The 108,734-nt window shown below is 38.1% G+C and overlaps 1 protein-coding gene across 17 annotated transcripts; it reads left to right on the top strand.

Annotated features, from left to right (window-relative positions):
- Window positions 1–5,101: 5,101 nt before the first annotated feature.
- Window positions 5,102–105,083, top strand: mapk10 (mitogen-activated protein kinase 10). 17 transcript variants are annotated; one of them, XM_079835062.1, is made up of 15 exons: window positions 5,102–5,307; window positions 5,411–5,502; window positions 45,052–45,152; window positions 52,230–52,399; window positions 69,092–69,221; window positions 71,067–71,125; window positions 75,131–75,269; window positions 75,377–75,542; window positions 76,657–76,728; window positions 84,311–84,493; window positions 87,627–87,751; window positions 90,558–90,581; window positions 92,826–92,889; window positions 93,989–94,066; window positions 102,997–105,083. In XM_079835062.1, exons 4-15 carry the CDS (start codon window positions 52,278–52,280, stop codon window positions 103,011–103,013), a joined length of 1,179 nt encoding a protein of 392 aa, XP_079691188.1. In that variant the 5' UTR covers window positions 5,102–5,307; window positions 5,411–5,502; window positions 45,052–45,152; window positions 52,230–52,277; the 3' UTR covers window positions 103,014–105,083. The 17 variants fall into 17 exon arrangements, with proteins under 17 accessions (XP_079691188.1, XP_079691201.1, XP_079691200.1 ...); XM_079835068.1 differs by having other exon boundaries at window positions 5,249–5,307; window positions 45,052–45,140; window positions 103,002–105,083; XM_079835063.1 differs by lacking the exon at window positions 76,657–76,728 and adding an exon at window positions 80,905–80,976 and having other exon boundaries at window positions 5,254–5,307.
- Window positions 105,084–108,734: the final 3,651 nt, after the last annotated feature.

Here is a 108,734-nt window from a genome sequence, read left to right as displayed (position 1 = left end):
TAAAGACCCAGTTGAATGCAGACGCTAAATACGCTTTTGTTACGTAGGGACTGAGATGAGAGGCGTGCGGATCCATATGCAAAGCTTTTATTAAAGATGTGTCAATAACAGACAGGGCTCAAACCAAGGCAAACAGGCATGATATGGACAAGACAAAGAGCATTCCAGGGATAGGCGAAAGTCATCAAACAGAGAACGTCATCCAGGGCACAAGGCAAGAGGATAATCTGACTTCCAGGCTAAGATCCAGGCGAGAGGCAAACAGTATCCAAACAGGGCAAGACAAATAGAGGTAATCAAAGGCGAGCAAGAGTCCAGGGCAGGCAGAGAGCAGGCAGAACACAGGAAACCAGGCTAGGATCAAAACACAAAGCAAGAGTAAGACTAGATCAGACTAAGAACATGGATGGCTCCGTAAAGAAGCTATCAGCTATACAGCGACATGTGCTAACAATACTCGGCGATCAGTGAGCTTGTGCATCAGTGTTTTATAGTCCTTGTGATTGACTACAGGTGTGGAACTAATTAGGAGCAATGAAACCTGGGAAATGTAGTCCAGGGTAACATGTAACTGTGTGCAGTGAAAAAGTCTTCATGGTGACCTCTGGTGGTGGGTAGATGGAAACGGCAGACATAGGATATATTACAGCTTTAATCCATATGATCTCATACATCTGATTCATATACAGTATGTACTTTACATAAGAAGCTGAACGCTATAGGCTTAAAGTCCAGATTCATGCAGTGGCTCGCAGACAAACATAAGCCACTGACTCTCTCAGAGTATACAGTACGTTTAGTTTTGCTGACTATTTTCAACACTAATAATAAAAAAAAAGACAGAGCCAATAAGCATATTAGAATGATTTCTCTGAAAGATTGTGTGACATTGAAAACTGGAGTAATGATGTTGAAAATTAAGATTTGCATCACAGGAATAAATGATCATGTTGAAATGTAAAACAGTTATTTTAAATTATAATAATATCATACTTTTGTTGTTTTTACTGTATTTTTGATCAAATAAATACAGCTTTGATGCACATAACAGTCTTCTTTCATTAAAAAAAATCAAGGTAACACTTTGTTTCAATGGTCCACTTTAGACATTCTACTAACTAAGTAACTTTGCAACTACATGCCAACTAGTAGTCGTTATGATATTATCTGCTAACAGTTTATTTTGATGCTCCCCCAACAGACATTCTACTGACTAGAAGTAACTTTGCAAATACACTATACGGATACACTTTACGTGGTAGGCCACGTATAATCACAGAGCGGGGTCAGCGCATGCTCAGTGCGCAGAAGTCACCAACTTTCTCAGTCAAGTCAATAGCTACAGACCTCCAAACTTCATGTGGCCTTCAGATCAGCTCAAGAACAGTGTGTGGAGAGCTTCATGGAATGGGTTTCCATGGCCGAGCAGCTGCATCCAAGCCTTACTCACCAAGTACAATGCAAAGCGTGGGATGCAGTGGTGTAAAGCACACCGCCACTGGACTCTAGAGAAGTGGAAACATGTTCTCTGGAGTGACGAATCACGCTTCTCTGTCTGGCAATCTGATGGACGAGTCTGGGTTTGGCGGTTGCCAGGAGAACGGTATTTGCCCGACTGCATTGTGCCAAGTGTAAAGTTTGGTGGAGGGGGGGTTGTGGTGTGGGGTTGTTTTCAGGGGTTGGGCTTGGCCCCTTAGTTCCAGTGAAAGGAATTCTTAATGCTTCAGCATACCAAGACATTTTGGACAATTTCATGCTCCCAACTTTGTGGGAACAGTTTTGGGATGGCCCCTTCCTGTTCCAACATGACTGTGCACAAAGCAAGGTCCATAAAGACATGGATGAGCGAGTTTGGTGTGGAGGAACTTGACTTGCCTGCAAAGAGTCCTGACCTCAACCCAAAAGAACACCTTTGGGATGAATTAGAGCGGAGACTGCGAACCAGGCCTTTTCGTCTAACATCAGTGCCTGACCTCACAAATGCGCTTCTAGAAGAATGGTCAAAAAATCCCATAAACACACTCCTAAACCTTGTGGAAAGCCTTCCCAGAAGAGTTGGAGCTGTTATAGGGGTAGGCCAACTCAATATTAAACCCTGCGGATTAAGAATGCGATGTCATTAAAGTTCATGTACATGTAAAGGCAGGCGTCCCAAAACTTTTGGCAATTATGTCAACATATTCTACCGAAAACCCTAACACCTAACCTCACAGTCTAATAGCCTCTAATGAGGGTTAGTTGACATTTAATTGCAAAGTTACTTATAGTTAGTAGAATATCTAAAGTGGACTATAGAAATAAAGTTAAACTTTTAAATGATATTCATCTGGTTTAATCATGCTGAAATAACTAGACCTATACAAATGGTAATGAAAGTAGGCCTATACTAAAAGTAAATGAGGTAATTACAAAACAATCCCATGCAGCTTATTTATATGTAAAACACCCATCCAGATTCCAGATGTATATGTAAATAGCAATTTCCTAGTACTCAGAAAGTGGTTACTATGCAGAGGCAGAGTAATACAAAAAACATTTGTATATTTCCTTGTCTGGACCATGTGCTGGTCATCATCAGCAGCTGTGTGCATTACAATGACATTGATTGATGGTGTGTCGAAGTATGTTGAGTACATTTTAAGGTGCTCTGCATAGCAGCAACATTTCCCCTTTGCAGTGATAAGAGCCACAGCAGCCAAAATAAATGCAACTGACTAAAACATGCATATATTTAGAAGTTATTTAGAGAAAGTAACCTACAAAAAGATCAACGGACAAAACATAAAAGTCAGAGATTATGTTATCAGCATCACTCAGTGCTTGAAAGTTGGCCTTCAATAGCTAGAGGTCAAGTTTGTCAGGAAGTAATTGAGCCTTAATGGCTTCCTTCCACTAAGTGTTCTGTCGCTTTTGCATTTATAATGCAAGACACGCCCCCTAGTGGAATTGTGGTGTTATTATAAAAGGCCACCTTTGCACAGGAGGACTGGTCGTTTTTAAAGTGTTGTTTATAACAAATCATATTCATATTCACTCATTCTTGAATATGAATTCCAGTTACGCCTTTTTGTGTGTGGAATGAATACTAAGATCTTTGTCTCAGAATATTTTCACCACCATCAAAATGGAACCATGTTCTGCAACAATCATGAAATATGTATCTGATTCTCCTCGATAACACTGAAAGCCTTTTTATGTGCCACTCTGCAGAGTGTAACAGAGCTCTCAGAGTATAAGCAAATATTGCATCTGGAAGATGGAAACTCGACAATAGGAGATGAAATGTTAAACACAGTTGTGTTCATGTGGATTGATTAGATACGCGAGGCTCATAACTTCCCCTGCTCAGCATTGGAAATGTCTGCGATAATTTCCATAATGATATTACGTAAAGATTTTCTCGAGTGCTCTTGATTTTCAAAGTGGACCACTTCACTCTGGCACGGCTTGGTCGATATTTACAGATGCTGGGAGAACTTTGCTTGTTCTGTCACAAAATGTGAGACAGCTGAGCTGTAATATTGCAAGTTCTTTGATTTGAATTAATATCCAACAACAGCATCGAGGAAAGTCCCAGTTGAGCCCCAGATTCACTAAAGGGCTTGGGGGTGTAAAAGTGTGAGAGGGCATCATAGGACATTGTTATGCACAGGCTGTTGGATATAGTCCCAAATGAGGGATGATATGATTAAAGCAATATACTCAGAGAGACAGGGCAGTAATTGTGAGATAGACGCCCAAAGCATTTTGCGTATTGAGCATTTTCCTATACGTTTAGAATGATGACAGCTTGCCTGAGAATTGGGGCTGCCAATCATTCTAACCACAGCTCTTATGTGACAATACTGTTCCTGGAGGCTTTTTAGTTTTACAGATCACAAGGGACTCTTATAATAGATGTATGTTAATCTAAATTCACTCATGGTTTATCTACCTTCCTAGTCCTCACTGTAAAAAAGTCTCTAACAATAGGGCACAATGTGCTGTATAAATATGATTTTTTTTAGGTGTTTTACCTGTATTTTGAAGTGCTCGTCGCATTAGGTTGTGTTTTAAGGGTTAACTGAAATTTCCATAAAATGACTGGATAATGTCCTAGCAGAAGATTACCAGAAACTGCTATTCAGTTGCAACATTACTGCATGTCTGCAGGGGTCTGGAGACATGGAAATGAAAAGGAAGCAAAAATAACTAAATAAATAAATGAACGAACGAACGAATGAACGAATAAATAAAAACCTCTGAAGTGTGGTAAGGATTTTTTTTTGTATAGGCCTACTGTATTTTATTTTAATTCATTTTTTTAGCATTTGCTAAATGCATTAATGTAAATTGTATCTATTCTGTAATAAGAAAAATATAAGATATAATATAAGATAAACCAGATATGTGTTTAGTATTATGTATTCTAATTTGAATATGGATACATTCATGAATGATTATTATGGATAAATTATTTAATTATTATTAATATTATTATGATGCATGTAACTAGCCTATCATGACTATGGTACAGTGTTTATAGGCCCTATTATTGTCAGTAGGCTACAGTGGCAATTAGTGATGTGCGATTCGCGAATGAATCGTTCGTTTGAACCGATTCTTTGTAATCCAAAGCGTTTGCGCTAAGGGATAACTGGAGAAACATGTTGAAATAATAAATTAGCAACATTTAACATTTTTATTTATCCGAGAATGTTGGAAAATTATTTAGCATAAATCACTAAATAGGCTACCACTGGCAAACCATATTTTAGCATCCATAATTTCAATTAGCCTACTTAACATATGTAGTTGACTAACACTGCTAAAAAAGGCGGCGTTTAAGATTGTTGATTATTAGCTATTATAGGCTATTAATTAGTTCGTGTTGCCTTTGCTAGCCTAACATTATTTAGACCTTAACATAAGGAATCCTAATATTGTGCGCGTGGTACATTTTGATGAATGAATCGAAAGAATCGGCGAATCGATTCATTTGAGCTGATTCACCGGAAAGAACCGTCCGAACAAACCGATTGTTTAAAATGAATCGAATGCTCTGTGATGCCGTCTGCTGTCTTTTTCACCGCCCGCCTCCAAACACGCAGGCGGCGGTCATGTGCGCAAAGGCCCACCAATCTACAGATGCGAGATCAGAGCGCCGCTCCTCTCCATCTCCTCACTCCTATGAGACCGCTCTCGGCTTTGACGTCATCGTGCGCTCCCTCCGGTTGCCACGGCAACCCGTCTCCCGCACCCCCTCCTCTTCCCATCCCTGCGCTGGTAGGATCCATAATGGTACAGGCAGCATCCTGCAGCACAATGGTGAGCGCGCAGTGATTCAGCATCGCAAACTCAGGCTTTTAATCCTTGTCTTTTTATTTCAAGTAGCTTTCTTTCTTCATATCTGTTTGGTTCGTCCTCACAGTGGTCTTTAAAACCGTCGCCTACCGGCATGTTTTGAACAGGACTGGACTGTCACCGGACCGGGAACGTCGGACGGGCAGCTGGCACGGAATGGTAGGTCGGTCGGTGGGAGATGTTGATGCGGGAACCTGAAGGGTGGGGTGATGAATATTGATCGCTATGAAGGTTAATGAAGTCGATGCCTTTGTGGCAAATGAAAATGAATGATCCGTCACGATTGGCAGTGCGCACGAGAACGACCAGACCCGTAAACAGCAGGATTTCTCCGGTGTTTACCAGTTCTGAGCGCGTGAGCGCACATCCATCCATGTTTTTCCTGCATCACTCGCGGTCCTGCATCATATGTCCTGTTTGCAGTGACGCCAGGCCTTTGTTAGAATATGGATTGATGGAATGTGGAGTCACAACAATGACATGCATATGCAAATGCAGGTTAATGTATAAGCTGTTTAATTCTGATATAACGCTCTATTCCACTTAAAGAGGCTACATTTTTAGAATTCGGTAAAAAAATAAAAGATTGCTGTTAAATCCAAATTTTTTGTGCATTTCATATTTTTATACTGTTATCAAAGCATATAAGTTCATCCTGAGTCTGAGATGGGGCATATGGTAAATGCACCTGGTTGTTTTTCTCGGCCACTAAACAGGAAGCAGCAAATGTGTCTCTTTTTAAAAATAGGATACACAAATTGATAATAATAATAGACTGCTGTGCTTTGATTTACTTGTTTATTCCAACCTATGGTTGAATATAACTATAATTCAATAACTATTCATAAGAAACACTTAATCAAATTTTTTAGATTATATGTTTTTTTGTGTGTGTTTGTGTTATTTTGTGCAAAGTTTGGGGTTTTTAGGGCTGTTTTTGGTTTCCGGTTTGAAAATCAACACTTCAACATCACAGGATGTGACGTGTTTATGCACTTTAGTGCATCATTTTTCATAAGACTGCATGGAATAACAGTCTTAAAAGCTATTAAAAATTCAAAAGTGCATTCATATATTTTTTGACGCAGAATAAAAAATGGCTCTGCGTTTATTAATGCATTAACTTCTTTGACCTGAAGGTATTTGTGTAGTGTATTGTGAGCTTAAAAAAATGGAATATAAAATATTTGTGCATTTTGTTGCATTCAATGAAAAGTAGTACATTTTCATTGAATGCAATGAAGATTTTCCCCCATGCCATCCAAGATTTTCACGTCTTTCTTTCTTCAGTGGAAAATAAATTTTGAGGAAAACATTCCAGGATTTTCCTCCACACAAGGGACTTCAATGGCAACCAAAATGTTGAAGGTCCAAATGAATGCAGTTTCAAAGCGCTTCAAAGGGCTTTAGAGGCTCTGCACGATTCCAGCTGAGGAATAGGGTCTTATCGAGCGAAAACATCGGTAATTCTCTAAACAATTTTTTAATTGATATACTTTTTAACCTAAATTGCTCATCTTGTGCTGCTCTGCATCACACCACGGGTTACGTACTCTCGTTGTAAAGGTCACAATAGATGTAGGTGGAAGTACAGTCCCCGTTTTTACAAAGTGCAAAAAAAGGTTAAACAACGATGTCGGATGATTTTGAAGTTGGAGATGGAGTTTTTTTTGTAAAGGTAGTTTGTATTAGTCCTCGCACGTTTGCTTGGGGTGGTACTGTTGCCTACATCTAGCGTGACCTTTCCAACGTGATTGCGCAATCTGTGGCACGTCGCAGAGCAGCGCAAGATGAGCAATTTAGGTTAAAAAGTATATAAATGTTTATTTTTAAAATGCACAAATATTTTATATTCCATTTTTTTTAAGCTCACAATACACTACACAAATACCTTCAGGGCAAAGAAGTTAATGCATTAATAAACGCAGAGCCATTTTTTATTCTGCGTCAAAAATATATATGAATGCACTTTTGAATTTTTAATAGCTTTTAAGACTGTTATTCCATGCAGTCTTATGAAAAATATTGTATTGGTATAAGTATTGGTCTTATTGGTTTATTTAAAGGAATTCAATTATTAAAGGATTAAAAGGGATTTATGGAAATAAAGAAAAAGAAATAAGAACGGTAAAAGTTCCAGTTCTATTGTAGTTATGAAGTAGTGTTATTTTCGACAAAACGTTTCTTGTGACGTCAAATTCAATTATGATTTACATAAATAGGCTAATGTCATATTTTCAATTCAAAACGGTTAAATTTCATAAATATTGTCAAGTAGTTTGCATCACTTGATTTTACTGTTGGTCGCTGAAAGTTTTTATCGTAAAACAGCTACTTACATCTTACGACGCACTCTTTCACTGCTAAAACTAAAGTGTCGCGTTGGAATTCGCACTAACAGTAAGCCCCGCCTTCTTAGATTTGATTGGCCATCTCACTCATTCTGACAGTGACGAGCGCTGTTAGACCGCTGAAGCAGACCAACCTAAAAATGTAACATTTTACTTTTGTCATCCTAGCAACAAACAGAGGTGTGTAATGCAGTGCAGCAGAGCAGCATCAACCATATCAAATACTGGGGGGGGCAAGTTGGCCATTTCTAATTATTCGTGGGGGACTTGTCCTCAATGTCTCTGGTGGTTACGGCCCTGCTATTGTTTGAATTAATCCCCCTTTTCTTTGCACGACACATTGACGTTACAGTACAGAATAGCTCTTTCGGCATTATCCTGAACTTTGTACAAGCATGTGTCATTGAACAGAAGAGAGGCTCTCGGGAGCATGGGTAACCGTCACATCCTTTGGATTTTCCCTGCCCAAAGTCCTTCACATAAAAATCAGTCTACAGGCTTTCATAGACAACCTAGGAAATCAGGGAAGGTCTCGTTTTTTGAGTTTCGTTACAAAATGTTCACACATTGGCAATACAAAAAGCAATTGTTATATGAAAACTCTTACATATAGCCCATTTTAAGCATCTATGCCTTGATTTTAGTGCAACGGCATAATGTGGCTTTGAAACATCAGTACTCTGTTAGAATGGACCAATTACTGCAGGGTTTGGCAAAGTGCAGTGTATAGCTCTGAGGGACGTCCATGGACAAATCACCCCCCCCCCCCCCAAAAAAAAGACCCCATATAGCTAATTAGGCTGTTCTATTGTGTCTGTATATTGTTAAATCACACACCAGTGGATCCACTAAACCCCGGTTCAGTGTCAGGTGTTGTCGTGATCATCTGAATTCTCATATTCGTTTTCTTCAAGGACTCTTTTACCTGAATAGTTTATTGTAAACAGATGCTTGACCCATCCAGTTATGTAATCCACTGTAATAGACAGGGTTAAACTTGTTATTTCCATCAATATTTATTGGCTTGCCTGTTCGTTTGTGTGCATATTTAGCTATTGTTTGCACTCATGTTGGATCAGTAACCTCTTGATTTCTTGTGCCATGTCTATTTGAAAGCAAACATACACTCTAAAAAATGCTGGGTTAAAAATATCCCAAGTTGGGTTGAAAATGGACTAACCCAGCAATTGGGTTGTTTTAAGCAAACATTTAACCCAACCGCTGGGTTAAAACAACCCAATTGCAAAGTCCATTTTCAACCCAACTTGGGTTATTTTTAACCCAGCATTTTTTAGAGTGTAGTGTTTTGTATGACTGGCTAGTTGCAATTTATTTACCAAAAATACAGTACTATGCTGTGGTCATCAGGTTTTGAGGTGTAAAATGTAAAATTGCATGTCTAGATGTCATGTACAAGCTCTGCGGAATTGCAAAATCATAATTTTAGTCTCTGCTGCTGTACAGTCAAAGAACAGTCCCAATTAATATTTGATGTTTTGGAGCCAATAGCTTGTTCTGTCTCTGGTTGATTGTGGTTAGGATTAGTCGACGCCGGTTAAGCCATTTCAGTGTTGTAATGTTTCTATCGCATGCCCACATTATGCAACTATATTTGGCGTGTTACAGGTCAAAGCCATTTGTAATGAGTTTGCAGATGATGTCAGTGCTAACCAGGGAACACAATGTATCAATGTTATTGGAATGGTATCAAGTATTACCAATCTGCTGTTACCAACACTTTTTAATGTCAATGTTTGAAACATTGGTTTGTGCCATGGCGCATTTTCAGGGATGCTCATTATTTTTGTAATATGAATTATTAATAAGTCAAATGTCTTTTTTCCTCATGCGATGTTGGCATTTTAGATGGAGTACTAGCTAATGTATGAATCACACAATCAAAAAGGCTTAAATGGGCAATTCTGACATCATTCACTCACCCTCATGTTGTTTTGAAACTATGTGACTTGAAAAGAAGATTTCGATAGACTAATGAAAGTAAATAGGCACTATAGAAGCGTGTTTCTGCCATGGACTAAAAGTATAAAAAGGTAATTGCGACTTCCTATCTCACATTTACATCACATTTTACATCCCACAATTTCGCATTCCTGTAATTTTCTCTTCTACTGTAATTTTTTTCTTGTCCTGTATTTTTTTCCCCCTGGAAATTTTAGACATCTGACCTGACTGACATGATGAACATTCAGAATTCAGAGAAAACAAAGTCAGAATTGCAAGATGTGAGGTGTAAACTCGCAATTCGGATAAAACATCAGAATTGTGAGGTATAAAACCGCAATTGTAGTATTGTAGTAAAAAAAAGGACTTTTTAATAAAGTAAAAGTGTAAATAAGCTTCCATAGGGGACCATGGGCTGTCAAACTCAAAGGGTAAAAACAAAACAAAACAAAACCATAAGACCATAAAAAAGTGCTTTCTTTGACAAACAGGCTTAAATCAGTATTCTCTTACAATATTGCTGTGTTCACCATGTAAATGATGACAGAATATTTATTTGTAGGTGAACTATCGCTTTAAGGGCTTAAAGGGATAGTTCACCCAAAAATGAAAATTCTGTCATCATTTACTCACGCTCAAGTTGTTCCAAACTGATATGATTTTTTTTTCTTCTTCTGTTGAACACAAACGAATATATTTTGAAGAATGTCGGTAACCAAACAGTTGATGGACCCTATTGACTTCCATAGTATATTTTCCATACTTATGGAAGTCAATGGGACCCATCAACTGTTTGGTTACCCATATTCCTCGAAATATCTTCTTTTGTGTTCATAAAGAAATTCATACAGGTTTGGAACAACCTTTCTTTTTTGGGTGTACCCTTTAAGACTAAGATGACTATAAACAAACATAAAAAAAGAACATAAAAATAGAATACAAACACTTCATTTTATAAACTACTATAATATTTGTTTGCTATTTTAGGACTATTTAGTATGTTTTACAGATTTTAAACCCTAACATTTGTTTTCCATACATTATCACACTGGTTTATATATCCCAGAAGCAGCAGTGCTAATTTTATAATCATGCTTAAATTTGGTATATTTTGGTTGTTTTAAAGGCTCAGAACTCTGAATTTATTGTCCATGAATTCTTGGGACTCATTGTCCAGGCGTATGACGGATGATGTCATTTGTGGGTGTGGCGTGACAGGATGCTCATTATACTTGTAATTATGCGAGAGGAGGGGCGTGGCTTTAGACAGAGCTCCACCTGCTCCTGTTCTGAGTGACTAGACATCCATAGCACTCGTGTCTGATTATCAGTCGCTCTCTTTTATTATATGCAGTAAAAGCAGGCCCACACGATCTGTAGCATAGAACAGAATTTCAGTTTTTTAGTCTGTACTGCCACAAGCTGCCAGTGTGCCGTAAAGAGATTTAGCATTTTCTGATCACTGTAAAATAATGTTTATCGTCAGCACAGAATTTCAGCCCCAAGGAGAATGTTCAAGCTGATGGTTTTAAGATACATACCACAAAGGCTGATGGGATTGATTCTGAGATTACTGAGCACAGCAGCCCACAGCATGAAAAACTCTATGACTTTATCAATAGCTTTCCACTTTCATGTTTGACCTTCCTGCATCACTTCAAAGGGAAAGTTAATCTTGACTTAGTTTGCTAAATGTGTGTGGGAAAATGAAACATTTTTTATATCTATTTCAAAACTACAGTTATATTAATTTGAATTTAGCTCTAACTATATCCAAACTCTTGTCATCTGTATTGGCAGATGTTGCTTTAAGTAATCTCAGCATTGGTATCAATTCCTATGCAAAATAGACATTTATGTACATATTATACACTATGAGCAATGCTAATCTACAATCCTCTGGTACGTCTTCTTCGCATTTGATGGAAGCTCTTGAACTGACAGATGGTGCAGTTATTGGCTTGCTGTTTGTTTAATTTCAGTTGTTCATTAGGATTTGATCTCATATAACTGATAGTTTCTCTGTAGTTGTAAATCCAGTAGCACTGCATCAACAACACACTTCTACTAGAGTTGATTGGCTGTCGTAGATTAGTGTTTGTTATTATTTTATAGTGATTGTGTCCTAGTGATACCTTGCATTTGTGCTATTTGGATATATTAAAGGGATAGTTCACCCAAAAACGATTTTTTTATGTTTATCTGCTTACCCCCAGGCCATCCAAGATGTAGGTCTTTGTTTCTTCAGTAGAGCACAAATGAAGATTTTTAACTCCAACCGTTGCAGTGTGATAGTCGTATAATGCATGTCAATGGGGATAGAGTATGAGAGCAATGAGAGTAAAAACACATAGATATACGAATCCTTATTAAATCATGCGGTTCATGGCGACACATTGATGTCTTAAGACACGAAACGATCGGTTTCTGCGAGAAACCGAACAATATTTATGTCATTTTTTTACCTCTTATCAGACGAATCTAGTATTCATCTAGTATTCATCTAGTATTCCCAGCGCCATAACTTCCGGCGAATAAGGTCAAAATACTAGCGCGATCAAAGATATATATACGTAGATGCCTCATTCGACCGATCCGCACAGGCACTAATGCGGAATCTATGTATATATCTATGATCACGCCGGTATTTTGCATGTATTTTGACCTTATTCGGCGGAAATGGTATGGCGCGGGGATGGCTGATTGGGTGAACTATCCCTTTAAGTCTTTTCCCGACAGAATTTTTTTTTACAGTTGCCAGAAACTGCCAGCATTTTTTAATAATTTTCACAAAATGTTCATGGTCCCCAGAATATTTTGTTGTATCTGAAGCAATATATCTAAAGAAAGAACAGACCCTCTGCTTTTAAACAAACAACGAATAGCTTCATGCATTCCTTTTTTAGCAACACTTAAATATGGGTAAGTTTTGTTAAAAAAGCAACATTTTGAGAAAAAAGCCTACTTGTCAAAGACTCCAGATTCAGAACGATGATCAAAACATAGATGGAGTAGATCGAGTCCATCAAAGCTTGCACAGTCTTATAGCTATACGGCTGTGTCCGAAATCCCCCCCTTAACCTTAAAAAGGACACTATTTGAGGGGACAGCCATTTGTAGTAGTGTCCGAAACAATTGTAGACATTATTGAGTGCACTCCTTCAATCCCACAATACACCGCATTAACAAATTTACAACTGATGTACGCTCAGCGGCTAGAGAATACCCATAATGCACTGCGAGAGTTGCGTGCTGAATGAATTCCCGCGTCTCGCCAGGAGATGGCTTCCGCAGCTGAATCAATCATCCATCCATTTTTCAAACCGCACGGGTCCAGTGTAATATCATACAGGTGTACATTCCTTTGTAATGTAATTGATTATGAAATTGTTTAATTATGGTTTATACATGCTAGTTTCCATGGCAGAGTTCAGGGAAAATCCTTTCATTACTACTGAAGCTGCCAGTTTGCTATATGTTTCAAATAATTATTAAACAGCGCACAGAAACTATAAAAGCGCCAGCCCTTCCGGCACACAGAGTGTCCGAAATCATTCACTCGTTTTCATTCATTCACTATATTAGTGGAGTAATGTAGGGAATAGTGAATGAGGGTATAGGGGACGATTTCGAACACAGCATATGATATTGCTTGTTTGTTTCTGCTTCTTCTTCACGTCTTTTGATCAGGCGATTCAGTGCTCTTTCAAAAGATGTGTCATAGTGCCACCTACTGTATAACAGTAAAAACACGGAAAGCCGGAAATTTCTGTCAATGGCGGGGAAGCGTTGTCTCATAAATTACATACATTTCCATCAATGGTGGGGAAAGAGTTAAATATGTTATATTGCATTGATTGTGACTTAGTTTGTGATCTAAAGTGATTCCAAATCCATAAGATTTTATTCCAGAATGCAGATATTTTGCAGAACGTCCAAGCTGTTCCTTACAAACGACAAAAGTGGACATTAGCTATGTTTCCATCCACCTATTTTTATGCGCATTTTGGGATATCGCATCAAAAAATGCTGAATGGAAACGCCAAGATGCGTATACATTCTAAAAATGCGCATTAAAAACGTATGCGCTCGTTTGAGTAGGATACATTTTCTATCCGATACGAAAACATGCGCTTAAACTACGATGGAAACGCATTTACCGAATAAATACCTTGATGCGCATAAAGAAAATCATGTGACTTTCGCGATGTAACAGCATAACTGTACTAACCAGCGGAAAAATCTTGTTTGCACAGCATCTGAAATGCTGTTTTGGTCTTTAAGAAGTCTGTTGTCAAAGATGCTCAGTATATTTCCCTCCTAGAACTGTCTTACACGACTGCGTTCCCAAACAGCACATCTGCCTCTGAAAGCATGACAACAAGTTTGTATGATGAGACGCAAATCATTTATTATATACGAAAATGATTATATATGGTGGCTTCTCCTATGTTTCTTAGTAGGGATGCCACAATTCTCAATATAATATTGAACCATTCGGTATGGCATTCACGGTTCAATACGCGCCTGTGAACTGTGTTTTTTTCGGTTTCGCATTGAATTAATTATTTTTCTACAAATTCTATAATTTGCCTCCATCCCAATATACTGAACAATGCGACATACATTCACATCACACGTTAGTGGTAGATTTATACTCACGGAACATAGTTATTCACAATCACCAAAGTTCATTATTTGCATGCGTTTTAAAGCCTTGCCGGCTCATTCGCGTGCACGGTTTTAAACATGCGCTTTTCAGAGCGTGCGCACTAAAAGCCTGTCAAACACGTGATTACAGGACTAAGTAGTCGTCTTACTGCGCTAATACTGTCAAATACACACAAGGTTAACATAAACACAGTCTGTTATGTCTAAAGTGAAAGTAAAATCGCATGTATGTCTGTATATTAGATGCACGCAGGTCTTAAAGGTCCCATGGCATGGCATTTTTCTATTATTTTATAGTGTTTCCTGAGGTGTACTTATATTGTTAGTATGATTTTTACATCATAAAATGTCATAATTTAGAAATAAAAGGCATTTTGTCTATACTGCTGTTTGCCCTGTGGCTGAATGCCCTGTTTCAAGAGGCGTGTTTGCTGTGAGACTTCAGTAAAAACGCCCACTGTTGTGATTGGCTGACATCTTTGCATTTGAAATGAGCAGAGGGGGCGTGGTTTAACGAGGTCTACGACGCACGAGCTGCTGCCAGAGAGACGGATGGACCTGAGTTCACTTCTCATCAGTTCTCTCAGCATGTCTCAGTTCAGGGTGAACTGTTGTAGTTTCTAGAATATACTTCAGGTTATTAGTTTATTTCTAGTCGGAGGGGCTGTCACTCATGTCAGAAAGTTAGTAACTTTAGTAAATTATGGATCAGCGCTGACTCGAGACGTGAACCGTTTAGAACGATTCAGTCCGATTTGGTGAACTGGTTCGGTTCACTAAAAAGAACCGATTCAAAAGAATGATTCGTTCGCGAACCGGACATCACGGAGACGGAGCGATTGCTAACAAAGTTATTTATAGTAACTACTGAGTTGTGAGAGCGCTGTCTGTCAGCGCGAGTTTATTGTGTTCGTATCTGAGAGTTCTGAATAAACACGAGTCCCAGTCACGCCGAGTCCGTCTTCATCATTATTCTACCAACTTTGTAACACATGCAATGTACCATTACAGCGAGATGAACGAGTTAGTAAGTTTGATTAAAGCATTATTTCTAGATATGTTCCAATCATATGAAAAGCGTCAGTGACGCGCATTGAGTAACTTACACAGCGCAAACAAAGACACAACAGCAGTAATCGAATGTAATCCAGTTTATTGTGGGGAAAGCTGGCTAGCCTAGCCGGATACCCTCACGCTTACCCCCCTTCTGCTTAATCTCACGCCGCGTTTGGTGCCTCCGCTGTGGGCCAGATGCAGTACTGGGGGTCGGGGATGTTGAAGGCCGAGCTTCGGCGTGCGTGAGGTTTATCTCTAAAGATGTGGCTCTGCCGATGTTAAGCAGAAACTCCCGACTGTATGCACATTTAAGAACAGATAGACGCGACGAGGACGTACAAAAACACTGACTCACAAGATAGAAAACACGAAAACACCGTTCTGTCGGGAGAGAGAGAAGCCGCAGTGTGTGCACGAATAATAAATAATTAGCTACACATAAGAAATCACTGATCACAGATCAGAAGGAACTGAAAAAAGACTTCTGTTTTCATTTGTACATCCAAACTGTACAAGAAACTGCCAGCATTCACTCGTTTACAACCCATGATCTCTCCAGCGTTTGCATGGGCGTGCCAGATTCTCTGGGCGGAGGAAAGGGAGGAAACCGTTCCTGCTTGGACGTCAAAGCAGGAGACTTCAGGATTGGCTCGTCTGGCCTGTCATTTTCTCAAAGGCAGAGAAAGACAGCCAGAACTCGGGTTTACACCGATCAACATTTCTATCCACTTGGGGACAATATTCAGGCTAGGGGAACTCATATTAATGTTGAAATACCTCATAAAATGAAAATTTCATGCCATGGGACCTTTAAATTGACAACAGGGCAGTAGTGAACACACGGTCCTTAAAGGGACAGTTCACCTCTAAAGTGATGTCATTATTTACTCACTCTAATATTGTTCCAAACCTGTATTAAATTCTCAATGACAGAATTTTAATTTTTGAGTGAAATATCCCTTTAATGTTAATACAACAACAAAAGACAAAGAGAAAAGACTCACTGCTCTTGACTGACAAACTAATACAGTAGCTAAGAATCAGTGTATATTTTATAGTGAAGTCTATGTAGTGTTTTATTTTTACATTCATTCATTCAATTTCATACTTAAATGCTGCTGAACAGCTCTGAGCTGCAAGTGTAAATCTTTATATATATTTATTTTATATTATACAATACACCAGGAATGTGTACAAGGGTTTTTTTTAAGTAAAGTTTTAAGTTTAAGTAAGGTTTTTCAATTCTTTTAAGTAAAATAAAGAAAGAGTATTGCAATACAAAAATTGTCTTTTTTCTCTTTAACCTCTTGCTGTTCCTGTTGCCTAAGAATAGAATAACAAAAAATGTATGTGACAAGCCATCCGAACCGAACTGAAAACCGTGGTTAAAAACCGAGGTATGTATTGAACCGTGGACTAACTGTATTGTTGCATCCCTATTTTTTTGTGATTTTTTAGCGGTAGTTTATCAGGAAGTGACGATTATGTTCTCTTCGACTCACTGGATGGAAACGGTGCTTTATTCGCAAATGTTTTATGCGATATTGCATTTTTGCGCATAAATTATATTCGCAACTTTGGATGGAAACATAGCTATTGATTAAAATGCCTCTAACAATGCATTCATCATGGTATACATTTCATCAGTTCATAAATGTAACATTTAACATGACTTATTGTTGCTAGTGTGATCACACATTCACTCTTTAAAGATCCTGAAAGTATAAAACACCATAAAGTCTTCTGAAGCCACTAATATCTTTGTGTGGTGGAACAGCATGAAAATGATGTGATGAGATTGTGACATGCCAGATTGTGAAGATTTGAGAGAATTGAGTGGACTATTTCTGTAAGTACAGTACATTAAAACATCATTACTCTTGGAGATAATAGCATCTTAAAGCTCAAATAGTAGAGCATGACACTAGCAACGGCAAGGTCATGGGTTTGATTCTCTGATTAAATGTATATTTTAAATCCAGTGTAAGTTGCTGTGGACATAAAATGTAGATTCAGTGTTGTTTAAGAGTCTTAACCATACAGTGTCAAATGAACATGTTGATTAATGTCTCTGACCCTTTGTTTTGTCAGAGAAATTAATCTCTAGAGGCATTAGTGTAAATGTCATGAATTCATATCAGTTGCATAAATTGATTTTCGCTTTTCGCTTAATTGATTTTATTAGGTGTGTGCTACGCACTTTAGTGACTATAGGTGTTTGTGTGTATGTGTGTGAGAGAGTGTATTCACTTTTTTTCCCCCCAACACACAGGAGAGAAAGTGTAAGTCATCATGCTCAGCTCAGTTTAGAGAGAGTTGTGATTAAAGCCGGGAATACTGCAGCTGTCAGCAAAGGATTTATCTGATAGTATTAATGTGGACAGGAATTGTGGGATGTCAAACCACTGGAACATCTGCACTAGCTATTTTTGAATTACTATACTGTATCCAGGGTTGTCAACTTTTAAGTTCAGGTTGGAGTGAGATTTTATGGGGATTGGGGTGTAATTTATTAACGTTTTTAAATTTCACATTTAAAGAAATCTAGTGTTTGATCATATCTAAATATTTATTAAAATGCAAAACCTAAAAATAAGTAAGCAGTTATGATCTGCAGTACTTTGTTGAGCAACTAGATTAGATTCATGTATATTTTTTATTAAAGAGCCATACAGGCACCTGATGGGTAATGGCATTACAAATGAAAATTATTATTTTTCCAGCCACAAAATGACTCTAATTTGCCTCTTTGAATTGTAATTCTCTATTTTAACCTTATTTACTACACTAATTGTAATATAAATAAGAAAAATATTAGAAGAAAAATATTTTAAGTGGTCATTAATTGACAAGAATTATTGCACAAATAGTATTTAGTACCAAAAGATCTCCTCAAAATATTCAATAAATATTATTGAACTAAAATATAGAACATTTATTTTATTGAAAAATAGTTAAGGTGTATGGTCACGTTTGACCATCAATGAGTATGAGTGTGACCAATTAGTAAGGAATACCTGAGAAAAACATTAACATTAATGTTAACAATGTTGGATCTCCATCACTCTCCATAATAAAATGATCCTGTAAATATGGTTGACGTAATAATCAATGCACACTATGCTGTACTGTTTACCAAAACTTGCTGCAAATACCTGTATAGTGAAGCTGTTGTCTATCCGCTTAAGCCATTCAAATGTATTGACACAGCGCTAGAAGTATTTGGAGCTCCATGAACCACGTGACCGCGCGCCGCCGCGAGATGAAAGCAAGTCGCAACTCTGTTTTTCAACGGCTCTGGCTTTTACTGTTATGCCTCATTAAGTGCGCCAAAACGATATTTATTATTGTTTGAATTTCTTAGTAAAGTTTTTTTTTTTTAAATGTAAAAGCTTAGACTTTGTTTAATATCAAAAGCAGGTTTGGCAATTTGGCGTGAGATTAGGTTGGGCAGAGTGAGACCGTGAGACTGAGCCTGAAAGCGTTGGCAACCCTGCTGTATCTCTGTTTAACCCTGTTTTATCAAATGAAAATTATTGTTGTTCAGGTATATGGCACTAATTCAAAATGAAAGCGGATCACTTATAAATACTTTATGGCCCGGTTTCACAGACAGGGCTTAGACTAAGCCAGGATTAGGCCTTAGTTCAATTAGGACATTTAAGTAACTTTTATAAACGTGCCCAAGAAAAAAACATTACTGGTGTGCATCTTGAGATAAAACAATGCCACTGACATATTTTAAGATTTGTCAGTGCAAGATTCTTTCAGTTAAAACAGCTCAAACATGCATTTTAGTCTAGGATTAGCTTAAGCATTGTCTGTGAAACCGGGGGAATATGTATATAACATGTATTTTTAACAAAGATATAAAGGTATAGACCCTCCCCGAAACTTATTTTCTAGTATCTGAACCTTCCTGAGTTTGTTTACTGTAGTCATACTGAAGAAGCCATATTTGTTTCACACTGAAACAGAAATGACTCAAAGCTGTTCAAAACATTCATTGAGAGTACAGAACACGTTTTGAAAGGTTCTTAGCAAGTATCACTTCACTGTATTGGGGTTCCTGAGAAAGCTGTATGGTTGTATTTGGGAGCGAAGTACTCCTGGTTTCTTTAAAGTAAGAAAGTGCATGGTGGAACTGCTGTGGTTTGGAGACAACAAGCGTGAGGCACAGAATGGAAAAGAGATGAATATTAGGAAGCACTGGACTTTAGTTCAGGGAAAATGGGTAAAAAAAAAACCTGGCACTTGGAAAGTGGAGGGGTCAGGGCTCAAGGAGTGGGTTGGCCCCTGCCGTCCGGTATGATTTGGTCTCATGCTGATCAGGGAGGAGAAAGGAATGAATGAACAAGTGTGTTTACTGCCTGGGAAAGACTGGAGACTCAGCATGTTAGCTTGAAACCTCACCATATTATATAGGAAGGAAGGTAGATGGATGGGTGGTTGATTAGATAGATAGATAGATAGATAGATAGATAGATAGATAGATAGATAGATAGATAGATAGATAGATAGATAGATAGATAGATAGATAGATAGATAGATAGATAGATAGATAGATAGATAGATAGATAGATAGATAGATAGATATTTAGAATGGATAGAATGGATGGATGGATGGATGGATGGATGGATGGATGGATGGATGGATGGATGGATGGATGGATGGATGGATGGATGGATGGATGGATAGATGATTCACTTGTAGTGAATCAGCCAAAACGATTGAGTTTGTAAAAATTAACTCTTTCCTTCAAGACTCCTATCTAAACCACAATCATTCTTTCAGCATTTGATGGATGGGTGGATGGATGGATTGATGTTTTATTGGATAGATGGATGGATGGGTGGATGGATGGATGGATTGATGTTTTATTGGATAGATGGATGGATGGATGGATGGATGGATGGATAGATAGATGATTCACTTGTAGTGAATCAGCCAAAACGATTGAGTTTGTAAAAATGAACTCTTTCCTTCAAGACTCCTTTCTAAACCACAATCATTCTTCCAGCATTTGAGTTGTTTCCTCTCTGTATTTTGAAATTAGCCCAATGGCCGCATCATTAATCAGACAGCAGGAATGTGAATAATTTAGATGTTTTCGCTTTGCCCTATAGTGGCGGAGTGTGTTATGCAAGAGACAAATTTAATTGCCTCAGCACACTAATGAGATGTTATTATCACTGCGCTTCGTTTGTGTTCTTCTAAATAGTCATCCAAACAAGTGTTTGGACAAATGCCGTTTCCCCCGGGATAACCCCCTGTCCTGGTGACTGCTTTCCTTCCACTCTTGTATCTACTACATGCGTGTGTTTAATTACAGACACTCGGAAGTGTGTGTCACTGTGTTTGTGTTTCTCAATGAGATAGAGCATACATGTTGCTGCTGTCATCCGAGGGACACGAAGTTACACACTTTGTATTCTTTAGCCTTTTTAAAAATGTTTTTCACTTAATTTGAGTATCTTTCTAAATGAGCAGCTGGTTATAGAGGCTGATTTAAACTCTCAGGTCCTGAAAAGCAATTTACAGTTGTCATTCTAAATATTTCACTGAAGTAACTGCAAGCCATCCACTTCCACTCCGCTCTGAGCTGTGAGGTTCAGTTGTGTGTCTTTCTTTAGTGTTTGGTTGAATGCATCTGCTGCTGCGGAGCTCACTAGACAGGATTTCAGGTTCGCCACAGCACCGTGGAGAGAGAGAGAGAGAGAGAGAGAGGGGGGGGGGGGGGGGGGGCGGGGGGGGGGAGAAAGTGGGAGGAAGGAAAGACGAGAAATATGGGACCAATGTGGAATTACTGGCATATTTATGTGATGCTTGTAAGCCGACTTAAGGTTTGCCTCCGGAGCACAGCAGAAAAGAAGAAACTAAAAGCACACACACACATACACACACAGCAAGAGCTGTAAATACACACACAAACAGCTTGCTATGATTGTTATACACCTATAAGTGACTGCAAAACTAAACCAAGCAATGTGGTGTATTGTTTATTTTAATATTTTTTCAGATATTTTTTAATATATATTTTATATTATTAAAATGATTAAAGGTCCTGTTCTTCGTGATCCCATTTTTCAAACTTTAGTTAGTGTGTAATGTTGCTGTTAGAGCATAAATAATACCTGTAAAATTATAAAGCTCAAAGTTCAATGCCAAGCGAGATATTTTATTTAACAGAAGTTCCCTTTCAAAGCCTACAGCGATCGGCCGGTTTGGACTACATCCCTGTACTTCTTGCTGTAATGACGTCAGTAGAACAGTTTGTTGACTAACCTCCGCCCACAAGAATACGCGAAAAAGGGGGCGTGGTCGTGTTGCTCTCCCACGTGGAGAAGAGGAAGTGTTGCGCTCGTAGAGTGTTTGTCGCCATGTCGTCGAGACGCTGTTATTCATCCCGGAGTCAAATCACCTTTGTTTGGCCTTCAGGGACGCTGTACTTTGAGCGCATGCATCTCCCTGTTATGGTAAGAGGCGTGACCTTTCCGGGCAACTGTCGAATCACAACACGGGAACCGCTGGCACAATCAGAACTCGTTACGTATTTCTGAAGGAGGGACTTCATAGAATAAGGAAATCCTCAAGCCGTTTTTAGGACAGTGAAAACAGCTGTATACAGATAAGTAAATTGTGTGAAAAATACAGTTTTTTTTTTACACGCGAAACATGAACACGTTATATTGCACACTGTAAACACAATCAAAGCTTCAAAAAACCAGGAAAAACGGGACCTTTAAAACTAAAATAAAATTTGAAATATATATTTCAACTTTTTTTAGTTTAAGTCATTTTAATACATCAGCTTAAACTTATTTATTTCAGTTTGTTCAAAGCAACATTTCTATTTTTTAATAATTTATTTACATTTTATTTCAATTACTGAAAACGATTTTTTATATTTTTATATTTAGTTAATACTGATTTCCATAGAGTTTGATGCTAGCATATGTCAAACAACATGATATTCTAATGAACATTATTACAAATATTGTGTAGTTCATTTGAATTAGTTTAGTATATTTTATTGAAATTTCAGTACTGACGAATGACATTTCTTTTCTTACATGATGATTCCATTTGGCCAAAATGAGGCAGCAAAATGTATTGTATAAACTTAAGTTTGTAAATATATAACATGTTAGATAACATGTTTTACCTTAAATACAGTAAACATTTTAATTTATTTGAAATATGTAACATTATAAGTGCCTTTACTGCAGCGTTTGACCAATTTAATGCATCCTTGTTCATTAAAAAGTATTAATTTCCTTAAAAATTCTCACTAAATTTTTAACAATAGTGTTTATTTTTAAACAATTTTATAGCATGAAAAATTTGACTTTGGCACCTCTATTTTTGAACAATGAAGCAAATGAATCAGTGCCTGGAACAGTTTAGTGAAACCGAAAGTTTACGCTGGTTCCCAGAAATGTATTGAACATTACAGCTTTTTTTCGAGCTGGTTGTTTAGTAGTCATTATTCTGGATCTGTGAACTAACTGAAAACGTGACTTATTAGCACCGTGTCAAACAGAAGGGTCATTTAAAATAGACTGGGTTTTCCCAAGGACACATAACGCTGGCTAAAGCAGGTCTCTCTCTTTTGCTCTCATTCTGTGAACTTAGACAGAAAGCAGGACAGAGAAGTGAGAGATCACCTAAACTTCAGGATGATGGATGGATGGATGGATGGATGGAAGATAGATAGATAGATAGATAGATAGATAGATAGATAGACAGACAGACAGACAGACAGACAGACAGACAGACAGACAGACAGACAGACAGACAGACAGACAGACAGACAGACAGATAGATAGACAGACAGACAGACAGACAGACAGACAGACAGACAGACAGACAGACAGACAGACAGACAGACAGACAGACAGTTAGATAGATAGATAGATAGATAGATAGATAGATAGATAGATAGATAGATAGATAGATAGATAGATAGATAGATAGATAGATAGATAGATAGATAGATAGATAGATAGATAGATAAATAACGGATGGATGGATGGAAGATAGATAGACAGACAGACAATGGATAGATAGATAGACAGACAGACAGACAATGGATAGATAGATAGACAGACAGACAGACAGACAGACAGACAGACAGACAGACAGACAGACAGACAGACAGACAGATAGATAGATAGATAGATAGATAGATAGATAGATAGATAGATAGATAGATAGATAGATAGATAGATAGATAGATAGATAGATAGATAGATAGATAGATAGATAGATAGATAGATAGATAGATAGATAGATAGATAGATAGATAGATAGATAGATAGATAGAGAGAGAGAGACCATGCTGTTGCCACAGAAAATAGGATTTGATATTAACAGAACAGCGAGTGACATTTGCTTTGGACACTTAAGGCATCTGCCATTGTGAGCACAGCCGTTCAGCATGTTTTCTTCTATTGTTTTTCGGATGAAGGTGGTACAGCCAGTCAAACGGCTGACAAGATAATACGAATCATAGTCATAGTGGGGGAGAACATTGCTATTGACATCTTGAGTGTTTCAGCAGTTGCTAAGAAACTCGTTGAGTCTCTGCAGAGAGTTTGGGTACAGGATGGGCGCTGTGAATAGGAGAGACATCATGACTGACTGTTAGTAGGCGGCGTTTGTTATTTGCTCCTCCCACCCAATGAGGGAGGTATGGAATATGGATCTGTCAAAAAGGTTGATGTGTCATTTGAAGAAAGAGGGTTTTGTGGTTTCTAACATATTAGTGAGCTCCCTAGAGTACCTTTTAAGGCGTCATAGGCAATAAGTAAATGGTATAAGTTCATACAATACGTTTTGCTGCCTCGTAAGATTCCTCATTTTGGCCAAATGGAATCATCATGTAAGGAGGCGATCCCAGAATTCCCTGCCACAATTAAGCTCAGAAAAATAATGCATCAATATAGTCATTCATCAGTGTTGAAAATATCAATCAAATATATTAAACTATTAAAACGAACTACACAATATTTTCATGTTTATTAGAATATCATGTAGTTTGACATATGCTAGCATCAAACTCTATTGAAATCAGTATTAACTAAATTTAGAAATATTAAAAATTGTTTTCAGTAATTGAAATAAACCTGAAATAAAATAATATATATATAGTGAAGTATACATTTAAAAAACCTAAAATAAGACATGTTGAAATAACTACGTTTAAGCTTAAGTATTAAAATGACTAAAACTAAAATAAAAATGGAAATAACAACAAAAACTAATGAAAGTGACAAGCAGATAACAAAATTACTAAAACTTAAACTACTGATTAAAAATATTAATACATTAATATACATATTAATATAAACATAAAATCGAATTAAAAATATTAATAAATAATTAAATAAATTATATATATATATTACTCTATAGTAAGTAGTTATTACTCAGTACTTATGTAAGTACTGTGTAAGTACAATGTAGCGTCCCCTTAAATTAAAGTGTAACCTAGTATATAAATAAAGTGACATTTTCTATAACATTTTGTCCCGTTTTCATATTTTGTTTTGATTAATTTTGACTTGTTGCCTATGGAAAGCAACAAAATCCGTCATTGAGTCACTGGATCTCCATTTGTTCCATTTGTTTGTCTTTTATCTTATATAAAACACATTGTAATGTGCACAAACCCTGACATATTATAATAAAAAGTACATTAAAGCAAATTCTTTTCTGCTGTTATCTTCCGTCGCTTCGCTCTGAAGTGAATGAAAGGACCCACAGGATGAGAGAGGGAGAGAATTTCCTGTTCTTGACCTAGTGAGCAACTGAGCATGCTCTGTTCTTCTCTGTGCCATAAAGATTAATTCAGCCGTCCAGTATCTATGGACACACTCAATTCAATAACATTAAAAGCTTCTTTGTCTGTTTGCCCCATTCACTTATTTAATATGATATGAATGTATTTTTTTATTCTCCTTCCTAGATAAAGATGCCCTAGGATATTACAGAGACCAGTGTGCTGTCCATCCCGCACTTTGTTTTTCGTCTATGGGACATTAATCTAAAAGGGTTTGTAAGCTATTGCAGGACAGAATAGTTTAAGGATCTGAACCTGATAGAATGATCACATTATTCCCTTATCAATCTACATTACCCGAAGAGAAATTACATAACACACAATCACAAGCTGATGTTCTCTTTAAAGAAATGTGCTCCATTAAATCCATTATAATAATCTGATCACACCGGCGGTCTAATGATCAACCACACACAAAGACGTGTTGTCAGATTAACGTTGAAACCCCATCTTGAAAAAATCCTATCTCTAATCCAGATTGAGCCTGTAGATTCTTTTTTTTGCAGGGATTTTGCCCAGAACGGAATGTAGGCCTGATCTAATGGGAGTGTTGGAATGCAGACACTCCAGGATTTTACCTCTCATTTTCATCAATCTTTATTGCTGGTTGGCATGGTTTTGGATCCATATTTGGAAACTGCTGTGCAATATTGATGTTATCCAGCTGGTGGTGTATTTACAGCCGGGGAAGCAGTCAGATGTTGTTTGTATTTGACAGAGAGAAAAATTAAGCTTACCCAATAATAGGTCCTTTAGAACAATGTTTTTAAAAATGCACAGACCATCAAGGTTAACTATCCCGGAGTGTCTATTTACACCAAGTGCAAATAGCGTGCCTTGTTGGCAAATGCTATTCGCACTAGCTTCGCCTAACAATGCCTGTTTGGGAAAAACAAGATAAAAAAATAACAGGCATTTTTTAATGTTTTCAGTGGCGTAGTCAGTAAAGCATAAGGCTTAATGATCTAGGTTTTGACCATAGACTGTAAAAAAATATGGACGTAGTGTCTGTGACGTCACCCGTAGGATTCTGAAGAGCAGTTTTGAAGCGTAAAGTAGGGTCGAGATGGCCGTTGCCATCTTGGCAGTGCGTCACCGCGCGTCACTCTCGGATAATAGAAAATGGGGAAAGAGGCGGGACGTGGGTGGAGCTGATGGGACGCGATGACTAACAGACAGCAGACAAACGGCAATTCACCTGCCACTCAAAGAGGCCACGCCCTTAATTATGCAGAACTTTAAGGCTTTATATAATGTAAACGAATGAGTTATAAAAAAATTCACCCCCCTCACAGTTGTCATGAAGGGCAAAATTAGCCGTATAGACCAAAACTACAATTTGTAGCAGGCTGTAAACGTGTTATTTTCTGCTGTAAAGTTGAGATGAGATTCTGCTCCCTTGGCTTCAAGTGAAACTGCGGGAGGTTGCCGCTTGGTTTTGACACGATCGACCCGGGTTCGAATCCGCCTTTTGCCGAGCTCACTGTTATCTCCTTTCCTATCACATATCGCATTAGAAAGGCATTTACCTTCAATAAAAATTAAGAAAATGTTCTAAAATGGAAATAAAGTGCCTAACGAAATGTTTAATACTAATCTATATTTATTGGGTAGGGTTAGGGAGGGCTTTTATTATCCCATTAAGGCAGCATCCATTTAATATAATCCAAACTACACAGTCTATTCATCATCAAACTAAAAATATAGTCAACCAAATAGAAAAAAATCATTCGGCTCAATTTATACTGTCTGTTGTTCACAATCGTGACTACTACTCTACAGTGCAGTGGTGTTATTCCAAACACGTTTTTACTCATGTGAATGTTGTTTTAGACTGGGACACGAGTCATACAAAGCATAGTTACCATAATAAATAGTTTAGCATCCAAGTGCGAACATAGAAATATTTGGATTTGTGCAGAATGCTAGAGGAGCAACTAAATCACCTAAGTTTAGGCTTTAAAATAAATATAGTTTGAAGGCTAATGAATGGCACTATAATTTATGTTTGTTTTACATTTATTTTTTTCATTCTTGTTATGAATTTCGTTACATTTAATGGATTCCTTGTGGAAACAGCCGAAAATAGCTACATGTTGATAATGTTTGTAAACATTTAGTTTTTACCAGTATTTTGAATAAAATGCGACTGACAGTGCGATTTACCGTTTTTTTTTTTCTCTCAACAACTTAAGTCTTACCCAGTGCATACTCAGGTACGACTCAGTGTGACAAAGGCACATATAGGCTATATAAGTTCTCTAATGTGGATAAAGGCATATTTTCTCTATACAACACATGTCCTTATTAGGAGAAAAATATGTAGTTTAACGACATAACATAACATCTCGTTATTATGAGAAAAGATGCTGTTAAAACAACATAATATCATTACGACATTACTGAGTGGGACATTTTTTTATATGTATGTGGCAGCAATGTGTCACCATAAAATATCCTTAGTTTTATTGGCCATTTTTTTGCTAACAATAACTTATAAGTGCGTGATTTGGAACACTATACTGGACATAGGCAGCAACTACATAATTATACAAATAGTGCTCCTTATGTGAAGTGGCACTTGCAAATCTAAAAATGTAATATTAGGACTATAAAGTATACATACCACATGCAAATATTGGCCATTTTAATATAATTTATATTTTTCTAAATAGTTTTCAGTACTGAACTAAATATAAAGTAGTTATAATGCTAAAACTCCTTTGTTGTGTAAATGGATGGCCAAAATGCATAGAACGTTTTCTGTTTTCAGTTGAAAACTGTCTAACATTGAATAATCTTATTGAATTATATTAGCATAATAATTTTAGCAATAATGTTCAGAGTTTGAGTTTGGTTTTTCATGGACTATTAGGTATTTTCTTGTTTTCCTGTGTTTAGTGCCTGTTTCCTATGTTCCCATTTTCCCACCACTTGTTTGTTTCTATGGTTACAGATTATGTTCACCCGCACCTCTTCCTTATCTCCTGAGAATTTAAGCCCAGAATTCATTGTCTGGTATTGTCTTTGTGTTACACAAGCTGCTCTTTGTTGCTCCTGTGGGTTGCTTTATGTTGCTTTCTGGGTTGTTGTGTTTATTTTGATGAAAAGCCTGCTGCAAATATCTCCATCTTCTCTTCGTTGCCTGAATGTGACACTGCCTGCCCTTTGGAAGAGCCTTCTTTTTAGGAGCGCAGTTGCCAAATGCTCATGTTGCCAAATGCTTATGTAGGCAGCTGACTAACAGTTTTTTTTTTCCTGTGTACACTACTGTTCAAAGATTTTTTAAAAAGCAAATTAACAGTTTTATTCAGCAAGGACACATTAGATTTATCAACAGTGACAGTAAAGACATTTAGAGGGACCTATCATACACCCGGTGCAATGCGAGGCCAGGCGCGATGTAAGTGTTTTTTGCTAGTTTCAGCCCGAACCAGTTATCATTTTCATGTCCTGCGCCACGTTGTTTAAATAGCAAATGTACGGTGGCCCAGTAGTGCACAACACAACGTAATATAAACAGCAAACATAAGTTCACAACACAACGAAAACAAGCCACAACACAAAGAAATCAAGCCAAAACACAATGGAATTAAGCCACAACACAACGAAAAAGCCACAACACAACGAAATCAAGCCACAACACAATGAAATCAAGCCACAACACAACAAAATCAAGTCACAACACAACAAAATCAAGCCACAACACAACGAAAAAGCCACAACACAACGAAATCAAGCCACAACACAACAAAATAAAGCCACAACACAATGAAATCAAGCCACAACACAACGAAATCAAGCCACAACACAACAAAATAAAGCCACAACACAACAAAATAAAGCCACAACACAACGAAATCAAGTCACAACACAACAAAATAAAGCCACAACACAACGAAATCAAGTCACAACACAACGAAATCAAGCCACAACACAACGAAAGAGCCACAACACAACGAAATCAAGCCACAACACAACGAAAAAGCCACAACACAACAAAATAAAGCCACAACACAATGAAATCAAGCCACAACACAACGAAATCAAGTCACAACACAACGAAATCAAGCCACAACACAACGAAAGAGCCACAACACAACGAAATCAAGCCACAACACAACGAAAAAGCCACAACACAACAAAATAAAGCCACAACACAATGAAATCAAGCCACAACACAACAAAATCAAGTCACAACACAACAAAATCAAGCCACAACACAACGAAAAAGCCACAACACAACGAAATCAAGCCACAACACAACAAAATAAAGCCACAACACAACGAAATCAAGCCACAACACAACAAAATAAAGCCACAACACAATGAAATCAAGCCACAACACAACTAAATCAAGTCACAACACAATGAAATCAAGCCACAACACAACGAAAAAGCCACAACACAACGAAATCAAGCCACAACACAACAAAATCAAGCCACAGCACAACGGAAATGCTCCAAACCACTCAGGGGCACTCGGAGCGCTGTAAAGTTGCCACTGTTTTATAGAATCAGCAATCTTATTAAGATATCAGTTGTGGCTTTTTCCGGCATGTACATTGCGAATCCGCCATGGTGCAAGCGCAACTGGCTTTTAAAGGGAATGGGAGATGAGACTCTGATTGGTTTATTGCATGTTACGCCCCAAACACACCCATGACTCATTAAGAGACTAGGTACAACCCTTTTAAACTAGCAAAAGTGGATTCGGACACGCCCTAAGTGAACCTGCGCCATGCGCTTCAGACCATGTGCTTATATCGTTAAAATAGGGCCCAGAATATTTCAAACAATTTCTATTTCTAACAAATCCTGTTCTTTTGAACTTTGTTTGTTCTTTTTGAGCTAATTCATCAGAGAATCCTATGTAATGTATCACCGTTTCCACCAAAACAGTAAGCAGCACAACTGTTAATAATAAGAAATGTTTCTTGAGCACCAAATCAACATATCAAAATGATTTCTGAAGGATCATGCGACACTGAAGACTGGAGTAATGGCTGATGTACGCTGTACAATGCAGTAAGAGAGGAAGAAAAATGCAACAGTAGGAATATTCAGTGGAGTAACGAACAGACTGTGAGTGAGGGGAGATGTGAATTATTCATATCATTAAGCCATCCAGGACCCTGCAGAGTTAACCGTGAACTAGAGTGGGATTAGTCTGATGTCACACACACACACACACACACACACACACACACACACACACACACACACACACACACACACACACACACACACACACACACACACACACACACACACACACACACACATGCAAGTACTGACAAAAAAGAGGCCCAAACTGAGAAAGCAAGGCAATTTAAGACCAAGGAGACAAAATGGAAATAGAGAGAGTCTCATTCTGGCGTCTCACAACCCTTTGCGCTGATTTACTGCTCTAGTCAATTATGTGCCTGGACTCCAGAAATGCATTTGTGCAGCCAACTGCAAAATATTCAAGTGCTCTGTAATTAGTGAGTGATGTCTGCCATTGATTTAACGGTATAAACAAAGCACATTACGGCTCTTCCCAGCGAGAGCTCCGGCTATTATGGAGGTTTGAGGGATTTGAAGTGTCTTGCATTTTTTTTTGGTGTCTTCTATGATCTTCTAAAAGGATTCTGGTAGAGTTAATAGAAGTTCATCATTTAAGTTCATTAAGTGTTTCATTTCTGGCTCAGATGGTTCTCCAAAGATTTATTATGAGCAATAAAAATAAGACATACAGTAAAAGTATAGAAGTACAACTTTAAAGTGAATATTACTGCTCAAAAATTCTTGGATGAATTTGATGTGAAATATAGTGAGAACATGACTTTTTGGTATCTTGGCAAATGCGCGCATACACAGTTTGAGACATTGTTGAGATGTCTTGTGAAACTGTGAATTGTGGTTTTTCCTCAGAAGAAAAGTATGAGAGAGTGAGAAAGTGACCATTTGCTCTCCATTTAATCGTATTGCTGTCAGGGGGCAATAATTGGGATAATAATGTTTTTTTTTTTCTATCCTATATTGCCAGCCAGCAATGTGTGTTTTTAACTTTGTCAGCGTGTTTGAGGGAAAAATTAATGTAGGAAAAATGTATGCTTGTGTGTGTGTTTGTGTGGAGTGTTTAAAAACTAAAGTTTGACTGCAGAACTGCTGAATAATCCAGAAGAAGGTTGAAATACATCCCATTAAGTCAGAAAAGCTGAGGTGTTAAATGAAACTGTCAGCACTCAACAGTCGGCAGGTTTGATTCGCTCCCTGCTCGCCTTTTACCTCAGAACAAGCGCAATAAGAGTCAAATAAAAACTTTTTTCAAATGACATTTTAAGGCATCATTTATATAAGTTATCCTTTATAGACAATGTGATAGGAAAATGTACCTTATTTACTTGTTAAAAAATGTCGCTGGTTTTACTGTGCATGATTTATCAGGGCACGGTATTCTAAAAAAATAATGTTTTCATAATGTTTAATATAAAGACTTGTATTTTCGTTTCTACTGATGTAACTGAGGCAGTATAGGCAGGGAAAATGATATTTGCCACTAATATCATATTTTATTAAGTCCTGTCCTACGTTATTTGCCACTAATGTTCAGTTTCACCTAAATTCGTCATATTATGGAAGTTTATTGCTCTCTTGTGGCCCACAGCTCTGCTCTGGTGAACTAGAATAAGTTTTTACTCCATCTGTCTATGATTTCAGTCAGTTTTGTCTAAAATGCTCATCTGATAAAATGCTAAAATGCTCAGTGCCGTTGAGCTCGGTAAAGCCGCAGTTTCCTCCTAATCTCTAACCGTTTCTCCTCCTAATCTCCATATCACTTTCAAATATAGCATATCCGATACGTTTTCCGGTATGATCTGCTCTGTGCTATCGTGTCTTTGGACCAGAGCAGACTGTGTGTGCGCTGCAGCAGTTCTAACCTCTTCGAAGGTCTATATTATTAAGGTCTATATTTCATTTTTTTTTTTTTTTACATTTAATGAAAATTATAATAGTTTTATAGCCTGGATGCCAGCCGAATTTAGCCCCGCCCACAACATTTGAGTTCGGGAAATTCGGTCTGGAAATTGATCCGTTGTGGAGCAACTATGCTCGAACCAGAGCTGTTCGGACCGATGAAATTGTCACGATGATGGACAGAGCGCTTGGGTTGAATTCGTTCTAATCCTAAACGGAGAACTTGTTCGTAAATGCATTCACGTTTACTATTTCTCTCAAAAATGATGATTGTGTTGGTAAATACTCCGTGTGTGAATGCCTGTTATTTACATTGCTTCTTCCGATCTCTTATATTGGGCACTTTTTGCACTTAAATTGGCTTTTTCCATCTGGACATATAGTCATATTTGCTAATTAGCCTATCTTTAATGTGTTTGCCCTGTTTTGATCCGATTTCCATCTGGACATATAGTCATATTTGCTAATTAGCCTATCTTTAATGTATTTGCCCTGTTTTGATCCGATTCTTTTTTACAACACCGGCAAAGATCGTTTACACTCATCTTCTTATTCTACTTCTTCCAGCGTGCGTGCAGTTGAGTTCTGTTGACAACTAACGTTATGCGTCGCTCCGTTGCTCTGATTGGTTGTAGGTCTATCCAATTGAGGTCTTTCCTGATTCGGTTGAAACACGCCTCATAATCACAGCCTTAAGGAGCAGTATCAGACTCATATTCTGACTAGAATTGAGTATGACGACATCAGGCTAATAGTTTTAGTTAACAATAACAAGATTGAACTTTTGCTATCAAGTCTTCATGGATATTGGACATGGTCCATGCTTCAATGTATGTCAATGGGATTTACAGTCTTCCGTTTAAGTGGGCGTTTACACGACAACGTTTTCAACTAAAAACTTAAAACCAACTAGTGGCCTGGAATACTTAATACAGCGTTTTTAATCGTTTTCGCGGATCAGTGTGAACGAGGATTGTTTTGACGTTGTTGTTGTCTGTACGCAAAAAACGCAAAGGAGACACATTTTCTTTTTTAATATCCTTTTGTCATGTAAACTTACCCTTACAGTCCAGCAGGTGAAAATAATTCACTTAGAAGAGAAATACCAAGCCATGTAATAGCATGCTAAATGTGATTATTTAAGTTGCATACATATAAACATACGGTAATGTATTAGATTTCTAGCAGACAGGAGTTTGTTGTGTTTGTGTGACAACATGGCCGCCCTATATCATTATATGCATGCTCTGAAACATAAACAGCACAGGCAGCAGCAAGGACATCTGTCTTCTTTTTCAAGCTGATGTTGTTCTACGGTATCTGCCGCCCACACACAAGATACCTGCCAGCGGTGTCAGGGAAGACAGCTCCCAGCCCCGCCGACAGGGCCCAGATTGGCTCCCGTGAGCAGAAATGTTTTATGACCTGCTACTTCCCCTGAGTAAATCAGCCTCACTGCCATTGACAGCCTCTCAAAATCATATAAGAACACACAATGTGACGTAGAGCAGAAACCATCCAGCTGTTCAGTTGTTTTCAGGACAATGTTGCATATTCTCATGGTCTTGTTTAGGGTTAAAATTTGGGATTTTGAGGCACTGATTTGATTGTGTGTATTTTTCATACGCCCGTAGGGAGTTTATGCATCACTATGGTTTTGGTTGTCATGGTAATTTTGTAAGATAATAAGTCTGGAGATTTAATTTTGGTATTACGGTGGGCAAAACACAAATGTGACAGGGACCTCTTGACCCCTGTGCGTCTGAAATCATTTCCTGTTGTGTTTTGTTTTTAAGCTGGATGTATTATCAGAGGCAGGTCAGATAGCCAGTAGTTCAGGTTTTTACTTAACTTGCCAACATTTTATAAAAGTATGTTTTTTATTTTATTTTTTTTATATTTTCCATAATTGTGTCGATTTTCTTTTATATTCTTGGTTTCTAATTTCCAATAATAATCGGAAATTATACGATTGTATGAAGTGTTGTAATTGTTAACTATAAGCTGATAAAGGATAATTCAAAATATTAATAAATTCTATAATAGTATATAAATACATATTTTAAAAAGTAATTTATTCCTTTTATATATGATCTGTCTTGAATGAGTTTAAGTCATGAAAACGTGGGCTTTGCACAGAATGTAAAATAGTTTCATATACAAATGAATATGGGATTATTAATTTAAACAAAATTTGATCTTCAATTCTAATTTTCGAGTGATTTACCTTTAAATTGAAGTGAAAACGTAATCCTGGCTAAATTAAATATTATTAAAACAGAAATCTCTGTAATTAAAGGTCATCCATAATTATCCTTGCCATTCTCCCGGCCAAAAAATCTCTTCTCCATCTGCTCTCTTGTTTTATCCCGTACCCCTCCCTATAAGAGCAATATTTCCTCTTTCCTGATATCTCATAATATCAGGAGAATTTAGCCTTCCCCAGACAACATATTCCTGCCAAACCTCTGATGATTGACAGACAGAGTGATTGAATAATATTAAAATCCGAGACATAAGCCAGACATGATGTATCTGACATTAAAGGGGAGAGGTTGAGTATCTGTTTTTATCCCTCTCATTATTATCATATCCAGCTTCAATTTCATGCATTATTTTATGTGCTGTCTTTCTCACCTCTCTTTGCATATTTATGAAGGTTATGCGCATATCTTATCAGAATCTAATGCTACTCGTTAATATACCGGGGAATACTAACGATTTGACGGTGGCTGTAACAAATCAAGCACAGCTGAGGTGTATGATGGTAATTATAGCATATCTGGTTTTCAGGGTCTCAAAAAAAATAGACATATAGTAGCCTATTTATTCATATTTCGAATTAGCTTTTATTTTTATATTTTCAGTTTAGAAGTACACTGCGTATGTACTGTTGTTTAACAACATACCAAATGTTCAGATGATGAAACATCTTTCCAGATAGACAAAAAAAGTTGTGAGTTATGAAAATTACGTGATCTAGGACCTTTATTCAGTGCTTTCCATTGTAAAGACTGTAAGCCTATCACTCACAGCCTCCCTTTCATCTGTTCAATTCAATATGGCGAATAACCTGACTAAAGTCTACTTTAATTTAAGTTTGAGGCTTTTTGTGTCGTTGTAATATATCTTCATTGAGTCATTAAATCTGAAAGCAGAATCATTTTTTCTTGTACTGGAGGGCTGATAGATTTTTTCAGTAGTCACAGCACAGCTTTAGGCCTGAAACAAGTAGCCTATGTGGATGCAGACATTTCTATAGTTACGAAAGCTCTATTTTGTTAGCATAGCATAGCTGAACCTTGTTTTATGGCCCATTTTCTCGTTTAGGTCAACTGCAGTCTGAAGAGAATCTTGTCGGGTTGGTTAGTTAAAATGAGTTTATCTGTCAACATGTTTACCTGAAAAACAATGCATACATTTTGACATTTTAAGTTAACTCTATCGCCCCCTTGAGGTTTCTTATTGTCACACTAGTACAAGAAAAAATAAAATGTATCAAGTTCCAGAATTAATAATGAAAATACTTCAAGTGTGTAAGACAGTAAATTCCCTGCTGAAAACAACAACAACAACAACAACAACAACAACAACAAAAACCCCAGCTAAAACCTATATGCTGGTTGGCTGGTAAGGCCAACTACATCCAGCTTAAACCAACAAAGAACAGCCAGACTGGATTTAGTTGTTTCCAGCAGGGTTGTCCTCTTAGTTGCTAACTGTACACCTAGCACTGCATAGCATTGTTTATCCTCTGCAAAGCTAATGGATGGATTTAGCACAGCATAATGTTGGACATGCTAGCATTAGCGCTCTGCGCCACATTAACAACATCACTTTAGCATAGATCCCTCTGACAGATCATCAGTGTTAATTGACCTGAAAGCTCTAGACACAATAGACTAATTAATCAATGTTCTCCATTCAGGAAACTGAGTTGAAGAAGAGACAAATAGTACGAAACAGGGATGGAGTTTCAGTGATGTACACTTTCCATCTGTCGGGTCTCAGGGGTGATGATTCATTGTAGCTCTGAAATCACCTGTCTGTTCATCTCAATATGGCTGCCGTGTACTAAAGTTTTCACACGCTGTCCAAACACAAAATTAGTCTCTGGTGCGCACCACCTGTGTGAACAACAGATTTATGCATAATAGCAGCACACACAGCTAGGGTATGACGTAGCCTATACAATTCAGTTGTTGAAAGATTTCAACGGGTAGAGATTCTGTTTTTATCTCAAGTGCTATAATGTGAAGCTACTTTTTTGTTATGGATAAATTTACCTTTAAGTTTGTGTCCATCAACAAAAAAAAATCAAATGAGATTTTGAGGTTTAATTTTCATTGTTATTTTCATGGTTAAATATATTACCATAAAAAAATTTGGGTTTGGTAAGATTTTTTTATATTTTAGAAGTCTCTTTATCATGCTCACCAATGATGCATTAATTTGATCAAAAATACAGTAAAACATTCATATATTTTTCTATTTTGATATATTTTAAAATACAATTTGTGATCAAAGCTGAATTTTCAGCATCATTCAGTGCCATCTTCAGAGATCATTCTATGCTGATTTACAGTTTTTATTATTGATTATAATTGTATTATTGAAACCATAATAAAAACAAATTCAGGATTCTTTCATCAATAAAAATTATTTTGTAACTAGAAATCTTTAGTAACATCATAAAAGTCTTTACAGTAACTTTGGATCAGTGTAATGTGTGCTAAACAGTAAATATAAGTAAAAGCTAATACATAATAATATAAAACATCTATAAGTTAATATAAGTAGAAATCTTACTGAGCAAAAAACTCAGTTTACAAACACATATACATGTATTATATATATACTGTATATATATATATATATATATATATATATATATATATATATATATATATATATATATATATATATATACACACACACACACACACACACACACACACATCACCCTGTTGACAGGCTTGAAGATCGACTTTATTAAATATCTTGTGCACCCTAACCAAATCAATATAGGTCTGTCAATACCTCGAGAGGGCTTACCCACAATCCAGTATTATTAAACTCATCCGATCTGTTCTGTATTATCCCGAGGTTGGATGCTTGATCCACAATAGGAAGACTTTTTGTGCATCCGTCTAGCTCGGTTTCTAATCTCCAGGCATCAGTTTTATTACCATTTGTGCCCTTTTTAGACCCTTGGGAAGGCAGATTTCCTGCTCTCTGCTTGCGTCCTGTTGTCCGTTAATGTCATATTTGCACTCAGTAATTCATCACTTTCTTATCAAGGTTCTTCATCGGTTCTTGGTCTCATTCATCACGCCTGACCTTGCCATATCCTCCTCTTTATAGAAACTATTTCTGTGCAGCTCAAGCGTGCTGTCAAATATTTATTGAAGAGCAGGTCTAGAGTGTGTATACGTTTATCCCAGCTTATCTAAACAATCAATAATGTCTAATTTAAGAGGATCATGTGAAATACTGAATGTTGCTATGGAGACTATAAAACCAGTAGTAGCTATTGATTTGATGCCACACTAAATACCACACCAAACTCCTAATAAGACAGGAGTTTTGAGAATAATTGCTTTTCTACGGTATTTAAGTCCATTTTCTCCTATAAAACACCGTCCAATCATTAGTGGAATTTGCTAAGTCTAGCATCACTATTATTATTGAAAAAAAGAGGGATGGATATAAGGAACAGAATATGCAAGAGCTCGTTTGACATGGGCTAGTAATCAGCACCTTTGCAGTGCCCTAGCAACAACCCAGAACACCCTAGCAACCGTACAAGAATGTGCTAAAAACCCCTCTAGCATCATCGCAGCATGATTAGCATGTGCTAGCACCATTCACATTTTCTTCAGAAAATGTAAATAGCTAGATTTTTGTTCATATTTTGTTCGGTAAAAATCACAAACACGTCCTCGTTGTTCTCTGTTTTTGTCCCTTTGGTGAGAGTGTTGATGTGGTGTGATTTTATTTTAGCATTCATAGCTGGTGCTTTTGTAAACACAACCTTTCAGCCGAAGGTGTTGAGAAGCATAGATTGGCCCTTTTCTCTCTCTGGTCTGATATATTTCTTTTTTTCCTATATATAGCATTCACTTTTTACAATCCAGTCAATTTCCGGTGGATGAAATGTTTTTCTCACTGAATATCCTATTTCACTCAGAAATATGTCAGTTTACAGAAGTAAAATGTGACTTTAAACCTGCTGAAGAAAATATTGAAGTACCATGATTAAAGAGGACCTATTATGCCATTTTACAAAGTCTTGATTTTGTTTTTTGGTCTATTGAATAGGTTTTCATGCTTGAATGTTTAAAAACAAATATATATATATATATATATATATATATATATATATATATATATATATATATATATATATATATATATATATATATATATATATATATATATATATATATATATATATATATATATATATATATATATATATATATATATATATATATATATATATATATATATATATATATATATATATATATATATATATATATATATATATATATATTATTGCATTTTTGCAGCACCTCTGTCCAGGCTGTCAGTAACACTATGTTCAAAACCGCCCCCATTTGCTGCAATATCCACCATTTGAGGGGACAGCCATTTGTAGTAGTGTCCGAAAGTGGCCATTATCGAGTGCACTCATTCAATCCCACAATGCACCGCAATAACAAGTGTACAACCAAGTGGCAACCTCCCCCAGTTTCTCTTGAAGCCAATACGGAAGTGACTTAAACTGCAATTCATCGACTGGCCGCTAGGGACAGGCTCCAGAAGGGAGCAGAATCTCATTGAGCCCCATGTTAAAATGCCCAACTTTACAGCAGAAAAAAACATGTTTACAGCCTGGTACAAATTGTGGTTTTGGTCTATATAGCAAATTTTGCCCTTCATGACAACTGTGAGGGGGGTGTATTTTTTTTTTATAACTCATTCGTTTACATTATATAAAGCCTTAAAGTTCTGCATAATTAAGGGCATGGCCACTTTGAGTGGCAGGTGGATTGTCGTTTGTCTGTTGTCTGTTAGTCATCGCGTCACCTCTGCTCCACCCACGTCCCGCCTCTTTCCCCATTTTCATTTATCCGGATTTATCCGCTACCAAGATGGCAACGGCCATCTCGACCCTACTTTACGCTTCAAAACTGCTCTTCAGAATCCTATGGGTGACGTCACAGACACTACGTCCATATTTTTTTACAGTCTATTTGGTGCTGTTAGTGGTGTTGACAATTTCTTACAGTAACTTCTCAATATCTCAAGAGTTTGTATCTCACTGTGAGTGATAAAAATCTTTGTGCCTTCAGAAATCTTTAGGATGTTCTCCCCGACGGCTGTGTGTCTCCTTTTGAAATAGTTCATTTGTTTAAAAGTATTGGTTTGCCGCCATGGTAACAGACTGTCGGAATGTTTGAATCAATGCTTTCAGTATAAAGGAACAGTTAGGCAGCGTGTCCACCAAAGCGTTTTTATCTCGCTGTGGGCGCTTGAGAGCGTTTTGGCAGGGCAGCGTTTTTTTTTCAGTTGGGACTCTTTGCTTGTTATGATACGGATTATCCACGGAAGTCTTACTAGTATCTCATTTCACAGATAGTTTGATTCTGTATTGATTCTATATAAAAATGCAGATACAATGTAAAGTATTTACTTCGGCTCTTGTTTTAAATAATTTTGTTCCGTTATTATACTGCTTGTTTTCATCTGTTGATGATGTACATGCAGAATTGGTCGGTGTTGTATTTGTCCTGCCCCTCCTCCACTGTGATTGGACGGCTGGGTGAAAAGTGACAGTGATGAGCGCTGCGTTTTGCTCGAAGTTGAACATTCTTCAACTCTCGGCGATGAAACACTTGCTCAGCGCCTCGCTACGCTCATGGCGTTCTAAAAACGCAGCGCTTCCATTGAAAACAATTGAATACACCGGGCAGCGGCGTGAAAAAATGCTTTGGTGGACACATGGCCTTACTAAACTAATGAGGACTTGATAATTGTGAGATTCGTGATTCGTGACTGCTACACCAATATATAAAATGTTTTTACTCTACGGAGGAATTGAAATATTTTGTATTGCATGTGAAGCATGTTGTTTTGATTAAAAGAGACAAGTGGCATTTTTTCAATCTGTGAAAGACCGTTTCAGCTGCAGCAGTAAAATAATCACTCATTTGACGCTGGATGTGTTTATGAGAAGCTTTCTGTATTGATCAGAGGTTTACACATCTGCACTGTTATTAGACCAACTCCAGACAGCAATTAATGAAGGAAAACAGTAATTAAGGAGCAGAACCCGCAAATTACTGAACCAGGAGCTATTTAAGATCTCTCTCTCTAAGATGTCTCCCTCTCTCTTCTCTCTGGGTCATACTCTCCATCATAGTGACTCATTTTAATCAATAATATTAAGGTTATCATCATGAAGCTGCAGCAGCAGTGCAGATTCAGCAGCCGCTGTGGAAAGGAAATGAAAGCAGCGCTGTTAATGTCAGTCATTTTACAAACACACATGGGCTGTAGGCTCATGCCATTTACACACACAGCTGTAAGCTGCCACTCAAAACCAGCAAGAACATCACCTCAAGTGCTAGGCTTCACTGACACATCCTAACCTGCATCTATGAATATGTGTTGAACTTGAAGGCACAGCCATTTATGGTACGTGTTTTTCGCTGAAACACAGTTTCTCAGGGTGACGCAAAACATTTGCAAGACATTACATTACATTTATGCATTTAGCAGACGCTTTTATCCAAAGCGACTTACATTTCATTCAAGGTACACATTTTACATTTTGTCAATTCTTGCTTTCCCTGGGAATCGAACCCATGACCTTGGCGTTGTTAGCACCATGCTCTACTGTTTGAGCTACAGGAAAGCACAATGCAAAAGCATTGACAAATAATTTTTCCATCATCTAATTGTCCTTTTAGGGGCTCTGCATATTTTAGATACGTATATAGGGCTACATTATATTTTATCATTAGATTTGTAATGGCTGGGACAACAAAGAAGGGTAGCCTATGGCTATATACACTGGGGTTGATGAGATGTTTTTTTAAGTGTCATGCTCACTAAGGCTGCATTTATTTGATACAGTAAAACAGCAGTATTGTGATTTTTTTGGTATTGAATAATTTTTACAGCCTTTTGACATGCTTGTTCTCATTGATATTGTAAAAGGGATAGTTCACCCAAAAATGAAAATTAGCCCATGATTTACTCACCCTCCAGTCTTCCTAAGTGTATATGACATTCTTCTTTCAGACGAATAAAATCGGAGTTATATTAAAAAAGTCCAGGCTAATCCAAGCTTTATAATAGCAGGAATTTGTTGCTCTGTTTTTGAAGTCCATAAAATGCATCTGTCCGTCAAATAACGTGCTCCACACGGCTCCGGGAGGCTAATAAAGGCCTTCTGAAGCGAACTGATGCGATTGTGTAAGAAAAATATCCATATTTAAAACTTTAAAGTAAAGTTTCGGCCGATCGCCTTCCGTATTCAATTTATGGGAAAAGTGTTAAAAGTGCCTCTGCCGATCAAAGGCTTCCGTTACCAGGTACACTCGTCAGACGTCGTGTATACGCATCTTGAATTGCGAGAAGGCACTTTCAACACTTTTCCACAGAAGCCGATCGGCTGGAACTTCACTTTATAAAGATTTAAATATGGATATTTTTCTTACACAAGCGTATCGATTCGCTTCAGAAGGCCTTTATTAACCCCCCGGAGCCGTGTGGAGCACGTTATTTGACGGACAGATGCATTTTCTATGGACTTCAAAAACAGAGCAACAGTCACTGCCATTATAAAACTTGGATTAGCCAGAACTTTTTTTATATGACTCTGATTGTGTTCATCTGAAAGAAGAAAGTCATATACACCTAGAATGACTTGAGGGTTAGTAAATCGTGGGCTAATTTACATTTTTGGGTGAACTATCCCTTTAATTGAAGCTTACTGTATTATGTAGAGTATTGTGAGAGAAAGAGATTGAGTGAGCGATTGAGTGAGATATAGCATTTTCCTTCAGTTCAGTCCTATGTTCGTAATAAAAATCTGTGTCCGCAGTGATATCTTGTCCTTTAATAAACCGTTAAGGGCTTTTCCGTGTCCTGACCAATGCCGGGGTGTTCTGTTGTTAGAGAGTTGTGTTTTTGATTAATTTCTTTTCAGTGATAAAACGGTACGTTCTTGCTGTGTGATAGGCTGCAATAGTAAGTCTCATTACAGAAAGGGTCAAAAACTAAACTACGGGGAAAGGTTTTTTAGCTTTCCCACTTTGAAGAAAGGACATGGACATCATGTAGCGGACGTAACGATGCGTCAAATGGCTTGGGTTGCAGCGGTGCGACGCAAAAAAAATCACCTTTGCAAACATATCTCCGAATGTACTATAATAAAGTACACTATTAAATTCTACATAAATTGATTTACTTCAGTAATGTCAGACAGTTTGTTTCATGATGATGACTTCTGTTTTATTGTAGTTTGTGTAACTGATACAATAAAGAACAAAAATGCATGAAAAGGGGGCAACTTAGTATTAAATAATAAAAAATTCTTCCTACTCGCTGCACGTTCAAACTAAACAAGCCATCCTTAATCATTAATGAATTATACAGTTAACATGACGTCATTATCATTACAGCAAACCCACCTTTGCTGATACTACTGTGTTGTCGCAGTCCTTAGGTCGGAATGTAAATAAATCCTGTACCCAGCCATTGGTGAAATGTCCATGGGCTTCAAGAGATTTATAGTTTTTAAATTGTTCACTGGCATATGCGGATGCGCTTATACCATAAACAAGATAGTTGACAATGTCGAGGTATGAGGATGGAGGAGGTAGCAATGTGGGGTCAGTGCTCAAACTTCAGTCAGCTCATATGGATCTGAATGTTCTGAAAGGATGACAATTTTTCCAAATAACGGTCCCTAGCATCTTTATTGAGTTAATCACGGTACGGCTTTTTCTCATTTTTCTTTTGCTTCTCCAGTTTTGCAAGTTATTTATTTGTTATCTCTACTCTTATAATATCTTCAATACGAGCCAGTCTGTAGAGATACCTCAAAAATGGCACCGCGGTGACGTCACACACAACAAACCCACGTGACTGACAAAGGCCAGGTGCTGTTTACGGTCAGGGACGATTTTTTTCCAGCGGAAGGAAGGCTTTTAGTGATGTTACTTCATGAAAGTTGAATTGATGAATATTTTTTTGGCTTTAATATTTGTATTTTGTTGTAAGGATTTTATAAAAGCAATAAGGTACTCGAGGCTAGTGCTGTATCCCGAATAAGTCGCGGCTGAAGCTGTGCATCGTGCCTTACAACGCCCTTCAGCCGTGACTTCATGATACAGCGCAACCTCTTGTACCTTTTTGCTTTTATATAGGCTATATATATGTTTGTTTTTTGTATTTTTCCCCCTCGCAGTGACAGAGGATGCCACTAAAATATGTCCGTTGTGCCTGAACAGGCAAATATGAACAACGCACTATTCTAAAATACAATTCTGATTAATTATAATAAGAACCTCCTGTTCCGCATCGACTTTGTTTTCATCAAGGGAGACTGATGCAGAGGCAATTGCCATTAGATTTTTCTTCATTGCCTCAGACAGATGACTTCTCGTGGCAGTTTTAATTTTGTTCAGGGGTGGGAATTACAGTTACAAGTTACAATAGATCACTCTCAGTGTAATCTGTCAAAATGATGGTTGGCCTTCAGATTTTTCTGTCACAATCAGTCAATGACAGAAGATTGTTCCTCAAGTTGTTCCACACCTGTACAAGTTTCTTTCTTCTGTTGCACACAAAAGAAGATATTTTAAAGAATGTTGGTAACCAGACAGTTGACGGTCGCCATTGACTTCCATAGTAGGAAAAAAATAAATGGCTACCATCACCTGTCTGATACCCAACATTCTTTAAAATGTCTTTTTTGTGTGCAACAGAAGAAAGAAACTCATACAGGTTTGGAACAACTCGAGGGTGAGTAAGTGAAATTTAATTTTTGGGTGAACGTTACCCTTTAACCGAATATATATGCAGTTTATTGTTGATGGCCGATGTTATAATCTGCGATACAAATTTTAGTTTATTATTGGTAATATTGAAGTTTTGATATGTTATTTTATATCAATATTATATATTTTTAACATTCACACCAAATGAAATCAGTAATTATAACCAGGAATAAAAAAACAAAACGAAATGACCCACATATTGTGCATCTACATGGATTGATCCCTTTGTTACTGCTTGCGGAGATGAAGTCTGGAAAACACTAATGAATATTTAACGCTAATCCCCTGGGCTTTGGTATCTTTAAAAGGCAGGGTGCACAGCGCTTACCAAAAGCTCCTCCTCGTCCCTTGGGAAAAAAACAAAACAGGAAACAGGCGGAAGAAATTATCAAACCAAATTAGCATACTGTCTTTGACTCCTGGATGACACTGACTATTCTTGGAAAGCCTGTTCTCCTCAGACACAGAGCTAATGCATAGATCCTCAGTGGGCCGAGAGCCGTTAGATTCACAGGCCAGGGGCTTTGAGACAGAATAAAGATGGTAGACGTGAGAAAACGGAAAAAAAAAGTGTTGTTTATCATCTCAGCTTTTTCTCTCTTTTAGCACAAATCCTGATCTGCAACAAGAAACATCTTGAGAAGTGTGGACATTTGGAGATGAAATGATCATTACGGAACAAAGCCGCCTCAATATCAGTTTAGAGAGGGAAAATTCCGACCATTTATCTATTCATTCAGGTTTTGATCTTTACCTTCTTGTTGTATTCCTGTGTTTCAGGTATTTATGAACAGACGTTTCTTATATAACTGCAGTGCTCCTGTCCTGGATGTGAAGATTGCCTTTTGTCAGGTGTGTGTTCCATACAGGTAAATTAAAAGGTAGAGTATTCATTCACTTCCATTCACTTCCGTCATTCTTATGGATGTGTCATTGTCTAAAACGAATACTGGTGGCAGCATGTCTGGGCCCTTAAGGAAGATGTACAGCAGCTTACACAGAATCAATTCAAGATCATGCCATTCAGAGTCATGTTTCCCAAACTGCATTAAGAGCATCTTAATACACTTTAAATATGCATGGAAGTGTTTTCTAAAATCAATGCAGTCATACAGATACATCATTCAGATTAAAAGCACTTAAAGGGAAAAAGAAATTCCAAATCATTTACTCACCCTTGTGTCTTGTGACTTTCTTTTTCCGGGAAAGTGACTTTATTCATCGCAATATTGTTTCACTCTGAAATATATCACAATGTGGAAATAAAATTGGTTGCAGATGCTTTTTCATGTTGACTTTAAAGTGAACAATTTGTAAAGCCATTATTTATTCAAACTCATCTTGTTTCAAACCCATATCTTTAATCTTACATTTCTCCCTTTTTTTGCACGGCATTAACAAAAATTGGTTTGGAATTAAATGAAGGGCAAGTAAATTGTGACAGAATTTTCACGTTTTGAGTGTTTCAATTTACAGATGTATATCTTCCTTAAATTTAGGGTTCTAGATTGACTGACTTGAGTCAAGAGTCAAGTGGAAGTGGAAGCATAATGATTCAATTTCAGATTACATATCAGAATGCTTTATATTTTCTTGTTGATGGTGTTACATAATGAAACTTCTGCTTAATATAAATGTGAAGTACAGTATCTATTCCCAGAGGTACAGTAATCCCAGTAGCACAGCAAAACATTCAATAAGTCACCTCTTGGGCTTCCTGTCCTTCATTCTTTCATTTGGGCTTTAAAGTATCCTCATCACCTGTCAGAAAATCCTTCGGTGAGACATACAGATCACAGGCCAAGAGGGCAATAGGCGGAGTTGACTAGTGGATAAAGATTTTCTCTGTTAACCATAAGGTTGTAGGTTAAAATCCCAGAAGGGTTGATCCATGAATCAACACTGTGCCCTAGAGCAAGACACTTAACCTCTGTGTCCTCCACAGGGACTGTCACTGTTGGTCACTTCAAATAAATGTGTCTGCTAAATGACTAAATGACAACTGACTCCTCAACCAAGTGTGTTTCCTATCCCTAAAAGTGTATCAGCTCGGCTCCAGGCTACTTACTATATGGGGCACGGGAGACTTGACACTCAACTGACTCCAGTAGATTTTGATGCTAGCATGTCGCTAAGCTAACAACACAATACTCTAACTAGCATAAATTCAATGCAAACAAACATGTTGGGTAAAATAGTAAATTTTTACTTTATATTCTATATATATTCATAAAAAACTATTTTACTTTACTTTATATATACAGTATATAGCAAATCCGAGAATTTTTTTGTGTTGTGTAGATTTGGCTGGTTTGGCTGGTTACTATATGATGATTGAAATCGCCAAATGGCCTTAAACAATTACTAAATAAACTGCAAAAAGTTACATTTTCTAATACATTCAAAATTTCATTAATTCGCCATCTGCGGGAAACACTAAGCATGTTAGCCAGGGTTCAGAGGGCCAAAGGTGTATAAAATAAAGCACCTAGACATGCAGACGCTTCTACAAACATTTGTGAAAGAATGGGTCGCTCTCAGGAGCTCAGTGAATTCAAGCATGGTACCGTGATAGGTTGCCACCTGTGCAATAAGTCCATTTGTGAAATGTCCTCACTACTAAATATTCCATGGTCAACTGTTAGTGGTATTATAACAAAGTGGAAGCAACTGGGAACAACAGTAGCTCAGCCGCGAAGTGGTAGGCCACGTAAAATCACAGAGCGGGGTCAGCACATGCTGAGGCACACAGTAGAGTCAATAGCTACAGACCTCCAAACTTTGTGTGGGCTTTAGATTAGCTCAAGAACAGTGCATAGAGAGCTTCATGGAATGGGTTTCCATGGCCGAGCAGCTCATCCAAGCCTTACATCACCAAGTGTAATGCAAAGCGTCGGATGCAATGGTGTAAAGCACACCACCACTGGACTCTAGAGCAGTGGAGACGTGTTCTCTGGAGGGATGAATCACGCTTCTCTGTCTGGCAATCTGATGGGCGAGTCTGGGTTTGGCGGTTGCCAGGAGAACGGTACTTGCCTGACTGCATTGTGCCAAGTGCAAATTTTGGTGGAGGGGGGATTATGGTGTGGGGTTGTTTTTCAGGGGCTGGGCTTGGCCCCTTAGTTCCAGTGAAAGGAACTCTTAATGCTTCAGCATACCAAGACATTTTGGACAATTTCATGCTCCCAACTTTGTGGGAACAGTTTAGGGATGGCCCCTTCCTGTTCAAACATGACTGCGGAGGAACTTGACTGGCCTGCACAGAGTCCTGACCTCAACCTGAAAGAACACCTTTAGGATGAATTAGAGCGGAGACTGCGAGCCAGGCCTTCTCGTCCAACATCAGTACCTCACAAATGCGCTTCTAGAAGAATGGTCAAAATTCCCATAAACACACTCCTAAACCTTGTAGAAAACCGAAGAGTTGAATCTGTTATACCTGTAAAGGGTGGGCCAACTCCATATTAAACCTTACGGATTAAGAATGTGATGTCATTTAAGTTCATGTGCATGTAAAGGCAGGCATCCCAAAACTTTTGGCTATATAGTCTGATGTGTGTTTCAGAGTAAAAGCACAGCACTGTGTTCATTTTCAGTTTCAGATTTTTTAATAATAATTTAAAATATAAATGTATAAATCACAAGCCTGCTCTTCGAGTTTTTGCCTTAAAATGCCATCTAGGCTGCTCACTAGGTTTTGGAACAGAACAAATTTCACCACAATAATGAAACCAAACCATTCTATGTGCTCTATCCCTTGTTTCAATAAAAGGCAGCAATTACCGCAAATCTTAGCTCTTTAGGTTCAAATTAGCCCAGTCAGTTTAATAGGGGGGCACTGCAGTGAGGGTGACTCCCATGATGAAGATAGACTTTATGAAGCACGTACACACACACATATATATATTTATTTATATATGCATATTGCTCGCTCTCTCTCTCTCTCTTTCTCTCTCTCTCACTAATTACCATTTTAGCTTGTGAAATTATGTGGACAGCTTCCTCCCTTGGTATACCCAAAATATATTCACTATGTGACAGTTAGTACAATCGATTACACAGTTGGCCCTTGTGCCGTCGCTGGCATGAGCTTCAGAACGAAGAGACCCCTGATAACCTTGATAGTGTGATTTAATATAGTCTGATATCTGAGATCTTCAGCCAAGCACAGATAAGATACTCTCTCTAGTAGCGAAACTAAAATGTCTAGATGTTGTGCGCTTGTACCCTGCTAACAAAAATATGTTCTCTGAACGTTTTACTAATGTTGCCATTAGGTTATGAAACCGTTATTTCTGAATGTCCTCTGAATGTTCAAAACCTTTTTTTTTCTTGGTTATACAATCGTTAAGGAAATATTCCATTTGACCATTTTGGAAACATTTTGGAAATGTTACTTTTGAATGTTTAAAAATAAATGTTTTGACTAAAACTAAACTAAAACGTTTCACAATTCACAATTGCCACATAATTATGTGAAATTAAGATGCAATTGGGGCGATATAAAGTTGCAGCTATGAGACGAAACAAGCCACATTGTGAAGTATAAAGTCACAATTGTGAGAAATAGTGAAACTCATATGTTTAAAATGTTAATTTCAACATGTCCTCAAACCAATACGCCTATATAGGTTGTTTGTCACTTCCCTGAAATATGACCCATTGAAGCGTTTACTAAAGTTGCACCCCTATCGACAACAGGACACGTTCATTTTAATTCATGAAATACAACCCAAAGGAGCGTTTACTAAAGTTGCGCCCCTATCGACAACAGGACACGTTCATTTTAATTCATGAAATACGACCCATAGGGGCATTTACTAAAGTTGCGCCCCTATCGACAACAGGACACGTTCATTTTAATTCATGAAATACAACCCATAGGAGCGTTTACTAAAGTTGCGCCCCTATCAACAACAGGACACGTTCATTTTAATTAATGAAATACAACCCATAGGAGCGTTTACTAAAGTTGCGCCCCTATCAACAACAGGACACGTTCATTTTAATTCATGAAATACGACCCATAGGAGCGTTTACTAAAGTTGCGCCCCTATCAACAACAGGACACGTTCATTTTAATTCATGAAATACGACCCAAAGGAGCGTTTACTAAAGTTGCGCCCCTATCAACAACAGGACACGTTCATTTTAATTCATGAAATACAACCCATAGGAGCGTTTACTAAAGTTGCGCCCCTATCAACAACAGGACACGTTAATTTTAATTAATGAAATACGACCCATAGGAGCGTTTACTAAAGTTGCGCCCCTATCGACAACAGGACACGTTCATTTTAATTAATTAAATACGACCCATAGGAGTCTTTACTAAAGTTGCGCCCCTATCGACAACAGGACACGATCATTTTAATTCATGAAATACGACCCATAGGAGCGTTTACTAAAGTTGTGCCCCTATCGACAACAGGACACGTTCATTTTAATTCATGAAATACAACCCAAAGGAGCGTTTACTAAAGTTGCACCCCTATCGACAACAGGACACTTTCATTTTAATTCATGAAATGCAACCCATAGGAGCATTTACTAAAGTTGCGCCCCTATCAACAACAGGACACGTTCATTTTAATTAATGAAATACGACCCATAGGGGCGTTTACTAAAGTTGCGCCCCTATCAACAACAGGACACGTTAATTTTAATTAATGAAATACGACCCATAGGAGCGTTTACTAAAGTTGCGCCCCTATCGACAACAGGACACGTTCATTTTAATTAATTAAATACGACCCATAGGAGCCTTTACTAAAGTTGCGCCCCTATCGACAACAGGACACGATCATTTTAATTCATGAAATACGACCCATAGGAGCGTTTACTAAAGTTGTGCCCCTATCGACAACAGGACACGTTCATTTTAATTCATGAAATACAACCCAAAGGAGCGTTTACTAAAGTTGCACCCCTATCGACAACAGGACACTTTCATTTTAATTCATGAAATACAACCCATAGGAGCATTTACTAAAGTTGCGCCCCTATCAACAACAGGACACGTTCATTTTAATTAATGAAATACAACCCATAGGAGCATTTACTAAAGTTGCGCCCCTATCAACAACAGGACACGTTCATTTTAATTAATGAAATACGACCCATAGGAGCGTTTACTAAAGTTGCGCCCCTATCGACAACAGGACACGTTCATTTTAATTAATTAAATACGACCCATAGGAGCCTTTACTAAAGTTGCGCCCCTATCGACAACAGGACACGATCATTTTAATTCATGAAATACGACCCATAGGAGCGTTTACTAAAGTTGTGCCCCTATCGACAACAGGACACGTTCATTTTAATTCATGAAATACAACCCAAAGGAGCGTTTACTAAAGTTGCACCCCTATCGACAACAGGACACTTTCATTTTAATTCATGAAATACAACCCATAGGAGCATTTACTAAAGTTGCGCCCCTATCAACAACAGGACACGTTCATTTTAATTAATGAAATACAACCCATAGGAGCATTTACTAAAGTTGCGCCCCTATCAACAACAGGACACGTTCATTTTAATTAATGAAATACGACCCATAGGGGCGTTTACTAAAGTTGCGCCCCTATCAACAACAGGACACGTTAATTTTAATTAATGAAATACGACCCATAGGAGCGTTTACTAAAGTTGCGCCCCTATCGACAACAGGACACGTTCATTTTAATTAATTAAATACGACCCATAGGAGCCTTTACTAAAGTTGCGCCCCTATCGACAACAGGACACGATCATTTTAATTCATGAAATACGACCCATAGGAGCGTTTACTAAAGTTGTGCCCCTATCGACAACAGGACACGTTCATTTTAATTCATGAAATACAACCCAAAGGAGCGTTTACTAAAGTTGCACCCCTATCGACAACAGGACACTTTCATTTTAATTCATGAAATACAACCCATAGGAGCATTTACTAAAGTTGCGCCCCTATCAACAACAGGACACGTTCATTTTAATTAATGAAATACAACCCATAGGAGCATTTACTAAAGTTGCGCCCCTATCAACAACAGGACACGTTCATTTTAATTAATGAAATACGACCCATAGGAGCGTTTACTAAAGTTGCACCCCTATCGACAACAGGACACGTTCATTTTAATTCATGAAATACGACCCATAGGAGCGTTTACTAAAGTTGCGCCCCTCTCGACAACAGGACACGTTCATTTTAATTCATGAAATACAACCCATAGGAGCATTTACTAAAGTTGCGCCCCTATCAACAACAGGACACGTTCATTTTAATTCATGAAATACGACCCATAGGAGCGTATACTAGATCGTTGTTATTTCATGACGACAGACATATCACGACATTGTCATTGTTTTTACGGCAGCTAGAGGGCGCATGACTTTAAAACGTAAATAAAGGTCGTAATAAGGTGCTTAAAAAACAACCTATAGAAGTCGTTTCTTTTGGAGGACAGTCTGTTTAATTAATATCTCAAGATGAGACATTACGTCTTATTTTAAACTCTTTCACAATTACAATTTGTTGGCTTTCCATGTTTGCTCTTCTTATTTATATTTATATGGCCTTTTCTCAAATTGCTTATAGTAATATTTGTAATATTTTTTACTCATTTGTGACACCTCATTTAATTTAATTATTTTAATTTAGTGTGTGGTTTGGCCTAAACATCAAGGTCTACATTGTGTATTTGTCTGCAAATCATTTAAGCAAACTCATCTGTGGTTTTACAGCGGGTTTTTAAAATGGGTTTTCATATCATGTGCTGATGAAGAGAATACAAACAGTTTTATCCATACCTCTTCACATTGTTTATATCACTATTGAGGTGAAACATTTGCACAGGTTTTTATGACTTATTTAATAATAGCCTACAAGTGCTTTGGAGCTGCTTATCAACTGTCTAAACACAAGTTGTATGATGTTCTCAGCTCATACATACATCTTTTTCTCCACACAGGGGTTTGGCAAACAAGTTGATGTTTCTTACATTGCCCAGCATTACAACATGAGCAAAAGCAAAGTGGACAACCAGTTCTACAGCGTGGAAGTAGGAGATTCCACCTTCACGGTTCTCAAACGGTACCAAAATCTAAAGCCCATTGGTTCTGGGGCTCAGGGAATAGTGTGGTGAGTACCCATGGTGCATCACTTTGTGTTTTTATCGTGAAATATGTCCTTATGGATGTCTCAAAGGCTTTGAATTTTAAGAGCGATATTTGGGGGGTGGTTCCTTGGGAGGGTGTGATGAATCGCCGTTCCCAGTAGACAGCAGCTAATTTGGATCCGAGTTCAGAAAAGAACCCATCCGTTAATTGCGCTTCACAAAATTCAGACCTTATGATTTTTGCAATGAAAATGGGTGGACTGTGGGTAATCTCGATGAGGCTGGCAGTTTCCCTCCCCCATTCCTCTTTCCTTGCGTCTCAGTTTCAGTGACCGCAGTACGTTTGTTGCGGGGAAGGCAGAGAGGCAGGACTGGACTGTTAATGACGTTGTTGATGTGTTCTGGCTGGTTTGCTGGCTGCAGTAATCGTGCCTGCTGGACGGACAACCCTGATCTAATTTAGCTTCCTCTCCTCAGCAGCAGTCACATGATCTAGCATGGCAGCTGTATTAGCCTAACAAACGCCACATCATTCTCCGGAGAGGGAGCGAGAGAGGCAAAAGAAGGACAGTTTGTAAGGACAGGACAGTGCAAAGTCACATGTCTTCCACAGACCCTGATGAAACTGGTTGTGGTTAGGTTACATTGCTATAAAAAAAAATGCTAAAAGCATAGAAGCTAGTTTACTGTTTTGTTTTTACTTACAAACTAAGTTTCAGTTGGCTTGTTTGAATAGCAAATCTGTGCAAATACCTGGCAATTTAACACGACAGCCAGTTTACATACAATTACAGTAAGTGAATTGTGATGATTCATATACCATTCACTCAGAAATTGCAGTAACACTTTATTTTAAGGTGACGTAGTTATGTTACAACATGTAGTTACTATAGTAATAAATTATGCATAATTAAAAGTAACTAACCCTAAACCAAACCCTAACTGTAACTCTATAAGTACATGTAGTTCATTAATATTACTCAGTACTTATTAGAAAGGCACAATATGTAAGATTTTTGGATCACAATATTCAAAAACCACTAGAACAGTGTTATATTTTGTTGACTATATCCCAAATGTTTCCATGTTCCATGTAAATAAGCAATTTTAACCAGGACACAGACCGAGTCCGTGCGTCGCCTATCAATGACATTATACCCGCGTTACCCTCGATTTCCGTGGAAACCACGGAAACACCAAAGACGCTTTAATATATTATGTGCTTTATTAGACAAGGACGCAACTGTTTGGAGACATTTATAGACACAAAACTGTTTATTGTACAGTAATACAGCATTTTCTCCGTCATAAAATGTTCCATTTAGCAACACAAGCATCCAGCATTTATTAAAGGTGTACTATGTAAAAAAAATTCAGTAAAATATCCAAAAACCACTAGGCCAGTGTTATATGTTTTGTTCAGTTGAGTACTTGCAATATCCCAAATGTTTCCAACTATTTGTAAATCGTGAGAAAATGCTATTTTAACCAAGGAACCGGGACATGTGAGGGAGTCGCCTGTCGATTGCGTCATATCCGCGTTACCCTCGGTTTCCATTTTATTTTGCAGAAACGCTTTACTCTCACTACAGTGTGACAAGTGTCTTAGCAGCCGCCGAGCGAACGCACAGAGTAACGTCATAACATCATTTTCAACACACTCAGATGTGTCTAATATGATAAACAGAGCTGCGTTACCTCATACTCATGACCGGAAAACAGGAAGTGGCGCCGGAGACTGTGTCATAATAAAAGTCCCGCTGGTCTTCTCATTAACAATTGCTCCAGCGGTTCCTCAGCTCCAACAACACTCAGTCCTGCTCTGCTTCTTACTACAGTAACGTTAATAATCGCATCCATGAACATGATTTCTGCCCGAGTCCTATCCCGATTCTTTCCCACCGGCTGTGAGGTGTAGACCACATGTCCCAAGATTCTGCACTCAAACGTGCCGTCATCAAACTACGCCTTTGTTTTGAACAGGTGACCTCTAGTGGACGGAAAAGTTGCATAGTGCACCTTTAATATGATATTCTAATATCAATCTAGATACTGCAGTGTGCAACAAGTGTCTCATAGCAGCCGCGGAGCAAACGCACAGAGTAATGTTATAATATAATTTTCAACACACTCAAATGTATTTAATATGATCAACAGCAATGCGTTACCCCACATACGCATGAGCGGAAGAAGCGGAAGCGGCGACTGGGGCATAATAAAAGTTCAGCTGCTGTCGAGCCGTGTGTCACGCTCGTCTCTCATCAGCAATCGCTTCAGCGGCCTCGTTCAGCTCCCACAACACTCAGCCCTGCTCTGCTTCATACTACAGTAACGTTAATAATCTCATCCATGAACATGATTTCTGTCCGCATCCCGTCCCGATTCTATTCCAGCGGATGTGAGGTGAAGACTACAACTCCCAAGATTCCGCGCTCAATCTCATCAAACTACGCCTTTGTTTTGAATAGGCGACCTCTAGTAGTGAAAAACTACATAAGCTGGGTCTCATTTCGAAAGGTTGTGTCCTCCAGAGGTCGCATTTGAAGGCTGCATGCGTCATCAATGCTGTCTCATTTCAGAAAAGTAAGTAGGACACTCCGAATGCGACCTTCAAATGTGCCCTTCTTTTCAGGAACTTGGAGTGTGCATGAGGTGTATCCTTCCCTGCTGCAGATAACCCACAATTCTTTGCGTCTCCATTAACAACCATCATGTTTTTTAAATATTATTTGAAAAAATGGCGCCGCCGGCAGATATACATGCAAGCGAAGATGTGGTGTTTAAACTTAAGTAGTTTCAAGCTTGTTTTTGTTTTTAAGCTGTATTACCTCAAATAGATAGTTGTGGTGAACAGGATTACAAGTGTTTAGTGATTTTTAAACGTTTAGAACAGTACTTTGCTGTCAAGGCAAGAAACATTTTATAGTAATTTTCAAGTTATAAATAACTTTCATTCATATAACTGGTGAGAGCGCAACTCCACTGTGAACGTGTTGGCATAGTAACGTGATATTTCCTGCCTGTGTGTCCTACGGAGGAGGTTTAGTTTAATTCTGATTAAGGACACTCCGTATACCGCATCCTTCACAGGATGTGTCCTCCAGAGGATGCAGCCTTCAAAATTAATTTAAATGAGACACAGCTATAGTGTGCCTTTAAGTACAATGTAACTACGTCACCTTAAAGAGTAACTAAACCCCTGCTCAGAGCTTAACTCCACCCACTGGCAATTTTCAAAAAATGCTGGAAAAGTGGGCAGAGCCCGGCGGACACAGAGGGGACGAACCGAGGGCGGGGCTGAGCAGAGGGCGTGGACCTGAGACCCGCAGGGACGGATTGATTGACAGCTGTCTGACTCGCGAGTCGCAAAGATGGAGAATGACTGGAGTGACGCCAGCTTTGCAACAGAGCGGTCATTTCACATACCTTCACCTGAAGTGGAGGAGGGTGGATTGTCTGTTACAGACACAAACCCGGAGCCTTATCAATGCAAGCCGCTGCTCAAACTGCGTTAACTCCCGATGCAGACGATGCTAGTGAAGCAGCCGCGCAAGAGAACTGACCTAATCTATCTGCGTCTGCGGCAACCACTTGCGTGTCAGGGTTTGAAAGCGCGTCTCATGTATGAAAATTATCTGTACACATGACGGGCGGCAATAATATCGCAAGAAAAGCCTGACGTGTACTGACAACTGCATTATTTAACCGTATTTTCTTCAATACAATGTTAAAGCAAGTGTCAAGTCAGTTTCATTCATAATGTTTCTACTTCATGTAACATGAGAGGTCATACTGGAGTGAAGCCGTTCTCATCATGTGATTGGGGGAAACATTTCTGAGGGCGTGGTGAGCTCGTGCCAGGGGCGCGGATAGTGAGCCGTTGGACGTGCCATCCTACGTCACGATGTACCACAACGTCCAATAGGAAAATTCAACTGCAGTAGCAACCGTTCAACCTTAAGAAGGCAGCACTTTGGCGGTTTTACACCATATTTTATAGAATTAAAACACTTTATACTCAAATGTCAAAACATTTACTCGAATCAATGAACAGCATTAATAAAGCCCCAGTATTACAGATCATTAACTAAAAAAAGTTGGTTTAGGGTTTAGTTACCCTTTAAAGGTGTACTATGTAACTTTTCCGTCCACTAGAGGTCGCCTGTTCAAAACAAAGGCGTAGTTTGATGACGCCACGTTTTAGAGCACAGCATCTTGGGACATGTGGTCTTCACCTCACAGCCGGTGGGAAAGAATCGGGATAGGACTCGGGCAGAAATCATGTTCATGGATGCGATTATTAACGTTACTGTAGTAAGAAGCAGAGCAGGACTGAGTGTTGTTGGAGCTGAGGAACCACTGGAGCGCTTGTTAATGAGAAGAGCGGCGGGACTTTTATTATGACACAGTCTCCGGTGCCACTTCCGGTTTTCCGGTCATGAGTATGAGGTAACGCAGCTCTGTTTATCATATTAGACACATCTGAGTGTGTTGAAAATTATGTTATGACGTTACTCTGTGTGTTCGCTTGGTGGCTGCTAAGACACTCGTTTACACTGTAGTGAGAGTAAAGCGTTTCTGCAAAATCAAACCGGAAACCGAGGGTAACGCAGACATGATGCAATCGACATGCGACTCCCTCACACGTCCTGGTTCCTTGGTTAAAATAGCAATTTCTCACCATTTACAAATAGTTGGAAACATTTGGGATATTGTAAGTACTCAACTGGACAAAATATACAACGCTAGCCTAGTGGTTTTTGGATATTTTACTCAAAAAATGTTACATAGTGCACCTTTAAAATAAAGTGTAACCAAAAGTGCTAGTGAATTTCACAAACAATCTATAAGTAACACATTTAATTATAAATTTTGAACTTTTTTTCAAAAGACAAATAGTATTTTCTTGTAAACATACTCCAATAATCTTTGCTTTATTTACAACTTGAATTTTTTTGCAGTGACAATTTGAATTGAGAATATAATTTCTTCTATCTCTAATGTTTATTTTCTATTATTGACAAATGTAGTACATGCTTTTGATAACGTTTGCAACATTTCTACAAAAATACACTACCGGCCAAAAGTTTGGGATTATTATGATTCTGCTCACCAAGTCTTCATTAATTTGATCAGAAATACAGTAAAAACAGTAATACTGTGAAATATTATTACAATTTAACATATTTGTTTCTATTTATTTATATATTTTAAAATGTAATATACAGTATTCATGTGATGACACGGCTGAATTTTCATTCTAATATTCTGATCTGGTGCTCAAGAAACATTTCTTATTATTATCAATGTTGAAAACAGTTCATGATAACGGAACTGCAAATCAGCATATTAGAATGATTTCTGACACTGAATACTGGATTAATGATGCTGAAAATTCAGCTTTGTCATCATTTACATTAGAAAATGTATAAAAATAGAAAACAGTTATTTTAAATTGTAATAACATTTCACAATATTGATCAAATAAATGCAGCAATGGTGAGCACGAGAGACTTGTTTCAAAGTAGTGTATGTATTTATTTTCATTGAACAAACCAAACATTAATCAAATGATTAAGTACGTTGGTTAGGTTATCGCAAAGTTTTCATGAACATTCTCATGGCATAGTTTAGCAAGCTGGATCTGCAGAGTTATTAAACGGATCCATCATATCATTCGCGGTCCATGTTGGAAAGCTACATACTGAATATTTAGATGACGCAGTGCTGCTTTCCTCAGAGTAATAGAGCTATGAGCATCTGGCATCGTGCTGCTGCTGCTAAAGGTCTGCTCGCTAATAATTTATCATATCACACACACACACACACACACACACACACACACACACACACACACACACACACACACACACACACACACACACACACACACACACACACACACACACACACACACACACACACACACACACACACACACACATTTTCCTGACTGTGTATGCCAACAGAAAATGAGATTCTACCCTTTGCAGGACTCTCTCCTATATTGCATTTTGGGTAAAAAAGGTGCGTGAGAAGAAAGTAAATGTATAAGTACATACATCTAGAAAAACAAACAGCATGCTCAACAACATTATGAAAAAAAGCAACGTATCACACTTTGTTTTGAAGTATATAATCCCTTATGCAATACAAACGCAATTTCTCTAGAATCAAAGAGATGCTGTCAGACTCTATGGGGATTTTTGGGGCCAAATAATGGAAGAAAGCAATGTTTTTTCCTTTAGTCCTCGCTATTTTATGAGCAATCTGTCACAGAGCCATTGGGATATTGATTATTCAGGAAATCAAGTGGAAAAGTGTCGTCAAAGGGAGGGTTTGAGATGGCATACTACTATTTTTTAATCAACATTTACTGTATTGTTGCATACTGTATACTATTTGTTATGTATGTACTACCCAAAAGTCTGGGGTCAGTGAGGCATTTATAATATCACAAAAGATTTCCAATAATTTCCAATTTATCAAATAAATGCTTTTCTTTTGAACTTTCTATTCATTAAAGAATGCTGGGAAATAATGCATCACAGTTTACAACATTTTTCAACATTGATAAAACAAAGAAATGTTTTTTGAGAACCAAATCAGCATATCAGAATGATTTCTGAAGGATCATGTGACACTGAAGACCGGAAGAAAATTCAGCCTTGCCATTACAGGAATAAATTACATTTTTTAAATTGTAATATTCAACACTTTTTTCTGTATTTTTTTTAATCAAACAAATGCAGTTATGGTGTGCATGAGAATTTTAAAAATCATACCGACTCCAAATATTTGAACAGTAGAGTACATGCTATGTATTAATAGTATGCGATGAGCACTAGTACTGATTTCTGATTATTAAAAACCCTGACCCTCTCATATTAAAAATGCCTTTATTATATGTCTTGCATATATGACGAGAACAATCTCAGGCACAAAGACTGTCATTTATGAAAGAAAAATAATGAGAGCACAAACAAGTTGATCGGACAGTTCTGAGCCGAACTCTTGAACAGCTGGCAGAGGGGCTGAACATGGTGATGAACTTAATGTCGAGTTAATTACACTAGGCTGTGTTTAATTTCGCCAGGCTGTCACGAAACTCCACTATGGCTGTCAGTGGCTTTGTCATCTTTTCCACTTCTTCTCCACACAGAGTTCTTCAGTGTTGGGTTTGGGGGGTGAGATGTTTTGTGCTTTGATTATAGTGATTCAAAATGGTCTTTAATGTATTTCCTTTAAAAAAAAGATGATTTTTAGTGTTCCAAAAATGCTGGAAGGTTTTAAAGAGCGCAAAAACAGCCGTCACAAACATGTAACCAATCCCGTCAACAGGTGGGGCAGGGCTTATGACGAAGAATTACATGCGTTTCTCCACTGGCTTTCTGATTTCAAAGCGTTCCTAAGGATACTGATATTCAGAAGGCAGCTGTTTGACTCTGAGATGGTGAACGGGAACATGGTTTGTGTAACATTAGTTACTCATTATTAGCTGTTTGATAACGTAGTCAAGCCAAAGGCTAATCATATCAATTACTGTTATGTGTCCGACGTTGTAGAGAGCGATACAGAAAACACATTACCATTCTGATACACCGACTTGTAGACGAGCCTGTGTGTGATTCGCTCTTCTTCTTCTCCTGAATCAGTTTTTGGTTCAAACATATATGGCTGAAATAAACCAATATTTCTACTTGGCATTGTGCAGCGTTCACTACCGAGTGGATCAGGTAGTCCGAGCTGGTGTTAGTTTTAAATGATACAATTATTGACTGCAGGGCAGGGCCGTAACCACCATAGACAATAATTAGAAATGGCCAAATTGTCCCCCCCAATATTTGAAATTCTTGCACTGCTCTGCTGCACTTCATTATGCAGTGCTCTATATGTTGTTGTTAGGATGACAAAAAGGTTTAAAAGTTACATTTTTAGTCTGGTCTGCCTCAGGTCTAACAGCGCTCGTCAATGTCAAAATGACTGAGATGGCCAATCAAATCAAAGTAGGCGGGGTTTACGTTCTCTTTTGGCTCGTGCACAGTCTTCACACAGATGAGCACGTCAAGCTATCGCTTAATGCCATTGCGAAGAGAGACTCTACTCTTTCCGGTGAAACCACAAAACAAAATGCACTCAAACGTGTCCCTGCTCTTAATATACAATCATTGATTAACATCTTTGATTTTAATGAAGAAGGAAAAAAAACTATGTGAGAGCGGATTAGAACCCGGAACCTTTGACACGGTTTACAAAAATGCTATCACCAGACCACTTGGGAATTCAAATATCAATGGCAGATCTATGTTTTTATTCACTAATGCGAAGAATCTCGGAACTAATAATATGTTTGACGCAAATATTGTTTGCAAATAGTCCCAAAAGGATTATTTCCCAACTAGAATTAGACCTAGAATTTCGTTCACTGTTCTGTTTCTTTATTTGTTACAAATAAATTGGTCCCCCCCAATGTTCAAGACATGGTTACGGCCTTGCTGCCGGGGGATTTTAATCATTTTTGCAGAGAATACAATTCTGTCATTTACTCATCCTCAAGATTTTCAGCAAACAATGATTTAAATTTCAGTTTTTCATACATATATATATTATATGGTTTTGAAGACAAGTCATATTTTTTGGAGCTTATCAATATGAATTACCAATTATCATTTTCGTTACATTGCAGTTTTGACACTAAGGGCCCTATTTTAACGATCTAAGCGCATGATCTGAGCACATGGTCTGAAGCACATGACGCAGGTGCACTTAAGGCCTGTACACACCGGGACGAATATCGCTCGCGCTTATCGCCAGCGTTTTTCGTGATGTTTTTCGGCGCATCTTGAGTGTTCACACCCAAGTGATTTTCACTGGCGATGCGCCGAGTGAATGTGCAAATTCAGTAGATAGTGCTCCCGGTACACAAGGTGGTGCTGCGGCACTTTACACTTCTGACACTCGCTTGTCATGCAGAAGAAGAAGAGAGACAGTATTTACGTGCTTGCCAAAACCCATAAGACATATTGGGCCCTATCTTGCACCCAGCGCAATTGACTTTGTACACCGACGCATGTGTCATTCCTATTTTGCACCCGCGCAAAGCGCGCTTTTCCCTCCACAGAAGCACGTCGCTAAACTAGTGAATGAACTTGCGCTACCTGGGCGGTTCAGCGCAAAAAAGGAGGCGTGTTCCGGCGCAAACAATCCCTGGTGCTATTTTGCTGTTCCATTAAACAATTGCGCCACTGACCAGAAAAAACCTAGTCTAAAGTCAGTGGCGCGTTGCGCGTTGTTCATTATGCTATTTTAAGGGCGCATGCTTGACCATAATGTATAGCGTGCACAACGCGCATACACTTTGCTCATGTAATCTACACAGATGCAACAGTTATTTTTGCAAATCATAAATTGTTACACTAAAAACTATTAACACATGAGATGACGGAAATCATTGTGGTGTGCCACGAAGATGTGAAAAAATAGGCATAAATCTAGCTTACAAATTATTCAGGCTAATTGTAGTCTAATATTAAGGAGACCTGTTTGCCCAATAGTGGCAACTTCTGGCAAGACATATATGTATATGGACATCTAACAAATTGGTTTGTCCGTCAAGAACCAGGAAAAAAATCGGTAAGGGTGGACGCAGCGATGTCCTCTGCTGGCGTCAGGTCCTGAGTAGAGGCAGATCCACCTCCCGTTACACGGCGTGCCTGATTGATGCTGGCAAGCTTGGACTTTCCCCGTCTTCTGATGTCATTGTAGCGCTTGCGGCACTGGTGCGACGTCCTGGGGATGCCAGCTGATGAAACAATTGTGGCTATTTCCTCCCACGCCTGTTTAACCGACGCTATTTTGGGTGGGTTTCTCCCATCCCCATACAACTTCACTTCTCTGTCTTTCACTGCTCTTACAAGCACATCAGTCTCCTCGGCTGTGAACCGCTCCTGGCGTGCGCCTGGTAAATACGCCATAATAATAGCAATCCATAATGGAACTTGCGCACCTGCTTTTACAGGGAATGTTGGATGACGCTCTGATTGGTTTATTCACGTTACGCCCAAACCACACCTATGAATAATGAAGCTACTTCAGACCAACCCATTTTAGATTTGCGCCGGGCGCAAGAGCCATTTATCCCGCCGGGAAAATAGCAACAGCGCCGAGACCCGCCCACAAAGTTACTTGCGCTTCGCGCTTTGACACTTGCGTTTCAGATCGTTAAAATAGGGCCCATTATGTCTATGGCCAAAACCATTCACACACTTTTTGCTAACTGGCAAGCAACATTATCAGCTCATCTATTTAGTCTACTTACTACTTCTTCGTCGTATCAATGTGTGCTCGGCAAGACCGTTTTGTCCTTGAGCGCCACCAAGTCATGTTTTACTGTCACTTCAGCAGCTCCAGGCACGTGAACAAAAGCGCTGATCTCCTTGGTCGGCCAGTTTTTAACGCGCCGCGTCAAAATAAAAAAAACAACTCGAGGCGTTTTTTTTTTAAATGACGCTTTTACGCCTGCCGTTTTGCGCGTCGGTGTGCACACTCACATTGGCGCCCTTTGTTTAGTCACGAGGCGTTAAACGTCGGTGATAAACGCGCGCGAAAAATCGTCCCAGTGTGAACAGTTCTTTTGGGCGTGTCCGAATCCACTTATTCTAGTTTAATGACAGAAAAAAACGGTCTGCACGGCGCATGATCTAAAAGGGTTGTACCTAGTCTCTTAATGAGTCATGGGTGTGTTTTGGGCGTAACGTGCAATAAACCAATCAGAGTCTCATCTCCCATTCCCTTTAAAAGCCAGTTGTGCTTGCATCATGGCGGACTCGCTATTTACATGGAGGAATTTGATGTTTTTGGTTTCAGTTGCCTCCAAATAGCAACGCGACAATGCGGCTGAACACACCTTGTTTTCAGACCAGCACGCCCGCGAGTGCATTTGTTATTTAAACAACGTGGCGCTGGACGTGAAAATGATAACTGCGTCGGACTGAAACTAGTTGCACCTGGCGTCACATTGCACCGGGTGTATGATAGGCCCTCAGTTTTGACAAAACATTAAAAAAAAAGTATTCCTTACAATTCACGAGTTCACACTTACATATCATTTATACAGAGTACATTTAAATGCGTATTTGGCTTGCTGTCCGGCGGGAGGGCTTCCAGCTCGGAATTTGGCCCGAACCCAGAGTAGAGTACCCAGTGTATGTAAGTGGTTAGAACTAAAAGTGTGGAGAAGGGGTGGTGGAGGGATGCTGATAAACTGTCAATAGCGGAGGTAGGACTGCCGCGTATATATACCTCTTATTGTTGATTAGCCGAGTGCTCTCCACTTGTGTCAATTATCTGAACGTGCTCCTCCCGAACCTTGTTAATAAAACATCGTTAAATATTATAACACTTTTGTAAATGTGAGTAAATGATGACAGAGTATTTTTAGACAAACTTTTCCTTTAGATTTGACTAGTGTGATATGGTGTCTGTGGTTGTATGTCAGGTCTTTTTATTTCTTATGCTGTAGCTTAAAATGTGGTGTTAAAGTAGTTAAAATGGTGTCTGGTTTGTGACAGCTGCCTGTAGGCAGGGCTCTCAAAGAGCAATACTGCAATGCATTAACCACCTAGAGAGACAGCCATGACATCATCTTTGACACAAATGGGTGTCTATGGCCGCCATTAGCCCAAAAAAAATCTCTGAAACTGCCGTTACCATGGACACATCAGCCATCGGTTCCAAAAAAGTGCTTTAGAAACTTTCATGCTGTCACCCAGAGAAAATATCGCCTGCCTAAATTCATATGGTTTAGTGGACTACAACTATAATGTAACCATATTCAAAGCATTTGAAATTTCTTTTGTGATTTTAGCTCATTCTGTAGATTCTCTTTCATTGTGTGTGTATGTGTAAGACTTTGTCAATGTTATTTTAGTATCATTGAGATAGATATTATTGTATTTTTTATTAGGGCTTTTATTATCATTTATTTTCCATTTTTTATTTAACTATAAACCTGGTGTGTGTGTACTGTAGGGTTTCTCCTCACCCCTCGTAGAAAACCTGTTTTGATGTACCTCACCCCCTTCTGCTTTGACCATCTGCTGTATAACAAACCCCACAGCTCTGACTGTCCGCTCAAATGATCCATAGGTGAATCAAAGATCCATATGGGCCTGTGCGTTCACACAAATTCACATGTAAACTCATTCAGATGTAAACATTCGGCTTTGACTGTTGAATTATAGTGGAGGGTTTAAAAGGATTGCATTGAAAGCCAGAAAGAGGGCACTCTTGAGCAAGTCCACATTACACATTTTATTCACCCACAAGGCTTTTTAATAGGTTTTATTGGGGATTAAAACATTGAAGGTCAGTTTTGACCGCAGAACATCGCACACTTTCAAATTTTCAATGGCGGGCTCTGTCTGTGGCTTCATGGGAAAGGAGCAAATCATTTTTCAATCACTGCTGCATTTCCTGGTCCTATGTGAGTCATATTAGTCTTTATTTTTATGTCTTTTTTAACAATGGTGCTTTAACCTTTACCAGCACATGTCAACATGGTTAAAGAGCAGACTTTTACCAGTGCAGCCTTGTGGGATGAAGCATTTAGTCATAAACCTCAGTAGCTTTCAGAACATGATGGCTTCTGCTTGCACTCCCTGTACCTGGTGTAGTCGTAAAAAATAGAGTGCTTTTTTTGCTGCAAACTATAATATATATATATATATATATATATATATATATATATATATATATATATATATATATATATATATATATATATATATATATATATATATATATATATATATATATATATATATATATATATATATATATACACACAGTGGAATATAGTATACGGTTCACATACTTTTTCAGTGGCATTTTTCAAAATGGGAATCATTTTAACTAAATAAGAGAAATCATACAAAATGCATGTTATTTTTTATTTAGTACTGTCCTGAATAACATATTTTACATAATTTTTTTTTACATATAGTCCACAAGACAAAAAAATAGCTGAATTTATTAAAATAACCCTGATAAAAAGTTGATGAACCATTGATTCTCAGTGCTGTTTCGTTCCCTGGATGATCCACGGCTGTTTTTTTTTGTTTTGTGATGGTTGTTCTTGAGTCCCTTGTTTGTCCTGAGCAGTTAAACAATGTTCTTCAGAAAAATCCTCCAGGTCCTGCACAATCTTCAGTTTTCCAATGCAATGACTGTATGATTTTAAGATCCATCTTTTCACACTGAGGACAATTGAGGCACTCAAACACAACTACTAAAAAAGGTTGAAACATTCACTTATGCTCCAGAAGGAAACACAATGCATTAAGAGCCGGGGGGTGAAAACCTATTGAATTTGAAGATCAAGGTAAATTGTACTTAATTTGTCTTCCGGGAAACATGCAAGTATCTTCTGTTGCTTCTGAAGGGCAGTACTAAATGAAAAATATATATATTTAAACAAAATAAGAAAAATTTTGGACATCTTCATCCTGTTCAATGGTTATCACCCCCCAGCTCTTAATACAGTCATACAGTCATTGCTGGAGAGGGTTCAAATATGAAAAAGAGGCTGGAAAACTGAAGAATGAGGACCTGGAGGATTTTTCTGAAGAACATTGTTTAACTGCTCAGGACAAACAAGGGACTCATGAACAACCATAACAAAACAAAAAAACAGCCGTGGATCATCCAGGGAACGACACACAGCACTGAGAATCAATGGTTCATAAACTTTTTATCAGGGTTATTTTAATAAATTCAGCTATTTTTTTGTCTTGTGGACTATATGTAAAAAAAATTATGTAAAATATGTTATTCAGGACAGTACTAAATAAAAAATAACATGCATTTTGTATGATCTCTCTTATTTAGATAAAATTATTCCCATTTTCACAGATTCTGCAGTTCACATACCTTTTCATGCCACTGTGTGTGTATATATATATATATATATATATATATATATATATATATATATATATATATATATATATATATATATATATATATATATATATATATATATATAACACACACACACACACCGATCAGGCATAACATTATGACCTAATATTGTGTTGGTCCCCCTTTTGCTGCCAAAACAGCCCTGACCCGTCAAGGCATGGACTCCACTAGACCCATGAAGGTGTGCTGTGGTATCTGGCACCAAGATGTTAGCAACAGATCCTTTAAGTCCTGGAATTTGCGAGGTAGGGCCTCCATGGATCGGACTTGTTTGTTCAGCAATTTGGAGGCCATTTCAACACCTCAAACTCGTTGTTGTGCTCCTCAAACCCTTCCTGAACCATTTTTGCTTTGTGGCAGGACACATTATCCAGCTGAATACGGTTTCCATGAAAGGGTGTACATGGTTTGCAACTGCAACAATACTTAGGTAGGTGGTACGTGTCAATGTAACATCCACATGGATGGCAGGACCCAAGGTTTCCCAACAGAACATTGCCCAAAGCATCACACTGCCTCCGCCGGCTTGCCTTCTTCCCATAGTGCAGGATTGTCCAACCCTGGTCCTGGAGAGCTACCACCCTGCAGATTTTAGCTCCAACCTCAATCAAACACACCTGAACCAGCTAATCATGGTGTTCAGGGTGATAGATTATTACAGAAAGGTGTGTTGGAGCAGGGTTGGAACTGAAATCTTCAGGATGGTAGCTCTCCAGGAGTAGGGTTGGACACCCCTGCCATAGTGCATCCTGGTGCCATGTGTTCCCCAGGTCAGCGACACACACGCACCCGGCCATCCACGTGATGTAAAAGAAAACGTGATTCATCAGACCAGGCCACCTTCTTCCATTGCTCCGTGGTCCAGTTCTGATATTCACGTGTCCACTGTTGGCACTTTCGGAAGTGGACAGGGGTCAGCATTGGCACCCTCACTGGTCTGCGGCTATGCAGCCCCATACACAACAAACTGTGATGCACTGTGTATTCTGGCACCTTTCTATCAGAACCAGTATTAACTTCTTGAGCAATTTGAGCTACAGTAGCTCGTCTGTTTGATCGGACCACACAGGCCAAGAGCTGCAGTTTTGGAGATGCTCTAACCCCGTCGTCTAGCCATCACAATTTGATACTGCATTGGATACTCCATTACAATTTGGTCAAAGTCGCTCAAATCCTTACGCTTGCCCATTTTTCCTGCTTCTAACACATCAACTTTGAGGACAAAATGTTCACTTGCTGCCTAATATATCCCGTAAACAGATGCCACGATGAAGAAATAATCAGTGCTATTCACTTCACCTGTCAGTGGTCATAATGTTATGCCTGATCAGTGTATATATATATAAAGTTTGGTCAGTGATTTCAGCCCTCAAAATTTCGGTGCATCACTAATTATCATGACAGTTTTAATGCAATTTTTGACCAATATAAATATAACTTTTTCCCACATTAATCATAACCACTGACAATCACAAAAACACTTTTCTTCACGCACTTCACGGCACATCCCCATCATGCTATCACACAACACAGAGGTGGCAGGCTGGAACTTCATGGCTGTCTGTTTTTTAATTTTCCATAATTCTCAGAGTGAAGACAGGAAACAACAGGGATGGACACCCACTGTTTTATTAATTTTTGTAGCTAATTTATTATATAATTTAGTGTCTCCTTTTGGCCTCCAGGTATACTTGTTGAATGAAGAGACCATTCCGTGCATGAAATTCAATTATGAATCACTTAATTAAATTTTAGGCTTAATTTTTTGAATACAATTAATATCAGCTTTCACCTCTTAGGAGAACACTAATGTGTTATATCACAATGAGCCATTGGCCACCTTGTTTTCTGCAGTGCTTTGGAATTGAAGCCACACGCACACACACACACACACACACACACACGTTAGGTTTTCATTTTTTTTCACATTGAGTATTGCTGCAGTTAGAGAGCTTTCCCTGTTAATATAGATCCGGGTCAAATGTTATAATGATTGTCGAAACATTCATGCACTTAAGGGTTAACTCACATAAGAATGTTCAGTGTACTGTACATTCAAAATATAACTGACACTGATGATGTCAATGTAATATTTACTCACTGATTTGTGATTGGTCTTCATTCTTTTACATTTATTTGCATACTCAATTGTGATCGGCATGACATCTATTCAACTAAACTGAAAACAAGACGTGTGCTGACCCTTTCATTTGCACAGAACCAAACCTTAACGCCTAACATTTCTTAACACTTTAATATTTCTTTGTGAAAATGCAAATCTAGTTGCATTTTATACCCTTCATAATTATAGATTATGCAAATTGAAATTAGCTGCAAATTAAAAAAGCATTTTGCATCTTTAATATTGCTTTTAGGCGGTAGATGGTGATTTGTGTTGAATTCCACTCTGAATGGATTTAACATTTAAATGAATTCCATTATTTTCAATAACTCATTAGTTGTGTCCCAAATGACGCACTATACACTAATTACGTAATTAAAGCTGCGACAGTTGAGCGCATGACGCGTCCAACATTCCACACTTCGTTTTTCCGATTAATTAAGTGTATCATCCGGTTATATAAAGTGTACTTTTTTTTATTTCGAATTTTCAGAGTGAACACACTACTCGCACTATTTATACTACAAAGTAAGCTTGCATAAGTATGCAAATTTGGATGCACCTTTTGTTTCCCACACATTAATATTGCTTTCTCTCTCTCTTTCTCTGGCAGTGCTGGATATGACGCCGTCCTGGACAGAAATGTGGCCATTAAGAAACTCAGCAGACCCTTTCAGAACCAGACTCACGCCAAGAGAGCATACAGGGAGCTGGTGCTTATGAAATGTGTCAATCACAAAAACGTGAGTGCCAGAGCTCAATATCTCTCACCCGTTGTCCCATTGGATGGCAAATATTGCTAAAAACATTGCTTTCCTGTGAGACAAAAAGTGTACTCAGAAAGCTAAACCCACCATTAAAACCAGTTCAAAAATCTCAGGGTGTTTTTTTTTGTTTGTTTTGTTATTAGAGAATATTGACCCTGGGGAATGAGCCTTTTCTGGGCTATTTAATGTACAGTCAAACCAAAATGTGTTCAGACACCTTCAACATTTTCTCACATTATCACAGTTTATTCGCTATAGTTTAGAAAATGGTAATAAAATATGTCAAGAACTAAATGAACTATGAACTTAACTGTGTCAGAACAAATTAATGTTGATAATGTCAGGTATGTAATGGATTACAATCAACCAATCAGCTGTTCAATTTAAGCACACAATTAGATAATACCAATTTAGGTCAACCAATGACCAAGCAATGCGTAATTTTGTTCAGTCTGTGGTGTAAACTGTAAAAGAATCCAATCCAAGAAAAAACACTTAAGCAAAACATGGTCAGCTCAAAGTGTCTGAATCATTTTGGTCCCAAATGTTTATCAATTTTACTGGTAGTCTACTGTATGAAGAATTTTTGGGTATAATATGTTAATAAAATGTACTTTATTTTGCTATCCTCACTTACATAAATGAACTATAGTGTCCTGCACCCACTAGTAAAACAATTATATCTGGTGTCTGAATAATTTTTGGTTTGACAGTGCATGTATGTTCTAGTGGAAATAAACAGATATGTTTGTTAAACCAAAAGGCGGGACTTCTGTTCCTACTGGCCGCCATATTGAGCATTACTGTGCATATAGTATCCTGTACAGCACACAAGCCTCAGGCTGAGAGAGAGAGAGAGTTTGGTGGCATTAGATGATGAATAACAAAGTAAGAGAGAAAGGGAGTGATAGTGTTAAGAGACCGAGGAAACACTTTTTTGGCTACTGAAGAGATGCTGCTGCCAGATCTCTTGTCCTCCACTCTCCCTCCCTCTCTCTCGCCGTCTCTCCTTCTGAGACTCGGGTTATAAAGGGTACAGCTGGGACGTGACAGAAATACAAATGTGCTTTTTCTATCATCCTCAACTTTTATTGACTGTTGAACGGTGCTTTTATGAATCTCTCAGCCTCTTTTCGATAAAAATTACTGGGCAAAGTTTTCTTGCACATCATTATAAATAAGTAGTTAAAGGAATAGTTCACAAATAAATGACAGTACTGCCATTAATGACTCACCTTTGTGTCATTAGAAACCTGTGTGCTGTTATTAACCTTTGGAACTACATCTAAAAAACATTCATACAATTATAGGACTAAATACTGTTACTATACTGTACTATATTTAATTTTTTGTGTGAACTATTCCTTTAATAATTTATCCAATGGAGCATTTGGTTACTCACCTTTGTGTCATTCCAAACCTGTGAGCTGTTATTTATCCTGTAAAAAAAAAAAATAATAATAATAATAATAATAATATATATATATATATATATATATATATATATATATATATATATATATATATATATATATATATATATATATATATAGAGAGAGAGAGAGAGAGAGAGAGAGTTGTCAAATCGATTAATCATGATTAATCACGATTTATCGCATTTAACATAGGTTTTTGTTTGTATGTGTATATATATGTTTATATACACACAGACACGCGCACACACGCACACACACACACGCACGCACGCACGCACGCACGCACGCACGCACGCACACACACACACACACACACACACAATTTAGTATCATTGCATTATAATTTCATGTTTTACTAAAGTTCTTCTCTTCTTTTCTCCTCCAGATCATCAGCTTATTAAATGTCTTCACACCACAGAAGTCTTTAGAGGAATTCCAAGATGTGTAAGTAATGTTTTCATGATTTTCCAGACATGAAGTCATCTGATTATAGTCAAGTCACCTTTAGTTATATAGCACTTTATATGATTTAGATTGTTTCAAAGCAGCTTTACAGGAAAATGATTTAATGATGCAAACAGCAGAATTCATTCCGGCTGTACAGCAGCTCTAAAAGAGCTCATTGTTCAGCTGAAGTCAGTTCAGTGTTGATTCAGTTTCATTGTAATGCTAATCAATTATTAAATTAGTTCATTTCATCAACATTATATAAGTCTGGATATTAACAGCTAATGTTTCAACAACAATCATGAAACGAATAGTTCTGGGTCTGAAATCTGATTGGATAAGTCACATCAGAGCCCTTTTTCTGTGGAAAGAAATGTAGAATCAGAAATGAAAGAGGATTTATAGTTGAAAGTGTTTGCATTTGAATAAACATTATTAATTAAAAAATCATACATATGCAATACTTGTATAAACATTTGCTGTAAAACAATGTATAGTCGGCCAGGGTGATGAATGATATTTTAGCTTAATTAAAGCATGCCCAGTGGGGTTTGAGCTCATGCAGGGTCCCAGTACAACTGCTGTGATGTTGCAGTGTGAGGGTGATCGATCACCTGCAGTCGTTTATGCTCTCGCTCTCTGGTTGGTCCCGATGCTTGAATCTAGTGCCGCCCATGCCTTAATTCATTCTACACGCTGTGTGGACTAATCTAGAGCAGGATCAATATGTTGGGTATGAAATGTCAAAGCCGGATGATTTGAGTGTTAGGATGGATGGGGCATGAGTTCATGCAGGCTAAATTATTATAAATCAACAAAGTAGCTTCAGATGTTTTGTTTGGATTGTGGTCATTATATAATATATATATATATATATATATATATATATATATATATATATATATATATATATATATATATATATATATATATACATATATACATACATACATACATACATACACAGTGTGGAGAACAAGTATTTGATACACTGCCGATTTTGCAGGTTTTCCTACTTTTCCTACTTAGCATGTAGGTCTGTCATTTTTGTCATAGGTACACTTCAACTGTGAGAGACAGAATCTAAAACAAAAATCCAGAAAATCACATTGTATGATTTTTAAATAATTTAAATGCATTTTATTGCATGACATAAGTATATGATCACCTACCAACCAGTAAGAATTCTGGCTCTCACAGACCTGTTAGTTTTTCTTTAAGAAGCCCTCCTGTTCTCCACTCATTACCTGTATTAACTGCACCTGTTTGAACTCGTTACCTATATAAAAGACACCTGTCCACACACTCAATCATACAATGTGAATCAAACAGACTCCAACCTCTCCACAATGGCCAAGACCAGAGAACTGTGTAAGGACATCAGGGATAAAATTGTAGACCTGCACAAGGCTGGGATGGGCTACAGGACAATAGGCAAGCAGCTTGGTGAGAAGGCAACAACTGTTGGCGCAATTATTAGAAAATGGAAGAAGTTCAAGATGACGGTCAATCTCCCTCGGTCTGGGGCATCATCCAAGATCTCACCTCATGGGGCATTAATGATCACGAGGAAGGTGAGGGATCAGCCCAGAACTACACGGCAGGACCTGGTCAATGACCTGAAGAGAGCTGGGACCACAGTCTCAAAGAAAACCATCAGTAACACACTACGCCGTCATGGATTAAAATCCTGTAGCGCACGCAAGGTCCCACTGCTCAAGTCAACGCATGTCCAGGCCCGTCTGAAGTTTGCCAATGACCATCTGGATGATCCAGAGGAGGAATGGGAGAAGGTCATGTGGTCAAAAATAGAGCTTTTTGGTCTAAACTCCACTCGCCGTGTTTGGAGGAAGAAGAAGGATGAGTACAACCTCAAGAACATCATCCCAACCGTGAAGCATGGAGGTGGAAACAACCACTGATTTTGAGCTAGGATACATTAAAGTGAATTTACTGCTTTTGAAATCTGTCATCATTTACTCACTCTCATGTCGTTCCAAACCTGTATGACTTTCTCTCTTCCATGAAACATAAAAAGATATTTTGAAGAATGTTGGCAACCAAACCATAGGCTATACCATTGAATAGCCATATTGTATGGACAAAAAAAAGACTCAAATGATTTTCTTTTTATGTTACACAGACAGAAATTCATTGAGGTTTGGAATCACATGTTTTGGTTGAACTACCCCTTTAAAAACAATAAAAAATGTTTGAGAGTTAACACCTAATTTATGTAACACACTGATATGATATCTATCTTTCATGAGGTTCTCATTGAAATAACATTTTGTTAAATTTCATTAGATCTATAAAAAGTTCATAAAACATTTACAGAGAAAAAAGCTTTGTCCTTAAAGGGATAGTTCGCCCAAAAATGAAAATTGTGTCATCATTTACTCACCCTCAAGTTGTTCCAAACCTGTATGACTTTCTTTGTTCTGTTGAACACAAAAGAAGATATTTTGAAGAATGTTTGTAACAAAGCAGATAGAGCAACTATTGACTACCATAGTATTTTTTTTCCTACTATGGTAGTCAATAGTTGCTCTATCTGCTTGGTTACAAACATTCCTCTGTTTTTTAGAGTGTAATGACATTTTAACTGAGTTTAACTGTAGGTCAGTTTCATTTAACTGTATGGGCATGGTAGTCACAGGTAAAATCATGCTCCTCATTACCATAGGTTTATGGTTTCGAAAATAAATAAATAAATAATAATAAACTATTGAATTTGGTTGTGCTCAGTGACAAGTTTGTAGTTGTGTGTATTGCTGTTTTCAAATTTACCTCGTGATGTATTTACATGGTCGCGGCTGTTTTCAGCTGATTCACCACAGAACCTTTAATGTTCCCATATCACACGATTGTATAAAACAACATTCGGAGTCAAAGTGCCGGTTCATCACTAGAGCAGCAGAAACGCAGCGCACGTTCGTCGGCGGCAGCGCTGTTGCGCGGATATTCGCCTTTTGCAGTTTCATGCGCCCACATTTTTTTAACAGCGCCTAATATGGACACAGTCTATGGAGGAGGGAAGGTCTCTCTCGCTTTGGCCTGTCAATTCAGAAGACAAACCAATGGGCCGCTGTCCCTTCATGATGGGCCAGTCCGTGGCAAAAAAAATAAATAAAAAATAACCTTGTATCGGCCCCAAAGTGCGTCGGCCCACCGGGAAAATGCCCGGTATGCCAGATTACCAGTCCAGCCCTGACCTGAACCCAAAAGAAAATCTTTGGAGGGAGCTGAAAGTCCGTATTGCCCAGCGACAGCCCCGAAACCTGAAGTATCTGGAGAAGGTCTGTATGGAGGAGTGGGCCAAAATCCCTGCTGCAGTGTGTGCAACCTGGTCAAGAACTACAGGAAACGTATGATCTCTGTAATTGCAAACAAAGGTTTCTGTACCAAATATTAAGTTTTGCTTTTCTGATGTATCATATACTTATGTCATGCAATAAAATTACAAATTAATCATACAATGTGATTTTCTGGATTTTTGTTTTAGATTCCGTCACTCACAGTTGAAGAGTACCTATGATAAAAATTACAGACTTCTACATGATTTGTAAGTGGGCACACCTGCAAAATCGGCAGTGTATCAAATACTTGTTTTTATACATTATTGAGAATAATTATAAGTACATTTAAATGATAATATAATAAAAATACAGTATATATAGTACACCTTCACATGATTAATTGAGGGTAAACTCTCTGCTTTGGAACTAAATACATTTCAAATGTGATTTTTAATCCATAAATGTGCAGCCATGGCATTTGAGCACTCAGCAGAATAGTTATACTGTTAGTATTCCATTCACCGACTTGCTGACTGTCATCAACCGACAAGTATTTTCTCTGCATAAGAGGTCGTAAAGATCCACATCGATCCACAGCGGTCTCTTTTGTACATTAAGAAGCCATGCCAATGAAATATGACAGAATCAATGCGACAGTCACTGTTGCCCGGCCTAGGAAATTCACATTTTCTCACTTCTCCAGTTACCTGGTCATGGAGCTGATGGACGCAAACCTTTGCCAGGTGATTCAGATGGAACTGGACCATGAGAGGATGTCCTACCTGCTGTACCAGATGTTGTGCGGAATCAAACACCTGCACTCAGCCGGCATCATTCACAGGGTGAGAGACATGGATACACACCTCAGGATCAATTTAAATAATAAATGGAATCTAAACTCCTAACAAAAATCGTGTCGTCACCTTCCCATGACACATTCCCCTTTAAGGATCTGAAACCTAGCAATATTGTTGTGAAATCCGACTGTACACTGAAGATCTTGGACTTTGGGTTGGCGAGAACCGCGGGCACTAGCTTTATGATGACGCCCTACGTGGTGACGCGGTACTACAGGGCCCCGGAGGTCATCCTGGGCATGGGCTACAAGGAGAACGGTAAACCAATCACAGGGCTGCAACACTTTCAAATAACACTAGAACTCTTGGGTTTGATAGAATTGGAATTTTGTGACGTTTAGTTCATGTCTGCCAACTGTGTGAAGGCTGTATGCGGTCACATTTTGAAAGTAAATATGGTTGTTTTGCATTTTGAATGACCGAACATGAACGTAACCACAAAGTCGTAATTACAAGTTGGAAACTCTGAACTTTCTTTAAGCATAGAGTTTCCGAGTTGGGAGCGTGTTAGTGAGAAAATATATTGGATGCAGCGTCTGTATTGAAGGTAAATTTGTTTGAATGAATGAAAATTTCTATTTACATTAAAACTAAGTTGTATGTACAAATTATGATAGAATATATAATGATATAGTCCAAAAGTAACTTGAACGCTCCTGATGTCGTAATTACGACTTGCCAACTCTTAAATGCGAACTTCCCAGGAAGTTTCAGTAGAAAATATAGGAACACAGAAAAAAAAAAAACCCCCGATATTTATGTATTGTTGACGCTGCAAAGTATGTGTTAAAATGAGCATTCCAGTTGGGTAAAAGTAAAGGTTCTTGCATACCGAGTCAATTTTCATATGCATTTTTCGTACTTGTCATCCTAAAATTGATTTGTCAAAACACCTCTCGAAATGCTTGCTACTTATGAAAAACGCAGAAAAATTTAACCCGTTCCGGACTTAGTGTGTAAGGACCTTTAATTTTACTGGTTATTCATTTTGAGGTTGGGAAAGTTTTATATTTCTTGGTAACCTGCTGTTCATTTACTGAAATACTAACATATTCTCTACTGCATGAAACTCATTAATACACTAAATAAATATTAGTGTGTATATTTAGAGTTTGAGAGGATAAGAGAGAGGTCAGGCTATGGATTTCCTGCCACAAACGGTCCTCCCTGTGGTCTGTCCCCAACTCCAACTTTGATCTGAGCAGTTGTGGAATAATCGTTTGTCTAATGACATGTGTGGCAGATATAATTAGCGAGAGTGATACAGCTCACGTAGGTCTTTCTCTCTCCATCACTGATGACTGTTTTTTCGAACGCTAACCTCTCTTTTTCTTTCCTTCACTCTCTTTCCCGCTTCTGTGTGTGCCTGCAGTGGATATTTGGTCAGTTGGTTGCATCATGGGAGAAATGGTGCGCCACAAAATCCTATTCCCCGGCAGGGATTGTATCCTTCATGAAAAGGTGCAAACTGGCTTGATTTGACTAGCCGATAAGAAATTAGCATCACTTATTGGTGAACACATCAGTTTTATCAAGTATAATAATTCTGTATGAATATATGATTTTGTGGTCCACATGAGACTCGACCTGACCAGTGTTCATCTGTTCAGGCATAACTAATCGACTAAGGCTGTAGTTCTCCTAACCTGCAGGTTTTCTTATTTTTGGTGTTGAAAAAAATCAGCATGTGCTGGTTAGGTATGTTTTGAAGCATGGCAGCTGAAGCATTTAAGATGGTCCTGAGCTGGTTATAAACTGGTCCTGACCTGGAGCTTGTCTCTTAGGACCAGCTTGGGACCATATTGACCAGCTTAAACCAACTCATGACCAGCTCAAACCAGCTGCCATGCTTCAAAACATTCCTGACCAGTATATGCTGTTTTTTTCAACAGGGTTAAATATCCAAATTCTGTATCAATATCTTTTTCCCTCTTTGTGACACTTGTACCTTCTCCCCTTCCCTTAAATCCTAGATGAATACTAAGGATTTTGTTCATTAGGATGTTGTGGGATCATTGTTGGATGTGTTTCTGAGTCTGACATGGAGGCCTGGCACCTCTCCTCACCGCGATAGTTATTCGTCCCTTAATGGGAAGTGGTTCTTGCTTAAGTGGCAATTAGAGAGCGAGTGAATGTAGTGAAATAATAATACAGTCTTCCTCTTCAGTCACTCATTAGGGTGAGCTATTAATTTATTTAGTGATTTCTCTTTCTGCTGTTTTGGATGGTTCTGTGGTGGCGATGAATCCTAGAGTTAAATTGTAGTTATAGATAAAGGGAGAGTTTACCCAAAAATGAAAATTACCCAATGATTTACTCACCCTCAAGCCATCCTAGGTGTATATGACATTCTTCTTTCAGACGAATACAATCAAGAGTTATATAAAAAATTGTCCTGGCTCTTCCAAGCATTATAATGGCAGTGAATGGCAGCCCAAAATGTGAAAAAAAGTGTATCCATCCATTATAAAAGAACTCCACATGGCTCCGGAGGGGTCAATGAAGGCCTTCTGAAGTGAATCAATGGGTTTTTGTAAGAAAAATATCCACATTTAACACGTTATAAAGTAAAATATCTAGCTTCCGGCGGACCGCCTTCCGTATTCAACTTACAGAAAAAGCCTAATTGGCATGACGATGACGTTTCATGTAGCGTAAGCGTTTTTAACTGCGAGAGGCGCTACACTTTGTTCGTAAATTGAATATGAACGGCGGTCCGGAAGCTGGAAGCTGGATATTTTACTTTAGAACATGTTAAATATGGATATTTTCTTACACAAACCCATCGATTCGCTTTCAGAAGGCCTTTACTTTTATAATGGACGGATACACATTTTTGGGCTTCAAATTTTGGGGCTGCCATTCACTGCAATTATAATGCTTGGAAGAGACATTTTTTAATATAACTCTGATTGTATTTGTCTGAAAGAAGACTGTCATATACACCTAGAATGGCTTGAGGGTGAGTAAATCATGAGGTCATTTCCATTTTTGGGTGAACTATCCCTTTAAGTTGCAGGAGAACAATGCTTGTTTTCTGCTCTCCAAACTGCAATTAAAGTATTGATCCTGTAGACGAAGCTCAGCTTATTTGGGTCTTTTTAAAAACTCATTAACACATGCCTGAATTAACTTCTTTGCTGTGCTGTCTCATCGATACCTCTTATCTAGTCAACATCTACAGGGTCTACTTGACCAAAGCCTGAAACACTACAGTAACTCCCGGTTTCACAGACCAGGCACAAGCTAGTCCCAGACTAAAATGTATGTTTGAGCTGTTTTAACTGAAAGCAATTTAAACTGACATATCTTTAAATATTTTTGTCTCAAGATGCACAACAGTAATGTTTGTTTCTAAGGCACAATTATAAAAGCTACTAAAATGTTGTAAATTTGGTAATTATATAAAATGCAGTCCATTTAAGACCTAATCCTGGCTTAATCTAAGCTCTGTCTGTGAAACCAGGACTAAAGCTCTTTTAAAGTTAAAGTATTTCACATTTTCATATTGCTTGCATTTAAAGGGGATCTATTATGCCCTTTTTCAAAGTCTTGATTTTATTTTTGGGGTCTAGAATAGGTTTTGCTTAACGTTCAAAAACACATTCCCTTGGTTCCAGTGCTATTGTTTTGTCTCAAGATGCACATCAGTATTGTTTTTCTAAGGCACGTTTATAAAAGGTACTAAAATGTCCTAATTGAAGGCCTAATCCTGGTTTAGGCTAAGCCCTGTCTGTGAAACCAGGCCATTATTTTTCACATATTTTATATTATGGCATCACCTCTCTTTCCCAGAGCCAAATATGGTAGCAAGTTCCGTTGTAACCAACATAATTCATCAGAACTTGCGACCAAAGTTGACTAAAGCTGGGCATACACTGTGATTTCTGTGCGATTTCAGCAAGGTTACCTACTCACACTGTACGAGTAGTTTGCATGCGATGTAAAGCCAAAGCTCACGATTTATGTGCTCACACTGTGCGGTCCAATCGTCGAGCGCGACTTGTCTGCTCACACTGTACGAGTGAAATATGTGCGAAAAAACCTAATAGAGAGATAGCCTATCAAATGCATCAGCTATCGATATCAAGAGCATTTAGCATTTACAATGTATGTATATAAATTAACATTATTATTAGGGTAGGCCTACTTTTATTATTAAATTGATATTACATTTAATTTGCCCCCGTGCTAATTTTATAAAGCATCAATGCATAACTGATACTCTGCATAATAAAAGAATAGATAGATTAGCTTACTCCTCATTATTTAAATACATTTTGCCCAATTAAACAAGGAATTATAGGCCTATAATTAAAATGATTATCAGTCTATAATATGTCAGAACACTGCAATAATATCGGTATTATCAGAAAGTAAGAGCAGCTTTATTTCAAAAACAACTTGTTTAACACGAAATGGGCCTATACTTCTCTTCTTATTTGTTTCACAATATGGGCCACAAGAGAAATATTAAGAATATAAATTAAGACGTTATCAGCATATGTTAAAGAAGATGTATCTTGTCTCTGTGTGAGAATATACAGTGTATGCCCAGCTTAACGATGCTTTTGGGAAACACACCTCTGTTTAGTTCCCTCTCTATGAAGCCCCTCCTTCCGAAAGGCACAATATGCTCTGATTGGCCAGATAGTCCAGTGTGTTGTAATTGGTCCACCGCTTTGAGCATGTTTTATGTCACGCCCCTTACAATAACAGCAGGTTTCAACACTTTACAAACCCAACTCTACCTGACTTGCTCCCTTTCATTGTGTATACCTTAGGTGGGAATTATTTAAATGTGGAAAATTATGACATTATGAAAACTCAAGAGTACAATGGAGGCGTTTCAGGGAGTTCAGAAACAGTGCGCATTGATGTAGAAAATAACTGTCCTTGGAGTGACTTTGTGCTTTGTAACGTTGCAGACCTCTTTTGATGCTTCAACAGCAACATCACACACTAAAGAACATTGAAAATATAAAAAAGCATAATAGGACCCCTTTAACTTTGCACCTTTTTACACGTACATTTTTGGCTTTGATTTTTTTTTCTTGTATCACATTCTGCTAACCTCTTTTAGATTCGTAACATAGACTGCTCTAATCTCCTCGTTTAATAATAAATTAGAATATTTAATGCATGAATATGAAAGATTGCATTATCTCACTGAACCTGAGTGAGTTCATAAGTGAAGAGAGATTTTGAATGAAATGAGTCATTGAGGGATAATCTTTTAAATATTGTCCCATTCCCTATCCTCAGTCAGTACTCTTTGTTGAGCCGCCTGCCTAGATAGCATTTCAAAGCATTGTAAGAAAGACTGTTCCAAAATGTGACTTGTAAAATTGCTTCTTTTGGCCAAATTCAATGGCAGCTTTGAAATTATTAATCACCGAATAGCCTATTCCAGAATCCATTGCACCCAGCTTTGTGAAAGCATGAATCCTAGTTAGCCTATAGCAACAAACTCCATTGGAATCAGTTGAGTCGAGCATCCGAGTTGCTAAATCAGGTTTTGGAAAAGAGTTTTTATATTGAAATATATAGTATGAGTGTAATTTTATGTGGTATGTTGAGTCGAGTGCCTGATAGTATGTTGCATATGTGTGTGATGTAGTGGACATGTGGTCTGTAGGCTGTATCTTTGGGGAAGTTATAAGAGGAACAGTGCTGTTTCCAGGGACAGATCGTATCCTTCCCTTCTGTCTGTTCTCCTCTCCTCACTGCTGTCTTCTTTCATATTTAACTTGCCAAAATATGACCATATGAATGTTTGTGTGTGTGTGTGTGTATATATATATATATATATATATATATATATACACACACACACACGCATTCACATGCATATTAAAATGGCAATGTTCATTTTATATATATACTACTGTTCAAATGTTTGGTGTATGCTAAGATTTTTTTGAAAGAAAAAAGTGTATCCATCTCTTGATCTCTTATGCTCAATAAGGCTGAATTTATTTGATAAAAAATACAGTAAAAACTGAATTATTATAATTAAAACATATATATATTTCTATTTTAATATATATTTTAATTTTAATTTATTTCTATGCTGGCAAAGATTAAATTTTTTTTTTTTAATTCTGGTTTCTTTCATGAATAAAATGTTCAAAAGAATGTATTTGAAATAGAAATATTTTGTTACACTAGAAATGTCTTTATTCTCGAATAAATAAATAAAATAAAATAAAAAAATATATATAATACCTACTGACCCCAAACTTTTGAACGGTATAATAATTATATTATACTATATATTATATTATCATATATATATTATCAGTCAAAAGAAGATGTATTCAGACACCTTCAAAATGTATCACTGATTATTCGCTATAGTTTAGAAAATGGTACTAAAACATGACAAGAACTCAGAGTTGAACTGTCTCAGAACAAATTCATCTTGATAATGTCAGTTATGTAATGGATTACAATCAACCAATCATTTTGGTCCCAAATCTTTTATAAATTTTACTGGTAGTGGTGACGGAATCAGTTTTGGCTTCCTTAAACATGTGATTGCAAGATAGAAGGCGAGAGATACGGGTCGGGCTGATCGTTCCCGTTGGATGATGTAATGTGGTCCTGGCTGCCCTGGCCCTTTGAACCAGGACCCCCCTTTGTGGGAATCATGGGAAGCCTGTAGAGAAAAAAGCAGTCATGTGACTCCCCAAGGCTAACTGGGCTACCATGACAACATCCATTTCCCCCTTCTGTTGCTAGGCACCCATACAGACGGCTCTTAACGTCTTCAAGATCCATTCACTCTGGCCAGCTCAGACCTATATGCCGTAAACCGTTCGCTTAAACGCCAATAATCAAGACCGTTGAATGCCAGCAGTCTCTCTCTCTCCATCCCGTTCCTGCCGTACTTTCCCATCGCCACGCGATAATGACACGCATAAAGAGATTCCTGAGAGAAATATAATTTCGTAACGAGGGTTCTGTTCAGATTTATTAAGTAAGAAGTGTTTGAACTGGACGATAACATTTAGTTTTTATATGAACATTCAGCTTTGCATCACGGGAATAAATTACATTTTAAAATAGGCCTAAATTACAATAGAGAATGATTACAATATTACAATTTCACAATATATTACTGTACAATAAATTGAGCCTTGGTGAGCATAAAAGACTGCTTTCAAAAACATAAAAAAAAATATTATTGCAAACTTTTGGTGAAGTAAATAAAAATTAAAATCACTGTTATATTTAAATGTACAATTTTTTTAATTCATTAGGCAATCAGATTGGAAATGATTGGCCATTATGTGGTGATAGACTCTACGTATGAAGGTAAAATTAAAGGTAGGGTAGGCAATTTTGGAGAGGCTAGCAATAGCAAGCTAGCTTTTAAAGGAGGAGATCCCACCCTCAGAGCGTCTCCAAAGCCCCGCCTCCTTCAAAAGCATCTTGACAGATGCCGTGAAACTACCTCATGTCTCAAAGCACATAACACCTGACTGCTGCAGATTAATTTCGCCGCTGATAGTGTTGACATAGAAACGCATTAATCTGAGTCTGAGGACGTGAACATCGCGGTTTGCCGTCTCGTAATTACGGTAAAAAAAAAAAAAAAGTATATATATTATGTATTATATGAGCCTATTTGATGACAGGTACGTTTTACTTAAGATCATTGTTTGTTTTTCTGAGTCTGCATGCAGCTCTCACTTGTATCCAAAAACATGGGGAATGATACTACATTTATCGTCATTGATATCGTTATCGCAATAAATACTAGAAAATATCGGGATACATTTTTAAGTCCATATCGGCCATCCCTAATTCAAAGTGCAAATAGAGACCACATATTTCTTCAAGCATGATACAGAGCTAAGAGATGGTTACAACGAGAGAGCTTTAATATTGGGAGATATTCGCCACGGTTCAGTCCACCAACATGTAACACACACTCGTAACACACACTCAATGCGAGCGCTTCACTAACACACACTCCTAACACTCGCTCAATGTCTTCTCGTTACGTGATCAGTGCTGCGCACTATGTACGACTTCATGTTGGATGAGCTGATGGAATTGAAGCGACTGTTACCCACCTGAATTGAATTGGTTTTATTTCTATAAAAAGCAAAACTAGAGTGGTGGAGGCGTAATGTAAATGTAGCGTTGCATATTCTATCCTAACTTCACCCTCACGCTCAGTCATGACCAGGTCATGAATTGACAATATGACACGAGACAGCTTTTCACCTCAACGAGAAATCTCTTCCCAGTTTAGTCTCGCGAGATCTCATGGCACGAGATATCGTCACATCCCTAATATATATGTATATATAGAGTTTATGTTAATGAATGGATGATATTGAAGTCCTCTGAAACTATTTACAGTAGATAGACACTCTCGTTGTGATTTGTTTGTGCTTTATGCTAGTTTCTGCCTACGGAACGAACAAGATTTCAGTGAGAGTTCCATCTTATTATCTTATGAGTCTTATTCCAGTATGCAAATTCATAATGAAAATGAGCATTGTAATATCGAGTAATATTTGAATATAAGGTAATATCAGATCTTATGGTGTGTGTTTGAGCCTAATGGGCAGTCGTTTTCCAAACACAACAATTGAGATTCTCTTAATTGTAATGACTCAATTCAAGTATCATCAGTCTCATTTTCTCGTATCGTGTGTGTACTGATTTGGTTTCTTTTCCATTTATGTACAACAAATTCAGGCTTTTCTCACACTGAGGGCCTAAATAGGACCCCTCTGGGTGTTTTAACCTTCACTGATTTAGCTTTTATTACGCTGGAGAGGAAGTGTAATCAAACTTTATTTTATTACCGATGGCATTTTTAGGCTCGCAGCACTTGCTTTTATGTTTGTCTTGTGTAATCATGTTAGAATAACCACATTATGTAGTTATCTTCATTTTATACTCAATTTAAAAGTTAAATAGCATACTTTATGTAATGCATAAACAACCTCAGAGTTGAGGAGTGTACACGTAGGTGTTTTTTCCATGACTCCACCCACATTCAGACATCGACCAATGGAATAAGGTTATAGAGCAGCTCGGCACGCCCTCTCCTGAGTTCATGAAGAAACTGCAGCCGACGGTGCGTAACTACGTGGAGAACAGGCCAAAATATGCTGGCCTGACCTTCCCCAAACTCTTCCCTGATTGCCTCTTCCCTGCAGACTCGGAGCACAACAAACTCAAAGGTATGTGAGAATTTGTGCACATTTAAATAAACTAAATTCAAATTATTATAGTATAATCATTAAATTGTTAAATTACACAGTACACAGCACTAAATTATTAAATATTAATTAGAATATCTATAATAAGAATATATAATATCTATATAAGAACTATTCAATACCATTCTCAGTAGCGCACTTAAATGTGATTTTTTTTTGTTTTTGTTTAACTGTAAAGTACTTATAAGCCATTTCTTTGTGAGGTTTACTCGAAAATACTACCAGAATAATTAAATAAATAGTCAACTGAGGTGAATACTGATATTTCTGTTTGATTCATCTCTCTTTGTATTTGTATGCGTGTTATTTTAATGGTTTGCCTGCAAGAATCAGGCAGCAATTTCCTTCCCATTAGCAAAGTTTCATGTTTTGTTCTCAGAGCTCCTGTTGTTCTTCAGGGGATAGCAGAGGAGAATCATGAGCTTTTGATATGAAAATTGCGTTTTGTGGTTTATTCCTGTGAACAGGCATCACAGGCATATGCTAAATTTTCAAGAGTTTGGGAAACAAAGAGAGATGTGAGGCACTGCTGATTAGACACTGTGATTGTAAATCGTGTGGGTGAGAATAACGGATGTGAGTGTGATTCTGAACCTGCCGGCAAGTACAGCAGCTAAAGGCTCCGTCTGTCACAGTGAGATGGAGGAGAGGGTTCAACACACACTTCATTCCAGGCCTTGTGCAACATTGCACTGCACATTTTTTGATGACTCCCTGATTCAACTCATCAGCCTGTTTAGCCCCGTTTCCACCGAAATTGCCCATAACAATTTGTCCCGGGAACTTTTTCCCCCCAGGCCTGCTGCTGTCTGCGTTTCCATCGCGGTCTAAAGAACCGTGATGATTAGTCCGTGTAGGACCGTGCGCGACTTTCCAATTCCCGCTGGATTTCGTCCTCCGCAAATAAACTTAAAGGGTTAGTTCACCCAAAAATGAAAATTCTGTCATTAATTACTTACCCTCATGTCGTTCGACACCCGTAAGACCTCCATTCATCTTCAGAACACAAATGAAGATATTTTAGTTGAAATCTGATGGCTCAGAAAGGCCTCCATTGGCACAATGCACTGTACACTCTCAATACCCATAAAAGGTACTAAAGACGTCGTTACAAAGTCCATCTCACTACAGTGGTTCTACAATAACTTTATGAAGCGATGAGAATAGTTTTTGTGCGCAAAAAAAATCAAAATAACGACTTGTATTGTGATGACCGATTTCAAAACACGGCATCATAAAGCTTCGAAGCGTTATGAATCAGTGAGTCGATTCAGCGGTTTGGATCGCCAAAGTCACGTGATTTCAGCAGTTTGGCGGTTTGACACGCGGTCCGAATCATGATTCGACTCGCTGATTCATAACGCTTCAAAGCTTCATGATGCATTGTTTTGAAATCGGACATCACTATATAAGTCGTTAAATTATGTTTTTTTTGCGCACAAAAACTATTCTCGTCGCTTCATAAAGTTATTGTAGAGCCACTGTAGTGAGATGGACTTTGTAAAGGCGTCTTTAGTACTTTTTAAGGGTCTTGAGAGTTTAAAGTGCATTGTGCTAATGGAGGCCTTTCTGAGCCATCGGATTTCAACTAAAATATCTTAATTTGTGTTCCGAAGATGAACAGAGGTCTTACGGGTGTCGAACGACATGAGGGTAAGTCATTAATGACAGAATTTTTGGGTGAACTAACCCTTTAATAAAGCCTGAACCTAAAGCCTATATTTTCTAAACTCCATTGTTGATTCAAAGTTGATTCAACTTTTAGGTTGAAATAAAATGCTGCGTGAACTCAACCAATCAGCATGTTCAGCGCCCAAGCCCTGCTCCTGAAAGTTCCTGAACTTTGGAAAAGTACTACCTCGCGAGCAGGGCCATTTTGACCGGAGTACCACCCCCAAGTCCCTAGTTCCTGGGAAAAGTTCCCGTTTTATTTATTTTATTTAATTTTTTTGTTATTTTATTTAATATATTATTTTATTTTATAATTTTCATTATTTTTTATTTTGACATTTTATTTTGTAATTTTATTTTATTTTGTCATATTATTTTATGACGTCATTTTATTTTATGCTGTCATTTTTTATTTTTTATTTTTTTTGTGCATTACATTTTTGTACGTGAGTTCAGTTGCGTTTCAGTTCCATTTCATGCATTTTATTTTTTATTTTATATTTTCATTGTATTTCATCATATTTTTGTTTCATTTCATTTAATGTATTAACTTATTTAGTTTAATTCCAATTCTGTATTTTTGTCTATTTGTGAGTTCAGTTTGCGTTTCAGTTTCGGTTTCATTTATATTTAATTTTATATTCATGTTATTTTATTTTGTCATTGTATTTCTTTTTAGTGTCAGAAAATTTCATTTTATTCTGTGTCTTTTGTTTAATGTTGTCATTTATTTAATCTATTTTTATTTAATTTCATGTTGTCATAAAAAAAAAATTGTTTTACTTTTTCTTTTCTTTTTTGGTTTGCGTTTCAGTTTAACTTTATAGTCTGCAAACATGTAGCCAATATAAATATAAAGTTTCTGTCATGTTAATAAAACATTTACATGACTCATTGAGATTGAAAGGCAGAGAGAGGGAGCGAGTCACAGAGAGTGAGAGTCAGCCATACAGATCTGCAGAAATCAGTGTCGGCCATTTTGAAGCGGTCCAGCCGGTGGCAGAGAGAAGGGAGAGATGGGATAATGCTGTGAGAGGAGAGAGAAAGGGTCTGAATTTACTCTGCTATTTATAGCGCAAGAAAGTGAGGGAATCGGAGAGCGTACAGAGGTGGAGAGGAAGAGAAGGAAGAGAGGGAAGGAAAGGTGAGAGTGCGAGGAAAGAAGAACAGGAAAAGAGAGTGTGATGTTTTCGGTGCCCTTGCGAAGGAACAAACAGAAATAGAGGATGAAATAAAAAGAGTGTAGTGTCTGATTTGTGAGATGTTTGCACTGCTTTCCTCAAAGATTTGAAATCAACAATAACTCTGTTTACTTACTTAAATGTCTCTGCTCTAATGCTATGCTCTATACATTAGCTTCTATGAAATCCCCACATTTTAATGACGTAACCATTTCTAAGCTGTGTTGTCATGTGTTTTACAGCTAGTCAGGCCAGAGACCTGCTGTCTAAGATGTTGATCATTGATCCGGCTAAGCGGATATCAGTGGACGAGGCCCTGCAGCACCCCTACATCAATGTGTGGTACGACCCGGCCGAGGTGGAGGCAGTGAGTACAGCTCTCCCTAATTCTCTCAGCACTATCGATTAGTGCGCCTGGGGCCATCTGTCACCTGTTATTCTGATTTGGCAGCCTCTCAGCTGTGTCCACACTACTGCTAGCTAATTAAAGACTGGACACTGGAGCTTTTATAGACTCAGGTCTGTGCTAAAGTTTGGCCATATTCAGCATTTTGGGTCATCTGACCTGTTTTTTTTTTTTCTACATAGTTGGACCACTGTGACCAATCATGTTATCCTCCATCACTCACAACTGATTGGATAGAATTTATTGTTATACAACACACAACACTATAAATAGGTACAAATCAATGTGATACATCATCAGAGACATAAGACCTATTCAGTCTGAATTTTCAGTACAAAGAAAATGTATGGAAAGATTTTAAATTGAAACATTGACAAAAAAATGTTTTTCTTGAATTCAGATCATACATTTCATTTATTCGTTCACCCATTCATTCGTTCTTTAATTCACTCATTAATCAACTCATTCATTCGTTCACTCATTTACTTATTTATTCACTTATTCATTTTTCTCACTCTCACTCATTCATTCATTTATTCACTCGCTCATTCATTCACTCACTCACTAGCAATTTTTTTTCATTCATCAACTCATTCATTCACTTAATCACTAAATCTCTCAATTACTTATTTATTCATTCACTTCTTCATTCACTCACTCATTCATTTACTCATTCACTCATTAATTTACTCACTCACTCTTTAATTCACTTATTCACTAACTCACTCATTTACTTATTCATTCACTTGTTCATTTAGTCACTCATTTATTCATTCACTCACATTTATTCACTCATTAATTAATTAATGAATTCAATAACTCACTTATTAACTTATTCATTAATTCACTTGTTCATTCACTCACTCATTCATTTACTCACTCATTCATTCATTCATTCACTCACTCATTTGTTTACTCTCACTCATTTATTAATTTAACCATTCACTCACATTTATTCACTCACTCACTCATTCATTCACATTATTATGTATTGTTTATTATTTATAAAATATTATTCATTTAATAATTTACTCACATTTATTCTCTCATTCATTCATTCATTCACTCATTCATTCACTAACTCACTCATTTACTTATTCATTCACTAACTCACTCATTTACTTATTCATTCACTCACTCGTTCATTTACTCATTCACTCACTCATTCATTTACTCACTCATTCATTCACTTACTCATTCACTCACTTATTCATTCACTAACTCACTCATTTACTTATTCATTCATTCACTTGTTCATTCACTTACTCGTTCATTTACTCATTCACTCACTCATTCATTTACTCATTCATTCACTCACTCATTCATTTACTCACTCACTCATTCACTAACTCACTCATTTACTTATTAATTCATTCACTTGTTCATTCACTTACTCGTTCATTTACTCATTCACTCACTCATTCATTTACTCATTCACTCACTCATTCACTCACTCATTCACTCACTCATTAATTTACTCACTCACTCACTCATTCACTAACTCACTCATTTACTTATTCATTCATTCACTTGTTCATTCACTTACTCGTTCATTTACTCATTCACTCACTCATTCATTTACTCATTCACTCACTCATTCATTTACTCACTCACTCACTCATTCACTAACTCACTCATTTACTTATTCATTCATTCACTTGTTCATTCACTCACTCGTTCATTTACTCATTCACTCACTCATTCATTTACTCACTCACTCACTCATTCACTAACTCACTCATTTACTTATTCATTCATTCACTTGTTCATTCACTCACTCGTTCATTTACTCATTCACTCACTCATTCATTTACTCACTCACTCATTCACTAACTCACTCATTTACTTATTCATTCATTCACTCACATTTATTCACTCATTCATTAATTCACATTATCATGTATTGTTTATTATTTATAAAATATTATGAATTAAACTATATATTTAAACTATTAAACTATATATATATATATATATATATATTTTTTTTTTAACATGCATTTGTATCAAGTCTGAAATATCAAATTGAAACAATTCATGAGGGTTTTTACGTACATTTGATTGTTTGTGTGTGCTGAAAAATTGTATTCAGACTAAAACAATGTAATTTTAGTCAAATAATGAGTAATATTGATCATCATTATTTGGATGCGATGCATTGATGAAGAAATATAATATTATATTATATACAGATCATCAGTTAATAGTTTTAGATTATTAGCTAGATTTACTTTACCTTGTTGCCTCTGTTCAGTTTGTAAATGTTGATGGTTGATTCTGGAGACCTTCATCAGTCTGAGAGGACACAAGAAAGGAGTAAAAATAACAAGGCTGTCCTGTTCTTTGATGAAGATTTCTAAACATTCAATAAGCATTTGATTCTGATTCTATTCACACGTCCCCTTTTGACAAACAGCTTGTTATTGTCTGCGTGTCTGTACTGTTTCAAAGGGGTTTCAGTGACGCAACGAGTCTGGGTTTTCTTGTTTTAGAGAATGCAGAACACAAAGTACAAAGCTACAGAGACAAATATGTAATAAAACACTCGCTCACGTTTATTGTGTACAGCTGTTAGCAGATGCCATTTTATGTGAACATACATTTTCTGTTGATCGAAATATGAAACGAAAATACTAATATGTTAGGGCTATGATAGGAAATCTGACATTCATTAGCAAATAGTTTGTTTTAATAACCCATGAAGCATCATTATGATTAGTGTGATTCTTTTCTCCTTCTCTCTGGTGTTTCTCTTTCTCTGATGAAGGCCAGGAATCAGCAGATATCTATGGTAAATAAAGACCATTCCACACTTAGGAAACCTCCTCATCTCAAATCACTCACACACACCGATCTCTTTGTAACACATTGATGTCTAGAACTCAAAAACAGAAAAAGATTTGAAATTTGCACCGTGTGTAGGGTGTGAATATCTGTGTATTTGTGTGTGTCTGTATTGTGTACTAATCTTGTAGAATGTAAGATAGAATTGAATTGAAGTTAATGTAATGACACCAAACTATCCCATAATTTTAATCAAATGCGACCCGCTAGATCCATAAGTATTTACAAACCATGATCAAACCTAAATTATTCATTTTTACGATTATGTATATCAATATGACATCCTTCAGGCCAACCAGTTAACAAATGCCTCCCATTCACACTGAACAAACAGAACTTACTTACTCACTTTTAGGCTACGTCTACACTAATCCGAATCCAACTGAAAATGCCATTTTCATTTCAAAACGCTCTCCATCCACACTAGCGTTTTCAAGTGATTTTCAAATGTTTCTTGTCCACACTGAAACATTGAAAGACGCTTAAATCATCCTTCTGTGTATGCATAAAGCGTAATGAAAGCTCACTGAGATGATACAGAGAGACCAGATATAATAATGTTCTCATGCTATTCTTCTGGCACGGACATTTTATTAGCAAAATATCTCACCACTTACCGGTGCGTTCAGGTCGTACTCAATAGCCACTTTGTCTAAAACGCTCTCATGTTGTGCCGCAGGACAGCAATTACGAGTACATTTTCTGTCATCTTTGCAGGAATGTAATATGAAGATTGTAAGTAACATGTATCTTTAGCAAACTGTACAAGTGAATACCGGTAGAAACTATAGAATGTGAAAAAGATGGACGACGTGTCTCCACTTTAGAAAAATTAAGCCAAAATATCCCAGAAACGGTCGTCTCAATCGCTAGCACACCCAATCATGACTACACCCCGTTTTTATAGCAATGTTGTTGGAAAAACGAACTCTTGAACATTTGTGAGCATGATGAGAACTACCTAAAATGATAGAAACCACCAATGTAATTGGATTATTTGGTTTGAATCGCGTCCTATTCGATTACATGGGGAGGGCGGGGCTTATGACCAATACTGCATCCAGCCACCAGGGGGCGATCAAAACGTTTTAGCTTCACTTTTAAGGATGCGTACGGCACACTTGGTATAAACATATCTATCGGCACAATATGTGTCACATGACTAAACATGCGTCATTGTTTTCAAATTCCTCCGTTTTCACAGTGCAATGCAAAAAAAACAGTGTTTTTGGAGAGCCTCTTCAAAAAGCTTAGACAAAAATACCATCTCAGTGTGGACGGAAGGCCAAAACAGATTTTTTTTGTATCTAGATTAGTGTAGACAGCCTTAGATATATTTAGGCGTTATATTAACTCACCTTTGGGTTTTGTGAAATAAATATAAAACGAATATACTGTAATGCAGGTTCATTGTGCGTTAAGGAACCCCGTTTTCCCATAATGATACTTTAGTTTCAGTGCCATTTAATCTCTCTCTTTCTGTTTATATCTTTCTTTAACTCTCTGGCTTGTCACATAACCTAGTGAGTTGCCTACCTAGACAGCATTTTGGCAGCAGCACAGGAGCATTTGAAATGAATGCCCAGGAAATGCTGCTGAGGATTGATTGGATTGTTCAAAAATGCCCCAAAATGCAGTCTAGTTAGGCTGCTCACTAGGTTCTCTGTCTCTGTTTTAATCCTAAACCGTACTGCAGACTTTTATCAGATGTTTTGTCCTACTAATGGTGGTGTTTGGTCCTTATTTACTAAGTTCTTACTCTTGAACACGTCAGCTGCATGTGCAAATGAGGGTAACACTTTACATTACAGTGTTCATGTTATTTTTCATGCAAATACCAATTACAAAAATTATTATGCTAAGAAAGTAATTTAATAGACACATGTAATATTATAATACGAACACTGTAATGTAACATTAACCCAGATGTTTTAACATTACAAATCCGAGATCAAGATTTATGCAAGATGAAAAGCATTACGTCAAATACGTGACTCTACAGGAGCAGACGTGCTATATTTAGACATTATTAAACACTAAATATAAGTACATTGCCTGATGAATAAAGCATGAGATTTTATTGTTTTTTAACTGTTAGAAGATTGTTTTTATGATTAAGAACAAGCAATGATAAAGCTTAAGACATGTTTAATGCTGGTGTGATGTTAAATGTGTTCTCTCTCTGTCTCAGCCTCCTCCACAGATCTATGATAAGCAGCTAGATGAGAGGGAACACTCCATTGATGAATGGAAAGGTAGGCCTTCATTTGGAGCTTTCTGCATATAGACATTACACAACTCACAGACAGATGAACAGATCAAGTACATTATTCACGCACACGGTTGTTTTTCTCTCATGGTGGCCACTTACCATTGACTTGTTTTTATACGGAGCCAATTCGTTTCTATCTTCAGATGGTAAAACTAGCCTTTAAATAAACCATTTTTGCATTTGAAATAAAACTTGATTTTAGTAGGACGTTTTTTGTAGGACATGACTGGTCACCACATGACTGGTTATTTCAGGTTTTACTGTCTTTTTAGTATTGTTTATATATTATTATAGTATTTATTCCAATTTTTAATTAGCTTTTTTATTTTACAGTATGAGTTTTCATTTTTAATTTTAGTTTCATTTTAAAAACTGTGCTTTTGTAAACTTAGTTTTGCTTTTTAACACACACATGCGCACACACACACACAAGTTTTAGTAATTTTAGTACTTCAACTGATTTATTTCAGTAAGTTTCTAAGGGAACAATTTTTTTTAAAGATTTCCATCTAATATTTATATGTAATTTTTTATTTCAGCTTTATTTCAATTACTGACAATTATTTTAATAGTTTTATATTAAGTTAACAATAAAAACACTTGGTCCCATAATTAAGAAAGTAAATAATAATAATAATAATTATTATTATTATTATTTACTTGCTTGCTTATTAAGTCATTTTAAATAAAAATGATTGAATAGAGCAAATAATAATTATTATTATAATAAATGTATACAACTGACACACTCAAACCCAACTCAAAAGACATTAAAAATGAATGAATAAGTATGTAAGAAAGTAAATAATAATAATTATTATTAATAATATATATTTTTTAAATAACAATGGGTATAACATAACAGCACTCCTTAGCATTAGGATAAAGTAATTCATCTAAAAAACTTGACTCCTTCAGTTTACTATCTCAGTTTTTACACATGGATTTCCCATTAATAAGTAATTGTTCATTTTACCCGTGTCTTGTTTTTTGTTGGTTTCTAATGAACCAAAAGTGCTTTTGAGCTCTAAATGTGCTAATTTCTCTGCGTTTTCCTCTACCTGTGTCTCTCTCTGGCTCAGAGCTCATTTATAAAGAGGTGATGAACTTCGAGGAGAGAACAAAGAATGGTGTGGTGAAGGGACAGCCCTCTCCCTCAGGTACTCTCTGTGCATAAGCTATGCTTCTGTAAGTCAATTTAAAGTGATTTCAGCTGTTTATGAGAAACCCTCCCATTGTGACTGCTCCATTTGTCCCTGTCCCCCTCTCATCTCGTCCGTGTGACTCAAACAGAACTCGTCTTGAGTGTGGTTACGTGCTAGTTTTTCGTTATGTTGGTAATATGTCATTTTGACGATGTTGTCTCGTCTGTTGTAGTCTTTGCGGAAATGAATAAAAGGTGCTGTAAGCTATTTCAGACACTATCGCTATTGTATAAAAAAATCAAATGCTGCGTTCACGCCATGTCATAATTATCGTAATTGCGTTGTATTCGGAGCTGTGAATTATGCGTTTCTTACTCTATCAATGTCAAATTGAATCGGTCACATGGTGCCATCTCAGAAAATTCACAGTTTACAAGTTCTAGGATTTTTACAAAGCGTAATCTTGTTGTTACGGTAATTATGACATGGCGTGAACGCACCTAAAACTCTACAAAACCCCACCCCCAAAGACATGCCAACTGAAGTGAAGAGCTGATTAACAGGCAGAGAGTGCTTTTGATTGGCTAAAAAAGCATGGGCCTCTCCCAGAGTTTTGGTCTGAGACTATAGTGAATTTCTATTTCGGGATTGTAGGGACGTTTTATTTGTGGTATATCAAAAAAATTCTTACAGCATCTTTAAGAAAGCACTTTATAACACTGTTTTTAATTTAGCCTTTTTTTCACTTGAAGAGTTACAGTTGACCCTTCGCTAAGCCCCGCCTTAAAATGTTACTGACCAATCCAGTCCCCCATTTTGACAGAGAAGCTTTGTCACTTTTGCAGTGTGTACATAATTATGCAAGGCGATATTCTGATCATGTTTTTTTTCCAAGCACATTTTAAAAATTCCAAACCACATCAACCTTAAAAGGATAGTTCACCCGAAAATGAAAACTCAGTTGTTAATTACTCACCCGCGTTCATCTTTGGAACACAAATTAAGATATTTTGAAAGTGTTAATTAAATTGCTGTCTACGGAGGGACCTCAAGAGCTCTCGGATTTCATCAAAAATATCTTCATTTGTGTTCCGAAGATGAACAAAGGTCTTACAGGTTTGGAATGACACGAGGGTGAGGAATTAACAACATCATTTTCCTTTTTGGGTGAACTATCCCTTTAATAACTACTATTCATTTTGTATATAATCATGTATAAGTGATTTATATTAATTGTTAACGAGGTTTGGAAGTGAAAAACACCTTATATTCATAATTAGCTGGAGGGGTTTTTTTCAGGTAAAATGGCCCAAAATAGTAAAAAATTATTAAATGCAAATGAGAAGGATGCAATACAAATTCACTTGCATAATAATTAAGCACACACTGTATAATGTAAGTCAATGGAGGATCTGTGAGTTTTGACCAGTTCTATGAATTGAAAATATCCAAAATTACACTAAAAGGATTTTCATAACCATCATTCTGAACACTTGTAATCACTTTAAATGTTTTTAGTTCATTTTCAGTTGATTCTGAGAAGCATTTGCCTTGATTCTGATTCAGAGTGTTACTATGTTTTTTTTCCCCCAAGAAAAATGGCAGATGAATGCAATTTATTCCAGCCCATATAATAATATCCCAGCATTTTACCACATTATGAGTATATTTTACATTCTGTGAAGCTTGCTTGGTTAGCAACCATAACCATGGGGCGGAGCTTAGTAAAGGAATTTTCTTTTGTTTTTTTCCCCCTTTAAACCATTATGCAAATAAATTCTACATGAATGTAAAAGTATCCAAGTAATGGTAAAATGAAAATTGCAAAGCAAAATACTTGAGTTTACAACATTGCTAAAATGTTAGGAACTGGCCTGGGTTCATTTTTCTTAAAAGTATGTGTATCGGATTTTATATTGTATATTTGCCACTGTATATGTATACATGTTTCATAATTAAGGTTGGAGTCCATAATGTCTGACAAGTCATGTTCAGTCAAATTAAATAGTTTTAGGATTGATTTAGTGTCAAGAATATGCTAATTTATTCACTCAACCAAGAGGCTTTTTCTTGGAGGTTTGTGGGACGTTGAGTTTATTTTATCAGCAGCCTGCAGTGTCTCCGTTTGACCTGTAGAGGGCAGCACACGTATGTGTGTGTGTGTGTGTGTGTGTGTGTGTGTGTGTTTTTGCAGTAGTGCGGTGTTGCATGTCTGCAGTCTGCAATCCTGCAGCACTGAGACGGTGACAGACAGTGACACGAGCTGAAGTTCTTCCTGTTTACTGTCGTCTCATTCACTTATTAACATGCGATTATGTCAATGATCTATTGGTTTCCAGCTGCTTGGTTTGTGATATTGCCACTAGGATTTTTAACTTCATTTTGCATGCGTTGTCCATCTCTCTCTCTCTCTCTCTCTCTCTCTCTCTCTCTCTCTCTCTCTCTCTCTCTCTCTCTCTCTCTGTCAGTCAGTCTCCCCATTTGTAATTAAGTGCTTGTGCTGAAGAAAGCAGTCGCAATGCAGCTCCGTATTTCACAGCGGTGTGGGTTAGTGGTTAGTGTGTTGAGAAAATCACATTCAGTTCAATCCGGCTTATTTGTATAGCAGTTTTCATATATGATTTCACAGAAAATTATGGTTTTACATACGTGGTTTATAAGAGTAATTAATGAGTGTGTTTTATGAAAAAGTATTATTTTATTTGTCTGAAAAAATGGATCATATGCCATTAAACAAGCTGAAGAATGCGTGAGAATTCGTGAAGACTGGTGTTTATAGATGTCCTGCACCTGCAGTGGACCACTGTCGATGCGGCGTCCTGTACTAAACAGTGATTCGGTGTGTTTAGTTAAACCCGCAGAACTGTACTTGGGTTAAAAATCAATGTTGGCTATAAATCCTCATTCCCTTCCTGTTTTATTAAGGGTCTGGGAGTCAGAGATGCTCCATCCTGCAGTATAACCGAGAGATTTATGGTGGTCTCTGGGACGTTGGAGGAGGTGTCCTTTGTGGGTGGGGGTGACTGGAGGATTCTGTTAAGTGAGAACAGAGCGATGTAGCTCAAAGACTATTTTTCCACACGAACGGTCACTGAAATCACATGTATGGGATATATGATGCTGATGGGAGCTAGTATCAATTGTGCGTAAATAAAAACCAGGGCAATCTAAAAAGAGGAGTTGTGAGTACCCAGAAGACCCTTCTGACCTACAAAAAAGCTTTAAAAAATGAGCAAAAAAAACTCTATAAAATCAGCTAACAGACCAGTCAAGACCATTTTTTGTGGGGTTGGTCTGAGCAATTTTATTTCTGGTAATATTTATTTTTTAAATGGTATATTTACTTTTCTTTTAACTGCCTTAAAGTTGCAATCCGTAATTTTTTTTGGTTAAAATGATCCCAAATCAATTTGAGCAAGTGCATAACCAGCCAGCGTTCAAAACTATCTTCTTACCTTAGCCCGATTCACAACGGTAGGCTTGAAATAAAGTTATAATTTGAGTGGTACTGGTCATTGTGTCATTAAGTCACGTCTGTATAAATAAAGAAGGAGTCCAGCTAGAAGGCTATATCGCGTGTGTGGATGCTGCAGGTGGTGGATCATTTATAGCCTTTTCTCACAGTAGCTGGAATAATTAGAATAATTAAATTTATCATTTTGATGGTGGATTGTAATCCAGAAAGGACCAATCGACAATCATCAGTGACAACTGGAGATTCACTCGTTGTTAAAAGCAAAAGATTAGACTGTACAGAAATTGAAATCTACAGGTAACGCTAATACACACTAAATACACGTAGGCATGCAATGCTGGTGTTGTTAAAGGTCCCGTTTTTCCTGATTTTTTGAAGCTTTGATTGTGTTTACAGTGTGCAATATAACGTGTTCATGTTTCGCGTGTAAAAAAACACAGTATTTTTCACACAATTTACTTATCTGTATACAGCTGTTTTCACTGTCCTAAAAAACGGCGTGCTGATTTCCTTGTTCTATGAAGTCCCTCCTTCAGAAATACGTAACGTGTTCTGATTGTGCCAGCGGTTCCCGTGTTGTGATTCGACAGTTGCCCGGAAAGGTCACGCCTCTTACCATAACAGGGAGATGCATGCGCTCAAAGTACAGCGTCCCTGAAGGCCAAACAAAGGTGATTTGACTCCGGGATGAATAACAGCGTCTCGACGACTAAACACTCTACAAACGCAACCGAAAGCAACACTTCCTCTTCTCCACGCGGGAGAGCAACACGACCACGCCCCCTTTTTCGCGTTTTCTTGTGGGCGGAGGTTAGTCGACAAACTGTTCTACTGACGTCATTAAAGCAGGAAGTACAGGGATGTAGTCCAAACTGGCCGTTCGCTGTAGGCTTTGAAAGGGAACTTCTGTTAAATAAAATATCTCGCTTGGCATTGAACTTTGAGCTTTATAATTTTACAGGTATTATTTATGCTCTAAGAGCAACATTACACACTAACTTAAGTTTGAAAAATGGGATCACGAAGAACAGGACCTTTAATATTAACTATTTGAGAACAAATTATAACAATAATAATAATTTGTACGGTTTGATGGTTTGATCATTAGATTTAATCACCGTTGGTAGCGTGATTTATTATAATGTTTTTTTTTCTCAGTTGGTCTGAGCAGACAAGTGGCAGACATGCTGCCTACTTGTTCGGATGACATTTTGTGGGGAAAATTCTTATTTTGGTCATACTTCCAAGATATAGAATCTGTGATTCCGAAGTATAGTGACTGCCAGCCACATAACTCCTCAAAACATTAGATTCATCCGCGCTGAGGAGCCGTGCCGATGCACAACCCACGTAAAGATGATAGTTCCACAAATAACTGCAATTGCAGGTTTCAAACAGAGATGGCGACCAAGAGGTAAAACTTACGGACTGCAGCTTTAAGAATATTTTTCATAGTCCTCTACCGTTAAATTTTTTAAAGAAATTAATGCTTTTATTCAGCAAGAGTGCATTATATATATATATTAAATAACATTTATTTATATTTCAAATAAATGTTTTTTCAAACTTTTTTTGTCAAACAAAACCCCGCCAAACATGATTTCTATATAAAAAAATTTTTTTAACATTGATAATAATAAGAAATGCTTCCTTAGGTCCATATTAGAATGATTTCTGAAGGATCATGTGACACTGAAGACTGGATTAATGATGCTGAAAATGTAGCTTTTAAAAATTCTAGCTCTGAAATAATATCATAATTTAAAATGGAATAAAATTTCACAATATTATTGTTTTTACTGTATTTCTGATGAAAAAATGCAGCCTTGAACCGAGAATTATGGGCAATGTTAAGGGTTTTTCCCCAGTCTTCTATAGTGTTTGTGGAAATATTCTTGTCGGTCTGTGCCGTGAGGCTCACTGATGCTCTCAGTGTGATGTGATATGTAACTGGCTATCATATTTTGCTGGTCTGGCACATTTCTATAGAGCGAAAAAGAGAGAGAGGCTGAAAGAGAGACAGTAACCATAAAGCTGACAGCGATAAAAACCCCTTGCTGAGCCGATGTCACACACCCTCTTCATCTTTTCTTCTCATTTTAAAGGGTAGCTTCTGCTTTCCTCATTTATCATATTGTCATTATTTTTTTCACCCTAACCGTTGGTTCCAGCCCCACTCTGCAGTCACGCTTTGAAATTGCATGTTTGAAATGTTAATCTCAAATGAGGATGTGGCCAATGTAGTATAAAGTTATTATAAATCATGTTCACTGAATGGGTATTAAAGAGTGCCTTCTATTAAAACGAAATATGTAGCCCGTCAATCAAGTAAATTAGCTTGTAACGTTATCGTAGGAAGCCGTTTAAGGGGTTATTTGCATTTGCTTTTTATCAAAAGCAATCTCCGTGCCTGTTATTTGAATGGTCAGAGCTCCTGGCTTTGAGGATTTCTGGGTTGTGGATTTATAGGGCAGCCAGTGCAACTCTCAAACCTGATGATGAAAAATAGGGACAATTTGTCCTTTTTGCAGGAGCCTTTTATTTATTACCACTTGTAGAGCATTAGCTCCACCTAGTGGCAATCTCATATTAGAATTTTTTTTTAATGATGCTTTTTTATAAGCATGTAAAATGATTGTGTAACTGTGTGTGATGAAAGTGATGTTTGCTCATGTTCGGGATGTGAACCTAACTCATCCTTCACAGTGTCTGCTGCGTTATTAATATCTCTAATCATGTTGCAATCTACTTAGAATATACAGTCAAACCAAAATTTATTCAGACACCTTCAATATTTTCTCACATTATCACAGTTTATTCGCTATAGTTTAGAAAATGGTAATAAAATATGACAAGAACTAAATGAGCTATGAACTAAACTGTGTCAGAACAAATTAATCTTGATAATGTCAGGTATGTAATGGATTACAATCAACCAATCGGCTGTCAGCTGTTCAATTTAAGTACACAATTAGATAATACCCATTTAGGTCAACCAATGACCAAGCAATGCGTAATTATGTTCAGTCTGTGGTGTAATGCTGCGTTCACACTCAACTCGAATAGAGCATCTGGAGCGAGTGATTTCAATGTTAAGTCAATGTAAAGATGGTTGACGCGCGTCTGGAGGTCCCACGGCGCGATTCCGCCTCATTTGCGCGAATGACGCAAATTCAGTGTCTTGCACGACTCGCACAAGGGGTGCTTTTTGTGCATTCACGCGTTTGAAGCTAATTCACGTCTGATGCCCGAGTTGAAAAATCTGAACTTTGGCGTCATTTTGCACCACGTTAACCAATCAGGATCCTGCTTGCTGCTGTCAAGTGGTAAAGTGACGTAATGAGAAACACCGCATAATTTAAAAATACTACTGTTATTGTGTCACAAAATGTAGTTTTAAGACTTTTCCAGGTGAGAATGTAGTTGTTTAAAGCTCAAATATGTGGTTTATTTATAAGGAGAGCGCCTATTTGTCTAAAATAAATGTAACCTTACATTTATGGATTTGTGCGATCCAGGCATTCACCGGGCGCTCAGCGCTCATTAACCCCGGCGAGAGCAGCCTTTCCTCGGCCAGTCCTTCTGACGTCTGCCGCTGGCTCTGATGTCTCTGTAGTGGTTTTTAAACAGGAGATATAATTAGTCTTGTGTAGATCTAATGTGCAATCTTTGGTGTCATAAATCTATAATTTGTTGTCTGCCAAATAGTTTTGACTGAGGGCAAAGAGAAGTTTCATAACTTTATTTTTTAAGATATTTAAATATACATGCAAGTGAAGATAATGTTGGTAGTGTGTTGGCTGGACCACATTTGTGTGGCTATTAATGTTTAAAATATTTTTTTATGAAAATGAAATGAATGTGGATGCGCAAATTGATTAAAAATTTTCAAGCGTCCAACTAGACGCGATTTTGATGCTCAAGTAGCATTTGGTGTGAACGCAGCATAAAAGTGTCTGAATAATTTTGGTTACAAATTTTATAAATTTGACTGGTAGTCCACTGTATGAAGAATTATTGGGTATAACATGTCACAGTTTACTTTATTTTACTATCCTCACTTACATAAACAACCCTCTATGCACACCTCGGCAATAGAATCGCCATTGGCAAGTACATTTTTTTGTTTACTCGCCAGACTGATATACTATTTTTATTTATATTAGTGCTGTCAAATCGATTAATTGCGATTAACCACATCCAAAATAAAAGATTAATGACCGATGCGATCAAATTTGACCTCAGACGAAATTCTGGCAGTGTCAGAAGATTTGGCGCAGTCCTGCAGTTTGACTTCTCCTAGAACGACCGTCAAATTGTCCTTGTTTTTCAAGACAAACCATGACCAAAATGTGCGCTAGCCTAGAGATTTCTTTGTAGCCACAAATTCAATCCCGCGTGTAATGCAGCTCACTGTCACCGAACGATGATATAAATCTTGCGTGCATTCGTTTTTTTAACGCGCCTTGACTATTGCACTGACAACTTTGTCTTACAGTGTGACATGGCTTACAGCGGGGATCATGTTCATACAGTCTGATAAGCAACAGCCGGAAAGTGTGCAGTGTGCACCCAGCTTTATACTAACACACACACACTGGCGAGTAAAATCTAAGCATTTATTAGCCAATGGCTAATGATAGGCATTATTTAATTGCCCAGAGTGAAGATTTACTTGCATATGCGAGTGATTTACTCGCATTGTAGAGGGAACTATATTGATAAATGAACTATAGTGTCCTAAAAAATTAGATCTGGTGTCTGAAGAATTTTTGGTTTGACTGTATATACACATATCTAGCTATAATTTCAGACTAGCAGGAAAAGAAAATTATGCAAATATGTCTTAAATATATACATGTATGTGTGTGTATTCCAATATACATAATAATTATACACAGTACACACAAACACAATGTGTTAATGTGTTGAGTGTTCTGGTTCTCGAATCTGATTGGTTGAGAGCCTTTCACCGCTTGAATCACTTCGCTTTCAACATTTCTCAAAGAGAGTATCGTGGCGGACGAGCAAACCACCATCATTTTAGAAATACTACTGTTGTTGTCTCACGGAATATCGTTTTTTTAGGCGAGAATGTAGTGTGTGTGTGTCTGTGTTTACTCTGATGGTCGGTATAAAGACAAAGTCAATATGTATATATATTTATTAAATAATATAGTAAAAATAGTTTATGTTCATATCCTGTGCTTAGGGTTCAGGATAGTAATCTGTTGGCATTTGTCCAAAAATGTGGCTCAACACCCCACAATATCACCTCAGAGCTGACTCAGTCCATGGACTCCACCCTTAAAGGTCCCAGTTTCATCCCTGTGGGATATTGTTGTGCATCCCTGTGCACATTTTGTTGTTATTGTAACTTTTAATATTTGCATCTATTAGCCCTGTAGAGGGCACTGTGGCTGCGCTTCTTTTTTCGTTGTAACCGTCTTTCCCCCGTTACTTCCCTTAGCGCAGGTGCAGCCATGAACAGCAGCGAGAGCCTCCCCCCCTCCTCCTCCGTCAACGACATCTCCTCCATGTCCACCGACCAGACCTTGGCCTCCGATACCGACAGCAGCCTGGAGACCTCCGCCGGACCGCTGGGGTGCTGCAGGTGACTAACCGCCTGCCTGCGCAACCCCATGTTCTTCAGAAGGTGAACGGCCACCGCGAACCCGAACGAGTACAAATCTCTACAAACCTCTGAAAAAAAAATGTAATTAACGAAATCAAATCGAAAAAATGAGTTAATATATGCGTAAAATAATGTATCATGGGTACATGACGACAAAGTGTGCATTTTCATTCAAAGAAACGTCTGAATATGTATATTTATGAATCTTCACTAGTTGCTTTGCTTTGAATCCCCTCATATGGCATCCCAAAAATAACGAAAAGAAAAGAGAAAAAAAAAGGACTTAATCAGGCATCTCTGTAAAGTGTACATTGACTGGCTGCTATCTAATACCTTGCGATTTTCTGTGCTTCAGTCGGTGTGGCAGGGTGGGCTTTTATTTTAATGAGCACTGTACAATAATCGATCAACCCTTGTATTCTGCCCTAATAAGATGATTTTTTTGTTGTTGCTTGTGCCGAAACTCCCAACTGGGTTTCAGATGGGCTGGTGTGTCTGTGTGCAATTCCTTGTAGGGTAAAATAATATGTACAATGGCGCCCCCTATCTTTTGTATATATGTAATTGTGTACAGCTGTGAGGCGTTCTCAGAGTGGGACTGACGGCCAGTAGAGGGAGTATTCGCACACCTTGCCACATTCCAGCTAATCACCCGTTTCCCTTTGCCTGTAGTCTTGCATGGTCAGAGAAAAAAGTAATTAAGCTAATTATAACATATACAAATATAGAGAACCGTGTTTATATAACATTTTAGGAGCTAAAGGGTGAATGTTGGCGTATCTGTCACTCGACAGGAAGTGAGGCTGCTTTAAAGGAAGCCATAGGGGGGTACAAGCACTGTTGCTGTCATTTTACAGACTTTCAACAGCCCTTCCTTCGTGTTTGTGAAACTCGCCCTCTCTGCGGCAGCCTTGCATGCTTCAACTTCACCTTCGAAAGGTGTGTGTCTAACCAAGTCGAGAGCATGCACCTCATCTTCGCTTTTTGTTCTATGTTCACATCCACACACACTAAATCTCATCTCGAAACTCATATTTTTGTGTTGTCTGAAGGGAATCAACACGCTTACTACCTAAATTTCACAGCAGGAGTTTATTATTAAACCTATTTATTGTTGGATTTGGGAAGTGCCTTTAAAATAATGCAGTTTCCTCCTCAAAAACGCGAATATAGTAAATGCTACGGCTCGGATAGAGGTGTTCCAGGTGGTGTCGGATGTGTCAGGTCTGTTTACCCAATCCCACAATCCCCTATTCATATAGATTTCCTAGTGTAGAGATCTGGCTCTTGGATCCAAGTGTCTGATTTAAAGTCACTGTATGTTAAAAGAAAAAGGGCACCTAGACAAAAATCGGATATTAGCCCCAGATCTGAGAACTACAGTGGCCTCAAACAGTATTTGGTCATTTACATCATACTTAAAATGTTTTATTAATTATTAAAAATATATATATTCTCCTCAAGTTTACACATGTGTAGTTCATCACATTAAACTATGCACATATTCCACTAACGTCTGACAACCCTAATGTTCATTTTGAGCAATTTATGTATCATTTTTGGTTGATTTTTGTTTGGAGAAAAAAAATTCCACTAATATTTTGATATAAGAATTTACATGCATTTTTTAAATAAATGTCTGAAGTGTCCAAATACGCTTTGTGGCCACTGTTTGTTCCAAATTTAACCCCTCACCCCCCCTTCACATTTAATTGTTCCATTTTTAAAAAGACGAGTAATGTAGTCTACATTTTCAAAAACACATGGCTGATGTTTTAGTACTAGGTACATTTTAGCTTCATTTAATATACATTATGAAGTACACAGTAAATTGAACATATAATATTTAAGTTGTACGGCTTTGTTTTGTACCTGTATTTGTCCGATTTGATCAGTGTACTAAACATTTTAATAAAGGGATGAAAAACACATGATTTTTTTGGTTTGTTTATGTAACAAAGCTCTCATTTTCTAACGCATTCTAACTCAGAAACACTCTTTTTGTGGATAGTATTTATTTGTATTTTTAATAACACATTTATGTGACATTGCATGTGAATGTTTATTTGATTCTGCTTAAAAGGTACACTATGTAACCCTCTAGTGCACAGCAATTTGCGGAAGAACATTGTTTAGGTTGTGCTTCGGCTCTGTGTGACTGCGGATGGATATGTTTATCATACTGCTCATAAAATATTTACTACTAGGCTTAAGATATATAACTTGTTTAGATGGAAAGGATCTTAAGGTGACTGAAGAGGTTACTGTAGCTATACCAATTAACCCTTGAACGCATACCTCGGATCTTTAGTGACCCGGGACGTTATTAATTTTTAAGAAGTTAAACATCAACTTTCTTAGTATTCCTCAATCGATTAATTATAAACTATATAACAATAAAAAATAATACAATTATAAAAGTTTGCCTGTTTTCCCATTCATTCCTGTAAAAATTGTATAGGGTCGCTAATGACCCAGAGCATGTAACAGTGTGAGTATATTTTTTCTGCACAACAATAAAGCCCCGTTTCCACCAAAATTACCCGAGACAATTTGTAGCAGGAACTTTTTTTCCCCCAGACCTGCTACTGTCTGCATTTCCACTGTGGTCTAAAGTACCGTGAAGATTAGGCAAATTAGTCCGGTGATGTAGGATTGCGCGCGGCTGCTCCTCCCAGTCAGTGACGGACAGTAATAATTTTTTGTGCGACACTGTCTGCAACAGCAACAAGTATGGTGGAGATGCAAGCAGCGCTGCTTTTGCTGGTTATGTATTGGTTTACTAAAGAGGTAATTAACAAAACGGCGGAAAAGAGACGAGCACTTATTGTATTCTTAAAGCTTGTAAAGCTAGATTTAAAATAAGACAACGTATGTCATTATCAGCTATTACGGACATTGACTGTGAGATGGCTGAGACAACGCGTGCCATCGGACAGAAAGAGAAAGATTGAAATGTATTTACTGAACGCAGAACGAACCACACAAAAGACTTTTAAAAATGCCGGTTGAAATAAAATGCTGTGTGAGCTCAACCAATCAGCATGTTCAGCGCCCAAGTCCCGAACTTTGAAAAAGTACTTCCTCGGGAGCAGGGCCGTTTGGAGGGGGAAATATTTACCCGGAACTTCATTTAGACCCCCGTTCCTGCGGTCGAAAAACACACCGAGTACCACCCCAAAGATCCTAGTTCCTGGGGTAAGTTCCTGCAGTGGAAACGCGGCTTAACTGAATCTTTGATGACTGAATAAGTGCAATTCACCTTTATTCCACAAGGTGGCGATGTCTGATACACAATGATGAAGTGACGTTTCACTCATAGTTACCGCAGGCAGAAAACGTCTCGGTTACGTATGTAACCCTCGTTCCCTGAAGGAGGGAACGGAGACGTACGTCGGAACTGACCGACGAATTGGGATCTGATCTCAGAGACCAATCTACTTCGAGTGTATTAAAAACGAGCCAATGGAGATTGGCATGCGATCCACGCATTCCACGCACCGCCCCGCAGCGCGGGTATAAATAAGGAAGTGGAATGCTTGATCATTGCCTTTTTCTGCTGAGGAGCCGAACTAGTGACTCGGCCCCCTAGCGGAAGCACAGCACCTGGCGACGGGACGTACGTCTCCGTTCCCTCCTTCAGGGAACGAGGGTTACATACGTAACCGAGACGTTCCCTTTCAGTCGGTCACGTTCGACGTACGTCGGAACTGACCGACGAATTGGGATCCCTACCAAAACGCCAGGGCGCTGGCCCTTCCAGCGTCCTGCTTGAGCGCACTGGACCGTCTTAGATGGTACGGAAGTCAGGGCTCCAAGCAGGGAGGTCAGTCACTGCTGTTTCTGCAAGACCCACTCAGTGTGACTATTGGATAACGCTGGGAAAGCGTGCCCGTCTCGGGAGATGGTACGCTGCGGAGCCACGTCCTTCGTAGAAGGCTAGGTGGCAGAATACACATAAGGACTAACCTGGCAGGGTAGTGCAACATATGGCAGTCTCTGGGGTGGTTCCAGCCTGGTCCCAGGGGGGAAAGAACACGCCCAGAGACGACAGAGCGGGCTCTGTCAAGGGAAAGACACGGGGCTAGCCGAGTAGGGCAGCTGGTACCGTGGAAGAATACACATATGGGGTAGCCGTGAGGGGACCGCTACATATGGAACCCAGCCTACACACACGTTTCACAAGCATACGGGTGCAGGCCTGGCGTCAGACGGCCGCAACGTCTGGCACCGCAGGGGTGACGGAGGAGCTCGACAGGGTTAGCCGTTTCCGGGGAACACAACTGGAGAAAATAGACGCACGTATCCGGCCCAGAGGGCGGGAGTGGCGTTGCAAGCCGACACTTAGAACGGGCACTTAGCGCTACTGGCCACTGGGGGCGAGGATGCGGGAAGATACCGGCTCTACACGGAGGCTATAGAATCTAGCGAACGTGTTCGGTGTCGCCCAGCCCGCAGCTCTACATATATCTGTCAGCGAGGCGCCTTGAGCCAGCGCCCAGGAAGAAGCAACACTCCTTGTTGAGTGTGCTCGCAACCCGAACGGGCAAGGCACGTCTTGGGACTGGTAAGCCAAGACGATAGCATCCACTATCCAGTGGGCTAACCTCTGCTTGGAGACAGCCTTTCCCTTCTGCTGGCCTCCGTAACAGACAAAGAGTTGCTCTGAGGTCCGAAAGCTTTGAGTCCGGTCGACGTAAGCGCGAAGAGCGCGGACGGGACATAACAAAGCCTGGGCTGGGTCTGCCTCCTCCGAGGGCAGCGCTTGCAGGTTCACTACCTGGTCCCGGAAGGGAGTGGTAGGAACCTTGGGCACGTATCCAGGCCGGGGTCTCAGGACAACATGAGAGTTGGCCGGCCCGAATTCTAGGCACGATTCGTTGACCGAAAGTGCATGCAGGTCCCCTACCCTCTTGATGGAGGCCAATGCCGTCAGAAGCACTGTCTTCATTGACAGGATTTTAAGCTCCACAGACTGCAAAGGCTCAAAGGGAGGGCTCTGAAGTGCTCTGAGCACTAGAGCTAAGTCCCAAGAGGGTAACGAGTTTGGACGAGGAGGATTTAGCCTCCTCGCACCTCTGAGGAACCTGACGATTAAGTCGTGCTTTCCTATGTACTTACCTTCGACTGCGTCGTGATACGCCGCTATTGCTGCGACGTACACTTTGAGGGTGGAGGGAGACAGCCTTCGCTCCAGCCCCTCTTGCAGGAAAGAAAGCACGACACTAACCGAACACCTTCGGGGGTCTTCCCGGTGGGAAGAGCACCATTCAACGAACAGGTTCCACTTCAAAGCGTAGAGGCGCCTCGTAGAGGGGGCTCTAGCAGAAGAGATGGTGTCCACCACTGCCTGTGGTAGACCACCTAGAACCTCCGCGTCCCGTCCAGGGACCAGACATGGAGTTTCCAGAGGTCTGGACGCGGGTGCCATAGAGTGCCCCGTCCCTGAGAAAGAAGGTCCCTCCTCAGGGGGATCGGCCAAGGAGGGGCTGTCGCGAGGAGAGTTAGTTCTGGGAACCAGGTCCGGTTGGGCCAGTAGGGCGCAACTAACAAGACCTGCTCCTCGTCCTCCC

This window comes from Gobio gobio (assembly GCF_949357685.1).
Source record: "Gobio gobio genome assembly, chromosome: 14".
NCBI lineage: Eukaryota > Metazoa > Chordata > Actinopteri > Cypriniformes > Gobionidae > Gobio > Gobio gobio.
Note: the sequence above shows the minus strand (reverse complement) of the source record. Positions and strands in the feature narration are given on the sequence as shown.

Bases quoted from the DNA above. Each gene is read 5' to 3' on its own strand.
- mapk10 (XM_079835059.1), top strand. The intron at 75,543-76,656 runs GTAAACCAATCA...GTGTGCCTGCAG, and splicing joins CATGGGCTACAAGGAGAACG to TGGATATTTGGTCAGTTGGT. The intron at 84,494-87,626 runs GTATGTGAGAAT...TGTGTTTTACAG, and splicing joins GGAGCACAACAAACTCAAAG to CTAGTCAGGCCAGAGACCTG.